Source organism: Vanessa tameamea, chromosome 10 (genome assembly GCF_037043105.1).
Source record: "Vanessa tameamea isolate UH-Manoa-2023 chromosome 10, ilVanTame1 primary haplotype, whole genome shotgun sequence".
Classification (NCBI taxonomy): domain Eukaryota; kingdom Metazoa; phylum Arthropoda; class Insecta; order Lepidoptera; family Nymphalidae; genus Vanessa; species Vanessa tameamea.
This window is the reverse complement of record NC_087318.1, coordinates 9,704,862-9,849,040: the sequence shown is the minus strand read 5'-3', so window position 1 is coordinate 9,849,040 and position 144,179 is coordinate 9,704,862. Positions and strand designations below refer to the sequence as shown.

The 144,179-nt window shown below is 32.0% G+C and overlaps 2 protein-coding genes across 2 annotated transcripts in view; one reads left to right on the top strand and one right to left on the bottom strand.

Annotated features, from left to right (window-relative positions):
* The window catches only part of LOC113397757 (odorant receptor 85c-like), a 7,148-nt gene extending 4,006 nt beyond the window's left edge, over positions 1–3,142 (top strand). Inside the window, exons 5-6 of the mRNA XM_026636256.2 lie at positions 2,200–2,266; positions 3,067–3,142. Coding sequence (XP_026492041.2) covers positions 2,200–2,266; positions 3,067–3,123 — 124 coding nt within the window. The 3' untranslated portion in view covers positions 3,124–3,142. The remainder of the gene's footprint in view (positions 1–2,199; positions 2,267–3,066) is intronic.
* A 69,588-nt stretch (positions 3,143–72,730) lies between these two features.
* Positions 72,731–128,120, bottom strand: LOC113404031 (uncharacterized). Its single transcript, XM_026644769.2, has 4 exons — positions 127,864–128,120; positions 77,062–77,104; positions 74,006–75,599; positions 72,731–73,696 (listed from the first exon to the last, which is right to left on the bottom strand). Exons 3-4 carry the CDS (start codon positions 75,523–75,525, stop codon positions 72,850–72,852), a joined length of 2,367 nt encoding a protein of 788 aa, XP_026500554.2. The 5' UTR covers positions 75,526–75,599; positions 77,062–77,104; positions 127,864–128,120; the 3' UTR covers positions 72,731–72,849.
* Between the last annotated feature and the right edge of the window lie 16,059 nt (positions 128,121–144,179).

Below are 144,179 nucleotides of genomic sequence, written 5' to 3'. Positions count from 1 at the left end.
TCTCTTGTGCACTGAGTAATATGTCCTGTGTAGTTGGCCAGGCTCCCTTGACCGGCCGCCGTAGCTAAAACGAACATATTCGGCCACGATGACGTCATCGCGGTATTTCGACCGCTAGGTACTGATATTGATATCACGTTTCTTCACCGTTGAGCACGGTATTGATTTAATTAAAAACACCAAAAAGCACTTGATTGTATTGTATTGACTGTTATGAAACCATGATCTTCGTTTGCGATTCACGTTTGCTATTAATATAAAATATAACGTGTCTCCTTGCATAATCTCTTGCTATAGATAAGCTCGCACAATATTCCCGAAAATTATTACACATGTTTTTATGTAAAATTATTATTTTAATAATTAATAATCAGTATTAAATTGTAACAAAGACAAGATTATTTCCGCGGTAAGCCTGAGTATAAACTACAATACACATTTGTTTTACGAAACGCTGTAAATACATTTATTGAATCAATTATTATTGATGGTGTTAAAATGTTTTCATATATAGCGATTGAAATAGTATGATTATGTGATTATTATGCTTGCAAAATGTTTAAAGAAAATATTGTAGGACCGTATAAAGTCGTAGTAAATATTATTATGTTTGGAAAAATTCAAATAATTGAGATATCGTATATAAGCAAAAGATTCTGTTTTCAGTTTGTATTTTGTAGTCGTTATATTAGGTATAAACACGAAAAGCTTAGTTTGAAAGAATTGTCAATAAATATTTAAATACTTTTTTTTGTGGTACTTTTTCGTGCTAGCTCACCTGGGTGGGTACCACTCACTCATCGCAGATTCTACCGCCAAACGGCAATACTGCGTATTGTTGTATTCCGGTTTTAAGGGTGAGGCAGTGTAACGATGTTGAGGAATGGTTAATTTTCAGGGCGCCAATTTCTATGGCCAATGGCGACCACTTGTCATCAGGTGGAATATATCCATCTACCATTTTAATCACTCTATTCAAATAATATTGAATAATTGCGCAATGCCAATTACATAAAACGCTGGATAAATCTAAATATATTCCGTTTTGAAGATTGTATTCGTGGTATTAAATGAATAAAATTATCCATTATGGACTAATGTGTTCCAAATTAAAAAAACATAAAATACAAAATATGCTTTGTGCAGACTTATCGCTGCTTAAACTAAGTTTTCATATAATCCAATATGCACAATTTGCATAGATCGTTTATTTGCAAGTTGTGCCAAGCTTATAATAGTCTTACTTAACTTGGTTGAACTATCGACAGGAAGGTCGAGTTGTTTGGTTTTCTAGTGATATTTATACAGCTTCAATTCGGAATTGTGGACTTTCCATTGGACCAAGAACAATCAGGTGTCCTAGTCGTCCTAAAGACTCAGAACTCTTCCAAGGAACAAAAAATTCATTTAGCATTACACCTTCCGCACACTTAACCTTTCAAACCTGATACTTTACTTTTTTTTTGTTAAGTTACATAATTTAAAATACCCAAAATATTTTATTTATTTTTTTAATTTAAGTAATATCAATGTTATTATCAAGGAATTATTAATATTGGCATTTACCCAATTAAGCTTAAAACTTGTGATTAATATGGGGACGAGAATATCATAGCCCAAGGGAACCTGATACTTTTTACATCACTAATTTGCCCTTTAACCATTGCGTTATATTCTATATTTATTAAATTTTCACATGATTAAATAAGTAAATGAAAAAGACAATATACGCTAATACTAATAAAAAATGTTTACTCTAGTTTTTTATAATTTATGTATCTTTCATGTAATATAGTAAAGAAATCAAGATGTATCAGAACAAGAGAATCTTAACCTATGATTGCGGGTTCCAATCCAGGCATGTACCTTTCAATCGGTGTGAAGGAAAACTTCGCAAATAAACCAATTGTAACTGTAAATAAACCAAACACATGAAAATTTGGAAAACGCAAAAGCAACAGCCCTCAATGGAGCAGCGTAGTGAAAAAGCTCCAAACATTCGCTTTATAAGGACAGAAACCCTTAGCCTACCTGTGGACCAAAATACACAGAAGTTAAAAATTTGCACATTTTTACTTATGTTTTAATACACTTACATTTTAAATATATACGACGCGTTTCAGCTCTTCGTTAAAGATTTTACTATTTAAGATAAAATTGAAAAAGATGCTGTTAATTTTTTACACGTTAACTTTTTAGGTCACAGCAAGCTTCTTACATCCGCTCCATGAAATGCTCTGAAATTTCTTTGAAGACATTTATAACGGTAAGGTAGAGTGAGAAAGAGTATTTATTGTATTCACTTAAGTTTATAAATGTGTAAAAATAAAACGCCAGGTCATGCTTCTACGAAAAATGTCGATTGTTGAGGATTTACCGGTATTCATATAAAAAAATTCAAGGTTAAATTTGAGTCAATCATTGATGGCCCAAAAGCCAAGTTGCCGGATATTTAATGGTAGGTATAGTAGATTAACCCGTATAGGTATGTCCAGAATATTCACATTATTTTTTTTATTGAATTCTTCAAACCAGATCTGTAAGGTTTGGTATGAAATAAGGGTTACCGTATTATTTATAATTATCAAATCAAACTCTTGATTTCAGATTAGTAGTTTAAAAGATAATAAAATTTACCAGAAGTTTACCATAAAGGTTTTACCAGATAAACTCCTTTAAAAATTCGATGTAAATGTGCAAAGCGGGGTCGTATTACTAGTTGTATATAAGATAAAGCAAATAAAGTATCCCGACGTTCATAAAGACCCCTAGCGAAATTCTAGAAAGATTTAATCCGATTAAATTTTATATTATGTATAAACTTAAACTATGAATGAAAAAAGGAGCACTTTATGTATGTACGGGTATAACTTTCTTGCTTGTAAACCGATTTTCATCATTATCTTTGCGTCAGGTTCAGTTCTTAGATGATCTCATCTTATTCGTTTCGAACATTGTTAAGTTATTCGAAGCGTATGCTATCATAATATATGTAATTATTGGGTGTCTTTTTTGGGATTAGATTGTTTCTTCTACAATACTTTAATATAACATTTTCTTTTTCAGATTATGAATATGACTTGGTCCTTTATCTCTTTGGTTACAAAGCTGTATCAAGACTAATGGATTTCTTGTTGTATATCAAAACTATTTTTAAATAATAAGCTCTGCACTTCATCAATAGCTGAAAAAAAACAACCATTTTTCGAATGCATAGTTGTTTGATAGACTGAAAGACGGGATTGCGTCTAAAAAATATGTCCAACAGTTCCCTATTACGTTCACGCACACTAGTAAAGCAGTGTGACGTTTGACGGGTGTCATTCGTAGCCGTCACGCGACCAAGATAATAAAGTTGGCCCATTTGCTTTAGTCATTTTGTAGTGCGACCCTTTATCTAGATACATAACTAATATAAGGCTTAGTGCGACGAATATAATTTAAAAATATGTGATTTGTTTAGTGCTTCATTTTATGTATAATTTAACTGCACTCACTGGTTCTCTTATCCCTTTCATAGGTTTTGCTGTGAGAGTTCACGACATAAGTGACAAGCGATAACCGTCTTTGCAAACTATGTTTTCCTTAAACATATATTTTTGTATTGCTATTTCTCATTATATCTTTAAATAATATGAAAAAAATTATTAATCAATAAATTAATCTAACATAGGTTATTACAGCATAAGAAGCCGCTTTATGAATGAATTAATATGAATAATAATTTAAATGTAACTTTATATTGAGTAAAGCCAAGCTTTACTCAACTCTCATACTCAATATAAGACACTAAAATTAAATTTTAATGAAATTGTAGCTACAAACCAACCCACGCTTTTTGCGTTAATATATTAAAGACTCATTTAAATATGCTTCGTTTTATTATAATTCTAGTTAGTTCTCAATGTGAGCAAAATACCAAATTTTTTTATAAGATATTTTTAAACCGCAATATTTCGTAAAATCGAAATAAAGTTCACATTAAAAGAAACCTTCTAGAGACAAGCTTTTGTTTATACGGAAAAATATACGAGTGTGTGTGTGCAAAATTTCAGTTGAATGGATCTTATTTTAAATTTCAGTTGCAGCATTTTACCGACACATACTAAAAGGTGAGTTTATAAAAGTTTGTGAAATAGGGTTTTGAAAAAGACTCTAATCCGTAAGAACCTCTTTGCTCTAAAAAGAAATATTTCAAGGTGGTTTTACTAAAACCCTTGTACTTTATCTAAATATATATTTCATAACAAAATACTGGTGGGAAACAATATTGTTCACAAAGAATATAATTCGCTTAAATAACTTTTTAAATGTATTCAAAAATGATAGCACCACAAGCAAAGACAAACTTGAGTGACAGTTTCATTTATGGCTCTATTTTATGGTTAAGCTATAAAACTGAAAGTTGAAATGTGCGATAAAAAGTTTCAATAGAAATAAGAACATCCATTGAAACTTGAACACGGTTTAATAATAATATTGAGGAAAATGTATCGCGACCTTCGTCATTTTACGTTTTTCATTGAAGAAACACTATACACGTAACGATTTTTATGACGTTATATATTTATTTAGTAAAAAATCTTAGTTAATGCTCAGCCCTTCATAATAATTTACCTCAATTTTTGTATAACTTATTTCTATTCTAGTTGCTTCTATTTGAATAACTTTGCAATTGTCATCATCAGTCTTACAATATTGTAACATATTATGAGCTACATACTATACAACACACATAAATAATATCGCATAATCAATAAATTCGTTATATTTTATTTTATATCACTAACGACCCGCCCCGGCTTCTTACGGGTGCAATGCTGATACTAAATATACTACAGAACGTCTTTATATTCAACGTTCACAGCTTTTTTGTCTTTAGACAATACAAAGTGCTATGTCCGTGAATTTTAAATCCGTAATATCTTCGAAAGTATTCATTTAAATTATATGCTGTAAAGGGTCATATTGATCTATATAAAATGTTCAATGTATTTAAGGTACTTAATTGAATAAGGATTAATACGGTATTCCTTAAAATCGCTTCATAAATAAACCATTATTTTTCGTAAAAAGTAAAGGATAAAAAATGGTTATTGTGGGTTAACCCTAAGAGATAGACATATAACCTAGCGGACTTTTTATAGACCTTCTTAAGGTGTATAATATTGTGGTACATTATTTTGATCTATTTCGTAGGGTTTAGCTGGCGTTTGCAATGTAAGCGCAAAAAATGTGTTTATTTACGTCTTCACAATAGAAAACTAAAATTATCAGTGTTTCTCTAATATTAGGCTATACTAGGCCCTTACATATGAAATTGGCGTTTTGTAGGGGGGGGGGGCATAATATATAGTCATAATATAAAGTCATTTTTTTTTGTAAAATATATTTAATTATATTTATAATCAAAGTATGCACTGTAATTATCTATGCACTTTTGCCATCTCATGGGTAGTTCATTAATCCCTTTACTAAAAAAATCATGGGGGCGATAATCAACAAACTCTTTGAAGGCGGTTTGGACTGCCGCATCGGAGTTGAATTTTTTTCCTTGTAAGAAGTTGTCCAAATTTGTTGGAAAAAATGGTAACAAACCCAGACAAACACCCTGGATTTTTTGTGCTTAATTTGTGTCTTTCATTTATCCATTTGGCAGTGAAGTGAAGTTTAATTACAAAATCAAAGTATTTTTTCAATATAGAAACACTTTCTTATTGATTGCTAAATATCGACCAATATATTGAAAACTAAAACCTCCGATATGATAAAGAACCAGGAAAATAAACTATGGAATTTGTTTTTCAACTAATTTTTGGTACCTTTAAGAAAAAGTGTACTCATTTCTCAACGCACCTTGAAACTTCTCGATACAGTCCATGGACGGTGGTAATCACTTTCCATAAGGTGAGCCTTCTGTTTGAGTCCTATTATATAAAAAAAACTCTTTTTGCTTATAAAGTGTTTTTATTTTAGGATGTGTTAACATCTAGCTTTGATAAGGTGACAGACACATCTAGTAACTTAGGTAGCGTTCTCATTTACAATATTTATATGCAAACACTTTGCTTCGCTGCAGACGGGTAAAGAGACGAAATGTATTCTTAGTTTTATATCACTGCAGTGGAAAACAATCGTTGGGAAATCGGAAATTTGGAAATATCAAACGTTTTAGTACACAGGAAATTATTACAATCGAACACTAGAATAGATGTATTAAAAGATTTAACGGATGTATCAATTCGGTCGGAAAACAAAAGTAATTAATCAAGATGTATTAAGGTCTCGTGGAATTAGTTTTCTTTTGAGAACCAGAACTGTTTCAGGAGATAATTTCTAAAATAATGATATCTCCTGATGGCTTTTAATGAATCGATGAATTTTATCTTAGCTTCAAATGTTTTTATTTTAATTTACCTATATTTCGTATAAAATATTGGACTCTTATCATGTAACAGTTTGTTAGCTACGTAGGCCTATAGCTTCTGGTTTATCGATATATTTGATCCGAAATTTTGAGTTACATTTATTTTAATAAAGTGGTAACAATTAAATATGCCTCAGTCACACAATAAATATAAAAAAATGTACTTTAAAATTTTCCCAATTTTTTTATAATAGTAAAACTATATATGAACAAAAATAATAGGATTAAATTATAATACAGAATATAAATCCGGGAATTATTTTAAGCTGTTTCCGATTATGTAAATCAGCTGACATTCATCAGGGATGACGTAATAACTATCCCGGTATTTACACTGAAATTTGATGGTAAACGTTATTACAGGTATATTGCAACTAGTTCGGTTAAATATCTACGTAATCTCTTTAAAACAACAACCGCAGAGTTAACAAGATTATAATTAAACACATTTCAATCTTTGATTTCATATTAACATCACTCAGAGACGTAAATGAATTTAATTCAAATTAAGCATTTTTACCAAAATCTTTTTGAAATAATGAAAATATAATTCAGGCAATTTATAAACTGAGTCTGTAATTTAATGTAATGAAATTTTATTACCAAATAGGTTTAATAAAAGATTTCATTGTACGTAAATATTATTACTAAAAATGGCAATAATACAATGTCTCCTCGTCTACTGGTGCATCCAACAACGATTAGGCTGGCAAAGTGCCAATGTCTCTGTTTTTGAAGATTCATTTTTGAATACAACCTTTATATTCAATAAATGCACTACTGATAATTTAAGTATTTCTGTTCTCATAACATTACAAAAACATATTCGTTTTGTTTAAAAATAAATCTCTAGAACTTTGAGTAATTAGGCACTGATTATATAATCATTTATTTTGGATTCATAACACACAATTATTAAATATTATACTTTAATAAATATAATGGTTTTAAATAGAAAAGGCGTATCACTTTAAAATTCTCACATATCTTTTTATCATTATGATTTTGATTGATAGATTGATTATTGATTAAATTCCTTACTAACATGATTAAAGCGAAATTAAGTTCGCTTGTTACGCCTTAACTATTCAACCGATAATCATGTAATTGCATACATGTTGTCAAGGTTACTGAAAAGGATACCTAACACCGGCAACACTGAAGAAGTCAACTAATATTATTATGATTAGTTTCATTATAAGCCTTCCTCCCTATTATATATTATGTATTATATATTATTAATATTATTAGTGAATACTATAAAATAATTTAAAAAAATAATAACTTCATTATCTATAATTGAATAAATTAATAAAAAATTCTACATTTAAAACATTAAACGGATTACATTTAAACGAGAACTCTCTCAATTTATTTATATAGAAAGAATGTTTTCATGCATATAGGAAGACAATGTGCTAGACGTCAAGGCACCAGCTGGGAGGCTTCGTGGCGAACCATGCGAAAATAGTGTAGCGGCTTCGTTTCAAAACTGGAGCTGTCTTGGTTAGCTGAAGATTTACTACTCTAATTTCAGAGTGTTACATTATTCAAAGTATTTTTTGTTCAAAGGATATACGCGTTTTAAATATTTAATTTGCACACAATTGTATATGAATAATGACAAAGAAAGAGATTAATAAAAAAAAAAACAAAAAGACACACACAAATAATTATTCAGAGAATGATAAATATAAATAATTTTATATATTCTAAAGCATGAGAAAATGAACGGTTTAAAGTATTAATACAAGTATCTACCAGGCCAATACCAATTAATATTTTTGAGGTAATTATTCCGTTTGCACCCGAAATCATTGGTTCTAACCACTGGGCCATCCCGGCCTAACAATTGATAGATATGAAAAATGGCTCACGCATAACCAACCGCGAAACCAAGATATCTACTTACGAAACATTTTGATTTGTTCTATGTTCAATAACTATTATTATAGAAAGTGGGTATGAGAAAAAAACAAATGAAATATAGGATTACGAAACCATGATTGTGGCAGACCGTCAACGTGGCAGAGAGTGGCCCGTGACGGAACTTATTGGGCTGAAAGAGTGATTTGAAACAATGAAACTTTTAAAAAGTGACGATGCAGCATTCACATTGAAAAGCGGTCGAGGAATCGATAAAATAAAAAAATAATTTATGTAGAAAAGATGACGGGAATTATTATTCAGTTAAGCCTTAAGTTCGGTGATAAGAAAACATTCTATTAAATTATAAATATAAACGTACTAGCTGAAATTGCGGCTTTACCCGCGCTAAATTTATAAAACAAACTTCCAATCCCTGTTTTACCTCCTTAGGGGAGGAGTTTTGTAAAATCCGTTCTTAGCGGATGTCTTCACCCTATAAGGAACCTACATGCCAAATTTCAAATTTATAGTTGTTATAATTTCTGAGTATTTTGCTTTTATTTATTTATATATATAGATTTAAAATATATAGAGATTTATACGTATGTGTTAATAAAACTACAATACTTCTATTTTCTATAGCCTCTTTAAAACTTCATTGAAACCATGATCGAATAGAAAAAAAAAAATATTATAATTTAAAAGTAACAATCTGTAAATCAATGACACATGGTAGAATTACATCGAGATCAGACAAACTAAGATGAATTATAAACACCAATTAAGCTCATGAATAATTAATGATGCTTAGCTGGATTTGAACCTTAATCATCAGTTAATAAAAACGCATTCTAATCAATGCGCCATATCGGTTCAAAATGCCTTGCCTGCGCTAAATTATTAAATTTATAATCCACTTGATACAACAAACACGCTGTGCTATCTTTAAATTACCTATATTACATTTTTATTAATAGATTTTATTTTAAATGTCAACGTTTTTTTATATTTAAACAGTCGTCATTTATAAACAGGTTATTTTTAGGATTTTTTTATAAAAACGTTAATACTTAAATTGATACTGTAATTGCGCGTAAATGTCAATAAAATCTACTCCGATCGTAAGTGGTCTTCTACGCCCATAGACGCTGTATAATAGAATCCACTCCTTATGCCACCGATGTGCCGCTATCAATTGAATCTGAGATATTATGTCCCTTATGCTTGTTACACGAGCACTCACACACTCTTGAAGCTGGCACACTGCAATAAAAATGCAATGATGTCTAGCGGTAGAACCACTGATAAGTTGATCGCGAACAGAGAAACAGTGCTGGGCTAAATACTAGCATATTCATGAATAATATGGAATAAACAATTCCCATAATTCTTAATTTAAAAATCTTTTTTTATATGCCTGTATGTTGCCTGTATGTTTTTATTGCCAAGCAGCATCACAATTTAAGTTATAGGATTTTTTTAAAGTGAGAAATATGGTATTCAGGTGCAATATAGAATGAGTATGCATTCAAATCTGTTTAAAAAATTGTGACGAATTGTCCAGACTTCCAATAAGACTTAATTTCTTAATAGTCTTGCAAATTAATCCCTGTCGTATATGATAAACATTAGTTTAATTTTTTTAAATAGAAGTAATATTTCTGTTGTTCCGAAGATTCACCTAATCTTCACGTTGAACGTTAATTTGATTGTTACCAATTCAAAATGATATTATAAAGGCTTTGACATACAAATACCAGTCTGTTTGACGTGCTTGATCAATTTTTTTTGCAACTTAGTTTCATTTTATTTATCTAATGTATTCCAAATATTAGATAAATAATATAAATCTGAGTATCTATTTACAATGTGAACATAAATAAAAAACTGACCGAAACTTAAAGATAGCTCGCTTTGTCGTCTCATAATTATATTTCATAAACCTATTTTTTTAAGCAAGCTATCCAATTAAATTTATTTTTGAAAAAAAATTATGCACAAACGTTACAGCCACATTTAAATTTTTGTATACAAAATTATTATAGTAATAATCTTTATATTCTGTTAATAAAATTAGATCGAAATTTAAAAAAAAAAATTATTATAGTAACGTTCGATATTTAAATTTTCAACATTTTTAAAATGAGTTCTTCAAGTTCAGTGAGAGTAAAGGATAACGTTTTTATTTATAAGGTTATATAAATCAACGTTCTTGATGCAAAAATTATCTGCTATTACTTATGTACAAGTTCACTACCATTACTAAGTTGCATGCTCATTTATTTTTTTAGATTTTTCTTTTCGCAATTAGTTCTTTTTTTTATAACACACAAAACAAACTGTTTGGTTAAAACAAATGATAAAATGCTCAGGTATATTTGTTCTACCGAGCAAACTTTATTCAGTTTGTTGATTCTTGTACATTCTCAAAGTATAAATATACATTAAGTTAAGTTAAAAGAAGATAAAGTTTTAACATTATTTATCTCGGAAGGCAAGAAGTGCGGAAGTTTCTGAAGGACGCTTATATTGTCACTACAGTGAAAACTGCTACTGCACAGCCAACTGTGACCCACGACCGCAATGTGATATTAAGCAAAAAAAACAGCCAGCTGTACAGTTGTGCCCTCAAACGGTTCATAAATCAATGTGCTAAACCGAAACTGGTTTAAAACGATTCCATTTGGCTACTGTGAAATCGTCGACCTATTTATGAACGCGTAAATATAAATTTATTTCTTTATATAAATGTAAAAATAAAGAGCAATTGAAAATACTCTTTGATAGCCGAAGCGAGCACTAGTGCCCATCTAGATCAGGCGGTGGCGAACGGACGAATTTAAATTAGGGCGTGATTACACTTACTGCAGCCGGGATTGCTGATTGATTTTACGTTTATGCACGTTGCAGATGCAATTACCTGAATAGTGCAGCAGCCTGTGTTAAATTATAGAACTCGTATCAATATATATTTTTTATGAAAACAAAATAAGATTTTTTTTTTTTTCGGAAACGCGGTCTAATGCTCTTTCCCTGTTTTTATATCCTAACGGGGTGAAGCCCCGTAAAAGCATAAAAATAATAAAATATTTATGTATTTTTTATCGATAAATGTTTCAAATTTTTTTATTCATTAATATTTTTTTCTGTTATATATTTAGTTAGTACGGAACTCCAGAGAATGTATACTTAATAAATTCTCTGGAGTTCATTGAACTCGTCGTTATAGCTATGCTTCAAATATTTAAACATTACTTTTTATATAATTCTATTATTTTTTTAAATAGCCTTTTTGTAATTCCTATATTTCTTCTAATTAGCCAGTCTTAGCAGTTCATTATAATTAGCCTTTTTTATCAAATATTCACAATCATGAGAATAAAATGAAAAATTATTTCGAATGTTATTTAAAAAGCAGAAACCAATTTGGAAACACGCTGTGCTAATCCTTTAGTTGTTGACAGAGTCTAAAATTAAAGCAAAGTTAGTTCGCTGCGGGTTTCAGACACGGCTAGCCACTCGATCGGTGAACCGCCTCGTGCAAGTTCACCTAGGATTGTGAGTCAGGTACATGCTGAATCGCTACTATGAAGCAGTATTAGTTACATTTACACAAAATTTCCACCATCTCATCCTCTACACGGATCCGACTCGAACTAAACTTATTAAAACGCATATTTGTATGATTTAATTTTACTATTGCAAATTTGTCAGAAGCTAATTTTGTTTAAAGTCAACCCTTTTGAAATGTCCGTATATATTACGAAAATCAAATTAAAATATATTTCATTCCACTAGACTCTTACTAATAAATTCTTCATATACTATATTAAACTAGTTTCTCTCCGCGAGTTCGCCTACGTTAGAGGTGAAAGGTGATAGGTACAACAACAACAACGATAAGGACTTGTCTGTAACCCTGACTCTGAGGCAAAATTTCATGATGATGAATCGTTAAAACGTAAAACAAACAAATAAAAAATCTCTCGCGTTTAAAATTTTAAATAAGTAGACTTAATATAGGTACTATATGTATATTCGACTGAGAAGGACCACCGACAAACTCAGCAGTTACTCTGTTCCATCAACTAATTTTCAGATGTTAATTAAATATGATTAAAATTTTATCCTGTCTGGAAATCAACAAATATTGAATGCATGCCTTTTTATACATTTTGTTTTGAATAATATGCATTGTATTTTATATAAATATACATTGGTATTAGCACAATATTTCAGTACTATGCGTCTTTTCTGTCTGGAATTGAGCCGAGATGGCCAAGTGGTTAAAACGCGTGCATCTTAACCGATGATTTCGGGTTCAAACCAAGCACCACTGAATTTTATGTGTTTAATTTGTGTTTAAAATTCATCTCGTGCTCGGTGCTGAAGGTAAACATCGTGAGGAAACCTGCATGTGCCTAATTTCAATAAAATTCTGTCACATGTATATTCCACCAACCCGCATTGGAGCAACGTGGTGGAACATGCTCCAAACCTTCTCCTCAAAGGAGGAGGAGGCCTTAGCCCAGCAGTGGGAAATTTACAGGCTGTTAATGTAATGTAATGTAAATGAACTACTTATATAAAAAGATTATTTATAATAGTATTGAATGTGTGATTGTTCGCTTAGTTGTGAAATGAAATATGAGTCTTTTTTTTTCACAGCGATATATGCTTTTTTAAAGTTGGGATTTAACTAACTTTTTTTTATTAATTTCAAGCAGAGATATAAGCAAATGGAGACTGGTCATTGAATCTAACATGTCATATTCCTGTAACTGTCTTTATACTCAAACTAAAAACTAACTACTACTAACTCAAACTAACTTCAAACTAGAATAGAATAATTCATAAGTGGATGGTGCCTTAGACAGCGTTTCACGATGCCCAACAAAAGACGAGCTGTTTCAAATTGGAAAAACATTGTTATAGAAAAGATGTAACATATATTTGATATCGCTTAAGTATACCATATAAGATAGATATCAGACCATTATAATTACAATACATCTAAAATCAAAGTCTTAATATGTAGTAATAAATACATCACATTGATACGAACTCTATAGCAAAGCATTTGTTTCTTTAGTATTTCTTACATTCACTTGTAGTGGTCGAGATGGCCCATTGCTTAGAACGCGTGCATCTAAACCGATGATCGCAAGTTCAAAACTAGGTAAGTGTTGATAATTCACCTCGTGCTCGAAAGTGAAGAAAATTATTGTAGAAAGCGTGCATGGGTATTTCACTGAAATTCTGCCACATGTGAGTCCCACATTGGAGCAGCGTGATGGAATAAGTTCCAAAAACCTTCTCCTTAAAGGAAAAGAGGCCTTAGCAGTGGAACATTTACTGGGGCTGTTAATTTACTTCACGTGTAGAACCTTCCATTCTAAGATATATTCATAACATATTCATTTCAGTTATTTCAGTATGATAAGTTTTACTTATTCCTAAATTATATTTACGACGGTATCTTCGAGGGATGGCGAACGCTCAATCTCATTCTATTTTTAAAATCGTAATATGATTATAACTTTGATAGCTTCACTAAACAATATCAGTTTAATTACCTTTACGTTCTTAATTAAGGAAAAAGTAATTAATTTCATCGAAGTCATTAAAATCAAGATAGCAATATGGTAATTACATTAAGGATAAAAATATATTATCTTGTAAAGGTAAGAGTAATCAAAAAAGCGTGGAATTAAATTTTGTTGACTGGTAGGATACATATATAATTGTATTTAACTAACATGACTGTATTTTTAAATGTTGAAAAAGATTAACTGCTGAGTTTCTTGCCGGTTCTACTCGGTATAATCTATATTCCGAACCGGTGGTAGCTTCAATTAATATAGTTTGTTAAATGACGATTCAAAAGTGCTTGTAAAAGCCAGCTTAAATAAAGTATATTTTGATTTTGATTTTTTTATTTTTTGACCGTTCCAATAAAGCTTAAAGGTTAATACTAGGAGTGGGGGCGACCAAAGGGTCAAGATCGAACCTCCGACTTTAGTAGCCCAAGGGGTCAAGATCGAACCTTCGACTTTTTAAATCTCTAGGCGGCCTGTAAACCATTGCGCTGTTGAAGCTGGAATGAATAATCCATACTAATATTATAAATGCGAAAGTAACTCTGTCTGTCTCGCTTTCACTCCAAAACTACTGGACCGATTTAAATAAAATTTGGTACACAAATAGTCTAGAGCCTGAGAACGGACATAGGCTTTTTATTTGGAAAAAAGTGCTGAAAAGGGTTGAAAAGGAGTATGAAAGGTTGTTAGTTGTTGAAAGTATTGTCATTTTTAGAACTAGAAGCATAAAACTTATATTTTAGGCTGTACACTAAGGACGGAATTTTAGAAATTGTACTCCTAAAGGGGTGAAATAGGGGTTGAACGTTTGTATGGAAGTCCGTCATTTTTTAAGTTGGAATCTAAACTAAATATTTAAGCGTTTCTGCATATTCTACTCCTAATGGGGTGAAATAAGGGATGAAAGTATGTATGAAAGTCCGTAATTTTTTAAGTTAGAAATATGAAATTTTATTTTTGGGATACTGATTAAAGAGGAGTTAATACGTATTTAAGTGTTTCTGGATATTCTACCCATAAGGGGTGAAATAAGAGTTGAACGTTTGTATAAAAGTCCGTCATTTTTTAAGTTAAAATCATAAAACTTTATTTTTGTTTGATTAAAAATGAGTAAATACGTATTTAAGCGGTTTTTGATATTCTACCTCTGAGGGGGTGAAATAAGGGATGAAAGTTTTTATCTAAGTCCGTCATTTTTTAAATTAAAAACTATTTTCTGATTAAAAATGAGTTGATTCGCATTAAAGCTTTTTTGGATATTCTACCCTAAGGGCTGAAATACACACCAATGTGGTATACAAAGAGGTCTTACATTAACGTAATATTTTAAGTTATTTTGTAAATATATTCATATTCTACGCGAGCAAAGCCGCGGGTAACAGCTAGTAATAGTATAAGATAAAAAGTTTTTAGATGAATGAATATACAAAAAATCCAAGAGGTACATATGAGAACAATTTCTTTGTCATCAATGTACATAAAATTCAGACGCAACAGTAATTCGATACGAGACCTTGCGTCCGAAGCGGCTTCTTATACATATTAGTAGAGGATTTGGAAGGAACAAAATAACAAGTCAAGTATCATACACAATACGGGAATGCTTACAAACAAACACAATTATTATTTAGTGTAACTTTCAGAACTGATCCCGGCACCTTGAAATCTGCAACCTTAGAATCTAACCAGTCATAATAACAAAACATTTCGTGTTCCATTTCAAATTCTATATTACTTTAGGTAAAATTTTTATACGAATGGTATCTACGTAATTATTGTTTGTTATTATTACGGCACTACGCTACAACCTGTATTGTGATATAATGCAAGCTCTCAACATCAAAGCATAAACGGGAAGCCAGTTGTCAACTCGCAGAACCCAATACATAGGCGTAACGCTGACATTGTAATCAGGATTGACTGACGTATGTTTGACGTCTTTAATCTACCACAAGTTCAAACTATGTTATAACCACGGAATTTCGTATAGGGAACTAACTAAAATATGCATCATCTATCATTAGACCAATAGCGTAAACGGCCCAAGGAGATTAAAGCTTACTCCATCACGCTGCTCCAATCTGGGTTGGTGGTTAAACTTGGCAGGATCTCATCCGTCACATATATGTTTTATCACGATGTTGTCGTTCAGTGCTTATAAACACAAATTAAGCGCATGAAAATTCAATATATTTTATATATTAAATCTTATTTTATTAGAAAGAAAATTAACATAACAAAAGATAAATCTTTAATATTACTTAACAAATATAAAACGGTGCGTAATTGCGAAGTAAACAACCGCTTAACCGATTGCGATACCAGCGAAACAATAAATGTACCGATTTACAGCGTAATAAAAGCGTTGATTGTTTTCCTCATTTTATTACACTTTCAAAAACAAAACATATTTTTCCAAATTATCGGTATAATATGGAAAGGTTATTTTATTACAAACTTTCTTTTCGATACGATACCTTACTCGTCGATACCTTTACGTTATAAATATCGCCTTCGATATATTGTATTAATAAAGTTTTTCCTTTCCCTGCTGTTAACGTACAGGCGAGTACGTGTGTTTTATTTTTATATTCTCAATACAAAATAAATACAACAGTCTTGTTATTTATAACAGAGTCATTTTAACGTAATATAATTCATATGATATAGCTAGGCGGACGGGAAAATGAGACACTTGATGGTATGTGGTCACCACAACCTATAGACATTAGCACTGTAAGAAATATTAGCCATTCCTTACATCGCCAATCCGCCACCAACCTTGGGAGCTAAGGTGTTATGTCCCTTGTGCCTGTAGTTATACTGGCTCTATCATCCTTCAAATCAGAACTCAACAGTACTAAGTATTGCTGCTCGGCGGTAGAGTATATGATGAGTAGGTGGTACCTATCTAGACGAGCTAGCAGAAAACGATATACAAGTAGAACTGACTTACTAACTTCAAAGAAACCAAGAAGTTAAGTCGATCTAAGTGTACTTATATTTTTGGGATTGATTTTTATTTGGTATTCAAATTTATTTTGAAATTGAAGTGAGTGCTGTAATGTTAACAATAGATATGAGCACGTTCTGCTGAACGTGTTTCTCATAAGACCGCGTCGATTAGTGAAATATTAACTGATGCATTTAGTTTTAATTTATTTACACGGTTAAGAATGTATGTAGTATATACCACCCTTGATCTATCTCTATTGGGATCACTCCTTATCTATATGTATGTTACTGTAAAAGCTCGAACTACGGTAAATCTTAAGATTTTCCAGTAAAACCTAAGATTTACCGATTATGAATGGTAAATGTCCATAAAACTTTGGGATTCGAACTCATCATTGACTTGGTAAATCTTAGGATTTACATGTTAGGTTAGGTTAGGTTGGAATAGTAAAAGTCCGAAAAAGTCGTCCCTTTATAATAAATACTTACATTTACCAACTCATGTCGGTAAATCTTAGGTTTTACCTTAGTTCGAGCTTTTACAGTAACATATATTCAATCAAATTATAATTATCTTACTTTCGAGGGCAAAATATGTCAGAAGACGTAATAACAATCACTTAGCTATTTTGTCTAATATGAACCCTCTAAGTGTTAAAATCGTTTCAGAATAGGATCGTTTTAGAATATAACATAATCAACACATATACGACCTTATTACAGTGTACACCATTTCTAGATATAATCGACCCAACAAAGAACCTATATCCGGGTGTTTTTGTAAGCAAAAGGTCAGTATAGGTTAAGTTGGTATGCTTCATAAAAAAGGTTGTATCAAGCATTAATAACGCTATTAGGAAATAAAGGAAACATAAACACACTACAACACTTGGTCTGTATCTCATTTAATAATGTCAACGCCCAACTCATTCCCTCTAAATTAAAAGGAATGTTAAGAATTGCATCACGACAATAGGTGATTTGAACGCCCGACTTGGGGAACGATTCGGGTCCAAAGAAAGAATGCCAGGCACTTTTGCTATTGAGAAAAACAAAAGAGGCGTAACTCTACTTCTGTACTGAATAAACAAGTACTTTATTACAAATTGCCTATTACAAGAGAATACAAAAAATATGTAAACGTGTTAATCAGTTATTAAAATATAAAGTCGGATATCTGACTTTCATTATTTAAAAAATATAAATGTTTTTGATGGAGGGCCTTTGTGCGAGTCCGTCTGGGGAGGTACCACCTACTCATCAGATTTTATACCGTCAATATTAGTCAGTATTTTTGTGTTGCGGATTGAAAGGTGAGTGAGCCATTGTTACTACAGACAGAAGGGACGTCTTAGATACCAAGTTTGGTGGCACATTGATCATGGTAAGTATTTCTTATAGCGCTATTGTCTATGGGCTGTGATAACCACATATCGTCAGGCGGCCCATTAGCCTCCTATCTCATAAAAAATATGACGTAAAAAAATTAATAAAAAAACAAAATAAAATAAATAACTTATATCGAATAGGTATTTAAATATTACATTTTTCGGTCCACAACGACGGACGGAGTAAGGAAATTAAAAAAAAATCAAACGCCATAGATATACTAGAATATTTTAATAAACTTAAATGAAAAGGGACTCGTGAGGGTGGAAAATTACGAACAATGATACCCATCAATGATCATAATTTACTAAAAACTTTTAAAAGAACTACATAAAAAAAACCAGAGAATATTAAATGATAGGATCTTGGAGATAAAAAACACGCGTACTCCGTTCTTGACCTTTGTATTCTTAACCTTTGCGAAATACTTTAAAATGGATTAAAAATGAAGGTTCTTTCTATAAAGAAATATTACTCAGAATTATTCTTTAAAGATATAAAGAATGGAAACAATAATTACATGGAAAATTTATAAACTAATAATATAATTAATTAAATCTCTGATTTTCGATTCGATTCAGTTTAATTTTCTTGTAAGAGACCCTTCCTTTTTTAGTACTTACGCTTTCTGTCGTTAGCCACGTCTAATATAGACAAACCAGTAATACCTACTAGCTTGCTGTTAGTGGATAACTATACAAGTATTTATTTATTTATATTAATGCGTTTCACGTCTGATTAAAACATTATATATATATATATATATATATATGTATGAAATATAAAATATAAAAGAAGATAATTTACAGGTCTTACTTTTTAAAATATATTTTTTAAATATTTATGACTACAATTCTACAGACATTTCGGAATCTCGTATGATTAGAGGGAAGTAACAATAGCACTGATAGAGCTTGATGTGTGGAAACATTTTTTGATGCAATGTAAGTATGTAGCGCTTAAGCGCTAGATATTATAGCTGTCGCAGATTTGTGTTTTATCAATTACTTAATGAAATTCATTAAATATTTTTGGTATGAAGATTTAATTAATATTATTCAGTAGAACATTAAAATCAAAAATATTTTAGATTAGAAATACATTTTTAGATGTTCCGCTTTTCCAATATTTGATTTCTAGAATGCACCCATGATATTTAACCCAGAAATATTTTTTCGTTTGAAACTTACTCCACCCTGCTCTAATGAGGGTCGATGGATGCACGTGGTAGATCTGAAAATTCAGTGATACTTGCTTGGGCTTGAACTCAGAATCATCGGTTAAGATTAAAGTTTTCTAATCACTGGACCATCACTCGAATGATCATTAATCTTAAGTTTCTTCAAAATTGTTTAGGATACGTTTTACTTTAAATTTTGCCTAAGAGGAAAAAAGTGTCATTGAACAGAACGAAAAACCATAAATAGGTTCTTTACAATTTTGTTTTCTCAGACTTCGCGAATATTCCTAAAAAACACAACGAAAGTGTTTCGCTGATCCGCAATGTCAATCCCTAAAGGGGTAAAAATGGCTTAGGAAGTTTTGATACGATATTTTGACTGCCAAACTTACGTCATATATAACATGTATTTTGGTAGAATTTAGAGCGCGTAAAACAACAAAATATACATTGTAACAATAAACATTTTATTCTGAACATTTTTGAAGAATAATTTGGGAATATAGACGAGTTAATGGGCCTGAAAATATGCTCTACTTCGCCCTTTTTACGACCAACCCATGTGTATGTTATAATATATACATACTGGAAGTCTGCCTCTTCTTTACGCCATGTAGTCTAAGTCAAGACATCATGTCCCTTGTGCCTGTAATTACACTGTCTCAAATCAGAACACAGTAATATAAAGTATCACTGTTTGGCGATAAAATAATTGCTAATACATTTATAAATTATCCTATCCTATCCTATCCTATCCTAAGTATCCTATCCTATCCTATCCTATATAAGTCACAAAGCCCTATAAACAATTTTTCTATCTCATGAAAATATGAGATGATATCGGTTACCTTATCTTTTATTGCCTAGCCAGCAATAAACAGCTATAGATCAGATGGGTCAGCTCAAAACCGACTACCGCTACCAGCATTGTTAAATGTACATAATATACAGATTCCCGTCGCAGTTCGTCGGATTAATGTGACTTTCTGAAATGTGTCATATATATTTATACAGGGCCTAAAAAAGAGTATAATTAAAACTCAAATCTGTTTAACCGTTGCAGCGCAAAGAGACAAAGATACTCACTGTAAGTACTTAAGTGTCAAACATAAACATTCAAAATTAAAATAAAACTCTTATGTTAGGATACAGTCGCCTCGTATACGTGTTTTTATGTACGGAACAGATATGCGTATACTCTAGTCGTTAACTAAAACGGAAATTATATTTTATTTGGTGGTGGCTTTGTGTAAGCCCGTCTGAACTGGTCTGAAGAGTGTACCATTCCTTACATCGCCAATGCTTGTACTTACACTGGGTCACTCACCCTTCAAACCGGAACACAACAATACTGAGTACTACTGTTTGGCGGTATGATGAGGGAGTGAGCACCATCAAGACGGGCTTGCAAAGAGGCCTACTCCTAAGTAAGTCAATAAAAAATATATTACAATATAAATACTAAGGCATATAAAACTCCATGCAATGAGACCTTTTACAATACATGCAATAAAAATATTAAAATAGTACCAGCTGTTATTTAAAATCTTACTAATATTATAAATTCAAAAGGTTTATATGAAAGGATGTGTGTGAAATTTGGCTCAGAGGTAGATGAAAGTCTGAAATAGCACATAGCGTTGCACTTTTAATTCTAGCAAGCGCAGACGCAGATAGAAACTAGTATTATATATTTGTTAACGATTTCTATCACTCGAACCATTGTGTAAAGATGTGTCAACGAGTAGCGCTTCAATGCCAAAACAATTATCTCTCGTGAACGCGACTGTCGTCGAGAACCTTGGGATATAATAATATTACGGACCGTCATTGCTCGTTTTGCGTATTTGTTGTTAATATACTTCTCTTTATTAAACGTGAGTGACCTCCGAATTTCCCACACATCTAAAAGTGCTTATATATTTATATACATACATACATAATCCACAATTTTTGTCCACCAAATTAGTAATCTACAATTCACAATCACGCATTCACCAATCCACCAAACTGCCACTCCATTCATTAAGCTGTCCACTTATCATCCTATCAAGAAGAAGTTCTATTCAATTATTGACTCATCGATCTATCCAACGTCACCTATTACCCGCCACGCCGTATACAGGCCACGAATTATACAAATTAAAATATTATTAACAGTAAAGTTACGAGATATCCTTGCAGTTGCTTCTATTGAATACTTTACCGCCTCGTACCTACCCTCTGTCTTGAGGCTCGTTTAACGTTTCAGCTATATTATTGTTTTTAAAAACATCTACATATCTTTGAAATTAATGAATACCACAAGCGATCTCTTTGCCCGTACCCATGACATTATATAAAGTCCACTCAATGGTTTTTATAAGTATTTCATCATCACCAATATATTTGTTTGATCAAACATTGTATTAGGCCATTCACGGATAGTGCAGATTCATCAATCCAACCCTCTAAGGAAATTACCCCTACATACAAATAAACAAAGTGATAGATTTCACTTCTGTAATTGTTATTATAGATTGTTCTTTTTTTATGAAATATGTGGTAAACGAACTGAAGGATCACCTGATGAAAAGTTAGCCAACGCCCATGGACATCTGTAACACTGGAGGGCTTGCAGTTCTCAAGTCGTATCGGCTTGGTAAATCCACAGTGTTTGAACGAGGCAAAAATTACCTTAAAAATCGCGCTGTTGTGGATTTTCGGACATCTAGTTGGTGTGGATGAATTTAAATTCTGACACGATATCCGAAGGTGAAATTCAGCGGTCGGAATTAATCCAAACAATTCCTACATTCTACGAAAGTTAATACAGTTTATTATAGTATTATATTTATAGTAGGAAAATATGTTATATGAATTTCACAAAAAGAAACGGTTGACGAAGTAAAAACATACTACGGTTTACAATTTTTTCTTCGCTTATTTACAAATATATAGAGACTAATTTGCTAGTTGCTCGTACTAACTCCGTACAGGTGAAAGTAGATTTTCATTTACTTCCTAAACGCAGCGTCACCTACTGGGTCCAATCTAAACCATGGTTCTTACCATACAAATACACCCAAAAAAACGTCGAAATCCGCCCAACCTTGAAAGAAAGTTCTGCTATTTACACACGTACAACTTGTATATAAATATTTTATAAATATAATTTATATTAAACACAGATTTAATATTAAACATTATAAATCGTTGGCGTTACGTGAATAAAATATAAAGGTATAAGCTTTCAGTAACAAATCCAACTGTCTCAATAAATACCTCCCACGACGACTGAAACAATTAAGAATAGATTGATTCACAAGATTTCCATTATCACTTCTTCGCTAATACTCCGAAGGCTACGAAGGGATCAAAAGGTTTTCCTAAAAAATATATTTTCTTTTGATTGCGTAGTGTAATGTTGGTCGAAGTGTATGAAGCAAAAAATATGCGCTCGCCTGTGTTTTGTTTTAGCGTTTATAAAGCGGGGTGCCTTTATGGTTTATAGCCCAATAATAAAGACCGTAAAACCCTACGGACCCTCGTCGGGAGTTACTTTGCTTCACAATTGAGTCATTGCGATTGAGACCCTTAGACTCCGAATCCTCTTGAATAATTTTATCCTTTTGGTAATAGATTTGATAAAAAGGATAACAATTAGACATTGTATTGTTCTGTTTCTTTTTTTTTATAAATATCTTTGTTTATACTAAGCTCCGTAATGATGTTCGATCGCTTGTGTCATTAGTGAAATACGAAAATGGAAACTAAATTAAATTTGATTCGATGGTCCTAAAACTTTTGGGACACATTGACAAGTTCCGAACCCAGATCAGCGTTTACTATCGTCCATCAATTTATGTCATATATTAATTAAATAATAGATATATACTATATATTATAATTAGTTAATTTTATCATACAAGTTACCCCGTTGATGTCCCACTATTGGGAATAAGATATCTCTTAGCGTTGAATTGCTCCAAATGCCAATACTGTCTCACTTGTCGACTTCGGTCAAAAATATATATTTGAAGTGATTTTGACTGACGTTTTCCCGAAAGCGATCTCGGCTTTCATTTATCATTCAACTAAAACAAATTATTAATTAGTAACTCAATTCCGTTCGATATTTAAACTGAAATACTCTATTAAGCGATACATTCCGCATATATGGTTGTTACGTACATTTATAATAACTTTTAACTATTTAAAACGTTTTATTTATTCCACATTGGTAGACCTTAATTTTATGAGAGCGATTAATAAACTTGTATATATTTTAAATTAATATTTTATATCCCGCTGAGTTTCTTTCGCCGGTTCTTCTCAGGTCCGAGGTGCTAAATTCCGAACCGGTGGTAGATTTTTGACAATCAATAAGCAAGTGTAAACACTTCTATATTGAATAAAGATTTTTGACTTTGACTTTGACTTTGTATATATTTGAAATGTACTCCCGCGGACGATTCGTTGTTAATGCTTTAAACTGAACATTTTTCAAACGTGAAAAATTACTTTAAAAAGAAAAACATATCGACTAGTTTTAACTAGAGTATGTTTTCGTTCGCAGCAAAGATATGTTAGTTTTTATGGTAACCTTTATTATTTTCTTAGTGGGCTTAATATATTGTATTTTGTATTATAAGTACTAAAAATAAATCAATACGTTTAATCAATTATTAAGTTAGAAAAATATTCATTGGTTATGTATGTATAACATATGTTTTACGTGTTATTATATGTTGTTGATTATGTGCATTTGTGTATGGTGTTTGTGTAGTGTTTACAAAGATTCTTTCTTCACTTTACAATGTTTTCTCGTAGATATCAATTTAGATTGTCGACTTCTATATATATATATATATTGTAATTGTTTCATACAAGAAATAATATATTTATTTTGTTTATTTAGAATAATATTCTAGTTAAATAGATATAAAACTCTTTAAGCACCTCAAACAGTAATGCGAGCATTCAGTCAAAGCTCAGTATCAACCGACCACAATTCACAGAGGTCTGTCACAAATTACAAACTAATCATAGTCCACCAATTGGGTCGCTCGGAAGAGGTTAATTTTCCCAATCTCGCCACGGCGTTAACAGTCTTCAAAATATTTTTTCTGTAGAAATGGCATTATCCGTTGTAATTTGTAAAATATGACCAAATGGCCCAATTAATACGTGGATCTTAACCGATGGTTGCAGGTTCAAGCCCAGACAAGCATGACTGAATTTTCAAGTACTTGATTAATGTATAAAATTAATCTCGTGCTGGGTCGAAAGAAAACATGGAAACACAAATGTATCGACTGTCCATCAATTGAAGCAGCTAGGTGGAACAAGCCTAAACATTTACCAACTCAAATGTACCACAGTTTTCGAAAACATAAATAAAATATGTTTACTTACCTCAAAATAACTCTGTATTTGAATAAAGTATGAATATTTTTAATTACAAGCACTTTAGTATCGTTATTTTACAAGATAAATTAAAATGAAAGCGACGACCGACTCGAAATAAAGATTTTTCCAAGAAAAATCAGCGAGTAACTCAGCCACTTTTTTGTATCAACTATACCTATAAATGCGGCATTACGCGGAAAACTTGAGTGTGGTGTCGCTACTAATTGAAATATAACATTTAAAATAACATATTTTATCATTAAAAAAATATTTGTAATGTTAATAAACAACCTATCTTGACTTCATGTGAGAAAAAATCACATAAGGTTACAAATCCCATTCTCCGACACATACCCCAGCCTCCCTCTTGACTTTAAAATTTCCAAGAATCACTTCTAAGTGAGCGGCTTATTTGCCGTAGGAGTTACTGTGCTAAATTTTTAATCCAATTCCGACCTACTTATTACCGATATCTCGTGATGAGTCAATGACATTTCTGTGTATGTACATGACATGTATGGGTATGTACCTACATAAAAATAAAATAGAATTTACAAGATTAAGAATCGAATTGTAAAAATCTCTTAATAATGTTTTATCAAATATAACATAATAAGTGTTTGATGAGCGAATTTCAAATAATCTAAGGAAAGAAAAATTATTCTAATTTAATATAGAATTCTTATAACACTTCTAACCTACCCCTTGTTCTAAGGTTCAGCCTGTAACTGCCAGCCCGCCAATTAGCTTTTACTGCGCTTGTGGTCCGATAACTATTCTACGAGACTTATCTATCGAGAACCAGTATTATACCCTAGTAAACGTTAGCCTGAGTCTTCGCACTTTAACGCTGTAATTGATTCGAGTGCCTTTGTGAATCACGGGAAATAAATATATCGCTCCGCGATGTTTTAGGACATCGTACTATTAATTTGTTTAAGGCTCAGTTCTTCATATAGGTACCGATACCTTTATATAAATCTTTTCTTAATTTTTTATTTACCATTATTATCATAAAATAAAGTAACGTCACAAACGTCCCCTTTATTGGGACCCTCCAAATACATGTTCACAAATGTTCCTTTCATCTCGGATTTCTTTAGAACAAAAGATGAAATAAACTTCAAACCAATTCTACCCAAATTGCTAATGAAAACGTCGGTTATGTTTCATTATTTCTATTTAATTAACTTTATTTACGTTCCTATACAAATAAAAAACTTCATTAGAAGTGAGAGAATTATATATTCGCGGGTTACACTTTCTTAGTATAAGTATTTAATATAATTTTTTAATGTAATGAAGAGACGGACTAGGCAATGGACCACGTGATGTTAAGTGGTTACCGCTCATAAACATTAGCGATATCAGAAATATTAACCATTGCGCCATTGCGACACCAAACGTGGGAACTAAGATATTATGTCCCTTGTGCCTGTAGTTACACTGGCTAATTATTGTACAATTAATGACGACGTTGATAAGTACCAAGGGTTTTCGAAACATTTTCCCGTTTATTAGTATCTCAGATTCCATGAACCAGCACCCCTCGTGTCATCGGAGGCAATAAAAGGAGTTTTATGTCGAACAATTCATCCCAGACATTTTAAAGGCTCGTGATCTATTTATTAACCCCCGATGAAAACGAAGGGTGCTCTCATTTCATCTTGTGTATCTACGTGTCTATTTGTTGGATCTTAACTAAGAAGTGGAAATACTAAAATAAAAAATACTTAAGCACTTTATTCAAGTAGGCTTTGATAAGCACTTTTGAAACGTCATTATACAGAATATCTAACAGAAAAGCTATCAACGATTCGGAATGTAGATTCTACCGAGAAGAACCGACAAAAACTCTTTTCCAACATTTAAAATACATTATGATAATGAAATAATTATATGTACTATAGTATATATGCCTGCCTCAAAGTCAAATAGTACTAGCTCCGCGCGTTTTTTTATATATAAAATGTACCTTATTTATTCATGCTTTTAAGTGATATAAATTTATGAACCAACAATGTTAAAAATATCTGCGGAATATTATTATAGAAAAGAACTTGAAAGGTGAATTCGATTTAGTTCTTTTTCCTGAAAGGTTGAGAATATTCTAAACTATGATTTAAAAGATCTATTTAAAATTTATGTTTGAAAATCATCTGCTATTTTTAGTTTTGATGTAAGCGACGTCTACTAGTCTGATCGATTCAAAATTTAGTATAACTTGACTTCTATGATCTCCTTGCTAGCTTGCAGCAGAAATATTATTTTATTCATTAGAACGGTCTCACTAAATATGTTATAGATATATATTCTTTGTCAGTTTCTTCATTTTATTTCTAAAGTTTTACACATATTAACAAATTGCCATTCTTCTCAACCTTTTACGGAGAATTGGACTTTTTATTCCATCACGGTAGTACTTATGTGGTTGAATATCCATTAAATTCCGGTTTACTTATTTTCTCTATTTAAATAAAGCTAATAAAAGTTCTGTGGTAGGTTTTTATTTGAAATCACTCTTGGCTAGTTGAACCGAAATGCATAGTTAGAAAAAAAGTAAAAGAACGTACTGCCGTTTCCTTTCGGTAGAATCTAAGTAGTGAACCGGTACATTGTGAACTTTACATTTCATTCAATACTATAACATGATTCGAAAGTACTTCTGTAAGCGTACTTGAATAAATAATATTTTGATTTCATTGTAAATGGTTTTAATAAAGACTTACTTTGATAAACTCCTAACAATTGTATTCAAATTTATTTATTGTACTATAAGAGCCAAGATGGTCCAGTGTTAAGAACGCGGGCATCTTAACCGATGATTGCGGGATCAAACCCAGGCTCATTATATTTTCATGTGCTTAATTTGTGTTTATAATTCATCTCGTGCTAAGCTGGGAAGGAAAACACTGTGAAGAAACCATGTGTGCATGTGTCTAATTTCAAAGAAATTCATGTGTACCAACCCGCATTGGAGCAGCGAGTATAAACAAAAGCCTGGTGGAATATGCTCCAAGCCTTCTCGTCAAAGAGAGAGGAGGCCTGAGCCAAGCAGTTGGATATTAAAAGGTAGTTAATGTGTAAGTAGATAGAATGATTTTGTATATGTTATCTTAATTTTTTATAGTGGACAAAGTAAGTCCTTTGCTCTATTATAACGTCAAGATATTGAAAAACTATCGAGATTTAATAAGCTAATGAATATTTCAAACACTTTGTTATTTTAAAATGTTTAATTTGAGAATTTGAAAAAAGAATATACATACTCCAGGTGAATACATAATTCATAGTTAAACATATTAGATTCTACGTTATGTGCATTGAATATTAAGTATATACGTAACAAAGAGACGGCGGATTGATTTCGTACGTGAAAAAACAGGGTTTGAATTTGTTTATACAAATAAAAATATACGATTTATTTATTGTTCCACATACGATTTTCTAAAGAAAACGGCAGATAACATAAATGTATATAAAATATACAATAGCATATAAATTTAAACGATCGCTTGCAGAGTATTTGACTCCTCTTACATTAATTTAATTTAATTTATATCACGTGACTTAAAACACGAGCCGCCATGGTGTGACGTCATATAGGCAAAAACTGTTCAATAAACAGCTAGCTAGCTATATCAATCAACTTTCGTAGTAATTGTAGGTTACCATCAACTTTATTTCTACATATGTGTATATGAAAAGTATTATTAGATTTTAATAAGGATGTTTTATTTATATTGAAACGATCTTCACAAATACAATTGAGTTTTTGTTAAAAATGATCACGTTTTGCGTGTTCCAAACAAACATTCCTCACACCAATATCATCTGGCACTTTGATAAACAACATTTCCAGAGTTTTAATGCTAGTATTTGTACAACTAGACACTATACACTAACGAAAGGGATTGTAATTCATTATTTTTCCAAAAAACACCAAATATTTATAGCTGTTAACGTTGAATGAGTGCCGATCATTCAAACACGACTGTTGTTTTTACCAATATGACGTCACCAATATCATTGACAGCGTTTTTACGGGAATAAAAAAGGTAAAATTTAAATTTTATGGCCAGAAAGCGTGTTTATTTTGCCAAAATATTTTTTATGGATTTCTATTAAGAAAATCAACATTTTGAAGTACTTTTCCAAACATAGTAATTCTACTACTAGGGTATTCACCCTATTTAAGGCTTTAGTATACTTTCAATTTTACTACCAAAAAGCACCAATAACTAGTTTACGAGTAAAAATACGTTCAGAGTTGTATTTTGATGATTTCATACGAAATTACATTAATATGCACACAAATATGGGTGGTACGCCACAAAACTTTAACAGTGAGTACACTTGAAGGTATTCCACTGTATATTTTCAACGAGAACGCAGAGCGTACGAACAAAATAATACAATTAAAAATTATTGCTACGTTTATCTGAAGTATTTTCTCTCTAAATATTATGCAGATTTATTCGAAATTGTAGACCTAAATCTGTTACAGACTTGCCACCCGACATAACAAATTTATCCTGAGCTTGAGTTTGGCTACTGAATACCAAAACTAAATAGTTAACAATTAACTTCAATATTATTTTCAGTGATGATCACTTAATATAATAAACACATTTATTATAGTTCGAACAAAACATAAAACACGACTTATTTGTTTAATGTATTGAGTTCATTGAAACAAACCAAATGAGCAGAAACGAGTGATTTACTAGAAACCATTAAAGAGCCCACCTAATCGACCTCCCGATCCATCTATATTCATCTGAATTACATACATATATTGCAAAGATTCAAATATATATATAACGAAATATATTAAATTAAGATCATCTTTCTAAATTTATTTTATATACAGACTTTAGTCAATAAATACAAGTCATATAACAAGTGATATTTGTTTTACGTCTTTACAAATAATAAAAGATATGTATCCAAAATTTTGAAACGATATTTTCCAAACGTTCATTGTGATTTGCGAGCAACTCTCTCAATTTCCCTTACGCATTGACATCAACGTTTGTATTGTTTAACTTTTTCTCTCCCCGGGCCACATATAAACCCATCACAAATCCAACGGAGGGTTTGAAAGTGTCGTCTTAGAAATTTTCCCAGTCAACGAATGTAAGGAGCGACAATCTCTGCGACCTACGTCTTATTTTTTCAGGAGAGCCGACCCGTTACAACGACGGAGATTTACATTTGAAATAGGCAGTGATACTCTTTTATTTCGTGGCGTTTTATTTTCCTCCCATTGCAACACCATTGCTATAGTTATAGAGACTACAATGATGACTACTTGAATACAATAATTCACAACAGAAAAATGTTCAGCCGAATTGCAACAGGGAAATAAAGCGTATATAAATGTATTATAACTAGCTACCGTACCCAGCTTTACACGGATATAACAAGGGTCTGTATACAACTTTTATATTGAAGAACACGTATAAAAAGATTCTTGTTCTTTTCGGCTTTTCTCTGTTACAATATACTTTTATTATATATTTAAGCTCTCTCCTGAATAACTCTCTTTATTAATAAAAATAGCATTGAAATGCGTTGCATAGTTTAAATGATCTAAGCGATTTTGTTTTATACAGTTTCGAGATAATATAAATAAAAATGAATGTTAACATGTTTATGCGTTCCTAAACTATCAATATCAATTCATTTGATTGTGATAAAACTTTGATAAAGTTTTCTGCGTACGCCAGCTGAGGTCGGGGCCCTAAAAACAGGAATTTTTCTTTATGTCTTTGCCCATTTTATATAGATCCTTATTTTTCCAATGCAAACCCGGAAGGGTAGGTAGCTTAGTTTTAATGTACATATTTTTACTTTTTTACTTGTTAAGTAGGTACTAATTTAATTGGATTTTTTTACCAATTAAATTAATATTTAATCTAAATATAAAACTGTTAATTATAAATATTGAGCTATAGTACAAGCTATAAGTATATTACGACTAATACTTTAAAACGGTGCGGTTAAATTAAACCGATCAAAATCGTTTCAAAATAAATTAAGCCAACTGCGAACCATTATCCAATTGATAGCTGTGTATTACTACGCCACAAAATTCAGAAACATATTTGCGAATTTAATTCAGTCATTTATCAGGAATATAGAATAAATATATTTAATCTATTTTTATATTTTATAATAACTTTTTTTATATATAATGTTATATATATGTATATTTAAAAATATTATTGGCAATGCTCCATTATAAGGAATTGCTAATACCCCTCCATTTAAGCTAAAAGCTTAAATGTGGGCGCGACAATAGTCCAACCATTGCCTATTAACGTCTATTTATTTATTTTTAATGAAGATCCAAAAATACATGAACTAATAACTATCAGTTATTTCTATTTAAACACCCTCTAATTAAGTACTAAACTTAAGTAAGGAGTGAATACAATAATCCTCAAAGGTCATGAATCGAACATGTGATTTTAACATCGTTACGCTTCAATAGCGCGGAACGATTTGAACTATTCATATAATAATAATTATATTTTCTTTAATATAAAACAAATATTAAAGTGGTTTATTACCGAATAATGGTAAATAATCAAAGCAATTTACCACTACCCGGTGTCTGGAAGTTCGATGTGGGACATTACTTCGACTGGAAAACACGTAAAGCTGTTGGTATTTCTAGTCGTGTCACATTTGCCGTCCTTATGAGGGAAAGAGAAAAGAGAGGTCACCTGTGTTTGCACACTTGTGTTCTGTAAATGTCATGCGAAGTTGGGTTATCTCAATCGAGACTGGCCGCTGTGGCCGAAATAGGTGGTAATCGCTTTACCAACAATGACAGCCTGTAAATTTCCCACTGCTGGGTTAAGGCCTCCTTTCCCTTTCCACCCCGCTTCCCCTATGCGGGTTGGTGGATACACATGTGGCAAAATTTCTTTGAATTTAGACACATGCAGGTTTCCTCACGATGTTTTCCTGCACCGCCGAGAAGGAGATGAATTATAAAGACAAATTAAGCACATGAAAATTCAGTGGTGCTTGCCTTGCTTGGGCTTGAACCCGCAATCATCGGTTAAGATGCACGGGTTCTCACTACTGGGCCATCTCGGCACTCAGTAAGCCGACCGAAAACGGTTTACTTGCCTACATAAAACATTTCTATTTATAAAATATTATTACAATAAGTATAAAATTAAATATTATTATTAGTATCACTAATTGAAAAAAAAATAAACAAAATTATTTTTCTTCGTGTGGAATATTTATACGCAAATCAAATAAATTGTTACAACGATATCGTAGAACAGAGTATTATTGTAACTTTAAGCAATTATCCGTGAAGAGATGCAAATTGGTAAGCAAGTTGGCAATTTGTGATAGAATCTGCGGCTAGGAGGATCGCCGTTACGGATTCCACCCTGGTTATTGCGGTTTACCACTTGTAGCGCAACCTTGTCTAAGTATTGATAGGAATTTATTGTTTGGAATAGAAAGAATAACTTTGGATGGAAAAGGTACTTTCTTTACCTCTTCGAAAGTAATCTTTATAAATTTTAATAGATTTAAGCTCCCAACCATTTATCATATGTTCTTCTGACAAGAAATAGTTTGTATTATTGAGTTCGGGTTTAAAGGTTGAGTTAGTCAGTGTACCGTAGTTCCCAAGGTTGCATTGGAGATGTAAGGAATAATTGCATTAGCAGCTTGTAAATTTCCCACTGCTGGGCTAAAGGCCCTCTCTCCCTTTGAGGAGAAGGTTTGGAGCATATTCCACCACGCTGCTCCAATGCGGGTTGGCGGAATACAAATGTGGCAGAATTTCGTTGAAATTAGACACATACTGGTTTCCTCACGATGTTTTCCTTTACCACAGAGCACGAGATGAATTATAAACACAAATTAAGCGCATGAAAATTCACTGGTGCCTGCCTGGGTTTGAACCCGAAATCATCGGTTAAGATGCATGCATTCTAACCACTGGGCCATCTCGGCTCTAAAGAATAATTTTAAAAGAATGATGGCGCTAATTTCTTAGGGCGTTGGTGGACCACAAATCATCAAGCGGCTTATTTGACCGTACAACTTCACTAAAAAAAATCAAAGTACATACTTCGTTGATAAAATTTTATATTTTACTGAATCGTTGATCAACATGTACTGAGTAATAAAATGAATGAGGACAATTAAATTTATGAATCCCTTGTCTTATTAAAGAGTCGATAGATGTACGTTTTATCTAAAACTTAACATAAATCATTATATAAAACAAAGTCGCTTACCGTCTGTCTGTCCCTGTGTATGCTTAGACCTTTAAAATTACACAATTGATTTTGATGCGATTTTTTTCAATAAATAGAGTGATTTAAGAGGAAGATTAAATGTACAATACATGTACTGCAATATAGTAGTAGAGAAACACTGATAATTTTTGAGGTTTCTAGAGTTCACTAAACTGAATTCAATGAAATTTGGTATGAAGTAACTTTAAACCCAATTGACCAACCCCTAAAACGTGAGTTAATCCGCGGGCGACTACTAGTAACTACATACGTAAAAATTTCATACTAATTGTTTTCAATATCAAATCTAGGAATACCTAATCATTCTGTGTATGATATATCTATCTATATATATTTTATGTACAAAGCTTATTTCATTTATTTTAAAATAAAAACTAGTTCAGTTTAATATTACAAATGAATTGAAAACTGGAAAGTTAAATATCCGATGCCCTGAGGAGAAATGCGAGGTCCGAAGGAAGTTTACCAAACGAAAACTTTCGGATACGCCATTGATTACAACAAGCTTCGAAACAAAAATTAACGATTGCTAAAAATCAAAACCTTCGACGTAGGCTTATCAATAGCATTTTTATTTAAATTGTTATTTCTTTAGTTCCTTTTCTCTCTCATTTTCTTTCTCATGTTCACGCTCGCATAAATGGCTAGTGAGTATTTGAAAAAAATCAAAACATCTCTCTATTTTCTGAAACGTCGGTCAAAGTCAAATTAACTAATTTGGTCGAAATCTGAACGGTGATTGGTTGGTGGCAGTTGATGATGCAATAGAAGATCAATAAGCGCCTTGATTGGGCGATAGAGGTCTACGGAATTGAAACTATTTTGGAATAATAATTCAATCACTTGGCATGCCAAGTGCCAATTGCCATTGTCTTTATATTTTTTGTCAGCTTATGGAGCGTATAAATGATATATTATATTATATAACAGACACACAAAAAAAAAGGATTTCGATTTGATATATATATTTTTATGGCATAGTTTAGCGGACGAGCATATGGGCCACCTGATAGTAAGTGGTCACCACCGCCCCTAGATAGTAGCGCTTAAAGAAATATTAACCATTCCTTACATCGCCAATGCGCCACCATTCTTGGGAACTAAGATGTTATGTACCCTTAAAAACCAGGATACAACAATACTGAGTATTGTTGTTTAGCGGCAGAATATCTGATGACTGGGTGGTACCTACCCAAACGGGCTTGCACAAAGCCCTACCACCCAGACAAATGATCAAAAACTATATTTGAATAGTATGTTAATTAATCAATCGTGGTAGAATTTAAATACATGTCACAAACGATCATGATCGACACCGTCAAATAACTTCAAAAGACAAAACTAATTAATGAAAGGAATTCGTTAAATAGATAGATAGGATTGTAGATTGTATTCGTTCTGAAACAATTTATGCATTCATTTAAGTAATTAATTTATATTACGGTAGAGTTTCCCACGAGGATCTTTTAATGTCCCACTCATAAGATCGGAAAGCATAATTTAACAACGCGATTTGTTATGCGGAGTCACGTGCGCGTAATAATATTATTACGTCACGTCACTTTTCCCCAAAGAAAGCACATTCATTCTTAACACTTAGTCATATTTCTTCATTGATTTAACTTAAAGACCCGTACTTGATATTCTGAGGCGACCTTCGTGTAATATGTATATATTTTTAAACCGGTATATTCATCCTTTTAATCTTTAATCGGATTCAATTCTGTCACATCTATTTATATCCAATAATCCGTATGGGATCAGCGTGTTGGAATAAGTACCACAACTACTCAAAAAAGGGGAGCCCTTCGCCAAGCAATAGTACATTTATAGGATGTAATTTTATGTAAATTACAAAACAAATTGTTCACGGGGACAAACCATTATTTTTAATTTTATGATACTATCATATAATACGCATTGTATTATATTGTACTAGCAACCCGCCCCGGCTTCGCACGGGTGCAATACTGGTACTAAATATACTACAGAATGTCTAACAACGTTCACAGCTTTTTTTGTCATTTGACAATACAAACCGCTATGTCCCTGCGTTTTATATCTGTAATATTTTCGAAAATATTCATCTAAATTACATGCTCTAAGGGACCATACTGATCTATATTAAATGCACAATGTATATAACGTACTTAATTAGATAAGGATTAATGCTGAATTGACTACAACAAAAAATAAACCATTATTTCCCGTAAAAGGTAAAGAATAAAAAATGTTTATTGTGGGTTACTAATGTGTTAATACTATGTAATGATTATATTAAAGAAAAATGAAACTATTTGGTGGCACACATTACGGAAGTAAAAAAATAATGACAATTTATATATGTATATGTATGTATGGCAAACGAAACCAATTCAGTATAGCTGCAGTGAAACGTAACACTGATCTTCGGTTGGTCCATTTAACTTAAACTAAACATATAACTTTAAATAATGATCCAAAAACTTTGAAAAGCGTATAATAGTAAATTGTAAATCTCGAAATAGTTAATTTCGAGCGAGGTACACAAAGAATTTCACGAAGTTCTCGTTGGTCCTAAAAACCAATTTTAGTGCTAAAGCCCATCACTGGCAACGTAAAATTGAATGCCGTAAAAACGACTAAAACTCAGTTTCGCAAAGGTAAAAGGTGTCGTTTTACTAAAGTTAAAAAAAACATTTCATCACGTTCGAAAAAATGAAATAGATTTCTGAGGAGCCTGCAGATGATCTCCACAAAGCAAAGACACTTCAATTATGAATATTATTCATTCAAGAACGCTCTTACAAGTACTTCTGAATCGTCATTTTACAACAAAATTAAAATTAAATAAACGATTTTAATGATCTACATAACAGTTAATGTATTTGTATGCAAACTAAATTCACATTAAAAAATTACCGAGTGCGTTTATGCATCACTACAACATTGAGAAATATCAGTAATTTTTATTTTCATGTGAAAATAAAGAAGTTTTTATATTTTTTTTTTAAACTGTCAAAACTTAAACAACATTTAAATTCCGTCACATACTAGTATCAAATTACTTTTCTCAGGAACAGTATTACTGTGAGTGAGAAATAACTTATAATGGTTCCGCTGATTAGTAAAGACTTTCTCAAATATTATGGGTTGAAATTCGCACGAGCATTTCGAAGAGAGTAAAGCAAGAGAGAACTTCCGTGTCTTTTTAATAGTTAAGCTAATAGTCAAATTAAAAAAAAAAATCCAAGGCTCGCTTCAATTTGGCTTTATTAGCATTGCAGGATATCTGTATAAGAATATATTTAGATCACATTAAAAGCCTGTAAATTTCCGACTCCTGGGTTTAGGCCTCCTTTCCCTTTGAGAGGAAGATTTGGAGCATATTCCACCACGCTGCTCCGATGCGGGTTGGTGGATACACATGTGGTGGAATTTCGTTGAAATTAGACACATGCAGGTTTCCTCACGATGTTTTCCTTAAACGCCGCCGCCGAGCCCGAGATGAATTGTAAATACAAATTCGGTACATGAAAAGTCAGTGGTACTTGCCTGGGTTTGAACCCATAACCATCGATTAAGATGCACGCGTTCTAACCACTGGGCCATCTCGGCTCTACCACCTTTCTCTGTTTGTTTTCCTCTGGTGTTCTTGTCTTCCTTAACGATCCTGCTGCATCTTTTATCCAACACTTCCTTAAAAAATATTGATATCTTCTTTCGTTTCTTGATGTAAAATATCCGACTGCTATGTCTTAAATTGCGATAGTAGTCGCTCACAATTTTTTTTTCTATTTGTCACTTAATTTAAAAACCAAATCAGGTTCTAATTTCAAAACTATGCGTTAATGAAAACGGACCGAAAATATTTTTTATCGAAATATTAGTGATGGAAATTTAAAACGATGGTACATACGTCATAGACATAATATATACGCATGCAAAAATAAAACAAGGAGATGTGTGAACACATTTCAAAAATCGAACTCATTACAATAAATTTCAGTTAAGAATTTAATAATTTGGCTTTCCGTTACGTTTCGTTAAAATTTAATAATTTGACCAAACTGAAACTTGAAAAGTTTTCAAAGAAAATAGCTTCATTTATACGAAAGCTACACGGTTTATTCCGACTAGTTCAATTGATTAGTGCATTCATTCCACCAGTAAAACTTTTCTTAGTACATACTTCAATTGAATCTAGTTTGCAGCCAAGAAAGTATTTTTACAAATGTCGTTTGTATAGGGAACTAATGACCCTGTACGAATATATACAGTTTTATGTTATAAATAAATCATCCATGTACATATATGATATTGGTAATTTATTTATATGATATAGTGTATTTATTAAATAATAATTATAACTAAATAAAAAATAATTTATTAAATTAAACTTAACGAACGTGTTGGGCGTGCCTTTGGTGTATCTTTATATTATTTTTAAGTCTAGTGGTTTAATGTAAGGACGCAAATCTAGATTGAACAAGTCCAGGGTTGAAACTTCTTTCAACCCAGGACCTGGGAAGGTCTGGCGGATAAAAAAAATTGGGTTTTCCGCCATAAGATTCTCAGTAAGTGCCCGGAGTCTGGAAGAATGTACCCTCCCGTGCCTCGGAAAGCACGTAAAGACATTGGTCCTGCACATGTACTCTTGTTAATCGTATCAGATTTGCCGTTCCATTGGATTGTGACAGTGCATCTGTGTTTGCACACACATTTGTGCAACTATACACACACATTTGTGCACACACATTTGTCCTGAGTAGTTGACTGGTCTCTCTTGAGATTGGCCACTTTATTCGTAATCGATCAGGACGACATTACTGGACTATTTCAATGAATTTATTTTGTATATATCTTTATTTTCAGACAGTATCATACTCGTATAGGATTACAATTTTAATGCCTTGCCTTCTTCAATTTTTTATATGCTATTTCTTCATTCCCAGATGGTATGTATCAAATGATATACAAATAAAATATCCGCGCGGGATTCATTGTGGGTTCATAACCTTACTTTTTTTTTTGTTATATTTATCTCGTACATTGTGAGGAAACTTATCTGTTTCGAATGGAATTCTGCCATTTGTATCCATCAAATTGTGGTGAGGAAGTTTGGTGAAATAGTCTTAAAATGTTTCGTTACGAGGAGGAGAGGGCCCCTTTACCCAGCTGACTTACCAAAAAATATATATATACGTAAAATGATTAAACCTGACACAATATCATCCACAAAAGTAACAAAACATAAAAAAATTCAAAATATGGACAAAATATTCAACAGAAGCAATTTCTTAGAACTTTCAGATTTTGTATATAAATATATGAGTATCCGACTTGCTTTATAGTGTACTTGTGTATTTATCCATGTACATTACATAACACACTTTAATATTTAACATATTATATAAAATTATATGTTACATATTCATATTAAAAATAATAACTCTGAACTTTATGGACATATCTCTAAGTGAAGATAAACTGATATTTGTGATTGTAATAATATATTAGAGAAACCTGAGAGATGTTATCCACTCTGCATATTATAATAGTCATGACGATCGTATTTCTAAACGAACACTTCGACAGCATTTTATTAAAAAAAAAAAAAAAAAACTGTCGCTGTAGGTTTCAATAACATACCATTAAAGTCCAAATTGGTTATAAAATAATAAAAACTTAGAAACGCCCTGTCTGTATTTCCCGAGCTTGTAATTTATTTCAATTAGTGTCTTAATATCTTTCTAATTATAACTTCAATGCCTAATTTATCCTCAGCTTATACAGAAACAACGAATGTCAATCTAAGATTCACGAGGGACTACGAATAACGTAAGCTCCGAATAAAAAGGAAAATAAAATACCTTCCTTTCCTACGCCCAATTTTGTATAAGCCTATTGTAAGTAAATAGTAGATTATATATTGAATGTTAATCATTATAATATAGTTATAATATATAATAATATTATAAATATAAAAGTAACTGTATGTCTATGTGTCTGTCTGTTTTGCCTATTACTCCTTCACAGCCAACCGACTGAACCGAATTTTATAGTATTTGGTTTGAAGCTTGAACTTTGAGGAAGGATTTGAGCTACTTTTTTATAGATAATACCTGACGAACCCTAAAACGCATGTGAAGCTGCAGGCGACAACTAGTATTTTTTATAGTTCAAATACTCTTATAAATATAACATGAACATCAACAGCCTGTAAATTACCCACTGCTGGGCTAAGGCCTCCTCTCCCTTTGAGAAGAAGGTTTTGGAGCATATTCCACCACGCTGCTTCAATGCGGGTTAGTAGAATACACATGTGGTAGAATTTCGTTGAAATTAGACACATGCAGGTTTCCTCACGATGTTTTCCTTCACCAACGAGCACGAGATGAATTATAAACACAAATTAAGCACATGAAAATTCAGTGGTGCTTGCCTGGGTTTGAATCCGAAATCATCGGTTAAGATGCTCGCGTTCTAACCACTGGGCCATCTCAGCTCAAGATATAACTACATCAATTAATTATTAACATTGAACACAGAAAGTGTAAACAAATTAAATAGCTGTTGTGTTATGCTTAATTATAAATATAATTAATAGTATAATTTTACATTATTATAAGCGTTGCGCAACGGTAATTAAATTTTATTAATCTTTGTTTTATAAATAACCACCTACTGATTGCCGGGTAGGCGTAGAATTGACTCATTAATATATTTATAGAAAAATATCCAGTACATCTACGATGACATTTTGGACGTTGATGTAACCAAATCTCAAAGTGTCATAACTAAACAGCTAATCTCTACTTGATGGTGGGGATTTCCGCAAGCCGATCTGAGCGCATTCAAATTTACATTTTTTTTTATTCTAGACCTTATAAAGCAAAACAGCATATTAACACGTAAATGAACTACGTTTAGGTCTTGCTTTATAAGGAATGAAAAAGTAATCTAATCTTATATGTCCGTTCCGTGTGCCGTCACAAGTAATCATAACCATAAAATGTTATTAAAATACGGATGTTACAGTAGTTCACATGACCACTAACGATATATATATATATATATATATATATATATATATATATATATATTTATATTCAATCATATTAGAGCAAAGGTGTATGAACATAAGGTATTTTAAATTGAAAGTGGCCGTCGCTGGTCTTTCAGCTTATTAATTATCGGAATTCATGGTTATTGAATTAATTTATAATTAAAAATCATCATCATCAATCACTCATTTAGTTAATAATATATTTTTCATATTCTTATAATAATAGCCACGAGAAGTACACACAATACACGAACGCAAACAAGGGTTGTAGAGTTGAAGTAGAGAGTCCACGGAGAGCGATCACGACGACACCATAGAGCCTAATGTCGTTTGCCGTCACGGTACACGAGTCGGTCTCACCCCAAGATCGCGTTATTAGATATATCGCGTTAAAAATACGTGATAAATATATCAAGTATAAATGCAAGGGAAGGAAAATGGCGAAATATATAAACCGATGGAGAATACAAAATTTAGTAAAGAAAGGCTGTCAGTAACGAATAACGTCAAAGAGGGACCAAATAATTTCCAATAACTCACAGTTAAATTGATTATCCCGGAGGACTTATCGTACCCTACTAATAGATCTCTCGAGAAATAGGCGTGAAACTTACTCTGTATGATGAGTACGCTAAATAAATCAGAAATGTACGAACGATGAAACCGTTTAAAGTTAAATCGAATATATATTTAATAGTCTAATAAAAAGTGTCAGAAAATATTTTAAATGAGAAGTTAATTTCAAACAATATATGTATATGAGGCGTTAATATACACCGTGCTCGTGAGATAGGGCCTCGCGTGTCCTATTACAGACAGCCCTGACGAGGATGCTAGCCGGGTCGGCTTCGTGCTGTCGTACGCTCACCTTAAGGAGAGCTGTGCTGAGTCACGACGGGAGCAAAGCACGGGAAGAGGTGCGGCTGTTTTATATGGTATATGTATAAAAATCCCAAAAAACCTGGTTTCCCCCTAAGTGGTACACATCTCAGAAAATCTACTGCGTGAAACAACAAATAAAAAAAGAGACTGCTCGTCTAGATTTAAACGCTAACTAGTGGCAAATCTTGAACAGTTAGGGTCATTTCTTTAACATACTTGATTTACTTTTAAATAGTTAATGATCAAATATATACATTATTAATAGATAGAATTGAATTTTGTAATTATAATATATTGTCCATATTTTTATAAATGTTTTAAATGGATGTTTTAATCCCACTATATTCACCATAAAAATGAGGAGGGCGCATCCTTTGGTAAGATATAGTTCTGTCTCTATATTATACGCACGGTTCCCATTGCTGTTATTCATAAATGAATAAGCCTTTTTTATATTAATTACAATATATCTAAATTTTACAATGTGATGGGGCTGGAGAAATTGGTCTCATTTTAGTGGCTAATCAAGTTACTCCATCAACGATTGGCACTGACGATTAGCACTAATGCGTGATATACTTTCACAAAATGTACCATGTCGGCGAATTTATTGGCAAATCTAAATAGTTCTCTGATTATTTTGTTCATTATTTATTTTCATTGATTAATCAACAGATAAAACACTACTAGTTCACTTATATAAATGGAAGACCATGCCCATCCACACCTTCAAGGATGACAACTGGCCAGCAAATAAAAGCATACAGGTAAACCAAAAATCACGTGACACCTAATAATAAATATATTTAAAACTATACGACAGGTGTCGAAGCCTTCTCAGGCACGGCAACTTTAAATTTCTCCAATATAACATTCAAGGGAGAAAACGCACGAACGGCGCAATTTTTCGTTCCAATATTCATAATTAAACATTAATATTTATTTTTGAAAACATCAAAAAGTATTCCATTATATTACTAGCGGTAAAGTTAAGGAAACTTAATTGAATTTCACGTCCAACTGATAAAACCACTTGTCCTTTGTACTGAACTGTATCCCCCTTTTGTAAATATCTGTTTTTCGGTAAAATATAAGTTTTACGCTTAACAATTTGAACTTACTTTTTGAACTACTTATCTTTTGGTAAATATAAACTTGCCTTGCTGCACTGTAATCAGTGGTTCCTTTTATAAGATGAACAAAATAGAAAGGGAAGAAAATGTAACTTCAATTTTTAACGTAAAATTTTATTCTCAGCGAAAAATCTTTAATGGCTTTTTTTCAAACTGCGTCTTGGAAATGTATTTTAATAAAGCGTTTTCAATTGTTACAGCTGATTTCATTTAGAAACTATTTCTTATCAAGAATTTGTATTTCGATAAATAAATATATAAATTATTATTCTTGATATAAACCGTACCTTATATAAAGAATATAAAGAAAAGCCTGTAAATGTTCCAATAGGAAAGGCCTCCTTCCCTCTTGAGAGGGTTGGAGCTCACTCCACCACACTGCTTAACTGCATACTGGTACAAATATCCGACGAAAAGTCAGTATTGCTTTGATTTAAACCCGCAATTTTTAGCTAAAATTGTTATAACCACTAGGCCATCGTGTCTCTCGATGCAATATTTATATGTCAACAGTATAAATAAAGTGGGAAGATTGAATGAAACACAAGAAACCCGATATTGGTGAAATAATCTCTACCATCTTGGCAGAATGGAAAACCAGTAAGCAGAGAATTGAAACGTAACATCAATACGCCGTAAAATGAAATCGTAAACCAACATGGGTTAGCATAAGTTATTCTTTATTTAAAAAAAAATCACGTATCGCAGGCAGTACACAACGGTGTAGGTTCTTTATTGCAGCGCCATCAAGCCTCGCGACAGCTTACACATGAATTCGGGAATAGACAAAGAGTGCGCGATGAAAGAGCTTTTCAACCTGAGTCTCGCTTACGGGAGCTACGAGTATGTACAACAGTTAACTTCAATGTATGTGCTTGTTATTAAGTATTTCACATGCAACTATGTTAACTGAAACATTTTTTTCTTCAGATTAGTATTGAAGCTCTATTCTATTATTAATGTTGAATTTTAAAAGGCGTCATATCATCTTTTTATGAAATTTTTTTTGTTAAAACTCAATAGATAGAGCACGTGGTTCTACTCCAACAGTTTATAATCCAAATAATTCACTGAGTTTTCATAAGAGTTTTTATTCATTGTAAATAAATCTGAAATTGAACGTTGATCTACAATACGTGATCCTTTGCCCCGGTCTCCTCTGGAGAAACGTGTTGGAATAAGCGACAAGCTGTTTGTTTATTTTTTTTACTATTTTAAATTACTTTTGGTATGTATCGTATATAACTTTTTTATATATATATAAAATAGGTATGTAGGTAATATTTATAGCCGATAAATATTGGCGTCATGAGAAATATTATCCTTTCCGTATCTACCCAGACAGGCTTGCACAAACCCTAATACCAAGTAAATAGCTCTGTACTTAAAAAATACTTTTAATGTACAAACATTTATTATGTTTATAGTATATTAAAATCATAATATGTAATTTATATACTATATGAACTGCTATTAATTAGAAGTGGATTAAAATATATCTATGAGATATCGAATAAGGAAAATATAACATAAGTATTCCTTGATATTCTATGACGTATTCGTCCTCATTCTTAATATCAAATGTCATTAGGATACATTCAATTGTTCGAACGTGATTGCCTAGCGAACACCGAAACAACTGTCGAATTTATATTAGTAACATTTACTATAGAACTGTATTTTACTGCTTAAAATATTATTTCATACAAAAATCGTTGTGAATGTCTACAGACATGGAGATGCGAGTTTTTTGACTATCCCCTGAGAATACTTTCATTTCGCTGAATAAAAGTATACATTATTTTACTCCAAGATATAAACTATTGTGCTGACTTTTAATAAAACACAAATAGTTTCTGGGTAATGTAAATGTACATCTTTTACTGGTAATGTAATTTGTACATTCCTGCCTCGTCAGTTTAGTAGCTAGCGCTTAATACCACGCACGAGGTTCTAGGTTCAAAGCACAGGACTGGCTAATGAAAGGTTGCTCTTCGGTGAGAGTTAGAGTATAGAGACTAGAAATGGAATGGAAAAATTTCGGCCATAAATTATGTCGGATACTTCTGGTCAATTGCTTATCTATCTATACATCAGAAGTTCGACTCTGGACGAATTCACTTCGTATTTCAATCGTGCAATATTGCCAATAGACTTACGGTGATTGGCCATTTTGATATCCTTTAAATTATATAATTACTGCAGTCATTGTCGCATTTAACATTTTGATATTTAATAATCATATACAGAATAGCTCTGCAGTTATTATAGCCCAACGCGTTATCTCTATTTCTTATATTTATCTATACTAATATTATACATGCGACCTTACGTATGTCTGTTACGGCATTATATTAATTAAACTGCCATTCCTCTCCAGTTTAACGCATTCATAGCTCGTATTACGACCATTTGATATGTTAAATAATTTAGCCCGTGAATACTTTTGTATTTAATAATAAACTCCGTTATTATTTTTTAATACAGGATATCCGATATTAATAAAGTCAAAATAAATTATTAAAACAGACTTCTTTGACCGTGTCATTATTTTAGTTTTAATTATGTTCCGTTGATTTCTTATATATTATATAACTACATGATATAATGTTATTTACGTTCTTAGAAGTAATATTTTAATTATTTTGCGTCTTTGCAATTGACAGGCGTGGGCGTTGAACCTGCACCGTGGAGCAATATTGTATTATTTCAATAAAATTAAGTCAAGGAAAAATCAAATCAAAGACGAAACAGTACTGATTTTTGTTCATGGAAAATGTTGCTCGATTAATATCAAATGCCAGCAATGTATCTGAAGAATAGAATTATTTTACATAATCGAAAATAGCAAAACAATATGAAGTATGTCTGTATCAGGTTTACGAAGTCGGTATTGATGCAGAGACAGTGTCCCGGTTATTTGCGCCTCAATGTAGACCGGGAGTCGTTTAACAAAATGACGGACCCTTTTTATCTTAGTCGGGCTGTTATTTGTTGCTCGTTCTATTTTCTTCAACCGCAAACCGTCGACTGCTATTTTGAATATAAGGTTTCTGCAAAATTAAATAAAACCTGCTTTATTTCCTGGAACTCGCAGCGATATAAACTGACTCCTATTCTTCATGTCTCCTCGTACACTGACAGTAAACATAGGACTTTTGTTGACTCACATATAAATCTTATTCAGTATATTGTATATTTGCTTTTGAACAACAATGAACATTTACAAATGACGAAGGAATCTTTACCGAGACCGAGACACATGTTATGTCTTTGAACACAATTCTCATAAATAGAAAATAACCAAAGAAACGTGCAAACGAGAATTTGAAGAAGTAAGATGGTCCAGTGGTTATAATGTTATATGGCACGTAAATCTTAACCGCTGACTGATTTATACCCAGAAAATAATCACTGTATATATATATATGTATATCAGATTAAATAGATTTGATAGATTAATATCTGCCGCATGTGATTTGGAGATGAGTGGTAAACTCCAAACCTTATCCTGGGAATGAGAGACCTTAATTCAGCCGTGGCACATTTATTATATTATTTTATTAATAATATTTTATTTTTATATTAAATTTAATTTCAATATCAACATAAAGTTAGAAATGAATAATATTTTCTCATATTGAACAACCTTATGCTACAATGAGCGGTAGTTCAGTTATTTAAAGTAAGCGCAAAGAAAATTTGCTTTGACTACAAGTTAGAGTCTTGATTATTCATCTGAAAGTGAACGGCGCGTAGAATAGCTTTGTCTTGAGTCGGAAAATTAATGAACTTCCCTTACTTTACGTTAAATGTAGCTAGCGGAACGACGGTAGTACGACGTTACATGAATGTTGTACACGTATTGTTTAAACTTCGTGAGTTTATGAAAGATATTTTTGTCGGTTAAGGACTTACTTTAATCTTTGGGCTCGGTTGAAGACACTTCGTTTGTCGAGATATCGTTCATAAGCAAGCGCTATCTACGCCACCAGGCTCCTATTCAACCAAAATAGTACCTCAAGGAGTTCGGTAATGAGTTCCTCGTAGGCTCTCCTTACAGCTAGCACGAGTAGTTTTAACGGTGCTATTAAAAACCTTATGAATAGTGTCTATAGAAATGCAATTTCTAAGTCTTGCGGTGAAATATAGTTGTGGGAACATTGTCTGGTTACGAAATATTTAAAAATATGTTCACATTTTCGAAGACGAAGTAATTTTTTGTAAGTTCACCGTTTATACGTTTTCTAAAATAAATTGTTTCTTGGTGCTTAACAAGAAAATGGTGGTTTAGGATATAGTTTTCCCGTTCTATTACTTCTGCAGGAAGAATATTTGCATTAGTGGTAGAGATGTATTAATGTTTTGTCTGTTGTTCAGATAAAACTTTTGTGTTTCGTGGATGCTACTATTTCGTAAAGATGCAGTGTTTTATGATATAAACCTTTGAAACGGCTTTGTTTTCATTAATAGATATTTTGTTGAATGTGTAATTTTAGTGGTGTCCGTCACTGTACGGGGAGTTATCAAAAAAAATCTCGAAATCTTTTATTTTGTATGCTTATACGATATACGCAATGAAGACTGCAAAACCGGTGTTGTTTTAAATACATGTGTCATTTCATTATTTCGCTGTTAATTGTTAATAGTAATTATTTTTTTAAATAAAAAAAATATGTTTTTGTATTCATAGTGGAAGTAAAAAAATTTTATTTTTTATTTTATGGTATAGGTTGGCGGCATTAGCAGCCTGTAAATTTCCCACTGCTGATTCCCATTGCTGCTTTTTTTTTTTTTTTTTTTTTTTTTTTTTTTTTTTTTTTTTTTTTTTTTTTTTTTTTTTTTTTTTTTTTTTTTTTAAAAAAATAGGTTGGCGGACGAGCATATGGGCCACCTGATGGTAAGTGGTCACCATTACCCAAAAACAATGGCGCTGTAACAAATAAGTAAATAAATATTGGACAACATCACATACATTACTCTGATCCCAATGTAAATACCTAAAGCACTTGTGTTATGGAAAATCAGAAGTAACGACGGTACCACAAACACCCAGACCCAAGACAACATAGAAAACTAATGAACTTTTTCTACATAGACTCGGCCGGGAATCGAACCCGGGACCTCGGAGTGGCGTACCCATGAAAACCGGTATACACACTACTCGACCACGGAGGTCGTCAATATTAACCATTCCTTACATCTCCAATGCGCCACTAACATTAGGGACTAAGATGTTATGTCCGTTGTGCCTGTAGTTACACTGGCTCACTTACCCTTCAAACCGGAACACAACAGAATACTGTTATTTGGCGGTAGAATATCTGATGAGTGGCTGGTACCTACCCAGACAGGCTTGCACAAAGCCCAACCACCAAGTTAACGTAACTTAATAACTTAGCTCTTTAAAATTCATACAAAATGGTATACGTTACTCTTAGAAAGAAATAAAATTATTCGAGCGTCAAACATAAAATCATATCGCACATAGTAAATAATCAAATATAAGTTGTATTAAAATCTGTTGTTACGTCAATATTACTATATTATTATGTATTTTAATTAGGAAAATGGAACTATCCGTTAAAAAAAAGTTCCTAACCGAATACACGATGCAATTTTTATACAGCAATTGACCGATATTTCTTGAGTGTCAGAATTTTTTGGTAACCTGCCGTCTATAAACCAATTTAAATATTCGGAACGAACTTCTCTACATAAATTCAACGACAATCTAATACTCTTGAGGTTATTATTTCAAAAATATTGTTATATGTTTTTTTCTCATAAATAGAAATATAACGACTAATTTCAATATTTATAACTTGAAGTTCTAACGTGAATCTAGTTATAGGATGATCTTCCATACAAACTTTCATACCATTTAGATGATCAAAATTCAGCACCAATTCCCATACTTATAACATAGAAAATAAAAACCTTTCGTAGAAATCTTCATCCACAATTTCACCTCCTTAAAAGATAAACTTAGAAAAATCCTTGTGGTGTGCAATATATCACCTTTTAGACCCAGAGGTGTAAGTAATGCGTTGTACGCCTTTAAGTCATTATAAAATTGTATTAAATAGATTTCATGGACAATTTTTTAAAAATAGAACGGATTCATTGAAAACAAAGTTGTTTCTTAAAAGGACAATTTTACGTTGGTTCTTCCGAAGTGAGTTCTTCAAGATGGCGTGTACAAAGAACTCCACGCTTAATTTAACTTTAAAAGATTAAGAGGTTTTATTCGACCTTAGCTGCAAGAATAATTGGAAATAATATATTTAATGTACTTATTATCACATAACTATATATATAAATTTGTTTGTGCCATATAACAGTTTCAATTTTTAATGCTAATTGAAGGAAAGAAAGTTCTCAATTTTTTTTCCCATAAATATTCAGTAGTTTACCTGAGTTTAAAATCACCATCGGCTTAAGTTCACGTGTTCTAACTACTGAGCTATGTATGCTGTAATTTTTTTGCGATCATAACAGAGACAATATTAAAAAACTAGGATCAAAATCATTTGAAAGAATGTTGGTAAAAATGAAAAATAAATCAAAATCTTTACTTGATTAAGGTGATACTTATTCTTAGCATTTGAGTGACATCGCTTAAAATAATTTCTATATCTATTATTCTTATATATTCAATTGATATATGCAACTTAAGTTTAAACAATAATTGGTAACATAATGACCAGTTTCCTTATTTCTCTAGCTTCAAATACAAAGTTTAACTTTCATACCCAATGCGAACATTTTAGATGATAATCCTGTAACAGCACCCTTTTCCTCATAACTACCTTCAACATGGATTTCCATATTAATAACATAAAGAATAAAAAACTTTCGTACACATTTTCATCCACAATTTCACCCCCTTAAAAGATACATTTTGAAAAATGCTTCATAAGTGCAAAATTTCACCCGGTCAGACCCAGATTACAGACTTAGAATTTAATGATGGCTAACATCAATTTTTTCATAATCACTATAATGAGCCTCCTGACCGGCTTTTTTTAAGAGGTAGCCAACAGTTTTGGACGTATTATATAGTGGGTAAGTGTGCGCAATATAATAAGTGCACTCTCTATTTTGTCACTGTTATAATCTGATGGGACCGCAAATTCGAAATGACTGAAAATAATTCAGGCATAGGACATCGACCTTACATGCTCTCCGAAGCACGGGAGTTTAAATCTACCACCCGTCAGACAACGTTACAAATAACAATTTCTTGACAGAAAACCTAATCAATGTTATTGACCCCGACTTTGGGCTTAGTAGACTTAAAAACTAGAACTATGAGACACTCATAAATTTATTATACTGATAAATATTATTACAAATTTCGAATTGTCATTTGAGTCACAATACGGAAGTTTTGCACCGCATAGCTCTAACAAAATGTTCATAGTACGTTTCCATTTGAAAACCCCATTTATTTGGTTTTAAGAAACATTTACGGGCTTATATATATATGAAGTTACAGTTACGCTACTTACTCGTAATTTAAATAAACTTTGACTTGAAAAGTGTGGGAAAACGGTAAGATCAACATTATATATATCTATGTATATGTTAACATTAGAATAGTAGTAGGTATCGATAGATAAGAGCTATGTTAAGTTTTACATTATTTCTTTACTATATTTATCGGGTAATATGATATTTAAGCTATATATATACTGATATTATTAATGCGAAAAATACTTTCCATCAGGTGAGCCTGCTGCCATCTATACCATAAAAATTGAATTTACCTTTTGATTTGTGATAATACACTTATTGTTTTCCCAATCATTTAAAAATATATAATATATTAATAATATATATTCTAATTGAAGTATAACTGTCAATAGCGTTTTTGGAAAATAATAGTTTTTCACGCATAAAATCTATTGGCTAAATCTATCAAGAGGGTAGAAGTCAAATGTCGTCATGGCAAACGTCATTACGGCCTTGTGCCGTCACGCCTTATGCGTGCGTGTGGCGCGTATATTATATAGACACTTCGCCGCTATAATGTGTCTGTTAAAATAAAAAGAAACAAAATATAATTTAATCGTTATTATTATTATTTTCGTACACATTTATTTATTAGCTATATTTAATGTTTTACATTTAACATGGCTATCAATAATAATAAATTACAAAAGGTCTATTTTTTTATTATTTTTTTTAAATCAATATTAAACTAATAATAATATGTGTAAGCTAATATTTACCAACATAATAATATAAATAATATAATAAGTAGTTGAACTATTTTATGTAACACGAACTATTAAATAAAAATTCGACGTGCTCTCGATTAATATTGAAATTTCAGTCGTCAATTGAGCCATAGATATATTCATTGTTTAAAAAATATTGGCACTTTTTATGAAATATTATTATTAACTGTAAATATAAAGAATAAAATTATCGACAGGTAGACGATAAAGGAGCTTAAAAGTATCTTTATGCTGGAGTTTTATTTTTTAAACTTACGGTTCGTTTCAACTTAAGAGTTTGGTCTGCTAACAACTAAAACTAAGGTATCAAGTTATCTGAGATTTAGCCGCACTTAATCGGATCTCGGTTTCAAGCGGAAAATATATAAAAAAAAGGAAAAAATCCACTTGAAGCTTAAAACACCAAAAGTTTATTTCCTCTCAAATGATTCACCTTATTGCAATAACACGTTTTTAAATTTCGCTTCGAATGAATGCTCAAAATTTATCAGCTGATTATTGAAGAGCAAGCGTTAAAGCTTTTTAATGTTTTCTTATGTTGTCCTCTTTCCCTCCCTCCCTCTGCGCTCATGTTCATCATTCTTATAGTAACGGTATTATAATATTTAAAGTAAAAGCCTGTGAATGTCCCACTGCTGGGCTAAGGCCTCCTCTACATCGGGGAGAAGGTTTGGAGCTAATTCCACCACGTTGCTCCAATGCGGATTATTTTATATACATGTGGCAGAATATGAAGTTTCATTGAAATTAGGCACATGCAGATTTCAAGATGTTTTTCTTATTCGCCCAGCATGAGATAAATAAAAATCCCACGAATGGGCCATCTCAGCATTTAAAATTGTACATATAATAATTATTATTATTACTAATATCCACTCTTTAGTCATTAAAAAATTACAAGTCCTACATACTAAATTTCGACCACTATGCGGGAAATATTTCGAGTATATTGCACAAGTGTGAACGCAAACACAGAGGCACTCTCTACTACCTCACATTCCTAGTCTCTAGAGAGAGTAATTTGATAGATTGGCCCGACCCGAGGCCCGAGCCGAAGCCCGAACCTAAGACCACCTTGGACTCAACCTTATAGGCCATTAAATAAACGAGGAAGTATAATACAAATGTGAATTACAATCAGTAAATTTGCTTTCATCACATTCTTAAATTTATCGTTCAGTAAATATTCAATAATTTATATATTTATTGTAACATAACGATTAATTTTTTTTGAATAATTTCTATTTAAATTGATACAGCATCTCTTCAAATCATAACATTTGTTAGAAGCTAGTATCCACTTTAAAGCTAGTTCTGTGCTAAATCTAGCAACTAAATTTTAAGCCAGTTTCAACAAACCTGAATTGGTTTGAAATTGTTTGAATACTTTTGGTTCTAGCGACCACCAAACGGATTGAACTGAAGTTATGCAAGCATTACTTGTATAGAATATAAATATTGGAGATACTTTTTTATAACATACTTGGGCAAATCTACCACGTGATGGTAATTGATTACCATCGCCCATAGATAAAAGTATTTATGGTACCTTGTGCTCATCGGTCATATCATCAGCAACGCGTCTCTGACCTTTTGAAGTTAAGATGTTGAAGATTATGTCCCTAGTGCGTGTAGTAACACTGGCTCACTCACCTTCAAAACAACCAAACCCTACAATCAACGCGATAATATGAGCCGCCATTATAGTTTTTGGTCTCATAGATAGGAAGGTAATTATTTGCATGACCTATTTTTTTATTTAAAGTGTCATTGTTATGTTTGGATTCTGAAGAGTAACTGAAAGGGTAATCTTCATTTTGTATGATTTCGTATTAAATTTTTGGTAATATTTATAATATAATATGTCTGTTTTATTAGTTTTTTTTTTTAATTATTAATTGGTTGTGCTTTTAATTCTAAAGCACTCCTAAATAATAAGTAATAATACATTTTATTACTTTTAGTAGATTGATCAAAGCTTTTATAATATATGTAGTTTTATTTAATTTATTTTATAATAATCAAACTAAGTTGACTTTATAAAAAAAAAAGTTTTTCTTTCATTTCCATTGTAATTATTTACGCAAAGGTTTTAACTAAACATTACGGATTAAAATTAATAAAACCTACTCTATAAATCCGCGTTGAACAGTGAGGAGAACGAAAGCAGTCAATACAAAAAATAATTTTCAATACTTATTGTGATTTTGCAATACGATGGACGCCATTTTCTCTAATTTACCGCTCAGTACTCTCCAGAGAATTAAGATAATTCAGAGAAAAATATTTTTATCGAAATAATATAGTTGTCTTCAACTTATGTTTTTTAATATAATTTATATCGTTTTAGTCGAAGTTATTAAACAAAACAAAAATGATATGAGATTTTATAATTTTGACGTAAAGATTTGTTTGCTCTAGGGGAAAAGGTTAGAATTTTTTCCAACACTCCGCTTTTAATCATCAAAATGTATCTTTGGACTTCCTTGGTCATCGAGAACGAGAAGCAATATAAAAACAAACAAAACATATGTAAACTCAAATATGCTAGGCCCGGCATAAACCCGCAATGATTCGGTTAAGACTTATGTGCTTCAACCAGATTACTTGGGCTCTTTATTGGACGGACAAAACCGCTGAACCTAGAAAATGTCACCATGAAAGTTAAAAGTTCTATATCAAACTCATTAGTAGTTGGAAAATTTTATATGTTTATTGTATTAAGAGTATCCAGATAAGTTACAAAAAGTTTAAAATTATATAGTTAATGTTGAATGAATGATATTTTATGAAAACTCATGACATTTTCTATTGATATGATAATTTTGTCCATAGCTTTACAAACGCCGCAACTTCATATTAAATTAGTTTAATACATCTTAAGACGTTTTCTAAGTAAAATTTTGAGGCGAAAATAAATAATCAATACTAATATTATAAATGAGAAAGTCGGAATGACTGTTCCCGACTAAACCACGACCCAAATTGGATGAAATTTCGTGCGGAGTAAGCTTGAACCCTAAGAAGGACATGACTACATTTATTTTTTATCTAATTTACCTCTCGGGCTAATGAAGTTGTTCGATTCGTATGTATGTTTTTGAACAAGGGAATAATACGCGGTTGAAGCCGCGGTTTCGAGCTAGTTATCAATATTTTTTTGAAGCTTTACGCTAACCGCATGCTGCACCCGCTGACATGAACTTTTATGTAAAATTAAAAAAAAAAACAAACTTGGAAAAAAAATCATGCATTGAATTAAAGATCATATTAAAGATAAAATTGTTTAATGTGAAATATTTTTTGTAAAAACATTTTCGCGGCGTTTGTATACGTTTGAAATAAATGCTTATATTGACGCTCTACATAACGTAATAATTTCAATTTTATAAGACAGTATTAAATAAACCAAAGGTACGTTAGATATATTCACTCGAAGGCTTGTCCTTCCCAGTTAAATTATTATCGGCGTGAATTAGTATAAGTAGGTGACGGTCGTATTTACAAGATGCGTTTGTGTGCGTCAAACAACTACGAGCTAACAAATACAAATTAGATTAAATTTGTTAAGTTTATTTAATTAAAAATAAATTAATTGAACGTGGAGGGGCCTTTGTGAGTGAATAGGACTGATGTTTCTACTCGCAAAGAGTGAGAGTTCTTTCAATACAATCGTGAAAGAAAAATCTTTTTACCTACGATTTAATAGCGAATAAATTTAATAAATCAGTAATTTTCTTAATATCAGTGTTGGTATAATTAAAATACTTGTTTTACTTGATGTTAAGGTTTACTCCAAGCCCGTCCACCTGGTACTACTATATAATGCTACTTGAGAAATACTTAGTATAATAACATTAATATTCCGGTTCGAAGGGTTAATTAGCGAATATAACTACAGAAAAAAGGGACATAACATCTTATCTCTCAAGGGTGGCGGCGCATTGGTGGTACAAGTAATGGTTCATATTTCGGACGGCGCTAGAGTCTATTGCGGTGGTTACCACTTACCATCAGGTTGCCCATTTGCCCGTCCGTTTTCTTATAACTTTAATAAACGTCTCATTTTTTTTTAATATTGTCAAATGTAAATATATCTCAAATACATATATTGTAAGTAATTTTCAGCGATAATAGAGAACACTTTTTTAAAAATGTTATGAACAAAAGACTATGTGAGAATGTCTGTATATACCTGAGCATACTACAATACTCATATATATGTGGTATGGGAATTTGACTTATAGAACTCCTTACAAAAGTACTTTAACTAGCAATCAAAGTTTAAATTTAAGTATATTTTTTACTAAGTAAATCACTCAGCGCCTCCTCCTCCTTAAATAACATAAAGCATCTATTTACCATAATTTATTGTCTTTATTTAATTTCTGCTAAAATCTAATCCAATTAAAATATAAAATAAATCAATTAAAACAGATTCAAAAACCGCAGCACATATATATATGTAGCGTTTTATATTTATATATAAACAATTTTATTAGAAGAATAATATACATTTATTTACATACAAAATTAGAAACATCTACTGTGTACACGAGCCCGTGGAATGCCAAGAATGGTAGCAACACATCCCGAATGAATTTCGATGATTCGAAATTCTGAGAGATTTCTATTACAAGGGAGGATCAAAATTGTCTCGCTTAATTGATATTCTATGATCCAGTTCTTGTGATTAATATCTAATAACAAACATAGAATATTCATCTGAGCGTTACGTAACGTTTATAATACTCATGTAGCGTTAGCAAAACATATCATTCGGATCGTTTTGATAAATATGTGTTTTAAACTTTAATATTGAATACGTCTGTAGGGGAATATATATAAGTTCAAATTACAGGTCTTAAAGTCTTATTAAGAGTAATGTTTTAATAATCTGACAATATTAATAATATTGACAGTATTATCTGTGCTTTCAAAATAAGTAATAAGTCGCCGAAATCAAAAACACTATTAAATTGATTTTTGTTTTTCTTTCTGTTATTAAAGACTAATCAAGTTATAACAATTTAAAATTACATAAATATATTTATCGTTATATAAATAATAATGCCAAAAACTATTTTCAGAAGTTTTTGTATTGAATTGGACGTGGTTGAAACAGTATAACACGTCTAGTCCTAGAGTATATACAATAAAACTACTGTTATTGATCTTAACGATCCCACGCAGCCTTTTCTATACTCTTTTGTTCCCTTTTTTATACATACCTACTTTATCTCTATAACGATTCATACAAATCACACTCAAATAGGCTACGTGATGGTAAGTGGACATAGATTTTTTTTTTTATTTTTATAATTTAACAACATTCACGCGCTCACAGTTGCCCGTGCCTTTTTTACATTCTACTTTAATACGTTTTGACATTTTATATTATTACTGAACAACAGCACATCTTCGCTTCGACCCAAACAGTAGCGCTGTAAAAAAAAAATCTTACCCTAAATTGCCAATGCGCTATCAAAATTGGGAACTGAGATGTTACACTGGCTCACTCGTCCTTCGAACCGAAACACACCAATACTAAGTATTGCTGTTTGGCGGTGAATTATATGATGAGTGGGTGGTACTTACCAAGACAGGATTACACAAAGCTTTTAAATACCAAGTACAAGTTATTAAAGCTAATCGACAATTTTATTCCTATTTTTTTTTAAACATGCTGTTTTATCCTTGGATTAAGAGATTGATAAATGTTACAATAAACCTTACTATATATCACTTCGAGTTGAACGAGAATTCTCTACAAAGTTTTGCAATATCTGCAATAGTTTTGTCAGTGATTGTCAAAATAGCGCCAAGATCGACGATTTTATGTTTAGCTGCTTTAATATAATCTTATACAAATATATACATATAATAAAATTGGAGTGTCTTTTTGTTATATTAACCGTACATACACCGAAATAACATTTTTTACAATTTTCGTCTGTCTGTCTGTTGGTTCCGGCTAATCTCTAAAACGGCTCGACCGATTTTGACGGGTCATTCACTGACAGATATCTGATGTAATAAGGATTAACTTAGGCTTCATTTATTTAGAATTATATAAAAAAATAAGTTTAATTAATAAACGTGCACGAAATCGCGGGCATAGCTAGTACAGTATATAATGGAAATGGAAAACGGTAAATAGAAATGTTGGACTATTCCTGCTGTAGTTTATTTTATAGCAATTTTGACGTGATTGGATAACAAATGACACATAAATCATCGTAATATTAATATAAAGTTAGTAATATAGATTAATAGCCTATTAACAACCCAAAACTAAGCAAAGACCTCTTGTGAACAAGATTTTTGGAGCGTCATGTTGCTCCAATGCGGTTGGTATGTATCCGCATACGTGTGTGTGATCCAATACTTGCACTTGTTTATCTAGAATTCCCCCTGTTATATTTTGCATGTGTATAAAATATCCCACAACTCGGAAAGCCTAAAAACGTGCACGTTTCGCTTTACATCTAAGTACGAAACGAATTATAAATACGAGTTATATTCAGTAGCGCGTGCCCGGAACGGTTTCAAATCCATTATATTCTATTATTTTTTTTATAATCTACCCACTGAGCCATATTGGCTTCAAAATTAATATTTGAATGTATTTATAACTTTATAGAAATTGAAACATCAACCGGTTACCCACATTTAACAATATTTAGTAAAAATAGTAACAAGTACTGAAATTATTATGATAAATTTAAACAGGCAGCAGTCCCTAAACTTTTATTTTATGACGCTGTTCAAGTTAGCGAGACGGCTAAGTTTTGGGCGCTCAGAAATTTCTTTTTCAACTTGAAAGATTGAGGTTTGCTTTTGTTGAAATATTATATGGGACATGACATGAATTGGAAAAGTTAACAGTGAAGAATCTTTTTAAGGGAAGGGTTGTTGGTGGGATACAAAACGCTTATTAAAAACGTTTAAGAAAAAGTATGTCCTTGGTGGTAGGGCTTTGCGTAAGCCCGTCTGGGTAGATACCACCCACTCATCAGGTATACCTCCGGCAAGCAGCAATACCTGGTATTGTTGTGTTTGAAGGGCCAGGGAACTACTGGTACAAGGGACATAAGATCTTAGTTCCCAAGGTTGGTGGCGCAATGGCGAAGTAAGGAATGGTTAATATTTTCAACAGCGTCTATGGGCGGTGGTGACCACTTAACATCAGGTGGCCCATATGCCGATCCGCCTACCGATTAAATAAAAAAAATGATAATACAATAAAACTGCATATTCTTTGGGTTTTATATACATTGGTTATGTAGTTTTTTCAGTTAAGTAATACAACAAAAACGTGTCTTCAGTTATGAATATAAAAAATAAGGTTTGATAAATATATCACTTCAAATAGAATTTTCTGGTTCAGAATTTGAACCTAAGAAGTCGGGATAACTTTATGACCTATTCAATCTGCCAAATATTTTTGTGACAACTGGAGAAACATGCATGGGTTGAATGAACTTCTGCCACATGTATCCATGTATCCGAATGGTGCAATAAGCTCCACCCAAGCGTTAGAGCCCATGCCCAGAAATGAAATATTCACATACTCTTTCACATACTAAGGTAGGTATACCGAAGGTCGAAATAAATATACAGTATACGATACAAGACCGTTGGCAACAAATTGAAGTTAAAGATAAAAAAGGTCGGTCCGTCATTTTGCTAAACGAGTGGTAGCGGCACGGGTTGCGGTCCGGTCCCCGCGGTGCGAATCCTCCGAAATGTCTTAAAAAACTGATACCCCTGTCAATTCCACTTGCGATAATTTTAACAAGAAACCTTTTTACTTGGATTCCGAAGATTTCGAAGATCCCTCTATGAATTCATTTTATATATGTACGTATATGTGAAAAGATTTGTAACTGTATGTTATGTATATATCACTTATATATTGGCTGATCACCATGAAAATTAATACATCTCATCAGTATCTCAGGTATTTTTTCATTTAGAAGTTTTTTATACGCTATGCGCTGAACTGTGCGGTGAAAGCGCTGCAGGTCATCAATTTATACCGTTCAACTGATTGCTATGACGACTGTATTGATAACATCCGTGGTCGAGTAGATGTTCACCGGTTTTCATGGGTACGCCACTCCGAGGTTTCGGGTTCAATTCCTGGCCGAGTCGATGTAGAAAAAGTTCATTAGTTTTCCATGTTGTCTTGGGTCTGGGTAATATCTAACAAATAAATTTTAACACTTATAGCATGGATAAAATCTGTTTTTCTATGTAATGATAAATTTGTAATTAATTAGAGAAACAAAGCCTATTGAAGCCGAGATGGCCCAGTGGCTAGAATGCATCTTAACCGATGATTTCGGGTTCAAACCCAGGCAGGCACCACTGAATTTTCATGTGCTTAATTTGTGTTTATAATTCATCTCGTGCTCGGCGGTGAAGGAAAACATCGTGAGGAAACCTGCATGTGTCTAATTTCAACGAAATTCTGCCACATGTGTATTCCACCAACCCGCATTGGAGCAGCGTGGTGGAATATGCTCCATACCTTCTCCTCAACGGGAGAGGAGGCCTTAGCCCAGCAGTGGGAAATTTACAGGCTGATTATGTTTATGTTATGTAAAGAAACAATGTTTAAATTTTTCACTTGTGATTGTCACCAGTTACCATCAGGTAGTACATTTGCCCGTCGACGTCGATATTTTGTGACCTAACGTAAATTAATATACATACATACATAATTCAGTTATTTAGATAGTAAAACAAACACATCTTATTCGTTTTAATATAATGCGGTTTCACACGGATACAATAAGGGGAAACAACTTTTAGACTAAAGAAAAAATATAAAGAGTAAAAAGAATTTTCTTTTTTCCGGCTAGGAAAGTTGAAATTCTTGGCTTTTCTCAAGTACAAGTAGTTAATTTTGCATGTATTGAAATCCTCTTTTTAATCCACCTATTTATTGATGAAAATTGCATTACAATCCGTTGCGTACTATCTAAGCTTACAGACAGTGAGAAGCAACTTTGTTGTATACTATGTAGAGATTTAGTTAAATTCGACCGCTTTAATTTTAATTATACATTTTATTTAACATATATGGCTTTAAAATAATATATAATAGTTAAAAAGTAACAGCTCGTAAAACTTGCTCTTCTCTTAAAATTTTTGGAGCCAAAGAGCCAGTGTGGTGACATTTACTCAGATTAAGCATACGTCGGACATGAACCGGATTTAATCACGCGTCCCTCCATACAGATTCACGTGTAATAAACTGGACTATCCCAGCTCTTTTAGTTGAATATAAAAAATAGAACCATTAATCGTACACGTTACACGTTTCAATAAATACATTCCCTGCTGTATAACAAGAAATCATAAATTCAATACCGAATCGTATGTACAAGTTTTAATAAAGAAGTATTTGATACCGCTCCTATTTCATTACAATCATTCCTGTCTCGGAGTGAGTCACGTTTATTCACCTGAAAGGAAGTAGTTGAAAGCTTAATTTAATATTATGAAGTCAATGTGTCAAATTATTTCAAAAAAAGAACAATTATTTTTGTATTTTTTTATTTGTTTGTATTTTTTGACACACTCTTACACACGTTTGCGCTTAACTATCGTAGGGTCTAATTAAAACGATGAAGGTTATTGGAACGAGCTTTCCTAGGAAATGCCTACTCATTTTTCTCTTTAAGGCACCCGAACTATAAATAGCAGTAACTACAAATGCTAGAAAGGCGTCTCATATGTGAAGAAAACGTAGAAACGTTGGTATGAAACGTTTCGTGCGAGTTGATTAGATGTCAACTGCATAAGGACGCTACTGATCACGGCGTCTTAACGTCCTGTGTTAGGAAAGACTAGGATTTGACGAGGATTGACTAAGATTTTTATGTTACTGTGACATAATAATAATGTTCTATAACAAACGTTAAACAGGCAACCTTACCTTGTAGTTTCAGACTGAGCAAACCACCTATGTTAGCGATTACATGCCGATCATTCGATTCTTATCGTAAGAACCTCGTTCTGGATGTCAATTTGAGTGACAGCGGTTTTCAACCCAAAAATATTTTATGCGGTTGTTATCGAATGTTCACATCTTCAAAATTAATGTGTTACAAAGTAAAACATACAAAACAATCAAATATTTCAGTTAGTTTCTTCAATAAAAAAAAAACAAAAATATTATTATACTATACAAGTTTGTGCAGAACCACAGGTGCATCTTTATATTTTCTAACTAGTTCGATATCCAACCCAAAACCAGCTTGATTTATAAGTTTTAAGAAGGATGGGCGAGAAATACTATTAACAGTCTAATAACGGGCTACCTATAAGAACATCTAGACGAAAACCGAATAACATTTATTTAATATTTTCTTACCAAGACACCGGTACAGGTCTTTAGCTCTTGCCTTATAAGATTAGCACCAGCTAGACCAACGAGACAGTTTATACATAATGTGTCTGACCTATATCCACTAGCCACTAGTTAGTCCAATGAGGCAGTCAGTTATACATACATAAAGTAGAATTATGATACAGATTATCAAAAAAATGCCTATAAGAAAATTTACAACTTTGATCATAATTATTCATATTTAAAAATAAAGTAACTAGCACTTTTTTAAACAATAAACTAATAAAATAGGGTAAATTAATTACTTATTACTGAGGTATACTCATTACGATGCATTTCTACAGTTATTATTTTTAAAAGGATACTAAGAAGTCTTTTTAAGTTTTAAAAGCAAAGTCAGCCCGCAAATATACCAGGGATGTGCAAAATACTACTTTCCCTATAACGAGAAGGTTTATGGTGATAGAATTGCCCTGACATATTTTGAAAGTGTACTATGATGCTTAATAAACTTTTACAAGAAAGTGACAATCCGTAAACGCCCCTCAGCTAGGTTATTATAAAATCACTGATTTAGTGGAAAAAAAGCACAGAAAACCTTCACGAAGGTTTTTTACAAAGTTCTTCTTCACTACCATCTGTGAATTGAATTATAATTACAAATTAGGTAATGAAATTTTAGTAATGCTTACTCGTATTCGAGCCGGCGATTTTAATTTTGTTGCTTTGATAATGCTAGGCGGGCACCATTGAGTAAAATTATTCAAATAGGAAGTGAATACCTACATTTCATTTTTTAATTCAACACTGAACCTGCCCGGAACAGTTCTATTGAACGTAATACTGTAAGTATTTAATATTGAAAAATGTAATCAAAGCACTGAGTTGACATTTCTATAATTTGAACTGGAATCACTTCTCGCTGTCTGTCTGTCCCTATGTGCGCTTAGGTTAATAAAGCTATGCAAGGGAATTTGATGAGGTTCTTTTAGATAGATAGTAATTCAAGAAGAAGGTTTATGTGCATAATATTTTATGTTTAAAGGTTTCTAATGTGATGACTTAATTAAACACATTTTTTGCGCTTACATTGCAAACACTGGCTGAACCCTAAGAGATAGATCAAAATAATGTACTACAGTATTGTACATAATACAAAGTTCTACAAAAAAATCCGCGATGGTGTATGTCTATCTCTTAGGAATAACCCTTCACTTTTTACGAGAAGTAATGGCTTATTTACGAAGCGATTTTAAGCAATGCAGCATTATCCTTATCCAATTAAATACCTTAAATATATTGTGCATTTGATATAAATGAATATGGTCCTTTAGAGCATCAAAATGTAGGGACATAGCCGTTTGTTTTGTCTAATGACAAAAAAACTGTGAACGTTGTTTATAAAGATATTCTGTAGTATATTTAGTATCAGCATGGTACCCGTGCGAAGCCGGGCGGTTCGCTAGGACTAAAGGATGTACTCGAGCTCATTTTAGTTGACATTAAATCCTTAGAAAAATATGAAGCTAGATAGACGGCTATGCAATTGTAAACCTTCATGCTTCTACCATCAAACAACTAGACGCCTTAGAGCCTATATGCCTACAGTTCCTAATCCTATAGGGGGAGCCAGGAGACCCTTTGTATAAAGCAGCCTAGTCGCTGCCTCCTACACACAATTGTATCTATTATTAAAGCGGGACCAAAATAAAAACTGAAACGTGAGAGATAATAAGTAAAATGTATTATTATTTTTATTATTATTATTGCCTTCGATTATTATTAATGCCTTTCCACCCACTCGCACGAAGCGTTTTGCTTCCTCATATTTCATACGCACACCCAGGTTATGTCAAAATATGGAATATCGTTTCGACGACTGTATTCCTTGTGAATTACAATCCAGGCGGATTGTAAAACAATCAACATTTAAAAAATTATCGGCTTAGACGGAGTGGCTGTGTTTTCAAAGGGATAACCATACTTTTTTCTGATTTCAGTTTCCTTGGTGTATAATCACCAAAGAAACTGATATCACGCAATTAACAGTAATGGTAGACTTGTAAGATTCTTAACAATTTAACACCATTCTAGTTTTAACGTAAACGAAATTTCGACGATAATCCTTCGCTCGTATTTATAATTTCGCAGAGAAACTGAATAGTAATATAAGAACAAGGTATTTATAGAAAAACGAAAAACCAGACAACGTACAAACTGAGGAAAGCGCCACGCTTTAGATTCTTGAATGAATGCAAGATGCAATCGGAACCTGGAGGCTCCCCGAGTTCCAGCTCCTTCTGAAGAAAGCTTTCGCCTTCATCTTACATTTCTAAATAAAAATCTTAAGCGTACTTGGCCTTTACAGTCTTATTTGCATTCGTCATTTTTTTGTTTCTTACGCTAATTTATTTTTATTCGTTATTATATCTATTAAATTTCCACCTATTATATTAGTCAGTCAGTCAGGTATAGTTAAAAGTAATAACATTATTCAATTACATTAACCAACTTATGTCCTCAGCTCTGTTAACGTTGTTTTTATTTAATTATGAAGCCATCAATTCGTAGCCATCGGATTCCTTTTATTAGTTTATTTATATTTCTACGGCTCTCGCCATAGCGAGATAAAATGGCACACAAAAAGTTTTATTCAGCTTGTTCTAATAGGGTTTGCGTGATGTTCGAACAAACAGTCAATTAACAGTTCTATAATAGTATAAATGTTTTGGAAATTACAATACAAAAATAATGTTCAATGTTCATAAAATAAAAAAACTTTAATATTTTGATTAAGCAAAATATGAGAAACAGTTGAAATGCAATGTTGTATCATTTAAATAATATTATTTTTGCCGCTGCAAATTATGTCATTTAATACGATGAAATAAAAACTGCTTGCTGCTAAACTACTTAGTTTAATTGAAAAGAAATACTAAGTTTCCTCTTGGTTTATTTTCTTAGTAGACTTGTAGCGAAATTGTAAAATTACCATTCAAAACTCTTATGAAACTTAAATGTTAGTATTGATTTGTTATTTAGAAAATCTTGAAAAGTAATAAATAAGAATGTATTATATTGAATATTTAATATCACAATTTAATTGTTGTTTTTTTTATACTTTCAATGGAAATGCGTACACCGCTATAATATCATCATTGCATAGTTTAAGTCGCTTACCGCTGTTTGTTCCTATGTATGCCTAGATCTTTAAAATTACACAACGGATTTTGATGCGGTTTCTTTTAATAGATAGTCTAATTCAAGAGGAAGGTTTATATGTTTAATACATACACTGATAATTTTAGAGGTTTCTGAAGTGATGTCATAAATAAACACATTATTTTAGCTTACATTGCAAACTTTGGCTGAACCCTACGAGATAGATCAAAATTATGTACCACAAATATTGTATACCTTAAAATGGTCTTCAAAATCTGAAATGGTATATGTCTATCTCTTACGGATATCCACAACAACCATTTTTTATCCTTTACTTTTTACGATTAGTAATCTTATTTTCAAAGATTTTAAACAATACAGCATTAACCCTTATCCAATTGAGTACCTTAAATACATTGTGCATTTAATATAGATTAATATGGCCCTTTACAGTTTTTAATTTTAATGAAAATTTTCGAAGATATTACAGGTTTAAAACGCAGGGACATAGAGGTTTGTATAGTCTAACGACTGAAAAATTATGAACGTTGTAAGACATTATGTAGTACCTATATTTAGTATCAGCATTGCACCCGTGTGAAGCCGGGGCGGGTCGCCAGTGATAAATAAAGTAAGTATTCAAAATTTACCGAAACTCTCGATACCAGGGTGTCATCTGCAACGAGTCAGATTCTATTTATTATTTAAAAAAAACGTAACAGCCTGTTACCGTCCTACTGCTAGGCAAAGCCTTCCTATCCATTTGTGTAAAACCTTTTTTTGAATAGTAAGTTTATTCGACTACACTATTTCAGTCGAGATTTCCAAAATATCACGAGATAATTTCTAAACACAAATTGAATTCATAAAATTTCAGTAGTATTTAGGCCACGTTTGAAAGTGCAGCACGCAACATAAAAAACAGAGGCTTGTTCGGGTTCGAACTGCAATCTTCGATACAAATACACGTATATTTACCTCTGGACCATCTCGGTTATGCCATTATGCTTTATTATGTTTTATATTTAATCGGAGGTAGGATCCACTTATTAGATAATGTATCTCCAAATTTATACTATTTTCATGGCTGTATTTCAGCTTGGCGAATGAGTGTGCCAATAATATAATAACAGCCACGAGGGATATACTGTATTTGATCCCACGGTCAATTGTGCATTGATGTTTTAAGAAGTTGTTTTTGTTTCCAGTGTAAAGAGTGAGGATGGTGTAAAAAGTAGTTTGTAGTGTCTATGATCAACAAAGTCCATCTTCTATTTGACACATCATATATTTAATGTTAAAATTTGTTTTTATGGATCCATGATAGCACGATGGCTAGACTACGCTATCTTAAATGAAAATTGCAGTTGAACACAGGCAATTCAGTAGGGCTACTGAATTTTATGTTGCATGTGAAGGAAAACATCCTGACAAAATTTGATACATAATCCACCAATCCGCATCGTATCCCAGTCACCATTTGTAAGGTGTAGAAAGGCGCTCCAAACCTTCTCCACAAAAGGTGATTTTAGCCAAGCACTGGAACATTATCAGGCTGTATTTTAAATTGACTTTTTTATTTTTTTAAGCATTTTTCGCCATCCGCCAATTTCTAGAAATAAATTTATAAAAACAGTGGAACTGATCCTAGTAGCTGTATTCTCTCATGCATATTTTTTCAGATATATATAAAAGTAGACACACAAAAGGTAAAATTAAAAAAAAAAACATACCAATAGTAGAACTATATGAGTATTCAAAAAGGACGCCCACATTATTCCCGATTAATGTTTGCTAAAATAATGTACGAGTTAACAGATAATTCAATTTTATGAAAGATCTTTAAATGTGTATTTAACCAAACAAATTAATGAAAATAAACATCGAACAAACACAATTTAAAAGCAAAATATTTTAAATTCAGATGAAATAATTCCAGGAAGTCAGTTATATGTGGAATTGAATGAACGGGTGAGCGATGACTGCTCTCAAATGAAATAGACCGGATGTTTCGTTCACGTTTATTTTCACATGAATCACAAGTTGCAGCCACACCGACAGAATATGCGTTGATCGTATTGCAGTTAGTTTGTACATCGTATCCATTGCGGCGAACCGACATAAAATAAACCCTGTCAAATACTGGTTGAACACATGAATAGTTTCTGCAACATGTGTTACTTACTGTAAATAAAACAAGTTCCATCATTCCTTCCATCCTTTTTGCGGAGTAGGCAGGGTTTTATTCGACCATACTTCCTCAATGCGGACATATGTAGGTTTCCATTCCGTCGAAACCTACATATGTCGTAGTTGCTAGTTATTCGAATTTGACTCATATTTTGCTTACTGGTGTGTCAATCCGTCGGTTAATATTCACGAGTTGTACTCGCTGAGCTATATCGCCTTATCTTGCCACCGGTACTGTAATAATGCAATTCACACCGATTTGATTCGTCCGCAATGTCAATGTTCTATGATGTAACAATAATAATATTTAAATTAACTAAATATAAACACTTATATATTCATATATAACACCGCGTAAAGTTTTATGTAATAGTACATAATTAACACTATACTCGCGTAATTATATTGTACCCACGTTAAATTATCGGCGTGCATTTGTATTGAGTGGCGTTCGTTCTTACAAGATGTATTTCTAAGTCGATTAATATAAAAGTAAATACGTATATATATAACGGGGCGCGGTTACTTTGGTTGTTGATTTGGATAATTAATGAATCGAGTAGTTGGCAATAATGTTTGATGACTGATTTACTTTTAAGAGCGGGTCACCCCGAATGGACTTGTAAGTGTCATGGCAACGCAAGTCGTTATGTTTTAACAAGCGATTCGAAAGCGATGGTTGCTTGCAAACCCATTTGCTCTTAATCGAGATTAATTATTGTAATCCTTTGATATTATTATGATGTACGATTACTGAATCAATTAATACAGTGATTAGACGATATTAAATACGTTTTATTTTGTGAATATCTCCATTGGACGCCCACATAGTCTTCCAAATGTCGGATCAATCCCCGAATCCAACTGTTCGGCATCCTGCTGCTCCGACATATATATATATATATGTAATTTAACGTGGAAATACACGCTTTCTTAAGTAAATATTTCTATACTCGTTTTTGTACTACGTACACTAAATAATCCAATCAAGAGCTGTTACTTAACCGAGCGCTCTTAATGTTATTCAGTGAGATTGCAGGGTACCGCAAGCGCTGTATTGAATATATTTTGAGGGATCCTTACTCATCACGAGTCTACATATGTATTTGGCTTAGATTATTTATATATCTAAATAGATTGTCGCAACGCAAAAGAACTAAAGTAAACGAGCCAAATTTATTATCTTGGTGTGCGTGACAGCTCCGCTTGACGTAACGTTAATAGTGTGCATGTAGTTAGGGGCCAAAAGCTCACTATTTTTTTCAATGCTTCTTAGCTATTACAGTCTATCTAGACCTAAAAATAATGTAAGGTATAATCGCGGAAGTGACGTAATCGCGGTCACTGTATTAGTCGTTGCGTCCTCTCGTTGCGATGTTAACTTTAATTTGCTTAGACGATACAGTCAATTACTGTTGCCATAATTCCAAGGGAGATAAACTGTCGGAAGAGTAGACCGTAACATTAACACAATGCTATTTCATAGAAGTAATACTAATAACACGACGTGCATAGCCAACGTTCTTACGTATTCTAATTATTCCAAAGATAGATAGAAATATATCATTCTGATATATTATTAAATACAAATGAATAAATACATATTCAAAGAGCGTGCTCTATTTAGCACTTACAAAGTGTAGTAAGAATCGACTGTGTTTACAAGATATAACAAAAAAAAGTCATATAATTAAATAATTTCCATATGTAATGTGTGCAATGTGCATACACACAGACACAGACATGCATTTAATGAGCACATTCCTTCCTTATTACTTAAATTAGAAATTACAAAATTTAAAGTTATGAGAGCCAAGATGGCCCAGTGGTTAGAAAGCGGGCACCTTAACCGATGATTTCGGGTTCAAACCACTGAATTTTCATGTGCTTAATTTATGTTTATAATTCCTCTCGTGCTCGGCGGTGAAGGAAAATATCGTGAGGAAACCTGCATATGTCTAATTTCAACGAAATTCTGCCACATGTGTTTTCCACCAACCCGCATTGGAGCAGCGTGGAATATGCTCCAAACCTTTTCCTCAAAGGGAGAGGAGTCCTTAGCCGAGCACTGGGAAATTTACGGCTGTTAATGTAATAATGAAAAGTTTTACCATAATTGGAATCCAATGCAATAACTGGAATTAAACGCAATGTTTTTAATTTTGTTATATAATAAATAATAAGAAATCGATAAATAATATATTATCAAATTAAATTATTCTACATTGCAATGCAGTTATATCTGTAAGCATTTAATTTACTAGTATATTCACAAAAATCTGTTTTTTACATATAATTTATTAAAAACCATACGATGGATTTCGATTAAACTCGGAACCTAATAACTTAAACCCGCGTCAATATCAAACCTTATAATACCTGAAAATGAAAAGGTTCCCAGTGAAAAGTCAACTGTCCGACCATATTTGACGTCCATGCGAACGAAATCGTGAATTTGTAATATATTTTCTTTAAATGTAAAATCTTCTTTTCATTTTAATACGTAATTTAAAATATGTTTTCACGTCGCAGTGGTAAATATTTTTCTACTGCTATTTATTTTAATTTTGCCGCTTAAGTACTTTTGTTAATTCATTATACGTAAAAAGATAAACTTTGATTCAATTTAAATTCTTTTGATACCAACTCGATTGAATCATAATTTTAATTAGATCATTAGTAGAAGTTACCTTTGATTAATAATTTAAAAAAACCCTTGAATCGACGCTGCTAGACTTTTAAAATATTCTTTCATAACATAAATGCTTAAAAATAAAATATTGTGAGTGATTGTGTCGCCTTTTTTGAATTGAGTGTTTTTGTTGACATGGCGCGTGATTTTCATCTTTGTTGCAATCGACATTAAAAAGGCACTTTTCTGATATGTTGGTTTTATTAAATCTCATTAGTCTATGTTATTTACTGAAAATGTTTTATTTTAAATTAAATTCTGTTATTAAGGATTGATTAAAATGTTGTATCTGTTATTATTATAGCAGAGCCATTTTGGAAATTATCAGTTCGCATATATTTTAATATGTATGCAGATAATATTTACAGTCCACTCTCCGTAATCCTAAACTGAAATGTACTGACTATTAACGCAAAGCTAAAAAAACTTTAAGAAATGATACTCCTCTAAGCTAGTGGAACCTTCGTTACGTAAAGTACTCTGAAATAAATTTAATTTTCCTTAACTTCGTCCAATCGAAAATTGAACATTTTCGAATGACCGAAGTCAAATATCAAAATGTCATTATTTTTAATAAAACAAAATAAATGTAGTCATCATAATATACCTTTATTCCTCAGTTTAAAAAGGTTAGCTATAGTTTAAAAACGAATATTTTTTTCTAAAACTAAAAGATAAATGTTGAAATTTGAAATTAGGATCAGCTTAAATTAACTAATTTGATATTGGAAGTCAATAATATAATTACAATGCTATAATATGTGAAATTAATTATGCTATATATCTCCTCCCTTCTCTAGTACTGGTACACCAGCTCAGGCACATATTATTTGTTATGAGGCTACGCTACCGAAACGGACTAGCTTGCATACAATTAAAATACTATGTTTGAAACTAAGATTATAAATAAATAAATACAAAACGTATAATACAAAATAAAAAAGTAATATTGGGCCTTATCCTGCTCGTTTATTTCGTTTTTAATTTAGCACAATTGGTATATTCTTCGTTGAGAATAGGGTGTCTATTGAAATCATGATCAACCATCATAATCACCAACTATGATTTAACTTTGCTAAACAGCCTTTATAATAGATGACTATTTTTAAATGTGTAAAAGATATAATATTAAGTAGAAGTTTTCAAATCAAATACTAAGCTAAACTTTGATTTTGGACCGAAGACAGATGATCTGATGATAAGTTTTCACATATAAACAGGGATAGTAAATATAAGTCACTCCGTACAACACCATACCAACCATGGGACTTAAGATGTCACCCGCATAACTCCTGAACACAATGAGTACATTAACTTCCGGTTGAATAATTGATCCCATAAAAAACATAAATGTAAAAATGAGAGCCAAGTCCAATATTATGATATATACCTTGGTTGTTGACTTCAAGGACAAAAGAAGTGAGAAGATCTAAATAGGTGCCAAGTTCAATAGTCCTTCCTGAAATTTATTTACATAAAATATAATTTCTTCTTATAGCTTAGGATAATATATTGTAGCCTAAGGTCTGTCTTATAGGTGCATCAAACCTAACAGACAATAATGTTATGATAGTTTATTAATAAGATACTAGAAATAAGCATTATAATATTACTAACCGACTTCAAAAATAATGAATGAAATGAATGAAATTATTGTACACCACAAACAAAAATAAAGAAACCTTAGGATTAAACACAAAAAATAAAATAAATAACAAAACAAAATTAGTAATAATACTCTAAATAACAAGAAAAAAAAACATTGAAAATATATAAAGAATTATTTCATGTGTTGTACAATGGGCGGACTTATGGCTAATTAGCCATCTCTTCCAGACAACCCAAAAATATATACATACAAAATAAATACATAAGGCACTTTATCTAACAGCCTATAAATGTCTCACGTCTGAGAAAGGCTTCTCCTCTTCTTGAGGATAAAATTTGAAACTTATTCCACCATACTGCTCTAATGTAGATTGGTGGCACATAGTCTAAGTCGAAAATCTTTATTCAATATTAGTCAAAAATCTACCACCGGTTCGGAAATTAGCACTCGGACCTGAGAAGAACCGGCGAACGAAACTCAGCGAGATTTTTTTTAATGACATTTTTTACAATTATTGCTTTTATTCAATCACAATAAATATATTTTCGTAATTTGAAACAGCCTCGATCATCTCATTCCCATGGTGTGCACTCATCTTAGAAGTCATTAGTGTTGTAATATCCTTTAGCACGTAAGATGGTAAAGCGCAGTATTTATCTTCACTATTAGTAAACGTAGTGATGCTTGTTCGAGTTTAAATCCGCAACATTGAGTTGGGATTCAAGTCTTCCAACATCTGAACCACACAGATCAATTAAACTACTATTGCGAAATAGTTATAAAATCAATTCATTGAAAACAAGCATTTAGTATAGTAATCAATACCTATAATGTAAAATAATAATTAGAAAAGTTTTTCGATTATTCAGACAACAAACTTGGCACGTAAATAATACGTAACATTATATCTGATATATACATCAAGCCAACTTATAAAGAAACGGATACGATACGACATCGATATTGAGTCGACAACGGCTTCGAAATTTACAGCCTCAATAAAAGTATCGCTTTTATTGTCGAACACACAATTCGTTCGGACAGCTGTAATTGCGAACTCCCGCTTTGTCTATTGGATCGACAATTTAACCTCCATTTTTAGCGCCGTTTTATCGCTGTGTTTTAGTAAAATAAGTTAAGTCATCAAAGTTTCGAATTATTGAATGTGTAACCACTTTAATCTTTTATACAGTTTATTTTTTTAATGATGACAAATGTTAACTGCCGTATTAGACCGGCAGATAGTAGATTAGTAGCAGACCCTATGTGAACCGTATGTGACGTCAGAACTGATTAAGGAAATTTTAATTTTAATTTGTTATACGGGTCAATCTAATACGTCTCAACCAACTCGCATGGTAGCTGAAAACCCACTCACCAGCAAATGCGTTCCCAGGAAAGTTGACGTCATGAAGGCCGCCGGCTGTAGCAGTCTGCCCATTTCCCTTTTTTTTCATGCAGCTTACACAATACGTCGACCCCAAAACAGGACAAAAAATTATGAGTACGAAAACGTACGACTTTTGTGTAATTTAATTCAACGATTGAAGCGTCGATAGCTCAACAGTGTATGAGTCGCTTAGCGATTTGAAAGTCGCAAGTTTATTCCTGACCAAATAGATTGTCGTTTACAGTCCCAACATAAGATAGAAGCTTAGCTGGAGCGGAAAATAGGAGTAATTCCTTGAAAAAAGTTACTACCGTGAATTGTTTTTAAAAGTATATTGTGAAAATTTCATATTTTTAGAATTATCTGCACTATCTCTGAAAACTATAACACGAACTAACATAAATTCATAAAAAATAAAGCAATTCTAAATAAAAATATATTTTCATATTCTAAAATAGAAATGGCTTCGACACTATTTCTTGAGTAACAAGTTTCTGTTTGATTTTAATAAAAAGTTTGATAGATCGTTATTTTCGATTTCGAGAATTGTCCGGCTGTATAGCATTCGAGCTACGATACACTAATTGGGTTGAGGAAATTTACGACGCTTCATCATTAAAGCTTCCTTTGATTTTCGCGTTACAAAATATTTAAAAAAATGTTATTTTTAATTAAGAAATGATACCTTTCATCATAACTATTGATACGATCATTTTGCGACTACATAGCAAAAATATCTTAATATTGGTCGGTCGAGGTATTTTTTCCATACTTAATCTGAACTTGAGTCGGTCATGACATATTTTATAAATAACAATTACGATAATATGCGGCTTTTTAATATATTTACAACTCTTTCTTAATTATTAATTTTATAATTGTATGTAAATAATCAACAGGCTTTTGGAGTCCAAATTTATTTTAACTTTAAAAGAATGATACTATTTATCACTTTGCTTACAAACAATTTAATTGCTTATTATAAACATCAGTTCAAATATAAATATTTACAAAGGAGATTTAATTACGATATAGTAGTTGTGTTAGCCATTCTGGTCTCGTCCCTTGAGGCTTATATTCCGGTGGACTTAGAGCCAGCGGAGAAGCGGCATCTGCTAAGGCCACTGAGGACGAAGTTTCTGTAACAGCTATACTGGGTTTTCCTTTAAGAATTGATCTCAACTCCTCATTTTCAACAGCCCTAGTTCTTTGCAAATTTTCTCTAGTTTCTTTCATTCTCGAAAGTTGTTCCCTTAAAGTTCTATATTCTTCTAAAAACTTTTCCAGCTGTGAAGCTCGAAAGTCGAAATCTTCAAAAGGCTGGCCCGTACGTGAGTAGTCCCGAAGACCTGACAGATCCAAGAGTGGTGTAGCGGACGGAACAGACAATTGCTCCCTGGATGGTGAAGCTGGTAAGCTGGGGTTTCGACGCATACGGACACCGCCCGTGGAAAGATCTAAAAAACTATTTGACCGACGTCCACTCGAACCTTGTCTGCTTTTTTCATAGCTTCTTTCGATAAATGTTATCGAATCTCCTCCGGAACTATTTCTGCGACTACTTAGGAGCGGACTACGACTATCGCCATCTTTTCTTCGGGGTATTGTATAAAAATAATACGGATCGTGTTTAATATCACTTCGAAAATAAGACGATGAACCTAAAGCACTCATTTCTATCAGATCAGGATAATTCTTTTCACTATCACTACCAGATTGATCATTATCAAGGCGGTCGCTTAAACGAGGGCGCGGACATGATCGAGGATTATTATTAAACCGATTATTTTCTGAAAAAATCTCAACGTGGCCGCTTAAAATCCCCGCTGATTTGGAACTCTGCATTGATTCAGACGTTGCATCAGTTCTGTAACAAATTATATATTATGAAATAATTTATTTTAAATAGATATGTTGACAACAATTCTTTACTTGTATGCTCATCGATTATAAAAACATTGAAAAAATAATAGTAATAATTCTACGGTTACAATTGGTCCAATTAAGAGATATTTTTTTATTAGGAAAAGAAAATATTTGAACATAAGATACTAACAAACTTATTGCTTAGTCACGTTCAATTTATAGATGTATATAAGTTTCTATTTATTTTATCTCAAAACTTATCATCTATGAAAATCTTATAAAAATGCTATGTAAATCAACTAACAAATACCTTATATTATATTCACTCAGTCGTGGTATGTGCAAATCTCGTACTATCTCCCCAGCGCTGGTAGACGACGGCTCTATGTCCGCTCGTCGCCAACGTGCTCCGTCGGTTGGTGTAGACTCCTTTCGGTCTTTTATTTCATTACGGCCATATACTTCATATTCGTCTTCGGGGTCATGTGAAGGTACGTTTCTATAGTCGCCTCGTTTTCGATTAATATCAGATGTGACAACTCTAGAAACATCTTCATTTGTTTTTGAATTGGCTTCTATTTTTTCGTAACTATTATCATTATGGTTGGATGTAACTATTTGTTCATTCCACCTATTTATTTGTCTCTTTTTACGAGTTTCATACGCACATAATACTATTAAACACGAACTTAACACTATTACCGCAGACACTGCCATTCCTGCCATGAGTGCCTTTCCCCCAAAACCTTTATTTTGAGGTTTCTTTTCTATTATTAAATTTAAAACTACTTCTGCTTTCCCAGCTCTATTTTCTGCATTGCATGTATAAAAACCAGAATCTTGTAAGTCTGCTGAACGAATGGTCAAATTACTTGTTTGTCCCTCACTGCGTAATGTAAATGTTCTGCCTGAATTAAAATTGGATGATAAAGTGGTATTTGCGAGAAGCCGTCCGGCACGCACCCATCTTACTCTAGGTGCTGGCACGCCATCTACTTTACATACCAAAGTGACCTCTTCTCCTTCTACTCCTTTAAAATTGTTTGAGCTCACTGATACTTCAGGAAGACACGCAAAATCCTCCAAATCAAGACGATCCCATGATTGTAACATTAATCGTGCCGGTAGAGCGCAGTCGGGTACAACAGTTGAGGGGACGTTTTTTCTTATCATCCAGTCTCTCATTGGTCTAAGATCGCAATTACAATCCCACGGATTACTTGCAAGCTCTAACCCCTTTAGGGATCTCAGAGGTGCTAAAACTGCAACATGCAGTACATGAAGTTTATTTTTACTAAGTTCCAAGTACTCTAGAGAACCTTCCAAGCCTTTGAATCCACTTGGATCTATTTCTGATATTTTACAAGAACTAAGAGTTAATCTCACTAAATGCGGCAAGGATGAGAAAGACTCACTCTTTATTTTTGTGATCGGGTTACCACCCAATCGAAGTTCTCGTAGTTCAGGTATTGATTCAAAAGCATGTGATGGCACAGACTCAAGGCGGTTTCGAGAGAGGTCAAGCTCAACCAGATTTACAAGAGCGCGAAATGCGTTTTGTCGTATTACTTTCAAGTTGCATGCAGATAAATACAGACGCTGAAGATTAAGTAAACCTGCCGATGAAAAAGCATCGTCACGTAAACTTGTTATTCGATTTTCCGTAAGGTCCAGTAACTGTGTGGTTAAATCTAGACGCGGTGGGACAGCGTTGAGTCCAGCGCGAGCACACAGAGCGGACTCTTTCCCGCTCCGCCACTTGCATTCGCAATGCCGAGGACATTCGGCGGAGACGGCTACCGCCAACGCAAGCATCAGCAGCACCCACATTCCACGCGCCTGTTCAGCCTGCGCCACACCTGCCGTCTTCACTGCCGAGCGTCATTCCCTATACGACCACGATCCTGCAAACAAAGTTCTATAATTATTTAAAATTATGCGATGAAACGTATTCTGATAATTTAGCTTGATATTTTACAACTAATATATCTTGGCGCCGTCGTTTAAATTAATTAATTGGTTTAACTGGTTACAGAACAAATCATATTATTACATTATTCTATAGATAATTATTATAAAATCGCATTTAACATGTATTTTATTTTAAAGAAATTTAAAGTGTTATACAATCTGGAACAATGGCTCTATATTAAATTAGTGTTACCCGCTTACTTTCCATATCACAAAAGATATATCATTATATAAAAACGATAGAAAAAAAAACTCATTTCAGTTTTGCTATTCTGAAAAAACTCACTTCGTACCTTATGAATCAGATGACTTGATTTATTTTATTAAGTTGGCCAGCCTGTTGCTGTACAGTACTATGAACATCCCTATATGCAATAACTGTATAACATATTTACTTATTTTTAAACCATTGTCACTTGAAAATTAACCGAATGTTATTAACTTACCGGAAGTTATATATTTAAATATTTCATGTTTCTGTTACGAAATTATTTATTCGTAACCCACTTATTTCTTGTGAAAACAATTTAAAAATGAATTTCAAGCAAACAATGCCGCAGAATATTCTCGAATTGGGTAAATATAAAAGTAACTGATTTATATACGAATTTGTCGATATAAAAAATATTAAAATTGTTTTATATATGCAATCATACTTTGAGCAAGTCAAAAGAAATACAATTTAACATCAGTGATAGTGATAATTACAAATTTCCCTATATAATATACAAGTTAACAGTATCCATAGCCGATTCCAAATCAGTAGGAGTAAAAATTAATAAATGTCTTTGATATTTAATTGACATGACATCTTTGGTCGAATTTATTTAATGACAAGGCTTTATGCAATCCCGCCGGGGAACCACTCATCATATATTCTACGGCCAAACAGAAATACTTAGTATTGTTACGTTTGAAGAGTGAATAAGCTAATAAGTGTGACTACAGACACAAGAGACCAAGGGACATTGGTTAGCTAAGATATTGTTAAAATTTTACACGAAAACAATGTCTATTGCATTAAAGACCACTTACCATTAGACCATTTGACCGTTCGTCTACCGGTGCCATAAAATAAAATTATTAATCCACGCTTCTACAAACCTTGATCCAAAATTAAGTCAAAGTAATATTATCGACACACAAAATTACACGGCACTAATATTTATTTCTTACAGCTATAAATATAGGGCAATCTAAATGGAATAGTGTAGTCTAATTATAGCACAAGACATTTAAATACGTAACAGAACTATTAAATAAAAAAAAAATCGATAACCTGGATACTGTACTTGGTCTATAATTGTTTTCATTTTGTTGACCAAGTTCATTTTTCTTCTTGGTACCACAGATTTTAAATAATAAAATGTATTCGTCGGGCAAACACTAACTCACCTCAAGATCTCACTGTTGTTAATTCATGGAACATTCGCAAAATCTGCAACAAACGATAAAAACACGATTAAATTCTTACAATATTAACGTCCAAACTTAATTTACTACAAATATATCGATAATATTATCTGCCTTATAATATTCTAATGCAGAGTCAGTTTAATTAAATTATATTTATAGATAGGCCAGTTAAGGAAACTTGGAAAGAATCATAATCAAAATATTATTTATTCAAGTATCCTCTAAGAAGCATTTAATTCTTCATGTTAGAGGATTAAATTGAAGATTACGGTTCAAGATGTACATTCTGTCGAAAAGAACTCCAAAGAAACTCAGTATGTGAAAACATTGCGATTATATGTATCCTACTCAATCAAAAAGAGTCCTTAAAATCACTTCACAATTGGTTGAGATACTTTTTACGTAAGATGTACACCGTTTAAATGTACAAAAGGAGATTTGTTCTGCTTAACTTTGTCTTCTAAAAGACAAATAACAGTTTCTTAAATGAGCAAACTTAAAAACCGTATATTCATTGCAATAAAAAAAAAACAAGAATATTAAAGATTATAAGAAACGTCGGTTACAAATCAATTTTTAAAATAAAATTATAATAATGTACATAATGGATGAATTCAATGATATACTAATTTGTTATTCTATCAGGTCAACGTCGAATATCAAGTGGATACAATATTCCTTTGAAATATGGAGATGATAAGAATATTTATTATAATTCTTGTGCATTATCTTTTGTCAGAGATATTATAATTATATTTGATATACGTTTTCTAAAAGAGCTTCAGACGGGCCAAGGTCCTCAGATGGGTAAGCACCACTGAATTTTCATTTATTATTCATCTTAACGTATTGATGATCAAGGGACCAATCGCGAGGAGACCTGCCTAAGGATTGGATGCAAATTTGCCACATATGTAGCCATGAGTCGCATGGAAGGTGTATTTTGAAATAAGACTTCCAAAAACCTTATCCTCAAGAGGAGAGTAGACCATAGCCCAGCCGTGGAGAACATACTTTTCGGACTATCGCCTTAATTCTCGATTTAAACCTTGAGGCACATGTAAGAATCAATCGATATAAAAACTTATTTTCGCTCTCTAAGAAACGTGATAGCCAATCGATCTTTCTTACGTTACAAAATACCGTCAGATTTGAATTGCTAATAACTACAAGTCTAATAAAGTTAACGACGGTTGAGTCCCCAACGAGTAGATCATGTCTGTATGAGTTCGTAGTGCAGCATTTGTTCTACCTGTGACACCCTCGGACTAAGATACAGTACATGTTTGTGATTGTTTTGAATTTGCATTGCGTAAAGTTTTAAATTAGTTTATGGTTGGTATATATTTAGCGAGGATTTTGATTCAAGTATCAAGTATATGTTAGTACAGTAAAGAGCTCGCAAAGCCGTAATAGAACCCAAAATCCGATATCAAACCGAGATATCAAAATTATTTGCTAGAAGAAAGTAAAGATCAATACTATAACAAAATTTAAAAAAAAAAACTAGTTGTAATCTCATATGACTGGTCAGTATCCTCAGTATTATAGATAAAACATATCAGAAGAATGCTGGCGTCAAAAATAATACAAAAAATTAAAAAGTCTAAGGTCGAAAAACTACGAGAACTACGACAGCGTCAAAAAGAAAATGAAAATACAGCGCAAAGCGATTACATAGCTGGCCCGTCGGGCATACAGCGTCCAGCGAGAGTCCAAACAGCCACGGATCATGCCGACGTTGGAAGACAATACAAAAAAAAAGTAAAAGAGATTCGTAATTAAATGTCATATGAAAAAAAAACACTTGTTATGATTTAATTATGACCTTTTCAAAACGAGAACGCAAACCCGAACCGCGCATTTATTTTATTCGCGGATTTGTATGAGAAATTATTAATGTATAATTATAGAAAATATACATCATTACAGCCTGTGAAATTCTAAAGGTTTTGTAATCTATGAAAATGAGAACATTCGAGAAGATGAAGTGGCAAAATTATGTGCGACGTAGTCAATGACAAAATTAACGATCCGCGCTTTCCCTTCAGCCGCAATTAAACACAAAAACGAAAATGTGATTATTGTAATAGAAAAAACCTTACGAGAACACGTTTTCGTTTTGAATATGACAGTAATTGCTTTTAATATATTAGAAGTGATACATATGCCATTGTTGTATATAAATATATATAGCCTGTTCACGTTTAAATCGCTAACTGATTTAGATGAAAATTGGCTTGGAGATACTTTGAGTCCTGTTGAAGGACATGGTTTTTTTTTCATTCACCCCTCTAGGGGATAAAATGGGGGCTAGCGATGTGCTATAGGTAAATTTGTATGAATTTCGTTCGGATAAAGCCTCAGCTAGTATTTATATATATGCTACTTTCATTAACATAAATCCGTACAACTTCGCTGAGCGTTTGTCGTAACTTAGTGCTTATTATCGAGTCAAAGGGTTTTGCTTTTAGTAATATCTCAAATATAATAACATTTTTAATACATTATTCTGACAATACATGTTGTGTTTTTTTAAAAAAACATTGTTAGTGGTGGTTTCCCAGATGGGATTTTTAAAGCAATTCTAGATATAGGTATTTACAATAAATACTTCTTCGAAAATTAATATAAATACCATTCTGTATTTTTTATTTAAAACAGACTGGCAATCGACCATTGTAAGTGGTCACCACTACATTGCCATTGATACTATCACATTTATAACCTAGGGAACTAAGTTATAATGCCCCTTGTGCCCGTAGTTACTCTAAGTTATTAAGCCTTCAAACCGGAGATCAACAAAATTATGTATTGCTGTTTGGCGGTAAAATATGACGTAATGAGTAGTACTTGCACAAGAAAAAAGAAAACGAACAAATATTACTATTATCATATTTTAAATATGAACTCTGTAAAGCACGTTCTCATGTTTTTATCATTACCTAGCAAGATCTAATTTGAGCGAATGAAAAGAATCATAAGCATCCCACAAAAGTATTCTTTTTTAATTCATCGAATACTTTGTTCTTCATGTTACTTATAGACAGGTATTCAATGTTAATTATATATGTATATGACTTTATATTAAAAACATTATTTATAAAGATACAAATAATACATACTAAAAGTACATAATTAAATGCTATTCCACAAGTGAACACAACATACCCAACATAATATTAAGTTCACCTAATTATACAATTTTAATTAGACGATTTTTCCGCCCTACTTTAACAATAAAAAATTTCTATTTCAACTGTCATTCAAATGAAAAAAAAAAGATAAATTATTACAAGATGTTAAGAACATATTCATAAGAAATTTAATACGTTGTTATCTCCACGGATTTGACGTTTTGCAAGAAAGATAAAATATTATTGTGTTTTAAAAAAAAATAACATTGAACTTTGTTACATCAAAGCGAGAAAATAAGAAGTTTTGATATGAATCCATACAATTCATACGTCTTGTAATTTTATCTTATCTGACAACGAGTCTAATGTATACCCTGTTCAAGTTAGCTTGATCTTTTTGACAGACGGGCCATTGATGGGAAACAGAAAATCCATATTAATATTATAAATGCGAAAGTAACTCTGTCTGTCTGTCTGTCTGTCTCGCTTTCACGCCAAAACTACTGGACCGATTTTAATAAAATTTGGTACACAAATAGTTTAGAGCCTGAGAAAGGACATAGGCTACTTTTTATTTGGAAAAAAGGGCTGTAAAGGGTTGAAAAGGGGAATGAAAGGTTGTAAGTTGTTGAAAGTATTGTTATTTTTAGAACTAGAAGCATAAAACTTATATGTACACTTATAAACTAACATATCACGACACCCACTAAGAAGCGAATTTTGGAAATTCTACCCCTAAAGGGGTGAAATAGGGGTTGAACGTTTGTATGGAAGTCCGTTATTTTTTAAGTTGGAAACATGATACTTTTAGGATACTAGGATACTTTTAGGATACTTTTGAAGTTAGAAGCTCAAAATTTTATTTTTGGACTACCGATTAAAAATGTGTTGATTCGCATTAAAGCTTTTCTGGATATTTTACCCAAAGGGCTGAAATACACACCAATGTGGTATACAAAGAAGTCTTACATTAACGTAATATTTTAAGTTATTTTGTAAATATATTCATATTCTACGCGAGCAAAGCCGCGGGTAACAGCTAGTATAACATATATAACAGTCGATGGAAAGATGGAATGCGTAATTCAAATTAGAATTCTTTTTTTTTTAAACCCCAACCACTAGACAAAAAAAAAGGAATCCCCTTTCAGCCCCCCCGTAACAATAACTTAACAATGATCTTTAATAATGTTTTTTTGTTATCGGTATTTGTAACAGTTACTGCCTGTTATTCGTGTCCCTAGCGTCCGACCGATGCAACATTGTACAAGCGTCTATTATTTTCAGTGTTTCTATTTAAATTTTACTTTGAAGCAATAAAAAGTCTTAAAATTTTCGGATAGCGCTCGAATCTTTAGAGACTTTTGTATTATACGTATTTTTTTAAATATTTTTACAATTTTTAAAATCATTAAATTAAGAAAATAATATGTTCGTCATTGCAAAGTTATGTCTATCAGAAAGAATTATATCTGTCAAAAAGATCAAGCTATCTTGTACAGGGTATAATGATTGTGATTAGTTATATATTTTACATATTTTAGAAATAATATACACACAATATTCATACTTTAAGTACTAAGTGCATCTTACTTTTAAGCTGAACGGAAAATATATTTCGTTTTCTAGATATTCGTATTCGTCAAGAATAACAAAGAAGTCACATTCATTACTTTCGTATGTCTGGGTCTAATGGAGGCTTATTTGTTGAGCGCTATAAGCCATGACTTGGAGTTACCCTGCATCAATGTCTACTGTTCGAAGCAATAGATAAATACATATGCTATATCATATTGAATTGATTTTAAATAAATAGTCTATTCATTTTTTAAACCATCTCATGCAATACTACTATATTTTCTAAGATCTCATGTACGTGTACACTGGTTTACTCAAATTTCAATCTGATCTGGGTAGAATAACAGTGTGGTACCCACTCAGATGCACAACGCTTCACTTCCACGATCCATCTTTGTCATTGATATTTTATTTTACTTTATTTAAATACTTTTTCCCTTATTCTTGTCTGTTTGAATAAATATTTAAATTATACAACAGGTAAAGTTTGATTATACCGAAACAATTAAATTAAAATTAGTAGAGATTTATAGGTTACCTTTGCTAACATTGATATCGGAATCTCGATCTTACTGCTTATAAGTAATTATAGAATTATTTGCTTAATCTATATATATATATATATATATATTACTAAATCTCCTATCATATCATAATACATAAAATAAAATTCCGTTCAATATTTATGTACATCGGATTCACATAATATATCAATGTTGGATACTTGAAGCTATGTGGAGATTGTTATTCGATTTACGAGAAAATCTCTTCAAGCATTTAAAGAGATTGTAGGACTTTGTTTACCTATTTCGCTAACAGTCCCATATATTTATTTTACAGCAAGAAAAGCCTCGGACTTGTATCTTAATATTATCGTGCCGTTTTATTATTTCGTTTCTTACTTTTCCGATTTCTTTCTCTAGCGGCATTTATCTTTTACCTTTTACCTTTCACTTGTAATATATTAAACATAAGTAATAAAGTATATAATTTATTGCTTGAAATATTTCACGGTATATATAAGCTGAAACAAATGAGAAAAGCATAATAATTCTCCCCTAAATATATAATTTATTGCCTACGCATTATTAGAACGGTTCCTGGACGTTAATTTGTTCATCAAGTAAGTGTTAAAGGACTCACATCCTTTAAATGAAACTGCATTAACGTCATCTTTATATACAGCAACATTCGCGTGTAACTTTGGAATAAAGGGTCATTCCGTTTGTAATTCTAATGCGCCCTTTATAAAACACGCCATCGCGTGCTCAACATGATACATGACTACATGCTACAGCCAACACTAAAGGTCCTTATTTTCAATAATTTTTTGTCTCTGTTTAGCCGACTTGTTGCACTTTTTAGTGTTAGCTTAACATATATTTCTTTAATTAAAAATTATGTCTTTGTTAATGATTTATATCACCATATAAACCATTAGTTTATAATAAATTAATTAAAAGTATACTTTTTACAATTTTAGTTAAATACCTCTTTAATAATTATAAAATATCAAAAATTAAATCTATTAAAATCCGAATCGTTTCTGAGTTTATGTTAAGGATAAAATAAGTGCTTCGTTCCCCCGTCACGACAGCAATAAATGTTAATATAATAATAGCATTAGATTAAGCATTAGGTTTATTCATTTGTAAAATATTTTCTTAGAATTATTCCTCGGTTTTTGTATTGCTAAATATACTCGATGTACTCTGCTCGAATTTTATTCATAACATAAAAAACAATAGTCTGTCATTAACGGTCCCTGAGATTTAATGCCCATTAAACAAACTTAAGGCGTCAGACCTTCGAAAACGAGCTGGCTTCGATGATACTCTTCGAATATATTTTTCTAAACGTGCCGCTGCTTTAGTTTCTCTGATATGAGAATTATATTTGATAGTACATTTACATTTCCGCGTTAGAGCAGCGTGGAATTAACTCCGAACCTTATGCTTAAATGGAGGGGAGGCCTTAGCTTAGCATTTACCAGCAGTTAATCTAATTACTTCTACTATTACTACTACGTACGCTCGTTCCTCGTCAACGTTATTATTAAAGAGATTTAATGTAGGTCAATATTTTGGTAAATATGTGGAAAGACCATTGTATTTTATAAAGTAAAATGTGTATAATTATTGTAGTCTTGCAGTGTATAACAAAATGTGATGACGTCATACTGACCGATTTTGGCCATTGCGGACAATATCAAGGACATGCGTTTTCCTCAGACTGATCTGGTATTCGAACCAAGGACTTTAGTACCTACGGCCTTATATACAGGCACTAGACCACCAAGAGAGAGACTATCAAAAAAAGTAAAATATATTCACAATTCGAATTGCAAAGGTGCTAAGCCAACTAGGTATGACCGGGGAGATCGCTTGGCGTACCCTGTTTGTATTAATGTAATTGTATGTATAATAAAACCCTAATTGTACCCGTGCCAGGTCGAAGCTCGAGGCTGCTAGATTGTTATAAAATGTATGTTTCAGATTTCGTTGTACTCCTCAACAACAAAACTTATTGTAAACCTGATTTAGATGTTTGTACTCTTCAAAATATAAAGATTCATGTTTTTATTACATGTTCGTAAAGTTTACTTATTAGTTCTCGCCCGCAGCTTCAAGGTTTAGGGGTTAGTCTTCAAGCGTTAAGCATCAAAATAGCCTGTGAGTTCAAGTTTGTTTTAAAGGAATTTCATCAAATTCTGTTCAGCTGTTTCGCAAGTCAAAAGCAAGAGATAGACAGTCAGACCGAGTTACTTTCGCGTTTATAATATTAGTATAGATCCGTCTTTACTGACACTGATAGAGGTATAAAATAGAAATATCTTTTTACTTAGGTATTTTATAGGATTTTGTACATAAATCGTAAATCAGATACAAATTATCCCGAAATACTAAAAGTATATAATTTATACAAAAAATGCTATAAAAAATTTTGATAACAAAGAAAAATTCTAATATCAGTATTTTTAAGTACAAAAACATGTGCAATGTCTAAAAATTAAAAACAAAAGCAGAAATAATACCGAAAAGTCTATATTGTATATAACCAATATACGTCACAAATAGATGTACCATTGAGAGTTAGATCGTGATACCAAAGACTCTGCTGGCAAAAAGAGAGTATTCTTGCATAATTAATATAAACTTATATGGCAGCTTATAAGCATTTTATTACTGGGTGTAAATAATGTTTTTTTTTTATAAATTAATATTTAAATCCTGAACTAAAATATACTATCAAATAATTATTTTGCCCGACTTATCGAAAGACTCAAAACTCGCACAACGCAAACTCAGTCGAAGCACGTCATCTTTAGGTAGACTAGACTCACAATGACCGAAATATATTAAAATGTTTGCTTATTCAATAAACAATTAATGCAACCGCTTTGCAATGCTTTGCAATGGTATCTGAGCAAACCAAGTGTGGACGGTCAACAGAAACATTTAAATATTCGACTTTATTGATAAAAAACCCATAAGAGCTCAGAAATACATTTTGCATATAATCGAATACATCATCTTTATTTACAAATTGCTATGTTCGGAGAATACGCAATCACGCAAAATGAAATGCCATCGTTACAAATATGTATATAACAAGAAAAACATATATATTATATATCCAACATATATATTATATATTAAATAGCACAATAACTAACACGAAATATAAAGTAAAAACAATTGTTAAGATATTTTATAAATAGTACTTAAGCACGAATTCGTGTTACTAATATTCCGAACAGTCCATGTTTTCGCTTTTATTAGATATAAATAGAAAATTTAAAGATCGAATACGCTTAATGTACTAGAATAGAAGACTGCCTACAAAACCTTCTGACCTAGATTCTTCGGCAACACGACATTCGTGTCGCTGCACTTTTAAAAACAGTCAAGTTCGAAGCGCCTTTCTCGTTTTGTACTTTATACTAACAGTTAAAAACTTACAACACAAACATACTTCAAATTTTACAATGAGAATATTTATATTTGATATCATTATAAAAAATGGTATATATTTATTTGTTTGTAAAGAAAATAACCCTCAATTTGTTCATAGTAAAACGTTTTAAAAAATACCTACCAAGTAGACAATAGCTACCTAAGCCTGTAGTGTATTAAACAGTTTAACAAATGATAAGTTACGTTGGTGTTCAAAGTAGGCCTTATAAATGAAAAAATAATTACCTTGGGACTACTTAACCGTACTTACCTAGATTTTCGAAGGCCTTGTTAAGTACTTTATGTGGGTATGTTGGGCAATCTAGACTTTAGGTGTACATGGCCTACCTGATTATATATTGTATATTTCATAAGATACTAGCTACTTCACCGAAAATTGCATGAACATAATTAAGATTTTGTTTAAATGTTTTAGCCTTGATAATTATCTGACGCAGTTTAACGATTTAAAAAACAAAAATGCATTTACTTTTTGTACGAATAGTCTTTCAAGTTTTTCAATGAAATTTTTCACAATAAATTGTTTTTTTTACACGATAAATATATTTTTATTTATGTCTCCGGTGGTAGATATAAATTAAATTTATCATTTAGTAAATATATTCTATGTGATTAAGTAATCATATTAGGTGTACCAGTACGGATTGCCAAGTCATATTTGATACAAACACTATAATGGTGGTTTCGGTGAAATAACTAAGTTTTTATATAATATCTTACAATTTTTCCAGTGAAATCTAAATCTTCTACTGAGAAGAATCGACAACAAACTTAGTAATTACTCTTTTTCAATAATCATATACACTTGAATTTGAAACAACGTTCGCATATTCACAAAAACAAATGAACTAATGCAGTGTGATTCAAACTACATTAAAATAAGCTTCTTAATGAAATATAAAAATCTTAAACTAGTAAAAACACGGAACAAAATAACAAATAAATGTTTTAAAACAATAATTAAATACAATTAAAATTTATCCTGCATAGAAATGAAGGAAAACTAATGCTAAGATATTTTTTCACCTTAAAAATCTTGTACAGAATAATATAATTCTTACTGTACTGTACATTTATTTTATTTATATAACATGAGCATTAAATTCAATAATAACACGGTAAATATGACATAATCCACGGGATTTTAATATGGAATCGAAAACCCTGCCCCGGGACAGATGTGTGATCGTCGAAAACTTGATGTTACTCGTTTATATTTTGCCTCACATGTTGATACATTGTTTATTAATAATTCTACGAAAGTAATCGATATCGTTGTGGACATATATTGTTTTAAATTCAAATATTATACAGATTTGTCATAAATTTACACTGAATTGAATGTTTTGGAGTACCTATATTTTAATATATTCTAAAAATATTGCTATAGAATTTCACTGTTAAAATGCTGTTTACACTATTGTACACAATTTCTCTCTACTTTTCGACATACTTACAATAGCCCATTCACTAAACATTTAACTATGTTATTAAATTCATTTAAAATTAATAATAAGCAATAATTATAAAGTATGTCTAGATCTTGTTTCGTTGATAAAGACAAGCAATATTGTATTATAAAATGTATATTTTGTTTTATAACATAATATGCATTGGGGACTTTATTTCAATTAATAAAAATATATGATAGATTCCCAGATGCCATATTGTTTTTAAAAATAATGACGTCACCATTGCTGACGTCATGCTCTTCATTATTATTATAACTTTCCATAACAAACGTAAGTAAAACCAACTTTAAATGAATCGCTTTATTTAGATTAAACTGACAATAGAGAGCTCTATCCTGTTCGGCTACTCGTCACAGAAGCCCCTTTTGTGACAACAACCACTCTAATCTCAATAACTAAAAGAGAGTGGGGCAATCTTATGTTTTTTTTCTAAATTACCCTACTGTTTACATGCGCCGTAATTATTCATAATAATTATAATTTAACATAACTAATTTTAACAATAATAGAATAATTTGGCATTTAACAATAAACATAGCAATCAGTTTATGAGAATATGATTTTAAAACATAATTAAAATTATTTATAACAGATCAACATAAATAAATAATGCTGTTGCGCCGATATAGGTATATAAATGGAATACTCACGAAATACTAATTTCTTCTTTCTTTATTGATAAATTATTACAAGACTCGCATACTATTTTATTTAACAACGAGAATAACATACTTAATTCGGAAAACTACAAAAATTTCTCATATATCTCATTGTCAGCATATACAAAATTATATCATTAGGCTTAAGCCCAAAATTAATTTATAAATATTTCATTTGACAATATTTTAAATAGAATGAATTCTTAATTACATAGCATTAATGGACACAAAAGTTACGACCCTATCGTTAGATAGTGCATCAATTGAAAAAGTTATAAGCTTCAAAATTGTTTTAGAGATACCTATAATGTTATATTAAAAATTAAGAGCCAGTACCCGTACAAACATGAAACAATATATCAAACTGTATAAAATAGGTTTGTTTAATCTAAATTTAACATAGTTGGATGCTATAGTCAATTTAAAATCTATAAACAGTATAAGTCTATTAATAGTAATCAGAGTCGCTTTTTGTTTCTCTCCGTAACTCCGCTAACTGATTCTAAACCTCTCAACGAATTTCAATGCGGTTTTCACTAATTAAAATAAGGATAAAGGAGAAAGGTCGTGCATAATTTGTATATATACGCACAAAATGGCTGATCTATCGCTTAACCTTAGAAGATATATCAACATAATGTAGGTACTAGAAAACTGTAGATCTTAAAGAGACCTACAAATACAAACGCGTTAGCATCTGTCTATCGTCTGAAGTACACTCATATTAACAATTTTTGTCTATTACAGATGAATAAAAAAATATAGGTTATGTGCGAGATATTTCCTCCAATTCATTATTACGCGTTATTCTGATAAGTATGTTTGTTACCTAGGGCATTTAATATATAGATTAAAAATTTCTTTTGAATGAATACTTCAGAAGATATCATTGTGTCCAAATTATGTGCAACGAAAAAAATCGTTCGCTGCTAAACGGTTTGACCTTGCCAGTTTCAATTAGCCGCAATTTGTTTCACAACAAAATTATTTCACTTCTCATTTTTTTAATTAATTACTTTTCCCCATGCGAAGCCGGCCCGGTTCGCTAGTATTTTATAAGCAACTAAGTCACTGTGGCAAGAAGTAACCGAAACCAACAAAGTGGTTGGCCTATCCGTATTTCAATTAGCGCTTCCTAACTCCGGAATTACGGAAATCTCAGCATATTATATCAACTATTTTATTTCGTTCTACATTGATTATTTTTACATTAATACCAGTTATAGAATTGCTAATACCATAAAATGTCGTATTATGTAATGCTTGCCTCATATTATTAACGTAGTTTCTAGTGAGTGAAAAAAAAGTTGAATGAAACAAAAGAATCGACAAAAACTCAATAGCATTTTACTGACCCAGCACGGTATTTGAAATAAGAACCTCGGGATCTGCACCTTGTAAGCTCGCCACTAAACTAACGAGTTAGTCAATATAATTGCATTATTTTTTTTATATTTTTTCGATTATAACTCCTCGTGTCAGTTTTGCATACGTAACCGCACTAATTCCAAGTGTTGTAGTAAACATTAAATACTCAAGACTAAGTTAATCAATAAATCCCAATATTATTCATTAAGAGAATGCTTTTAAAAAAAACGGCTGGTTTTAGGCTCGGGTTCCATCGCAGGACTGATTGAACGCTAATTATGAATTACAGCTATTGTAATTGTTGTTCTTGCCATTTCTTCTCGCTAGAGGCTACTTTCCGAAATGGTGGTTGTGTTTAAATATTGACGATTCAAAAACGCTTCATGGTAAACTTTACTTGAATAAAATACATTTGATTTTATTTGATTTGACACTAGCAGCAATTGAAGCGACTTGATATATGAAATGAATTTATTTAATATTTCCATTTATTTTGCTTTTGATTTAAAAATCAAGTTAGCAATATTTTTGAAGTGTCAATAGCGAAATGGTTTAAGGGGCGTCCAGCGATGTAAACGTCGCAGGATCGATTCTGACTCCTTGGGCTATTGTCGTCCCCACTCCAAACACAAGCTGTAAGTTTTAATGGAGGGGTAAATAGGAATATTAGTACATTTTTTTTTTAAATTGATAATTGGCAAACGAGCAGGAGGCTCACCTGATGGAAAGTGACTACTACCGCCCATGGACATCTGCAACACCGGGGGTGTGCAGGTGCGTTGCTGGCCTTGTAGGCTACTAATCATTGAAAAATTAAAAAAATAATTTATTTCCCAAAAATAAATTTCATATCATATACATTGTTAAAATATTGTAATATATTTGTTAGTAAATAATTAAACGTTTTTATATTGGTTTTGTTTTAACTAATTTATTTATTACTAGTACTTACATACATATATCTTATTTTTTAATCTGTATGAATGTATCTTAAACGTGAAATGGTTGACGTTCTGACTATTTCTCAAGCACCGAGCACGAGATTTTTTTTATAAAATTAACCACATGAAAGGTGTACTCGGGTGTAGATGTTATAGTATTTGATATTTCGTGATTAATCAGTTAGTGGTATTTCGGTTTTATATATAAAGATTAAAGTTGCTGGTCAAATACCGCATTCCTACTCAAGTTCGTGCTCTCGAATCCCCCCTCTCCCCGACAAGAAGTTTGACGAATATCCGTGTGACGTCGAGCGAGTTTACAGCGTAAGCTTATACATCCACGTGTATTTATTTATGCTCCAACATGAAACAATGGACGACGTCTACGTTCTAGCGACATCCGCGTTGCATCCGCTAAGTCTTTATAATTAATATACGTATTAAAGCGGTGACAGACTCATGCATCCGTTGTTAAATCTTTAGTTGTAAGACGGCGGAGATGGATTATCTTACAATGTATAGAAAATAAGTATATTACGTAGACTGTATGTATTGTACAAAATGCACCTACGACGATGGTTGTACTTCTGTTGATTGTTCTTACTGTAATACCTAACACCTTTTTTGCGCAGTAGAATTCATTCACTAAAACCACTGTGATGGGCATCCTCAACGCTGCAGTACGGAGCTTAATCCAAGCCTACCCCCCGTCCCGTCAAATATGTGGTAAATATATAATTAAAGTGGTGGTATTCGTTGATTTTCATATAGGTTAAAAATATAACATCCCTATTCCAAAAACGCTTCGCTAATTGAAATGTGGATAGATCAACCACTTTGTTGGCTTCCCTATTACATTGCCACAATTACTATTGCTGACTAACTAATATTAACTCGCCCCAAATAGTATAGCTCAGAGTAACATTACGAGATATTCATTTATAAATGAAATAAATATATGATAACATGAACTTAATCTAATATTATAAAGAGGATACATTTGTTTCGTTATGCGTAGACGTAACCTCCGAAACGAAAATCTAATTGTAAAAAATTGTCACACTGGTAGAACGCTACATTATTACTGAGAACTTTAGGGTATAAATTATATTTATATCATAAAGTGTTCGTTATTAGTAAATATCGTGCGAAGCTCGGTCGGGTTGCTAGCAATTTATAAACTTACAACAGTATAATCTCAATAGTATCGCAACGCCCTATTTTTCCTCTCGTTTTTAGGTATATGTTTCTAATATATCTTCATTAGCAGAAATTCACCGATGGACGTAAGTCTTAGTGCAAATATCTGAGGTCGATCAGTTCTTTTATTTTACAACCACCACCTGCTATTTTTCCGTGTATTGATCGCAAGCGATCCCACGATGGCCCTCAAGTCACAGAGTGGTTACTGTTAGCTATTTAGTATATTGACGGGCATTTCGGTATACTGAAGCACACCTGGTTTTCTAAGGGATTCCATTGTTTTCGCATTTTTCCAGCGAAAAAAAATAAACACTATTCGTTGTTTGCTCTCACGAATACTACGCCGCAATCTCCAATCTACTGGTTTACCCCATCGGTTATGGGATCTGCGGCAGATGTGAATCGCCCACTGTCTTCAACTTCGTAATTCTCTAGACTATTTCGGTACCTTCAGAAGAAGACCAAGCCATCTCTTAACTCTTTCCTTCTGGACAATCTTGTATAGATGCACCAGCCGCATCGTGAGTGTCCACGTCACTTAGTCTCAACGTTTGTCTTTAAGTTTCACTAGACCATACGCCGTATAAACCTTTTAGAAAGTAACATTGACAATCATTGAACGAATACGAAGAGGAAAGATAAACTAATAACACTTAGTTTCCGCCTTCGCAAAGTTAATTCATCCTTTTTGGGACACAGTCTCCGCTTCTATAATAAGATACCACAGTAATTTGTAGCTTGCGCTATTATAAATTTACAGTTCATGTCAAAAAAACATTGATAAATAAAGCTGATAAAAAATACTAAGCCCAATAAGTATTTTTTTATTTTTGGGTAGATTAAATTTAATTCTCCTTTATTGACATAGTCTGTAATCAAAATAGTGAAAAAGAGTAACTAGTGAGTTTCTTTCCGTTTCTTCTCGGTGGAATCTGCTTTGGAACCGGTGGTAGCTTTATATTTAAATCAACACAGTAATAAGACGATTCAAAAGCTTGCTTTTAGAGCCTACTTAGATAAAGAATATTTTAATTTGATTTGATATGTTTTTTCATAAGAGTCAATATATACACAAGAAGGTTTACAAGTATTGAAACGATTAAATTTTTAGTTATCAATAGTTAGATATGTTTTTCATTTAATATCAACAGTAATAAATGAGTTTACATTTAATTGAATCCTATAATATGACCGTTGAGTTATTTATTATAGTCAGTTGGCCAAGATTGCCGACTGGTTAGGACACGTGAATCTTAACTTCACGTGCCTAATTGTGTTTATTATTCATCTCGTGCTCGGAACTTGATTGTGGCGGGTGAGTATTTGCTACATGTATCCACCACGCATTGGACCAGTGTAGTGGAATAAGCTCCAAACTTTCTCCTCAAAAGGAAAAGAAAGTTCCGTCTATGAAAGTTTAATTTGATACTTAATTATGTTGTGTAACTCTTACCATAGTAGCACGTGTCCTAGAATTTTCGTTTCTATATTTTTTTCTATTCAGCATTCGACACGATAACGTCCAGACAGAATATTATAAAACAAATATGCCTTAAAATTTCATGATCTTAGTATTTGTCTTTTTATCTTATAACTAGTTGCTCTAACAAATATATATGTACACAATATTTATTCTATATGTACTCTAGACTTCAGTGTAGAGTTATAACCTAACCCTAAAAAAATATATAACGATATTTATTTTTCGAGTGTGTTATGTAGAATAAAAATTATGAACAGATTTGATATAATTGATAATTGAGGGATACAGCGTCCCCACTAGATTCATAATTTCACAGAATCCTTACTTAGTGCGCTTCTAATTTACGAAACGAGTATATTTCCAAATTTAAAATCTCGATAATTTGTTTTTTTTTAATTGTGGGTTGAGATTAATAGAATATTGTTTTCACATATATAGATAGATAAACATAAAATAAAAAAAAATGCAAAAACAATAAAAAATAAAACTGACGTACATGTGTAGGACCAAAGTCCCAAAATAAAAAAAAAAAAAGTATTCATATGTTTATTTGGTTGTTCGGGGTTTTGTGCAAACTCGTCGGGGTACCACCCACACATCAGATATTCTATTGCAAAATAGCAGTACGTGGTATTCTAAATGTATCCTACTATACCAATGTCATTGGATAATGTTAACCATATCAGGTAGCCCATATGCCCGCCCGTCTACCTATTCTGAATATATATATATATTAATCATATTATCTCCCTTTGTGGGACTTGATGGGAGTAATATTCAACATACATCTTTCGTTTGAGGAGAAGTGTTATAATAACACGTTTCTTGAGAATCTATTATTAATAAAGATAACATAATAGTATAAGAAAATATAGCAAAATAACTGTCTAAGACTCGGTGGAGCAAAAAGTAATTAAAACCTGAACTTCCCGTACAAGACAACAATAAAATGAAACATAACAAACGTTATTTGCACTTAGCGACTTATAATTGCTTCGTTTGGTGTTGAAAAAGAAAATTTGAAAAGAAATAATTATAAGCTATGGCCAAGTCTTTGATAAGTATGACTTAGAATAATAAAAGTTACGACGTAAGTTAGAATACGCCCTCGCTTTTTTGAGAATTAGGAATTAATTTTTCTATAATAATGTAAACACAATAGACTGAGTGATAAATAATTTACATAAAATATAACAATGTTTTATTAAAAAGTATAGAAGAATCTTGAATGTACCTACGATGAACTTTGGAAGATTCTGGTGGATCATATGTGGTCTTCTTCATCATTCTCACTTGAAAAAATGTTACTTTCTGAATACAAACACTTGAGTTTTTGGCAACGATACCAAGAACGCTACATGTATTCTTAAAATATTTGAGAAGTTCCCTTCGTTTGACATTACAAGAACTGATTTTATGATAACAATAAGTTTTCGAAATTGTTTTATAAATGACGGAGTTCTAGGGTAACAAACGTATATATAATTCAATCGAATTGAGAACCTCCGTCTTCGTTTGAAATCAAAACAACAGAACTTATACTACCCTTAAATAAGCATAAAAATTCAACCTGAATTTTTGAATAGTGCATTCAAATGAAGGCATATCAGTTTGGTCAAGGATATGAAGAAGAAGTGAAAGGCATATTTATATGAAGAGGACGAAAATTCCGCAACCGTTTTAGGAAATTAAGAGAGTAATTAACTCATTTACTAGCTTTATTGAACCGCGCTCCTGGAAAAAAAGCAGGCTGTATGCAACATAAATTATTTGCTTGGTCAGTACCATCCAGTATTCATGTTCCATCATATATTATGATCTTTGGCAAAATATTATCTTATACTTAGGGTGCATTAATAGGTATAGACGTAATTAATCTTTTAAATATTTTGTATGTTACTAGAATGACCCGCTGGATGTTGTCTTGATCGGTTGAACGGTTCAAACATTGGCGAGATACGATAAATGTAATAGTGTAAAAATATTCTTTATGATATATGTAAGCCAATATCCATTCCAAATAATCAGTAAAACAAGTCGATCGAATATGTATATTAACATCTAATATGAAAGGCTTAGAAGAAATCTATTTGGGAAGGCTTACTCACCCACGCTAAAGATATATTCGGAAACCTCAATAGATATTATTGCTTTTTCATTTAAAATGAGATTAAGGCAGGCTAAGTTGCCGGCATTAGAGACAAATCAGCTAACTGAAACGGTTAACCGAAAACATGTTTTGATCACTTGTATGCGTGGGTACCATCCAGTATAATTTATTCCACCTGCCAAAAATCGTACTTTGTATAGCTGTATTTCATTATGTAGGGAAGGTAAGATTAGGGTAAAAGTTTTAACCGTCTTGGTTGGCGGTAATTGACGGTATGCTCGTTAATAATGGTTTACTCCTCAGATTATAAAACAAAAGGCAGTAGGAGCACAAGGAACATTATAAAAAAAAAACAATAACAAATACAAAGTTCTGGTAGAGTAGTCCCGCGTCTTTTTGTCAATACGCCAAAAGTCACTTTAACCATCATATATAGGCCGTCAGCCCAATAGGCTAATTGATGGTAAGTTGTCACCACCGCTCATAGACATTGGCGCTGAAAGAAATAATATCCATTACTAAGTAACAAAACATTACTAAGCATTTTGTTTCTAAACAAGTAACACCAGGCATTACTAGTAACAATTAAAATACTCCTTTGTCTGATTAGTTAGAGGGTACGAAATTTACGTAAATCGATCTGAATCACATAGATATACATGCGAAGGTACAGATCGGTAAGAAAACTAGGAGCACGTTAAAATCAACGAATCTAAATTTGTTTACAGACCTATCGGATGCACCAAAGCAGTCTTCCAGGAGTTCGGGACGACGCCGAATGCATAGGATTGCCGAAAAAGACGCGTTAAGACCTGCGCCAACTCGGGAGCACAAGTCCGTAGCAAGATTGGAGGGATGCCATCGGGTCCACTCGACTTATGAATATCCATGGAAAGAAGTGCTTTACGAACTGCACTTTGCCGGAATTTAACCTCCGGCATTGTGGTATCACACCGCGGGATTGTTGGTGGTGACTTTCCTCGGTCATCCAGAGTCGAGTTCGCCGCGAAGAGAGAGCTTTCTCCTTCGCGGTATTGGTCAATGACTCACCGTCCTTGTACAGAGATGGAAAGGAAGGCTGACAGAAATTCTCTAAGACAGCTTTAGCGAGAGACCAGAACGCACGTGTTCCTAAAGGGAGACGCACCAGTCTCTCGCCAATTCTGCCAATGTACTCTGTCTTCGCCTTAGCATTCACATTTTTGAAGGACCTAGAGGCAGAGTTATATTCCTTTCTGAATGCGTTGATCTTTACATCACGAGACGTCGATGAGTTAGCCCAGTCATGGTAACGTTCCCATTTTCGGCGTGAGGCCGTTGAGACCAAACCAGGGCTGGGACTTGCCACCGATGGGCACAGCGAGGATGGTAGGGGTTGTCTTATGATGCCTGCTCCGTTTGCCCCTAACAGTGGCGAGCGCAAAATTGCCACCCCCCTCAGAATCCGGAGGGCAGCCTGGGCATCCCTGCTCAGGCGGTGTACGTCGTGAGCATGAATGCCCAGAGAGGGATTCTCCACCGCAGTCGCTGGTGATACCCTCCTGGGGTAATGTAACCAAATTCTGCACAACCTTCATGTTTTGGGGGGGGGGGGGGGATCGGGGCTCCGGGACTCTCACATACCAGACGAAACGCGGTAGCATAGCTTCCACTTTACGCCGGTTTTAAGTGAGAGAGTGGTACTTCACCGGGCGTGCCGGCCCATTCGGCTGCAACCCGAAGGTATGCAGTGTGGCACTACCACTTAAAAAGAGTAAAGTTAATATGAAGTTTGTATATAATATAATCCTTTTGTTTGTGTTTTTCTCTCATAATTGGGAGTATATAGTATAAGGGACTTAATGTATTATTTATTAAATGTAAGTTGTTAAACCGTTGGAACTTCATAACAGTAAATAAGTAAATAAGCGTCCTAGGTGAAGTTCAGAGCGATTCACTTGGTCGTAAGGCCCTCATCAGATATTCTACCGCCAAACAGCAATATTGTTTATGTTCCGGTTTGAAGGGTGAGTGAGCCAGTGTAACTATAGGCATGGAGGACATAACATCTTAGCTTGCAAAGTTGGTGGCTCATTGGTGTGATGTAAGGAATGGTTATTACTTCTTACCACGCAGATGTCTATGGATGGCCGTGACCACTTACCATCAAGTGATACATTGGCCCGTCCATCTATCTATTACATTAAAAAAAACTTGATTAGAAAGATATGTTGTTTTGTTACAAATGTGTGCAACTTGAAAATAAGTTGATTTGTATCTCTTAAATACACTTAGATTTATATAGTGTACTGATAGCTGAAATGAATGAATATTGAAGCACGTAAAATAACGAAGATAAAATCGGAATCGAACAATAATCTGAGTCAAAGGCCGAATCAGTACAATATATGTGTAGGTTTATGTACGTCGCGTTTTCATTCAAACGCGATCTAGACTCACAGCTGGCGTACCTCACTATTACGCACGCGGTCTAGTATGGTTTCATTCTGTGTGGATGTTACGTACTTCTACAAAATGAATGATACGTAATAAATAAGTTCGTCTTTTATTTCACGTTCGTATATATGTATAACAGTATTACTTGAGTACTTATTAATTTTCATGTATGATAAGAAATAAGTTTATAGTTTTTAATAAGCTTTTTTGCCCACTAGTAAATCTTAACCAGAGAGTCTCACGGTCGGCGGTAAATAACAGTGAATTTATCAAATGAAAACTGTCACACGTGCCGTGTGTCAATCAACCCGCATTAGGACAGAGTGGTGGAAGCAGTCTTAAATTACAACCTTTTTTTTAATTTTTTTAGTAGTGATTTTATTATATATAATTTAACCTTTTTAATAATAATAATAATAGCATGTTTTATTTTAAAACGATAAATTTCACTTATCAGTAAAGCAGCAAGTAACTTCACAGCCCCAAATACGAAGAGTTATGAAAAGTGAAAATTTAAATCTGAACTCTATAATCCTTCATTCCTCTGAAATATTGACACTGTTCCCGCTGACACTAAACCTATTAAGTCCTTTCATTACTCGCGATAATTAATCAAGAACACGCTTCGCTCAACTGCTCCCTTAAATTTTTGTGTATCAATCCATCTTCTAACAACACAAAACATATATCTCAGACGAGAATTCAAATTTATACCCCTCGATTAAAATGCTAACGCCGCTTAAACGAAGGCCAATTATATTAGTGTCAGGAAACGTTACAACAAATTGGTAGTAATGACCCTTATCACCAGGGACAGTTCGCCAACAACATTAGTGTTGTCGCGGCTTAGCAGTTAAATGCGAACGCTTATAAAGGTCAATAATAACAGCGTGTAATTGCTTCTTAATGTTATGATATAAGGAAATATGAGTGAGTGAGCTGTCACCATTTCGTAGGCTATCTGATAAATTACGTAATTGGACAAGATCATATCGGATCTTGTTAGTGGACGTTCTAACCACTGGGCCATCTCGGCTATTAGCCTTTGCCTATTATAAAAACGAAAGAGGACTGTCGACTCTATCGTTTCATCCTGTCTACATTGTATGTGCAGCATCACAGTGCAGCCCGTAAACTCAGTAAACTCACGATGGGTTTTTTGATAAAGAAAGCAACTTAAATCTAAAATCTTGAAACATTTAATGTGGCTCACCGAGCCCCCTTGGATCAGAGGGCCTTACGCGACCGCATTTGCATAGCTACGCCACTGACTAACTAGTAACTTGAGTAACTAGTGGTATTTCTTATATTTAAAGAAAAAACTATCTATCCCCGTTTTCAAAGGGCACTAGTTATATTGCCAAATATATAATCTACAAAAATAATATTATGATTCTCTCAGTAATATGACGAGTTATTTCTCTGTACCTTCCTGCAAACATCTTCAAAATTAAAATGCGTAAACGATATTTTTCATTTATGTAAAATGTTAAAATATTACTATTTTCACAAAAACTAAAACTTTGTGACAAATTAATTGAGTTCTTATTTATATTTGTTTCTTCAATATTTTTAAAATATTACTTAATTTAAAATATAATCCATCATAGCAATCCATCTATAAAATATAGACTACGAATAATGCTTAAGTTTTAATAAGAGTATCGTTATTAAGTCGCTAGTAATAAGACATCCAAACGATAGAATTATTTTATGGAAATGCTTTCAAGAAATTTAATATGTGTAATCGGAACTGCGAGATGCTCTACTTTATTTTACGAGCACATATATTTTAAATTTACTAAATAAAACTCACTGTTATAATACATTGGAAGTAGAGAGATTATTCTTTAATTAATAACCCAGAATGGTTCGGTATATTCCCTTCATAAGCAAATAGCGATTTTAGTTTAACAAAAGGAAAACGGAATTCATTTTATTATGTCTCCGTGAGGCTTACAATGGATTCGTCTCTTTTAGAAAAAGACAAAACAAGAATTGAAAGCAATGCTACGAAGCGTCACAAGAAATTCGCTACTCACTCTATTGGTGGAACAAATTGTTATACTATATATTATATAAACGAAGATAATAAGACCAAAATTTCTTAAGAGAGAACAATTACTGAGGTAACATTGACATTATTAAATTCTATATTCCGATTCGGTGGTATTATTACTTTAAATTTAATCTTATATTATTTTTTCATTAATATAAATAGTGTTACGGGCGAAGGTTTAAAAATCATAAATTTCGTTCAATTACATGTGAGTTTCTTACCAAGTAATAAGTACAAATAACATACAGAATGCGAAGCGTTTATTGCGACGTCTTAATAATAGCGGTTCTTGCCACATGCGAGCCTGAGTACGTGGTTTATGTTATAAGCATATATGTATATACTATTAATACTAGAGAATTTGATTCGAAGAACAACATCCATTAATTTGAAATATATTAAATGAAACATTAAGACTATTATATTAATCATTAAACACAGCTCGTACCACAAAACTCTATAATTTACAATATTACAAAATATAGAGTATGTATCTCTGTTAGTTTCTAGTAAAGATATCCCACTCTTTGGCAAAGGCATCCTTTTTGAGGAGAAGGTTTGAAGCTTTTCCACCACGCTGCCGGTATAGTTGTTGGTGGTTGTAGCACGTTTTTACCCGACTTATGCAGGTTTTCTTACGATATTTTCCACAAACGCCGACAACAAGATGATTGGAAAACTCAAATTAACCACATGAAGCGTGTCCAGATTAGGACTTACAATATTTAATTAAGCTTGACGTGCTTCTAAGCATTGGGCCTTTTTGAGCTGGAAACGTTTGATAAGGTAAAATAGAATATTCCAACAACTTGATACCAGATGTTCACTACCTTCCATAGACATTGGGAGTAAAATATTAACCAATACATACACCGTCAACCCGTCACATATGAAAACTAGGATGTTACCTTGGGCCTGCCCTTAATAACACTGGCTCACTCGCTCTTCTAACAGAAATACACTAATCCACTATAGTGCTATTAAAGAATCAGCCCGTGGTCATTTTTTATAATGTTAAATTACAAATGATTTCACGTAAACTTCTTTTAATTTTGTTTTCTTATACAATATATACGCGGACGGTTCAAAGGGCCACATAAACGTGGACCACTCATAGACATCAGCGCCGTAAGAAATTTTACGCATTCCTTACATCACCAATGCGCCATCAAACTTGGGATCTAAGATGTTATATCACTTTTGTCTGTAGTTACACTGAATCACTAACTATTGTCGCATGGCGGTAGAATATGAATGAATGGTTAGTACCCCACATGACAAAATTTCCTATCACCAAGTGAATTTTTGAATCATAATCTACCATTTAATTCGTACAAACAAACAGAAATCACCCAAAGGAAATTGAAGTTTAACGAATAAAAAAACTAAGAATAATAAAAATGACTTAAGTTATTGCTATATATACAAAGCATGGGCTATAGAACACTTTTTTTTCTCGCTGGAAGTTTAAGTCTAAGCTAGTGCTCTGTACATTGCATACATATTTAAATTAAAAAATAACGATTTCAACTACAGCTTCGACGTTATATACGCAAAGTTACGGGACGCAAGCCGGCCTGTACATTGTTATGAGGAGCGGCCGTCAATAAAGGCAAATTGTCGGCCCACACAGACAGAAGGAATCCGTAGGTACACCAATTTAATCAAAGTTATTTATACGGTTACATATACATATTGTAAATATGTTTATATAAATAAACATATAAAATAACTTCATACGTAACGGATTATAGATAAAATTTTCAGCATCTTTCTTACTGGTGTAGACGACATTATAATTTTTGTATGCAAACGACTTAAAATTTCTTAAGATATTTATTTTTATCAAGTATGTTATATAGAGAATCTTCTTATATTAGAATATCAAAAAAATTTACAATAAATAATGAATATGAAATTGAATAAAGAATTATAATCCTGTAAATTTTAAACTCCTTATCCAAGTCCTACACTCTTTTCGAGTGAACACGCAGATCTTCATTCGAATTTCGGTTTTCTTACGACATTATATACTGCCTTCTTTATTATAGGCATTCAATATCAATATTAAAAACTATTCCATATCTCACATATTCAATAACATTCCACTTATATAAGTAAAGATGAAACGATACAGTTCTTTGAAGTATTATTTGACAAAAAGCTAACTTTTGTGCCTTAGAAAGAGAGTATTATAGTTAAGGCTTTAAGGACATTGAGTTTTGTACTTTGAAATACTCGTACATAAGTATGTTTTACTGTTTTGGATTTCCTTTATATCATATACAAGTTGCTAGCGACATGATTGTGATATAATGCAATAGTAATAAGGTTATTAATATAATATATAATAATGTTCTATCATTGTACTACAATTTAGCCTAATTGTATAAATTTTGTTAATAAAAATTCAAGTTTTTTTTTTTTTATCAATTAAGTAGGCGGTCGAGCAAATGCGCCACGTGGTGGTAAATAGACATATACAATGGAGCTGTAAGAAATATTAATCATTGATTACATCGCCAATGTGCCACCAATCTTGGGAACTAAAATGTTATGTCTTTTGTACCTGAAGTTACACTGACTCACTCACCCATCAAACCGGAACACAAAAATACTGAGTGTTGCTGTTTGGTCGTAGAATATCTGATTAGTGGGAAGTATCTATCTAAACAGGCTTGCACAAAGCAAACAAGCAAACACCGATACATTTAATATCACTCGAAGAAAAGTGTATAAGTTGTAGAATTTTTTATGAAAAAAAAAAATAGAAAAATAAATGAGAATTGTGTCATAGCTATAAAATGGATATATACGTCGAACGCACGGACATAAAAATTATAAAAGTGTACATATATTTCATGGTACACTTGTGTATTTAAATTAAAAAATAAAGTTTAACTTGAACGAAACTTTTCGACGGCTCTTGGCCACGTGACAATTTAACGATGCTTACTTAGTGTGGATCTAATCCACCCTCGGTACCGGGCAACGCACATGAATCTTCATTTAAATAAAATTATTACTTATATAGAATGCTTTATTTTCAACCGGTTTAGTGGTAGCTACACAACTAATTATTCTGGCTAAAATACTACACTGTAACAACAAGATACTTAATGTTTGAGATAACCTTAACGCTTTAAAATATATTAACAAATAAAGCGGAAAACTTAAATCACTTAAACTCACACAACTATACAGAACGCGATTAGGGAAACATTTCATAATATCGATGTTATCATTGTTATAAATCACCATTATTAATAAAGTAAAACATTTATGTCACGATAGCCGCCCGGTACAATAGAAAAATAAAGAATTTTATTTAAGCTCAATTCTAATTTTATGATATATGTCATTGGTTTTATTAATTATTATTTATTACGAAATAATTTAAAAAAAAAGTATTATAATTCTTATCTCTAATCATTGATTCTGTTTAATTTATATTTTTAATACATATTGTGCAATGTGATAGTGTATGGTGAGACTACCTGTAAATACTAAAATATTTGCCAAGATAATTTTAAAATGTAGTTTTTTTTTTATATGATATTGTATCAACTGTTCGTTGTCCTATTGAAAATAAAATAAATAAAACTAAAATAAACATTTTCACTTACATATACGCATTTCCCATCGATGTCAGGATACCAAAAAGACTAAAGAAATTTATCTATTAGGCTTGTACATTATATTAAAGTTATAGTAAATAGTTGAAATAAATACACATTCTAGAAGAATATCTACGTTTTCTACTTAACCAAAGTCAATACAACTCTCCAGAGCGTATGTGATTTTTAAAATCCTGTAGATCATTTTAACTTTAATACATATTTAAGCATATTGTTAATATATATTAAAAGATATACGAAAAGACAAAAAGATAAAATATTCTGCAGGATACCGTTGAAACGACCACTCGCCTTTTATTGATTGTTTTAAGCTATTTGTTTTTATAAATAATATTGCGATAAAATGTTTATTCTGTCAACAGAAATGCTCGGATGAACAAGTTTAGCATATATATTTTTTTATTTTTATATAGATAAACATATTTCAACAAACAAAGAAGTAAATCCATTCCTAGTTTATTAAATTCTAATTATATAGAATGTACAAATAAACGTGCTACGTAAATATGTTTTTATAAAGTACTAAACATGTTAATTTATTTGTAGGAAATCGGACTCTTCTGATGAACTAAAATTCATCACGTTTAATGAATAAAGTAATTAACAAATTCACAAAAACGGGAATTATCACCTAGTTGGAAGGATTTTGCTTTCGTTTTATCTTCTGTAAAATAAATTAACAAGATTTGAGAATAATTAAATGCCAATAACAAAATTGTCATTACAAATTCTGTGAATTAGAACAAAATATATTTTTAAATAAACTTAAAATCAAATACACCATTGTATTGTAAAGAGACAGAGAGAAAAAAAAGAGAGGAAAGATCGCCTGGATAACGGTTTTTTCTTACGTGATGATTTCTGCCAGTTCACTCTACTGTAAAAATTTATTCACAAAATCAGTATATACCAAAATATACGACTTGGGACATACCTTATTAGAACACACTTTAAATCATCAATATGATTCTTGTTGATTTCGAGTAAATGGCAAACTTACTTATTTATTTATTTATTCGAAACACCATCGGCATATTCACAAAATCAATGCAATCAAAAGTACACGGACCAATGCAGTGTGATACACCACTACAGATATTTACAGCTCTATTGAATTAGAATAATAGTAATACACTCTCAAATTAATAATAATAATAGAAACTTAAACACGCACAAACTTAGGCAACAGCTACGCCTTAAGGCCTAATACAAACATAACAATTGTAAACATCTAAAAATAAAAATAAAGTTACAATAAAAACAATGATAACTTACCAATAAGCATATACGTCAAAGTTATAATATCTTTGCTTTTCCTACGTGAAGTCGGTTAAAAAACACACTATGTGATTTAAAAACGATATCAAGTGATCGGTGTATACATTGTAATGTATCTCATTTTTAAGTTCATATTGATTTTTGGTCAGTAAATATCAGAGTGTACGCTAAATAGACATATTTGTATATCCTTGAAGATAATCGTACGATAAAAAAACCGTTATTAATACAAAAAATACATCAATCGTTCAACGAAACAATTATGTAAGATGAAAATTCCTCTTTATAGACCCATTGAAAATTATTTGAAAATATAATTAATTAATTTAATGGCAATTAATTTTCACAAACAATATTTCGTTCAAACTAATTAATAGTGGCTAAATCTATTTGCAAATTTATGTAGAAGAGATAATTAGAACATCAAACTCGCAATTATGTTTCTTTTTAATTATCATTTTGTAATTTAATTTCATAAAGCTTATTACAACAGTTCATAACAGATGAATCGAAATGAATTTCATATTTTGTAGCACATAAATTATTAATAAATAGTACGCTTATCTGTTTTTTGAAAGTTATTATTTAAAATCAGTAATTACAAGAATGTGTGGATCAAATCTTACGACTTAATTTTAAGTTAGTTTCACACAAACGATTGAGTTCAAATTTCGAACTCACTTTTGATGTAAAATACTAAATCCTAAATAACATTATTCATTCGAAAATTAGTTTGTTACGTCATCACGTCTTAACTGAATTGCAATTTACATCGATTCGAATCGAAAAATAAATGAGAGGGTGCAATAGGATGATGATGTTGAGGATTTAATTTAATAGACGAAAAATTAACCATCGCTTCTCTTTAAAATTCCCATGAAAAAAAATATAAAATGTGTAAATTATAGAATATAATAAAAGTAAACACATAAATTAGCAGCCTGTAAATTTCCCACTTCTGGGCTAAAGGCCTCCTTTTCCTTTGAGGAGAAGGTTTGGAGCATATTCCACCACGCTGCTCCAAAGCGGGTTGGCGGAATACACATGTGGCAGAATTTCGTTGAAATTAGACACATGCAGGTTTCCTCACGATGTTTTCCTTCACCGCCAAGCACGAGATGAATTATAAACACAAATTAAGCACATAAAAATTCAGTGGTGCCTGCCTGGGTTTGAACCCGAAATCATCGGTTAAGATGCACGCGTTCTAACCACTGGGCCATCTCGGCTCACATAAATGCATATTTGTTAAAGAAAGTGCATATAATCTCTCTAACGTTTTCCTCTCTAATTTATCTTTTACTATTGTAAAGGCATTCATATTTTTGAATGAATTCAACATACAGACAAGTTAGCTTAGTTATTAGAGGAAACCATCCCAATTAAAACTAATTTTGACTGACAATATTAATTAAAAGTTGTTTTGTTTATAGATGAAAAACAGAGGTCAGATTTGGTCAGTTTAATTTCCTACAAGCGTCCCGTTTGCCTGTATGTATTGTATCTTCGTACAAAGACTGTAGTGTTATATCTATTTACCAGATGACGCGCTCACAGAAATAAAACTAACTGAACTAACTTAACCAACTTACTTGGTGCTGGAGCTTTGTACAAACGTGTTTGGGTAGATACCACCCACTCATCAGATAATGAGCCGCCAAACAACAATACCTAGTATTATTGTGTTCGGGTTTGAAAGTTGGGTGAGCCAGTGTACCTTCAGGCTCAAGGGAGGGGATTAGGTTTCCGATGGTGATGGCATATTGAAGATATAAGGAACGGTTGATGTTCCTTGCAGTGTCAATGTCTATAGGTTTATTATACTATATAGGTGACTACTTACCATTGGGTGGACTATAATAACTAAACTAAATTAACCTGCTTCGTTAATCAAAATGTGCTTTAATAGTGTTGCCAGTCAAAATTATCTTAAACCGCATAACATGTACATTGTTAACTATAATACTATTAAAAAAAGATATTAAGGAATCAATGGCTAAGAACAAAAGTTCCTAGCCATTTTTTTATCCGAGTTATAAGAAAAATATTGTAAATGGTATATCTGTATTCGGTACACGTAACTTAAAACGTGCTTCGTTTGCCGATATTTGAAACAAAGCCAGCCTTGACATGAAAACACAAATCAAACTGAAGCTATGAATGTACAGCTTACGTTAATAAAGCGACTAAACTCAAGACAGACTTGCCATGATCTCGTACACTCAAAGAACACTTTTTCTAAAATGACTTATAAATACCTACTTGTTTTAGTAGTGACAAGATTATAAATCTGCTGATACAGACCCAGTTTCCCGCATCTGAACACTCTCCAGTCGTTAAGAATTATCGACCCAACAGATAATCAGAATATGGGAATGGATAGTGCATCTGTGTTAAACGCACCCACACAAAAAAAAACACACACACACACACACGCAGTAACTGACACTTAAATCTGCTACACTATTCTATAATCGGTTGCAATTTTTTTAATATATGTAGGCGGACGAGCATATAGGCGACCTGATTGTAAATGGTCACCATCGTTCATAAACATTGGTAAATATCCCAATGCTGGGATAAAACCTCCTCTTCTTTTGAGGAAATGGCTTGAAGATTATCCCATCACCCATCTTCCAATGCGAATACACATGTGATAGATTTTGATCCAATACACGAGTGTTACCTCACGATGTTTTATTTCATTGACAAGCACGAAATATACTACAAACACAACATAATTCACACCAAAATTCAACATGGTTTAAACCCACAATTATTATTTAAAATTCACTTATTCCAACCACTGAGACACCTCACCTTTTTGTGTACATAATATAATTTTAAATATTTTGTATGTTTTTCGACGCTGTACACTGTGGACAAATATGTACACAAACAATTGGATCGTCCGTTTGGTGTCCAACGATATTTTTGTTCTTTATCTATGTCTGTTGACATTTCTTTTCATGTTTTGTGTTATAAAGAGTACGTGTTAGAGAGGAATCATAAATTGAACGCATACATAATCTGTATAAAACGTTGAATTCCTGTTTATATTTTAAATCTTCTCGTAAAACTTAAAAACAAAGGTAATCATTTCATCTAATTTTTACTCTCATGTTGATCGTTGCACGCACACTAAGACATGTTGTAAACACAGACATCACTAAATACTAACGAACGGCGAAAATTTAACGTGGAGGGGCCTTTGTGAGCGAATGGATCTATAAGCTACCACAATTTCCAAAATTTTAACACGGCATCGTTCTCTAGCTTGTTTGACAATGCATTTGTACGCAAATTTTCTTTGAGTGCAACGCTCAAAGCCTTCAAAATAAAAAATCGAACGCCTAATGGACACTTGAATATTTTGAAAAATAAAGTTTCAAAGATATCAAAAATATAATCCAAAAATAACATATAATATACGTATAACTTATTTAGCTCAAGTTAGATACCTCTGATGTATTTCTTTTAAAGAATCTGCTGATTCCAGACGATGCTGCAGCATCAGGTTTTCGAGTTATTGTAATATCGTTGAGGTCATAATATATTATATTTTGAATCAGACCATTAGAAGTTGCTTTCATCCCTTCAACTAGAAAAGGACTGATGATCTTCGCACAGCTGAAATATTTTTTTTAAGTTATGAGTTTCTTTTGCCGATTCTTTTAGGTCTGGGTACTTTCTTTTCTGAATTGGTGGTTGTGTTTAATCTGACAATCAATAAGTTAGTGTAATGCTTCTATATTTAATAAAGGAATTTAATTTGATTTGATTTAAATCTTCTCTCGATCAAGACACGTTTAAGAACTACCATACCATAGGCAGACACACAGATAGATACGTTAAACTTATAAATGATTGAACATCTTTGCATCGGGAGTTTAAATGAGATAAACATTAAGTAATACATTAGAATGATATTATAACATTTTAGTATCGCTACTGTACTCATATTATTTATGTATAAACTATGTTAGAAATGTGTTACATTTCAAGCGATGCTGATGAAAGAAATAGCTCAATCGACGAAGCCCTCATTCTCTCGGTACACGTTGCCAGAAAATACAATTTCATTGTATTTGTTGGTAACATGTGGCCTCTCTACAAAAGTTGGAATATAGTAAAATGTAGACAATTTATTTTGTATCGTTTTTCATATGGCGTCGTTTTATAGAATAGAACACTGATTTAAAACAATTTATATATATTATACTTGTGGAGTATAAACTTTTTGAAGTGTATTTTTTACTGTTTTATTTGAATAAGTTCTACCATATGCAAACATTTTAAATCTAGCAACATCTATACTGATATATTAATATTATAAATGCGAAAGTAACTCGGTCTGTCTGTCTTTTGCTCTTACACGGCCAGAGCACTAAATCGAATTTGATGCAATTTGGTATGAAGCAAACTTGAACTTCAAGGAACGACAGAGGCTACTTTTTATGGCAAACACGTGACGATCAGCCCCCAAAGAGCAAGCGAAGCTTCAGATGACAAATAGTATTCTATATTGTGAGACGTAAATATGATTTTAAAATATTAATAAGCTTATGAGCTTATAGTACACTTTATCAATAAAAATTTTAATCAAACTAAGTTTCTTTGTCTATTCCTTTAATATTAATTATTTTAAGTTTTATAATAATTTATTTGATATATTCAGTTATTTTTTTAAATATACAAATTAATAAATTTAAAAAGCAACTTTTAATTACAGCTATGTCCACACATAAATAGTGCCGAGATAGCCAAGTGGTTAGAAAAGGTTGAATCAATAAAAAAATACTCATAAAAAAGTAACAAAAACATAAGGAGCAATAACATCTTGTACTCCAATCGTATTCTTAAAACAAGACTCTTTCAAATACGAACAAAAGATTCTTTCAAATCATAACAGAAAAATAAATCTCCACATTAACCGCAAACAGCGCAAACGCGAAGGCAGTCATAAACTTTTCGTAATAGCGAAAGTAATAAACACAAATACGCACGAGCAAAAAAATATGTCCAAGAAAACAAACCAGCCCAGTTTCCGCTCTTGTCCTATCAAAACAGTCGCTCTGACGTCTCACTTCGGACACGCGTTTGTTCTCACTGAGAGTAATTCACGAGACACAAAGAAGGCGTCTGTAATGACATTTATGTTTTTTTTTTAAGACAAGTAATAACATCCAACGTTCTTATGAAACAGTTTTTTTTTTTTATTATTTTTACTTTATCAAATAGCTTTACGTGATACGCGAAGAATTGAGTTAAATTTTAAATTTCTTACTTGAAATGGTACCACTCTAATGTCACAAAAAAGTTATAAAAGCGATAAAAAAATGTAAGTATTTGCATACAGTACATAAGCTATACTGACTTATTATTTATGTATGTGTGTGTATTGTATTGCTTATATATTACAACTTATTTGGTTAACTAATTTAGTTATGTGTTGCGTAATTTAAGTGCACACTATGGTCGATTTTTGCCCTGCCTTAATCGCGAACACAGGTTGCCTGGAAGAGATCACTCTAGGTGATAAGCACGCCTTTGCTTACTTTATAATTTACCTGTTAGTCTTTTAAATTTACTGTAAATTGTGGGTAATAAAGACTTAATAAATAAATAAATATTAAAATAGAAAATTATTTATTTTTTTATTTAATAATATATTCAAAGTACTGGATAAGAAGTGGTCGTTAAGAATGTGATTAAACAAATCCGAAAACGTTCCTCATTAACTCGAAATTAAACAAAATAAATTATCCTTAAAAAAACCCTTTTAAAACTTAACAATAGCGGTTGATGCACAGCAAATGATCACTCCGTATTCCTTTACACAAAGTAGACGCAAACTAACCGTGTTCCTTAGATGCTAAAACTTTTCAAAACAATAAAGATGAATAAATATTCTCAAAAGATGCATTACCTAGACTGAAAGAAACACTAACCGACTTCTTGATTACAAAAGTGAAAGAACAGTTTGAGTTTTAAAACATTATTATTATTTACCCTAACGATACTGTTTAGAATAAAAATACAACCGATGTAAAAACTTTTTATGTCAAGGCAAAAATCCTAACTTTATTTTGTGGATTTTTAAATACACCCGTTACGCTTGGATTGTTAGACCGAATAACAAACATCGTACGAATATGCCAATTTACTCGCATGTTGTAGGAAAGTTTTCGGAACCTTTTCAATTTATAAATTCTAATCTAAAATCTATCGGTGTGGCTTAAACTGTTTCATATTTTGACATATGAAGTAATAAGATTTAATATAAAAATAATACTTTACAACAACAACATACAAAATGTACATTTCCCACTGTTGGGTTAAGGCCTCCTCTCACTTTTTGAGGAGAAGATTATAAGCATATTCCACCACGTAGCTTCTATGCGGGTTAGTGGATTCACATGTGGCAGAATTTCGGTGTAATTAGACACATGTGGGTTGTCTTACGATGTTTCCTTCACCGCCGATCACGAGCTGAATTATAAACACAAATTAATGAAACATGAAAATTCAGTGGTGCTTGCCTGGATTTGAAGCCCAGCTGGATTAGTTAAGATGTACACGTTCTGACCACTGGGCCATCTCAGCTCTTATACGTTACAGTAAACGTTAAAGATTAACTGATATCTAATCAAAATGTCTTGGTTTATTATTTTTTAAAGCAAAAAGCATTACTGTGATTATAATCATATTCTTTTAAGTCCTCTGGCTTGCTTAGAAAACCCTAAGTCTTGGGCTTAACTCCACGTCAGGACAGAATAAATTTATTGAGCTTTTCTGTCAAGAAATTCTAAATGTCGGTCGGCGAATTTTCATTCTTTCGAATCATGAGAGAGTGGGAATTAAAAATTTACCTTGTTGCAATGTCTCTCGAGAAATAAATAAATTGTTCGTTATAACCGAATTTGGTACACAATATTATATTTGAATACGTTAAATATTTATGAAATCCTTTCCGTAAATACCAAAGCTTGAAAACAATACGATAACGTTATATAAGAAGGCTTTCTGCTCAAACGTGCGCTATCTGTATAATCCTTAATCACCTGTACTAACTGGAGTAAGTCCCATATCAATAATTAACGTGAATCTCTCACTGCGACGTCTGTAACTATTAAATATACTTGTAAAAAATCTCCCAGTATTGCTTTATTTTTTATTTATTTTACAACTACAGGCACAAGGAACATAACATCTTAGTTCGGGAACCTCGGGAGGATGGTGGCGCATTGGTGATGTAAGGAATGGTTAATATTTCTTACAGCGCCATTGTCTATGGGCGGAAGTGACCACTTACCATCAGGTGACCTATTTGCTCGTCCGTCTACCATAATCATAAAAAAAATCTTTAAAATTGTAAAGTTAGTAGTAGTAAAGTGTAGTTATATTTTTTAAATTAAAAAATTATAATTATCATAATTATCGAAACAACATCTTTAAGTTCTAGGTATTTCATATACTTACATACGTATGTAATCAATAAAATATATAAAAAATTCTAAATAGTTATTTGTGTGTGAAATCGATCACAGCAATAAAATATAAGTCTTTTTCTAAATATATGTTTCGTAGCAATTTAATATCAAATAAAAATTTGACAAAAATGTTGCCTGTAATATTTGTCTGTTGTTCAATGTTCGTCATTCCAGCTGCCAGATTTTTCTCATGAATACTTCAGTAATACCGAAGTTCTATGACTCAGATTTCACAGTTTTGCAATTTTTCTTTTTAAACAAAGTAGTCACGAAATATGCAGTAAAAATGTCTTCGGTACTTGTTCAATGTGTCATATATTTTTATTTAACTTGCACACTGCTTCTTTGATCTATTTTATGAGGCTGTGGATATCAAGATTGTGGGTTTGAACCCCAGGGCGTTCCAGTAAAAATTTATCAGGTTTTCTGAGAACTGACTAATGTTTACACTTCTATCTCAGAAAGAGTATATACGTAACAGAGGCTGTGTTTTTTCACACACTTGTGCAATCTAATATTATCTCTGTAATTGGCTCGTCTCTGTTGAAAACGGTCGCTTTGATAAAAAACATTTAGGGGGACACATTACTAAATCAGTTCAGAATTCAAGATGGAGATGTGTAGTACTCTCTTTTTAAGTTTTAGTCATAAATAATATTTTAACTTCTTAGGTTTTCTGTTTAAAGTAAGTAAAACGTTTTTGCTTACTTAACCTGAAAACCTGTCAAGATCGAATATCTATTTTACGAGTAAAATCTCGGAATTTCTAGATAATAAGCTTATTAATAGTGTCTCGTTATAAATCCTTTGTCTTAAAAGTATGTACGAAAATTTTGTTAAGTTAATCAATTAAATTATGAATTTTTTACGTGTTTCTTCTTTGAAAATAAAATTATTCGTACATTTGTTTGTAATAGATATGTCTATCAGTATAAAGTTTCACGTCCATGCGATCGTTTCACCTTAAATTAAAGTTTAAATTTAATTATAAGCTCGAAATTTCCTTCAGGAAAGAAGAGGTCCTTTCCCAAATGTGATGTGCATTACAGGCCGTTAATCATTATTTGTAATTTGATAATGATTTGTATGTATGTATTTGTACCCTTGTCTTGAAATACCTCTATACATCAAACATCCGTACTGCACTCGTTGTTGATTGTTGTATTTGTTTTCTTTTCTTTGTCTTTCAATCAACTTAATAGCGTGTCAAGAGCCAAGATGACTCAGGATAGAACAAGTGAATCTTAAACGAAGATGGCGGGTTCAATTCCGGCCTAGTGGAAGACTGCACACCTTGGGAATGAAATGATCGCCTCCATGCTGTTTCAAATAACTAAAATATAATAATTATTGTACATGCAAAATGAAAAAAAAAAAAATATCCCGCTGAGTTTCTTTCGCCGGTTCTTCTCAGGTCCGAGGTGCTAAATTCCGAACCGGTGGTAGATTTTTGACAATCAATAAGCAAGTGTAAACACTTCTATATTGAATAAAGATTTTTGATTTGATTTGATTTGATTTGATACATCGTGACAAACTACCTGCATATATGGGTTTAAAATCTGACATTTGTATCCACCAACTACCATTAGACCAGTGTCTCAAGAGAGAAAGCCTTAGCCAGGCAGTGGTACATTTATAGACGTTAACAAAAAAAGCGAGTCATTTAACAAATTAATCAATTCCGTTCATTCATTCAATAAACAATCCCATTAGCAAGACGAGTTAAAAATGTACTGAGAACGAGAAAAGCATATTACTATCTGAACTGTCACATTGCTTACAATCTATATGGTTCATATACGACACAGACAAGTAGGACGAGTCTCAAGGCAAACTAACGAGTTAAAAACTAACTTGTCGCCAACTTGTGCCGCCGTTCGCTATATCGCTAAACTTACACGAGTAGGAAAATGTTTTGTGTCAAACGATAATGTTACATCTTCTATTTACAGTCACGAGGCTTATAATAAAAGTGACTTAATGGGTCCATTTATTATGACGTCACATGTATCTTCCATCAGCATAGCGCAACTAATATTTTATTTCTTGAACAATTAAATTGAAAATATTCTTTATTCAAGAATGTTATAAGTAGTTTTGCATCTTTACGTTACAATATTAAATATAATATTAATATAATTTACCGAGAAGGCTACAGAAATATATTTGCGTTTATTTTTTTATTTTTTTCTATGTAACCGCTCCACTTTCCGCTCGCTTTCCTGCCATCTATGGAATTGATTTCGTAAACAGGGACGGAAGTATGTAACAGGAAGCTCGGGAAGCGCGCGCTATTTGATTTATCCAATGAGCGCGCGCGTTGCTTGAGTTAAACGTCAGTGTAACCCATTTTTAGAGAGAATATAATGTTGATGTTGCTTGTTACCAATACGTCAGAAGTTAATATTGAGATTTCATTTTTGTAAATTAAAATATCATGAAATATACTTTCCCCTTTATCTAATCTGCTTACTCTTCAAGAATGAACGAATTTGTCAATTAAGCACATACAAATAAATTAATAGTAATTATTAAAAAACTAGCTGATTTTTCTATTCTGTAGAAAACTTGAACTTAAATACGAATCCTTTTAGTATTTGCGTCACGTTCGCATATGATATCGTGCTTCGTAGAGATGCATTTCTTAAGGAGACAGGAATCATTTGTCATTATGAAACAATAAAGATTTGTATGTTGGGACTAGCGGTATGCCCGATGGGATTTCCTAAGCGCAGCATCTCAGGAACGAACGGACTTTCTCAATTGTTAGACTTTAGGTAAACTACTCTGTTCTCCTTTTGACTCTTTGGTCGTGGCGAGTAATTAGAACTAAAACTCGTTAACAATACACACAAGCTGAGGAGACCACTGAACTTAAAACAATATTAGCTCTATTTTCATTTACTGTCATTTATTTAATTTGAAAAAACCAAATCACGAGATTGAAACAAAGTATTGGCATCAATTTTCATATTACATCATTAAAAATATAATCCTATTCGAAATTTCTATCCCCTATTTAATCCCTTGAGGATTATTACGAATATTATTTGGGGAGTCGTTTTAAGGAGATTTTAGTAAGGAACTTACTTAATACGTGCAAATTGTATGCTTTTAACCACCGGATAAGCCATACGTTATCTGGTAATTAGTTATTGGTAGAAATATATTATGTAGTCAAACCGAAATCCGTATCAAATACTACATAGATTTAATTTAAAAAAAATGTAATACTGTCTGATATACAAGGTATTTTCCTCCTTATCTTATTAATCTTTTACTATATTCCCAAAATACTCCCTTTAACAATAAAGATGAGAATTGCGTAGTATTATTTTTGAACCGTCGTTATAGAATAGTTATTAAAAAATCCTATCTGTAATGACCTTTCTTGTAATTTTTTTTTTTAAATGAAATTATAGAAACTTGTTTATTACGACGTGCAACTAAGCGAGATAATAAAACGAACTGACTTGCAGCTAAGTAAGACACTAAGCACTAACGATCCACCCCAACTTTACACAAAGTGTAATCCTATTTTTTTGTTAAGTATGTATGTCTGGTACAAGTACAAGTACTGAAAAATTCAAATTTTCAAAAAAAACCTTAAACGTTTTATGGGATGTCTTCATAGTAATTTTTAAGACATATGTGTGTGTACTGACAAATATATATATGTATATATCATTATTATTATAGATGAAATAGACTCCACCATTTCCATAAAATTTGTAATATAAATACAGGGTTCCGTTTTGATTAAAATCAAATATCAGTTTTAGTTTTTAATGAAAATAACCTTTAAAGAAAACATTCTGAATAATATTTGGGTAGGTAGGTAGATGTATTTACTATAAGCATTTTATTTTTATATACATACATATATACAAAATTCAAATATTATATAAGAAACACACTAAAAATGTATTACTTGGATTTATTATATTAAAAGTTTTTAGAAATTCTTTAAAACTGTACATGAGGTAGTGTGGGTTTAGTAAGCTGAAGTGCTATTCAGTAAGAATCCACTTAATATGTCACTCGTGAAATGTTGACAGCTGACTTACAGCGATACGCCATTTTGACACTAGTATCCTGCAAAATTTATAATTGTTATAGTCAATGTCACACGAGTTCACACGAGTGAGATTCGAGTTTCTTGTTACAGAATAGCCCTTCTGTTTTATAATTAGATAAGACCCGCAATATTTCTGATAGGCGTATGCTCTTAGTAGAGTAAACATTAAATGGCGTTGCGATTTTTAATTCCCTACATATTATTATTATAAATTGCTTACAGAAAAATCATAGCAATCTTCCAACCGCGTTTATTTTTGTAAATATATCTTACTGAAGGCCTCATGTGTACTTATATATTTATTAAAATATTATCTTGTAATATTACTAAACGTACTAAGCTATAGATCCTTGTAGGAAAATATGTAAATCAGAAGGTATCGTGACCTGTGTGTTTTTTATAGTGGCTTTATATCGATATTATTATTGTTTACAATTTCTTTTTTTCTATATTAAGTGATCGGTTCCAGTATTTTATTTATTTTGTTAATACGTTTATTAATACGTTATACGTTGTCTAACCGATTTTAAAATATATAAGCGAAGGACCTACATAAATATTTGACCATCTTTCAATAAAAATATAAGGATACAGGTTAAATAAGACCACAATATGATATTTAATTAAATATTTTCATCAGAATTTCAAATAATTATTATACAAATATCCGCATGGAAAATTGCCAGGAGTTCTGACAACATTTCCCCATTTTAATCGTAACTCAGATCCCGTGGACAAAAATTTAACCAGACCTGTCATCGGTGGGTGCAAGCAGAGGGTAATACTCGTATTGATCAGCCCATCCTGATAAAAGTTACATTAGCTGTCCTTTCGTTGAACAAGAAAATCTTAAAATACCTAAATACTTGAGTGTAGATTTAAATTAATATATAATTATATAAATGTGAAAGTAAAACTATTTGTCTGTCTGTATGTCTGTTTTTTTTGTTGCTCTTTAAAAATATAGGCTACTGTTTAAAGCCTAACACTTGACAACCAATCCTTACAACGCGAACGAAGCCGCGGCCATCAAGGCCTAATATTTTATAGACTAGTTCGTGATGTTTTTGTGTTCTTAGTTCTCGTAAACACTCCTCCGTACTAAAGTGCGTCGTGGGAATTATTATAAAGATAATCATTTAATGAATTCCGACTCTAATACAAACAGGCATTATAATAGCTTCTTACTCAGCAGATTTCAAAGTTGTTTGGGCACGGGTATTATTTTGTGAGTGACGAAAAGTTTATCCATGTGCGGATTTCAAATTTCTACGCCAATCAGAACATTTTTTCTGTCGTCAAAAGGTCAAGGGCGTTCAAGGCTCGTTTGTATTCCCACAGTATCATGTACTATGGTATATTACTTTGGGGTAATACGACTGACGTATAAACAAATAGAGCTATTACGACCATTTACAATTTCGGAGCTCAAGACTCCCGACGGTATGTTTTTAACAAAGTTCGCATACTTACAGAAGTATATAATATTGATTATCTTTATAGAAACAGTAACTAACATTGTGTAACTACGATAAGTAAAAAATAACTTGTAAACTTGTCAATTCATCCTTCCTCGGGCAAGATGTTGGCTTCTATAATAACATCCTGAAAATAATTTTGCAGAATTCAAATAACAGCTCAGCCATTTGATACATTTAAATGTATTTTACAAAAAAATTAATAAGGCGTATTACTCATTAAAATGTTATATACATTATTAGAACGAGTGGAATTAGGATTAGTCGATTTTTGTCCTTTGTAAATAAAGTACAAGTAGTACTAATAACGCTATAAAGTTCATCATTTAAAAGTTATAATTATAGTAATATCATTTCGTGATCGTGTTCTGTGGTGAGTTCGTACTTTCAGAATAACTCTGCTGTATTAAATTATTACGTTAATCGTATTATAAGTTGTGTAAGTCGAGGAAAAAATACATGTCGCTTCACTATAAGCATTACAGGAACATAAATAAGCAACGCAGTCCAACAGGGCTGGTTAGACGTTCTAGTTAGGTCTTTGCTAATCCTCTTACAATGTAACGAACCGACTAGCTACGATCAAGTAACAAGGCATTGCACTTTGACTCGCATTATATATTTTCATAAACTTCAGAGTGCTCTCATGGTACGTAAAATTATTGAAATATTTAATCGTAAAGTTTTTCATGGTTAGTTATTTGAAATATTAACACATAATACATATGTTAATATTTAAATAACATCCGGTATGTAAATTTGTGATATTCCGTACATAACTAATACAGTACTCGTTTATAATTAATTTTAATAGTTGTTGGGTATCGGAAGTGGGCTTATGTTTACTTGATAAACAAATACCTGTCTCAGTACGACTTTTACATAAAGGATCTACTGATTGACTGACGTCTAACTATTTATTGGTGAAGCAAATGGCAGTCAGCAAACTAACACGAGCATTTTTTTTCAGGACAAACTGACAACAACGTCATTCTAAGACAATTTGTTTCCGAATTTTCCTTAAACTTACACGTGATAGATAATATTGCATACTTTTTTCTAATTTCACTAAAGTAAAATTACATGATTGTGAACCGCAAGGCGCGTCTTTTTTTAACATGCCACATTGAGACATTGATTCTCATGTTATCTTTATTAAAAAATATGCTTACTTAACATGGACTTGATGTTTCCAGAAAAAAGCTGGTTAGTGTATTATATTTATCTTTACCCAATACCCTTTTTCACAACGTATATATATATATATATATATATATATATATATATATATATATATATATATATGTATGTACATATAGAACTAATAAGCTAATAATATAATAGTCTTCGTTTTTTATTTGGTGGTAGAGCTCTGTGCAAGCATATCGGGCCTATCGTCTACCACCAGTCAGCAATCTTTAGTATTGTTGTATTTCGGTCTGAAGGGTGAAAGAACCATTGTAACTAGAAGCATAAGGAAAATAAAAACTTAGTCCCTAGGATTTATGGCACATTGGTGATGTAAAAAATGGTTTATATTTCTTACAGCGTCAATGTATAGACACGGCAGCCTATAGGGGCGGTGGTGATCATTTACCATCAGACCCATTTGGCCGTTCGTCTAATCAAATCTTAAAAAAAAAAACACAAAATATAAAATATTATAAAACTTAATATTTAGAGCAAACAATATATTCTCAATATATCCTTTATTTATAGATAAAATGAGACCCTAACAAAATTACTTTTTACCCACAAATAACATATTGCAAAGTAAAAATAAAAACTCAAAATGATATATGTTTACTCACACTAAGACTAAGTTCGTATAATACACACTGCGGCATAAGTATGCGTAAACAGCTCAAACATCATCCCAGGATATTTAATTCAATACAGTTAAACTTAACATACGAGTATTTAAATGTACGTTGTAATGGATTGTGTCTGTAAAGAAACCTACAGCAGAAATAGATTTAAACTATGTTTTTTTAAAAATCAGCTGACAGTGCTTTTGTATTAACTCATCAAGATTTAAACGAGGCAACATTATAGTTTAAAACGTATAAAATCAAATGTAATACATATCAATTCTTGTATCTTTTAAGTTGATAATAAACAGTCTTCTGGTCAATAGATGTAAAAAAATGATATCAAAACCTTTCAACGAACATTGATGATCTACAAATGCGGATTGGCGCAGGGCAGCTTAAAGGCTCCTCCTCAAAAGGAGAGGGGGCTTTAGCCGAGTCGTAAGACTTTTACAGATTAACAATCTGTAAAAGTACCAGAAATACTCAGCATTGTCGTATGGAAGTTGTTTGGAAGGGTGAGTGAGCCAGTGTAACTACAGGCACAAGGGGCATAATAACTTAGTTCCCAAGGTTGGAGATGTAGGAAAGATTAAAATTTCTTACGGCCACCAATGTCTATGGGTGGTAGGTGGTGACAACTTACCATCAAGTGACTCACTAGACCATTCGCCTACCTATTTAATAAAAAAAAAAAAACATTTTTAAAACCTGTCTTACTTCTATCAAACTATGAATTATTGTATCGTTATTTTTTTCTTTCATCAATTTATTTTAGAAACTCGATATTGTGCGAAGTTTCAAAGTGACACTACCTTTAAAACTGGAAGAAAACTATAAGTTAGAAGTTTTTATAACAATGTCCAGACGAAGCTAAAAGTAAAAGAAAAGTGTAATAAATTTCCAAGTATTTATTTTTGATGAAATTCTGTACCATGTCAAGTAAGAAGTGCAAAGGCGGGATGGACCTAATAAGATAGCTTCTATAAATATTTCCAACTGGCAAGCCAAGGTTGCAATTACTAACTAAGCCCTCATTTCTGAATTATCACTAGCAACCAGCTAAGAAAGTAGACACTGCTACTCAAGTGGAAGCACGTAAACTTAAAGCGCCTGATTTCTTAATTGTATCTGATTGCCGTTCCATCGGATTATGAGACTGCGGGTATAGAGCGGGCAAGTGTTAGTTCATACTTGTGCACTTCGTACAGATTTCGTAGGTGATATAACAATATCACCTACGAAATGGGCTAGTCTCGAGATTGCCTATCATGACCGATACTCGATCATGATGCATCGTTGTCATTCACTCATTGTTCATTAATGTTCATTGTAAATATTGTACGACTAAATATTGACTATAGTTATGCATACAAGAAAACAAATTAAATCAACAATGTTTTTCGCGCCTTAATTAAATAGTACTCAAAATCGAATGGACAAAGTGTCGTGTTAAATATACGTGGTCAGAACAATTGAACAAGCTGAACACATACGAGGCAATTGTATTGAATTTCTGATAATTTTCATTCGCTACAACGTTCTGTGACTGGCTAATAATTTTATGGTGGCAATTTAGCAATTAAATTTGGTCGCGGTGGTGCAGCTGTGAATAGAATATAATTTATATAACGTACCACGTTGTCAGGCGAATCTATTTCAATATATTTTTTATTTTATTCAGTCAATGAGCCGAGATTGTATTAACCAATGATTGCGAGTTCAAACCCAGGCAAGCACTAAATTTTCTTGTACTTCATTGGTGTTTATAATTCATCTCGAGCTAAGTTAAAGAAAACATAGTGAAAAAATCGCAAGTGTCGAATTTCAATGAAATCTGCCACATGTTTATCCAAAAATCTGTATTGAAATAGCGCGGAGGAATATATTGCAAGCCTTCTCCACAAAAAGTGAAGAGACCTTAGCCAGCATAGTCATTATTATTTGGTGTTTGAAAGTAATAATTACGACTTAAACCAAGATATCTGATCATTGATTTGATATCAGAAAGAAGAAGACATAGTTTTGTTTAACTTAATCACCTCTGAGCACCATTTATAGGTAAAGCCGTAGAACGTGATATTTCATTATAAAATATTAAATAATTCCGTTGCTTTGTACATACCATTGAAAAAACAGATCATGATATAAAAAAAGCGTTCAATACGTGTCCTGTCATTAATATTTATCGTTCAATATATTTACGACATATCAATACATAAAAATACCATTATCTTTATCATAAATTAATTGAATATAGATTTATTTATTTAAATATGCATGAATTGTTCGCGAAACGAAAAACTTTTAATTTTTAATTCATTGCACCCACGGCTTGGCTTAAAACTCTTCGAGACAACAAGCCGCAACAATGAAGTAAAGTTACAATTGCTTCATTTAATTATTCTACGAAGCAAGGAGTATAATGCGTTTCTTGTTCAGGTACGTATAAAGCTTTATACAACATCTCCTGCAGACTTCTTCATTGCATACAAATTTGCATGTTAAACTTACAAACACTGAACAAACATAACGTGAGGAGCATATACGTTGGCCTAACAATGGCGTATTCGAGTGCTGCATTACTTTAGTTTTACTTTTTTTTTTTAAGGAGCAGATGGGCAAATAGGCCACCTGGAAAGTGGTCTGAGCTCATGGCAATAGCCATGTAGGATGTAACGCTTGTTAGAAATATGCTGACTTAGTGGGAAAGGACTCAATCAGTTTTCTCCAAGAAACAAAAAATCCGCTCTGGATTGATGTTATTATATAGCGTGTGAATTTCGACCGACTACCAAACCATAGCAACAAACAATGTGTGATAAAGATTATTAATGAACACTTGTGTAATAAATAGAATTATTATGAACATACAATTTCATCTTAAAACAATTTATATATTTTCAAATAGATGAAAGAGAAATATTAAGAGAGTACTTATTTTTAGAGTTTTCAACTTAAGTAGGTAATGCTACTATATTTTTACTAACGTTTTCAGCATCGAAAGACTTTATACCTTTATTTGATTGTACTTTATTATTTACGATTTTGGAAATATTAATTTCGCGTCTACGTTCTATGGATTCAACGCTCGTTATTATATTCGTCTCGTAAAGAACACCTTTACTACAATTTGTTAAAAATTAATTTTATACTTGACTTCTATACTCTATACTATAGATAATCTAATTAGAATTTTCATGTAACAGCGCAATGTTGAATACTCAGCAAATACCTCCTAGGTACGAGAATTATTTGGAGGTCATTCCACCGCGCGACAGCCACAAACCCTCAATGGAGTCTTTGTGGGTTATATTAGTCACATAGCCTCTAAAGATTTTCCGGGACACTACTGGTTTCCTGATGATATTTCTCTTTATCACAGAGCACTAGATGAAATATAAATCACATCAACATGTCAGTAGTGCTTACCCGGCTTATTGAAGTTTGTGGTTCGGTTACCGTCTCCTGTCTGGATATTTTCAAATTCGATTGCTTCTTATTGTTTTTAAATCAAATAAATAAATATGTAACTTATAACACAAAATGTTAATATATTTTATTTATTTTTCGGAATATGTTTTTCTTTTCATTAATTTTATGACAATCATATAACAATATTTATGGAGGATTTTTTTTTACATTTTGCACCAAGATATATGATAGGCGAGAAGTTCGAAACAATCAGTGAACATTTCCATTTTCATCTATTAGAAATTTAAGGACAGATTACAACTGAAACTTTATTTAGTATGAGTCGATTACAGTAATGAGCTTACAAAAATATAAAAACATCTGACACGTTAATATACAACTAAAAGTTGAGAAAGATGACCCAAACACACATCTTAACCCAAAAGGCTATTTTTCATGAATTTATCTTAAAAAAATGTGTCCATTAAAGGTAAAGTTAGTAAAAGTATGAGTAATGGCTCATTCAATTCGGGGTGATATTTAGAAAAATATGCAAAACTTTGCCCATTAGCAATTACAAAAGTAATGAACAAATTAAGATTTTCCAAAAAGGGTCTCGTTTTCTTGTGAAAACGCGTCAACGTTAATAGCTTGATACGACAACTAATTGACTCTCAAAACTCTATTTAATTGTGGAAGTTTATGATAATGTTTAATTTCATATACGCTCGGAAAATGCTTCGCTCATAGGCAACCCTTTATTAAAGCCAAATCAAAATCTTTATTCAGTATATCCATACGTACTTGCTCGTTAAGTATCAAGTATCAAAAACCACTTCGTCAGGAAATACCTCAGATCTGAGAAGGACCTTTTTTCAACAATTAATATTGACCTTGTGTATGAATTTTTGTGTATAAATTTATGTGTTCATTTGAAACGACCTGGAGGCGATCGTTTCTTTCCCCAAGAGTGCTATGATCTAAAAAGTAATTAATTTCACGATATCCTTTAACACAAAAACGATCAGTAACAATGTTTTTGGGTTTTACAATTGAACATTTCGGAATGTCTATGGGGTCCTGTTAGAAAAGTCCCATACATAGGGCCATGTATTCGGATAACAGATGTATTTAGACTAACTGACCATAACGCATAAAAATATCGTTCACATTTATTATTTGTTAATTTGAAAATCGTAAAACTACAGTTGATTTTATTAATTAAAACTAAGTAAATTTATCATATGAATGTTTAATAAAAGTAACTAAAATGATTACGCTTCATATAGACATTTCGAGAATTTTAGTTAAGGAGATAACAATTTTCTTTTCAACTTACACTGTCACAACTTATAAGTTTTATATATGACTGTTCAGAAAATTTAATAAAATTAATTACAGATTGTAAGGAATTTTCTTTTCTTCTTACACAATAAATGTACCATTTTACTGGAGTTAAGAAGACTACGTTTTCACCTTAAATTTGTTTTGTCATCAGAACCAATAGAGAGTACGAACAGTCTTTAATTAAGATTCATTTAAGACAAGATTATCGCACCATAACAATTTCTCATGAGTAGTTTATTCAGCTGATAGATATCTGATCCCATCAATTTTCTCATATCTTGACTTTCACTCGAAATCTTCACCCGACGATGGTGTGACATCTGGATCTACCCTTGGCTACGCGCAAACTATTGTTGACGTTTGTGTTGCGTGTAGTTCTACACTGGGGGGGGGGGTGTTGTAGACATGTACACCTTCCCTTCTTATTGCATCCATTGTTAATCACATAATATAAGTTACGATTAGACAGAGAAATGTTGCCAGATCTCTTGGCAGTATTCCACGAGATCATTAATTGTACAAGAATTTGCAATTATTCAAATGTAAATATTTTATAAATATCATATTCTCCTAGCATTTTTATTCACTGCCTTTATATAAAGTAAATCTACTATACATAGGATAAAAATTTCGACCACCTTATTACTATAAATGCCTTATCAAAGAAAACCATGTACACATAATACTATTAGTTTAGAGTTTATAACATGATGGTCTTTATATATGAGAGGAAGAAGATATATAAGATGTCCGTTCAAAAAAAAAACATACCTCTTTACAACTTGATTTAGGAAATCGCATTTAGCTAGTTAAAACAAAATTCAATTATGTAGGCGAAGGGCATGAAAAAAAAAGCTATTACAAAAATGCTAATCTAAACAAAACAGTGAGTAAGGAGGAAATGTTTCATCAGACCATCGGGATTAGAATAAATAAACAAGAGATTTCTTTTGTTTGTTTTGTTACTGTAATTGCTTCCATAGATTGGGCACGGGGAACAAATTCGGTTAAAACAATCGAATCCAATTGATTGGACTTTTGCAACGTTAATCAACTGCAACCAATTACTGATAAGAGCACTTTCCGCTCAATTAAATACATTATAAATACACCTATTTACTTCTCGAATGAAACTTATTATAACATTCAGCTTTTGATAACGTAAATATATCAATTTATTTGCTCTCACGATTATATGATTAATATTAAAACAAGTGTTAAGCTGAACAAGTCACCGTGTTGACGGTCACGACCTAAATAAACATATAAAAAAAATTGTAATCCTCTTTAAAATAAATTGTAATAATTATACGACATGACCCCGAGTGTTTATTGTACGTTGATGTCACTAGACTTCACGCGAGTACCCACATTAAATGCACAAAGTTTTAACTTAATCGAACGATATGTGATTGAAAAAATCACTAACATTAATCTTTTAAGACTAACTAACAAGGTAAATATAAATATTAAATAAAAAAAAAAACTGGCCCAAATAGCCAACTTGTAAAATCAAGTGAATATTAATAGAAATTCGAAAGCGAGTCCAAATCATTATATTGAATGTATAGTGTAGCAACTGCTTTTTAAAAATTCGAAATTCAAAAACCATTCAATGCGGAACATTTGTATTCATTATTTGAATATAAATACTTTTTTTTATGTAAATAGTTTTTCTGTAACATCACGTGATTAAACACAATTAAACGATTTTGATAAAATTTTAACCCTATGATTAGTTTTCAATGTTGATACATATTTTCTACTACTACAATGATGGGAACCAGTCATAAAACAATGAAACGATTTATGAAAACTACCACTGGGTTTACAGTAGGTACGTAATGAAAGCTCCGCTATAAACCTAATAGCAAATTGCTAAGTCAAGCCAGGGCAAGTACTACTGAGTTACATTTTTCAAATTTGTTTTTATAATTCACGTGTTCGTCGTAAAAGAAAACATCTTCACAGAAATCTACATAATATGTCGCGTGAAGTTTTCTTACATCCGCTAGCCCACATCGTAGCAGCTTGGTGTAATAAACTCCAAACCTAATAGTAGTAGTTTTCCTAGCACAGACCTATTAGTCTTATTGTAGTCGTGAAGAAATCCTTTGAGCTTCACGATTTTGACTTGCTTAACCCTCAATTTGTATATAGCAAGTACTAAACGTGCTTACATTACCAAAGCATTTGTTCAAGAAGATGGTAACTTGCGGTTAAAATTATTATGACTGCCGTGCTATTCCGTAAGTCACGTGATATTTTATTCTTGAAATGTTAGAATCCAGCTTAGAGTGATACGCTATTTTGATTCGTATATCCTTCAAATTTTATAATTATAAAGGCCAAAGTCGCAAAATGCTTTCTAACATAGTTTTGTACATGTATCACGATTGTACTCTGCGTTCAGTTTCGAGTCTGACATTTTTTTTTAGATATAGGTTGGCGGCCTAGCAAATGCTGGTGAGTGGTCACCACCGCCCATAAACAATGGCGCTGTAAGAAAAAGTAACCATTCCTTACATCTATATGAAACAAATGTTACTTTTAACACTTCTATAATGACTCAATAAAATATTAGTCACAACATTCACAATACACATTCAAATAAATATAAATCTTGAAACGCCCCATTGATTGACAATTTGATAATATGTCGTATTACTAACACTACTCTACTAATTACTATTTCAAAATAGGGATCAAAGGATTAAAAGCGGGAGTCTAATCAACTCGAAAGCGAGTCCAAATCATTATATTGAATGCACAGTGTAGCAACTGCTTTTTAAAAATACGAAATTCAAAACCTATTCAATGCGGAATATTTGTACTCATTATTTGAATATAAATTCTTCTTCTAATGTAAATTGTTTTGCTGTAACATCACGTGATAATTACTGAAACGATTTTGATAAAATTTCATCCCATAAAAACCTTATGATTAGTTTTCAATATTGATACATATTTTATACTACCACAATGACGGGAACCAGTCATAAAACAATTTATGGAAACTACCCAGTAGGTAAGTAATGAAAGCTCCGTACTAAACCTAATAATAGCAAACGAGGCCACAGGCATCAGCTAGTAAATTACAAATGAAAATAAATGTTCAAAATGACATAAAAGTCACATTTATATTAAAACATTGAAGTTCGCTTATGTGACGCAGTCGTTTAATACTAGTCGCTGCAAAATAAATAACCAACTTTTACAACGGTTGCTTTACAACGAAAAAATTGTTTTTTTATCATGGTAACTGGCAATTGAACATATAATTCAACAATCAATCAAAACGTACAATATATATATATATATAATTATAAGTACATATTACTATTATCCTTGCATCATTTCTCCAAACTAATTAGCGTTTACTTTAAACTTAAACCTATATTGTATTCATAATAAAACAAAATACTTTATAACATTACAATATAAGAAAAATAAGAATCGAAAATTTGAGAAACAACTATTACACTTTTTTATCGTTACAAATAATTATAATTCTTATTTCAAGAAGTCTCATTGCTTTAGTTCTTCAGTTCTGTAGACGTGAGTAAAAAACAACTATTCTAACCGATAAATATTTAACGTATAAGCCTTAATTCTATCAAAGCCACGACCTTATAACGTTGTTATACAAAATGCAAAGTAACATGCAAATTTTATCACTTACATACACGCAAGGAAGTCTTTGAATCGCGAGTACATACACGTTCCACATAAAACGCTGAAGACGCATTTAACAAGTATAAACTAACAATATGAAATGTATGAAATTTTATTTGAATACCATCGAAAGCAATTCTTACCTTATTAAATGTTGTGCTCGTATTAAACCACCCCAACATCATTTCCGCCGTACTCGACTCAAGTTATTTGATTCACAAATCTATTAATTCACTTTAAAAATCACACGATGACACGAAATATTTATTTTTTTGTCTTATTATTTTATTTATATTTATTACACAACTTAGCACTTAGAACTTGTAATTAAAAACAATTTATGTAGAACGATGTTACACAGTTAATATGACACGTCTGTACGATACGTCGATCACTTGCCGCTGCCTCCGTGGACTGAATATCCGCCCGCCCAAAAGCCACGACTAACGCCGAAGGCAGTCGAACTTATCCGAGTAAAGGCGATTCTATGTAAGCCACTCGATGAAGTGGTAAGTTTTTACGAGTAGCAGTTTGTGAGCACGATGCGGACAAATATGAAAAGATTCTTTGACACCTGTTCCCTTTGACTTTTCAATTGGTATTGATTTTATGCCTCGGAAAAATAATTATTATTATGAGATGTTCAATTAAAAAAATGTTTTTGGAAGATTATACAACAATGTCATTATTAAAACGTTTATATGGCGCATTTAAATGTATAATTGAACTATAAACTCTACACGGCTTATAAGCTGCAACTAACCATAAACGTTATAAGAAAAATTTAAGAACTTAGTTTTAATTAACTTGTTTATTTTATTTTTACTAAAACGATACAAATATTTTTTCAAGAACTCGATAACTAATAACTGTCTTCGATCTAGCTACCTGATAAGGCTACAGGTCTCGACGTCTTGGGTTTAAGTTATTTTAAACATGGCTATTAAAAAATTTTAAGCTCATACCAAAAAACATTGACAAATAAGGCATATTGCCTAATCCAAGATTATATTAACTATAAAAAACGTGGACGTAGTATTTGTTGATTTCTAGGCAAGATAAATTTAATTTTACTTTATTGACCCACTCTGTTAATAAAGTACAATTGCAAGTGTCTACAAAATTGAGAAAAGAGTAACTACTGCGTTCACTGCCGATTATTCTAGATGGAATCTACTTCCCGAAGCGGTAGCTTTACATATATTTACATTTATTTAGCCCGTCTGGGTAGGTACCACCCACTCATTAGATATTCTACCGCTAAACAGCAGTACCTAGAATTGCTGTATTCCGGTTTGAAGGGTGAGTAAGCCAGGGTAACTACAGGCACAAGGGACATAACATCTAAGTTCCCAAGGTTGATGGCGCATTGGTGGTGTGAGGAATAGTTAATATTTCTTATAGCGCCATTGTCTATGGGCGGTGGTGACCACTTAACATTATGGCCTATTTGCTCGTCCTGCTACCAAACTCAAACTCAAATTCCTTTATTCAACATAGAAGCATTACACTTACTTATTGATAGTCAAATCAAACACTACCACCGGTTCGGAAAAGGAAACACCCTGACCTGAAAAGAACCGGCGAAAGAAACTCAGCGGGTCTTTTTTTTTCAATCAAATTAAGTACATATATTGAATATGATTATAAATAGCCAGGAGGCGATCGTTTCATTCTCAAGATGTGCTATCAATCATAAACTCACTAATTGTACCCTTTTGCACACAAGCGTTCCTTACCATTTTTTTTAAATTTGGCAACAGAAGCATTTTGAACGTTTTCTGGGATCCCGTTGTAAAACCGTATACATTGCCCCAGAAAAGAGCTACTGACTCTATGCAGTCGAGTAACAGGAGTAACAAGTTTGTGTTTGTTCCTTGTACCAATGCTATGAGAATCACATTTTCTCATAAAATCATTGATATTTTTCCGTACATACAAAACATTACAGAATATATATTGAGAAGCAATCTATATCTTGATATCTTTAAATTTATACCTTAATGATTCTTTGGCTCCTATGTTATAGATTGCGTGAATAGCCCTTTACTACATCATAAAAAAAAAAAAAAATTAAACATTGTAACATGACGATTCAAAAGTGCTTTTAAAAGTTCCACTTGAATAAAGAATATTTTAATTTGATTTCGAATATCGAATCATACCAATAAAATTTATTGAGTTTTTCTGGTCAGGGATTCGTAGCAGCAACCCGGAGTTAGAAAGTTGGTAGCGTTACATTCTCGTATCTCGGAAAGCAAGTAAATCCGTTGATCCTGAGCCTGATCTCTCTTTGGCCGTGTTGAAATACCATACCATCTGATTATGAGAGTGTACGAGCTCACCTAGATTTGTGCTCACATATCATAGGACCGACCTTAAATGATCTCCATCGCCGTTAATAATTGTTTGTGAATGAGCATCATGGCCGTAATAATAAGTAATATAAAATAGTTTCAAATATATCCCATGCATTTTTAGGACAGATATTGCCAGTTTGCATTCAGACTACTCAGTTTCGCTTGACTTTGATAGTACGATCTAACGTCTTATAAAAACTTTCGAAGCAAGTTTCGTTTTGATGCTCTTCACTGGAGAACGAAATGAAATGTTAATTTCTCTTAAGGTCCATTATATTATCCGAATTGTACTTTCCCACGATTGAAACAGCAATCTTTTTATAAAGATAATAGCAAATTAACCTCTTCTACATCTTATATGGTTTTTATATATTGATTATTCTCGTGGTAATTTTGTGGAAAACCAGTTCTGTTGTTATCATCGTCCTTATTTATTTAATTTTATTATGATATAGGTAGGCTGACAAATGGATCACCAAATGGTAAGTGGTCATCATCACCCGAAATATTCACCATTACGTACATCTCTAATTCGCCACCAACCATGTAAACTAAGATGTTATGTTCCTTGTGGCTGTAGCTACTGGCTCACTCGCCCTTCAAACCGGAACACAACAATACTGAGTACTGCTGTTTGGCGGTAGAATATTTGATGAGTGGGTGGTGCCTAATTGGTGGACTTTATAGTCCACCAAGTAGGCACCACCTAATGCTAACTGGAAAAACGAATTCAATATATATAAAACTGATATCAGAAGATGCAGTACGTGTTGGAGAAGGCCTATAAAATAATATTACATAAGCTTCACTCGCAGTTTTAGTCTCTTTAAATTTCGACTGTTCACGTGACGAGCGTGAATTTCATATGAAATAAATAACGACCTTGAATGTAAAAATACCAAGCATTTTATTAATATGCATTCTCAGCTATGGAATTTCAGTGAAAGTTCACATTTTCATTATCAATTCATTCCGTTCAAGTACGTTGAATAATTATAATAATCTGTTGTTTTTGCTTTGCTATCTCTCGTCGTTGATCGATCACTTTGTGATAAGTCGGATCTTGTTTCGTTTTATTTATTCGTGGTAGAGATTTTTATACAAAGACGGTATCCATGTCATTTTTCAAAGTATATCGGGGAAATTATTACAATGACATATAATTCTTATAGTGATTTATGAACGTTACTAAATACATATATACCTACTTAGCTTTAATTATTATGATTTATTAAGAATTATTTTAAAAATAGAACTTATAAACATCAAGCCGCGTGCGTTAAATCAAATAACGCGCCCTTATTGGTCCGCGCCCGTTACACAGTTCCGTCCCTTTTCACGAAATCACTCTTACATATTGCATTAAAGCGAGAGGAAAGATATTTTATACACACTAAAAATAGAACATTTCAAACGATTATACAATAATAATAAATGCCGTACGCTTATTAAAATACTTTTGAAACAGAAATCAGATATCAAAAGCAATAAATATTTGTACGAAGTTTATAAAGGTCTTCTGGTGCTTTCGCCTGTATACAGCTGCATATTTGCTTCATAAAGCGGCACTGCAATTAAATCGGAATCTACTGTTACGAGTTCTCTTGAAAAGTGTACAATGGTGTTATATGGTCCCCGTTTTATATGAACTATATTAAATGACAGCACCTTTATTATCGTTTATTATGTACTTTGATACATTTATTATTGTATATCAATATAAAATAAACTGCATATCTAATCTATCTTACGGAATTATTAATAAGGCAATATACATAATAATAAATAAAATAATATCAACTAAATTAATATACTATACATAACATAATCTTAATAATACGTACTATTAGTGAAAACAATAATAACATGTTATACAAATAAATTACTAATAAAACATATAATTTAGAATTAACTTATGATATATAAATCTTACAGTATATGTATATATATATATATATATTATCTTACCGTTGCCTATAAGCGCCTATAATTGCCGTTGAGTTAAAAATAACACAAAAAAATAATTTATGATACTCAACACAAGCTTATGTAGAAGTCTACTTGAATAATGTTATTTTGATTTTCCTGAGGGTTAATATTATGCGTAGTACCTTAGCCCGTGGGTTGTGGAGGTCAGCAAATATGTACATACAGCAATATCCTGAATAACTGGTTATCAGCGATTAACTAAAGACGAACAGATGTAGACACTCAACCCGAACTTCCTTAATTTTCACTGTATACAATTGACTTCTCCAAAACTATATTATTTTCAGCGTAGTAAGCCAATATATGGTTATGAGCGTTTTCGGAATTAGACCAAAATTTCGCGCTGAAAACGCACTAATATATAAGTTTCAGTTATTGTTAATAAAGACTTTTAATTTATTGCTGGCTAGCATTTCAATTTAGATATAATTTGAAACTGTTTTATTTTTTTATGATATAGGTAGACGGACGAGCAAATTAGCCACCTAATGGTAAGTGGTCACCACCGCATATAGACATAAGCGCTGCAAGAAATATTAATAATTCCTTACATCACCGATGCGTCAAGATATTATGTCACTTGTATCTTTAGTTACACTGGCTCACTCACCCTTCAAACCGGAAAACAATAGTTAGTATTGCTGCTTGGCGAAATATATGATGAAGCAAGTCTGGGTAGATACCACCCAGGTATCTACCCAGACTTACTTGCACAAAACCTTACGCTCAAGTAAGAGTTTATTTAACTAGTATTGAACACATTTGTTACATAACCCGTACCAAAATATGTAAAAAAGATACAGCTCTTTGATGTTAGGGACCCCAAATCTGTGGTAGGAAACTTTACGTCAAGCTTATTTGAGGGAAACCGAAGTTAGTTAAGTTGGTTATTGAACCTTTCCAATAGTCCCCAGCATTTTAATCAGAACTTAAAAAGTAAACCTTAAGTATCGTGGTCGAATTCGTCAAATGGAATTAATATGATGTTTCCAAAACGAAGTTAATCCAAAGGATTAAGGAATACGATCCCGAATTATTATAGACAAGCTTTGCCCTGCGGTTGTACCTGCGTTAAAATTTAATATACATGTCGGCGTAAATAATAAAAAGGCCCTGATTTGACTTTTAAAGGTGCAAAGTGTAGCAGTTCGCACTAACGGAAGGTCGGGGCCACCGCAGAGTCAAGAGGGACAGTTCTCAGTCGACAAGCGTTGGGCGCACTCAGATTGCTCTTAAGAATCGTTTGCCTCTGTTGATTCCTGTGATTATTGTGTTTATTGTGAACCAAATTAAATTATAAATAATGATTGAGTTTGTGTTTCTTCCTACCCTCATTAGTCGATAGTATTACCGTGTCTGATGGGAAAGATATTTATTAGATTGCGTGGTATAAATAGGTTGTAATTTTAAACTCACAAACAGACATTTCAATATTATTTATTGGTAGAGATAGACTAATAGATAAACTGTCTTAAATATTCACTTTTAGTTTTAGTTTTGCCAATTAATAAATTTAAATCTCATGATAAGAAAAAATTGATTAATAAAGCGTATTAGGATAAAAAATTATATACATAGATGATAAAAAGGGTGGAGTTAGAATTTCCATGCAGGATCACTCATATCACAAATATTGTAAAATAAAGTCCTTCCACAGAATCTGATTTTCTCACGGTTTTCACTAATGGACGGAGTGATACACGAGGAAGGTTGAGATGTCATTGTCAAAAATGTCATTTATGAAATTGATGATGATTATTGAAGTTGAATTTAAGATGTAAATTGATGTTTTTTTTTAGACAATAGATCATATAATCGATAAATATAATCCTTTGCAGGTATATCTTTAAGTTTAATTTTTAAAAAAATCTGTATATTATATATCATAAACAAAAACTTATAAAAAAAATGTCTTCCTATAACCAAATTTATTCTATGAGAACAAAAATCAGTTTGGCCCGGAATCACATTTCAACACATCCAGATAAATGGAATTTTGTGAACACGTACACCATATCCGGGAGTTTCATAAATGTAGTTTACTTTCTTGTCATATCATTTTATACAAAAATATAAGAAAGAATCGCTTAAATTATGAATTTTAAATAAGAGGTATATAATAGATATCTATTAAAATTAACAATTACTGAAACTATTGAGAGATCGATTCAATGTGCTCATAATATGTCTACAAATCTTTTCGTGTTACGTAAAAACAATTTGTCATTCTATTACAATCGGGTTACGATAAACAATAAAGTTATGGTCGGTACAAATTACACTAAAATATTTCTAATTTATTTTTATAAAAAAAATATAAAATCTAAGTGTTTGTAGTTTATATAACATAATATAAAATTTATATCATTAATGGCCGCTAGTAGGCATTATTAGACAATAAATAACATTGCCAACATAGAACCTAAATCAAAAACAAAATACGACAAAAGCCGACAGGTCTGAGGACATTAAATGTTGCCGCGTTTAAAAATAAAATTCTTGCTTCATTAACAATGCTATGCCTATAAAATAAATATATTAACCTTTATTCTACAGATATACAATATAGTTAGTGTTCTGTTTATTTTATGATTGCTATTCATTTATTGGAATTGTTTTGCTTTTTTTTATGCTATAGTATAATACGATGTTTATACTTTGATGAGCTATCATTATTTAGCTTAAGTAATTGATTTGTATGCAAGTTCATAAATTCGGATTATTCCTAATAAAATAACAAAAACACAAGTGATTGTAAGATAATTTAATGAAGTATTTTTAATATCACAATGTTTATATTGATATAGAAACACAATGTTAGAACTAATTCGTTTTAGTTTTATTAAGTATCGTAGAATGTACAATTTATTGCAACGGTAAAAAACTTATAATACGAAGAAAATTAGTGCAATTAAAACTGAATTTAAAGAGCTCGGTGACTGAGAATATTGAAAAGCCTTCTTAAAGTTAGAATTCCCTGCGGGAAACTATTCTTCATCGACTAGGTATTCCGTCACATGAACACGATAAATGCCATTTGATTGTCTTTAAAGAGAGTTCAATTGACAAACATGAAACTTAATATGTCTGTGATTTATTCCCACGTAGCATTTCACCTCGTCTACATAGTTGCACATTCAAATATTCATAATTTCACATTCACGTTCTGTGATTTAATTATTTCTTATCATTTTATTTTTTTGAACACGTGTCTTTGAAATGAACTTCCAAAATCGTAATTGTTTATTTTTTTTACGCACTTAGGCTGCTTACCTGTACGATTATACAGATACAGATAACCTGTAGGTTATGATCAAACAAGTAGACAGGCAGGAAATGTGACCATATAGAGTTTCCGTTTTCATAGAATGTACGGAAAAAAAAGAGATTTATTTGAAGGCAAGTACATAAAACGGTAATGAATTGATGTCCCCAATTTCGGTCACACTGGCCACTCTTAATGGAGAATAGACAACTATGCAGGATATATTATAGCCCGCGTCTGTGTGCGTAAACACAAGTGTACACTCTATTTGATCAGCTCATAATACGATGTAACGGCAGTCCGGCCTCACCAGAAAGAGCCAAAGGGCCAAGGACTTTAGGTGCTATACGAGAAATTTCTAAATTCAACACTTTGAGCTGCTACTCAGAATTTACTTACAGAAAAACGCAATAATATTTATATGGATCGACCCACGCTTTGAACCTAGTACCTCAAAATCTGCAGCCTTATGAGCTAAATTAATGTCACTACACAAAAGCTCTCAGGAAACCTAATAAATAATCTTCAAAATGAGGTATCTTACAGCGGTTAGATCTTGAACTCGAACATTGGGTACGTCGATGTAATATTCAACCTAAATGCTAAAAATGATGTCACCTCCATTTATCCAATTACGTTTCTAGGTTACGCTGTTTTACGATGTCATTACACGCTAACAGGTACACCTAATCCTCCTTTCTTCATATTTCATACTATCCAGTGACGTAACAACATAATGTTGAAAGTCTAATCGGACCTTGCAAAATTATAAAATTGATCTAAAAGAAATACACAGAGTTGTTTTTTTATAATTTTTCAACTTGTATGTGAGTACCAAATGCAACTGAATTTTAATCCATTTCTACACAACCAATTGAGCTGAAATGCTGAACACATTTTCGGTACTGGCAACAATACGATCTAGGCGCAGTTACTATATTCAAAAAAGGAATCGTTCGAATAGTGGAATTGTCTAATTGCCGTTTCCAACTTCTATATAAACACTAACCATACTATCCGTTATATATTTGTATCGTTACATAACATTTTCCGTTGCATGAGACTTAGTCTTATAGACAAAATACATTAGAAACAAAAAAAGCTAAGTGTCCAAAGTGGCTAATCCTTCCGAAAAAAAATATCATAAAAAAAAAATACGAAAGCTTTTAGTATTTTTGTATACAAAAATATCATAATACTGCCCTACAACCGTTGCCTACAACTGATAATAATAGACGGGATCACTTTCCTCTTAATAAAGTGTAGTAGTTTTGCGTAGAAGTAGTACAACAATATCGCACCAAAAGTTTACAATAAGATAAGTCAGAAAAACAAAGTATATGAAAAATACGAGTTTAAAATAAAATCAAAACATAATTGAAACTGCTCAACTATGAAGGAATAGAAAATTTATCGTGAAATAATCTATACTAATGTTATAAATGCGAAAATAACTCTGAAAATAACCCGATTTTGATGAAATTCAGTATGAAACAAGCTTGAACTCAAAGGAAGGTTATATATCAATTTTTTATTCCTATCACCTGACGACCAACCTTAAACGCGAGCAAAGTCGCCAACATTTGACACTTTTAAATAGATATATAAACTCCGTGTTTATAAAAAAATATGCGCAAACTTACACCCACAGTCAAACGCACACACACAATACACACAAACACACACACATATTTATTTTTACGCTCGGACACGCAACACACACTCAAGCAATCTGAACGCAATCACAGCATTAATTTAATGTAAGAAAATTAGCCTTAAGATTTTACTAACAACTTTTAAAATTGTATCTGTATTGTGAAGGAACGTCTGACGCATGGTTAACACTAGCTTAGAAGTCACTACTATTTACATTTTTTACATTAGCAGCCTGTAAATTTCCCACTGCTGGGGTAAGGCCTCCTCAAGGTATGGAGCAGGTATTCCACCACGCTGCTCCAATGCGGGTTGGTAGAATACACATGTGGCAGAATTTCGTTGAAATTAGCTACATGCAGGTTGCCGCACGATGTTTTCCTTCACCGCTGAGCACGAGATGAATTATAAACACAAATTAAGCACATGACATTCAGTGGTGCTTGCCTGGGTTTGAACCCGAAATCATCGGTTAAGATGCACGCGTTCCAACCACTGGGCCATCTCGGCATTCACTACTGTAATATATGTAATAAATGGATGGCAAATAAAAATAATACTTTATTATTAATATTATATAAGTAAATTTAAGATAATTTTAAAATCGGTTACTATTTTAATACTCATTTTATATAACGGATGGTAAAAATGACGTTACGTTACTAATTTACCCTTTCCGTTTTTCGTGTCCTTGTGATCCATAAGTAACAAGACAATTCTACAATCCGTCGTCAATCGTTTCTTGAATATAGTAACCAGCCATTGGTAAAATAAACATTGCAATTCGTTAAAATTTACCAATAAATAAAGTCAATTTTTTTTAAAGTTTTAAGTTATGATTTATTTTTATTTAATATTATAAATATAAGCGAAGAAAAAGAGTGTCTATTTAAAATCTAAATAAACTTTATTCAAGTATCCTTTTACAAGATCTTTTGAATCGTCATTTTACAAAACTAAATTAAGTGAAGCTACCACCGGTTGGCAGAAACTCAGTAGTTACTCTTTTCTAACATTTAAAACTAATTTAAATTTAAAATAAATGGATATAATATATTCTGCCTGGAAGTCAACAAATATTAGCTCCACGCTTTTTTATCATCTAAATACTCTTGTATTGAATAATATGCTTTTTTTTATTCATGTATTTTTACAAAGAATTTGAATTTATGAACCGGCAAAGTTATAATTATCTTTGCCGATTTGATGTTGAAGTTTGATATTCAGTTGATTTCAAACAAATATTCTCCTTAATTTTGAATTTTAATGAATTAAATTTTTTTGATAGACTTTCGTTGTGATGCGAATTAGACAAAACATAATTTGGATGATCATTTATAGCCTGTAAATATCCCACTGCTGGGCTAAGAGAGAAGAGAAGGTTTGGAGCTAATTCCAACACGCTGCCTCAACGAGTGTTGGTGGATATATACGTGGCAGAATTCCATTGAAATTGGACATATGCATGTTTACTCACGATGTCGAGTAATTATTATGTTTGTGTTGCATTCAATTTGTTTGATCACTTAGTAGGTTATCCGTAACATGCGCAATAACTTACAAGTGTCATCTCAAAGTTGGAAATAATGTACCGCATTTAAATTATTCTGGACATGACAAGGACTTGATTTTAAAATATATATTCATGATCCTACATTCACGTGGAAGGAAGAACGAATATCCTATAAATATTTCGTTTTTCATTATGCAAATAATTTAATTTATTGCATTCAGATTGATTTAAAAATGTCGAATAACAAACCGAAATGAATGAAGATGTGACAGCCGAAAACGCGCGGGCGAGAGTGTTAAAATTCCACGTTTTTGTACGAAACCATACTAAAGGAAATAAGATTTTTAAAAATTCGGCTTTCAAAGTGCTATTCCCACGACTTCATTTGAGATTACGTTGAATATGCATTTACAATATTGACTACCAGATTTTCCTGCGGTAAAATTAAAAAAATGGAACTTGAAAATGAATAAAAGATTATTAATACCTTAAATAAGTTTTTACTTGCAAAAACGTTATACCATTTTACAAGAAAAAATAACACTACTATAAAGTTTTAAATAGATACATTTTTGCCTAGTAGGTAGCTAGTCGTAATTTTAAGAATAATAACATAATATTTATATAATTATAAGTTAAAATTTATTATTATATAAATATGACTTTTGGGAAATTATTGTAAACAGTAAATTTCCATAAAAATATTGTATACTTTTTTTAATTATAAATAAGTATAATTATATATTAATTAATAAGTACAGTATAACATCATGTGAATATAAAAGTCTTAACAATTTAGTTAAGTTTAGTTTCGAACACATAAAAATACCGGGTAAGTGCGATTCGGACTCGCGCGCTGTGGATTCACTTGTGTTGGTTGCTTATTGCCAAATTTCATGATTATAGGTCAACGGGAAGTACCCTATATGTTTTGATTCCCTTTGCGAATGTATAGGAATTACGACATAAACGGTGATGTCTTTTGATTGCGTAGAATTTTAGATTTCACGGACAAACAACGAAGTGCTTTTATAATGGTTTCTCAGTACGGAACCTTAAAAACATTTAGAAATAAATTTCTTAAAAATAATTGATAGAGATAGGCTTACTTTCGTAAAACAAATATGGTTTATATTTAAAATAATCAAATATTAATAAAAAACAAATTCATAATATGTAAATACTATAAAAAAGCCGCGACTTGTCTCTTTATGTATCTTCGTTTACTTCTTCCAAACAACTTAACCAGTTTTGATAAAGTTTTTAAAAAAAAGAAAGAGAAATAAACAAGAAAAGTTTGTATATATATTTTAAACAATATGGCTGAACTATGACGGATCTTTATCGAAAAAAAAAATTTATCTTATGCTTACATGGCTAACGCTGGCCAAATCTTAGAAGATACATCAAAATAATGCTCTAGAAAATTGTAGGTCTTAAAAATGCCTGCAGAAAAGTCCAAGCAAGGGTTTATCTTCTGCGGAACACTGATAATAACTATTTATTATCTATTACTGATTATATAAAAAATATAGCTTATTTGCGAAGCCGCTACCACCAATTAATTATTAATACTTATTCAGATTAAATAACTTAGCTACTATCGACAAATAATTAATACTTCAGAAAACATGATCGATTCCTAATTACGTGCAACAAAAGAAAATGTTCGCTGCAAAAGGATGACAGGTTAAATAACATAGTAAATTTAAATTACCTAAATTGAAATCAATAAGCCGTGAACAAATAAAATGACGAAAATATAATTATAATAAATTAAAATCATATAATTAAAAAAAATATATATTTATTTTTATAAAAAGAAAATAAAACCAATTAATAAAGGTAAAGATACAAATAATAAATATATACCAGCTTTAATTCCCTCGGATTGATAACCTCAAAATCAAAGTAGGCATTAATCTAGCTTCAAAAAATAAAAAAATATATAATAAAAAAAACATCATAATTTTTTAAAATAATAATCTCTCTCTAGCTATAATTTGATGAACAATAAAATGACGACTCAAAACAGTTTTTATAGTATTATTATTGCTCACTTGTCGTAAATACTTTTTAGATCATTTATATGTGTAGATAGATATGCAAATAAATGGATGAGAGATGCAAATGAACGGAGAAGGCTGATTTTTGGATATATGATATAGGGAGGGTTTAGAAAAGCTTTACTCGAAATTGTCGACCTCAAATTCCAAGGTGCATTCGCCGCCATTTTAACAATATGGTTGATATTCATTATATACATTTCCAAAGGTATGTAATGACTGGACTAAGAGTGTCATACTACATAAGTACTAAAACAAACAAGCCAACTTTATTATCTTGATGTGCGTGACAGCCACTCGCCAAACATCTACTACTTTATTATATTTACTAGTGCGTGTAATTGGTGGCCAACTATTGGCCACATTTGAAATAAATGTTATAAAATAAATACGCCTACTTAATTTTCTCTTTATTGATAATTGCACACGTGTAGCCGGGGAAGGTTAAATAAAATGTTATATAACGAAGATACATATTTACTTGAAACTTGTTATGAATAGAGTAAACTCGAAGTTGGTGCGTTCCCAACGGTACGGGGGTGTCAAAGATCAAAATAGTCCGATTCATCACTGATAACTCTTGCAGGCTCTCTCTCAGAAATGTATAGGATACGTTAATTAATAAAAAGGTTCAAGGCGTCAACTATGCAGCACTCTTGGCATAATTTTATATCTAAATGAAATGACTGATTCACTATAAAGCGTACAGCCTAAACCTGTAAATGAAACAGGATTTTGCACAGGAATTCCTTATAGAACTTAGATGAGCTAAAGCAATGATTTTCCAACACTTAACTCCTTAGAAGGTTAAATAAGGGATGAAAGTTTTATAGTCATCTCATTTCCTATTAGAAATATCGAAATCGGTATTTAGGTTTATGTTAATGAACTAGACAGTTGATAAAGATTTTTTGAAAATTCATCACCTAAAAGGGTGAATCTTAGGATGAATTTTTGTATAGAAAACATCATTTTTGAAAGTTAAAAATATGGAAACCTGTATTTAAGCTTCCATTTAAGAGTAAAATATATTCTGTGTATTGATTTTGAAAATTCGCCTTTTAACAGGATAAAATTTAGCATAAAGTTTGTACTGTAGTTCGCCATTTAAGGTATACATATGGATATCGATAAAAGTAACGCAAGTTAACACAAAACTCTAATACTTAAGAAAATTCTTTAGACTTCTGAATAATGTATTACCGATAAGATATCCCATGGAGTACACGGCTATTTCCTACCAAAAACATGTTCATATATTTTATATAGTACCTACCCAAATCAAGTTTGCCATGGTCCAAAAAAAAATGAATTTATCTGTGTACGTTCCTTCAATTTAAACGTTTTGTGTAGACTTCTACTCGTGCAAAGTCGGGAAAGATAGTTAGTACTATATAGGTATTACAAAAAATGTATTATTTATGTTCTAAAATATTTTTTATTATGAACTGATATTTTACATATCCATCAGCAATTTCTTTTTTTTTTATTGACCTCATTAGTGTTATATTTACTTTAAATCTTTATTTTACCTATTCATTAAAAACGTTTCAATTCGAAAGCACATTGATGATGAAAATGAGTACTCAGAAACAAATTATCCTGATCGTATATAATTATTTCACCGTGTAATTAAATGCGAAAGCAGTACAGAACAACAAACATATAAAAATGACTCATTATCATTATCAGTACCTACAGGAATGCTACTTGGATACCTATTTTTGAAAGGGTCAGAATTATCTGTACTAAAAAATGAGGATGGTGTTGTGACGCCTAACTGAAAAAACTATTGCACCAAAATAAATACAAATACTAGAAGATGCGGCCCGTTTCGGTGAAGGTTTTAATCAGTATATATAAAAGCGAAATACCACACACTGATTAATCACGAAATCTCAGAAACTATAACACTTCCAAACTTGAAATTTGGCAGATAGGTTCCTTACAGGGTTTAAACATACGAAACTCCACCCCTAAGGGGGTAAAACGGGGCTTGGAAGTTTGTATTTTATAAATTTCACGCGAGTAAAGCCGCTGGTTCAACTAGCATATAATTATTTAAGTAGTTGTGTTATAGGGTGTGCGAAGAAAGTGTTTCGCAATTTCATTTGCTTGAAATTTTGTCTATTGACGTGATAAGTTTGAACTTCATGCTCTACATTAACAAAATACTTTAATTTTTTTTATGATAAAGGTAGACGAACGAGTAAATTGGCCACTTGATGGTGGATGACACCACCGCCCATTGCGCTGGTAGAAATATTAACCATTTCTTACATCGCCAATGTGCCATCAACCTTGAGAACTTAGATGTTATGACCCTTGTGCCTGTAGTTACACTGACTCACATACCCTTCAAACCGGAACACAGCAATACTGAATACTATTGTTTGGCGGTAGAATATCTTATGAGTGTTTGATACCTACACAGACGGGCTTGCACAAAGCTCTGCCACCAAGTCATTGATCAGTTTCTAAGATTCTTATGCAGTATTGCTACAAAAATAATTGAGATGGACGTTAAAAGTTAATATAAAATGATCTAATAAAATATATTTTTGGCAACTGACTGAATTCATAAATTGCTATTGAACATAATGTCGAAACATACGTTCTGTAATAAGTAATTGGATTTTAATATTTTTTTTGTTGGATTGTTTGTATCGCGTGGATGTAGGTACTTAATGGTTGAGTGGGAGGAATTGCAATGTGGGCGGGAAAGGGTAAATTATTGAAAATTCAACAATTTTTTATTTAATATGTGATCTATAAAACTTATTTCCAATTAAAGTTATAGCATAAAATATTTTTTTCTTAAAATGAATGACCAAATAAAACATTAAAAAATATTGGTGGGTTATCAGAATTACATTTTAAAAATCGTAGTATTTAATAAACGTAGACACTTTCAAAATTTTTGTTTTGTAGGAAAGCCTATTCCAATCAAAAAAGGAATGAACACAAATAAATCTTTGATTCAACTACTCCATGCGATTTGCTAATAGCTCAGCTAAATTGTGCAATGCCAACAGTCCTTAATTAATATATCTTTATTTATAATACAACATTATTCTTCTTAACTACTTTTATTCATTTCAATTTGACTTTCAAAGATCAGATAATAGCATCGTTTAAGTTCAAAACGCAATTATTTCGAAAATCCATGATTAATATTCAAGCAATAGACTATACAAGCAGACTATACAGCAAAAGACTATACAAGCTTTCGATTAATTCCATTTCAAATATTGTTTATTTGGCTTTTGTCCTATTGTGGTTGAAATAGAGGATAGGGACCGAATAAGCAAACTACTAATAAAATCTGTATTTTTTTATTTTTTACATTTAGTACGTTTTTTGAAACATCGTAAAATATGTTTTTGCGTAATATTTTATTAGCTTTTTGAGTTAAGTTAATACTGTGTTTCGAGTAATAATTGTGAATTAATTATGTGGTTATAATAGCCGAAGAGAGTATATTAAAATTTTTAATACCGTCTTTTTTAATACGTTATTACGTCTTTTTTACTTACCTCAAAGATTATATTAAATATATAAAAATATTAGACCACCGTGGTACTCAGATGAAGCTCGTAGGATACAGTCGCTT

Bases quoted from the DNA above. Each gene is read 5' to 3' on its own strand.
- LOC113404031 (XM_026644769.2), bottom strand. From the start codon at position 75,525: ATGTGGGTGCTGCTGATGCTTGCGTTGGCGGTAGCCGTCTCCGCCGAA. The intron at 73,697-74,005 runs GTATTTGTTAGT...AATTTGTTACAG, and splicing joins CTGAGTGAATATAATATAAG to AACTGATGCAACGTCTGAAT.